This window comes from Panicum hallii, chromosome 2 (assembly GCF_002211085.1).
Source record: "Panicum hallii strain FIL2 chromosome 2, PHallii_v3.1, whole genome shotgun sequence".
In the NCBI taxonomy this organism is placed as follows: Eukaryota; Viridiplantae; Streptophyta; class Magnoliopsida; order Poales; family Poaceae; genus Panicum; species Panicum hallii.
In genome coordinates this window covers 50341184-50463591 of record NC_038043.1, presented here as the reverse complement: position 1 = coordinate 50463591, position 122408 = coordinate 50341184, and the positions used below count along the sequence as shown (strand labels likewise).

Genomic DNA, 122408 nt, shown 5'->3' with positions numbered 1-122408 from the left:
TCGGTTCACCTGATTTTCAAAATGCATTCCAACCTAGCCCCCCCCCCCCCCCACACACACACACAAGGGTAGCGAGGCACACTGTTTTCTTAGCTAGGCACAGTGAGAAATGCATTCCCGTTGAAGCAACAACAGATTATGAAAATGGAAAGACTTTCATAAATGGTTGACATAAGGAGCCACCAGAAAAGGAAGGTTCCTCATGTGAATTGCATACGAAAATGGTGAAAATATTTTCATCCTATTTAGCCTTTTAGTTAGGTTGAGTTCGACAATGAAATTTGCGAGCGAGATACCATGTCTGTCATCATATCTAGTAAAATAATATTATATAAATGTTTGGGAAAACTTAGTCCAGAAAAAGTAACATTGAGACTACTTTGTAAACTAATTTCTATCTAATATCACCGTGAATTGAAAAAATTAAAGGAATCAGAGAACGATATATGCACATCTTGACTGCCCATTTCCATAGATCATGACATTTGCAAACGTAAGAAAACCAACATTGATTTGCCTTCTTTCCTCCAATACATAAAGATTTTGCTTTTGAAAGTAAAAGGGTAAAGAGTTTGACTTATTAGAACAAACCTAAAAGTACTTATTTCTAGCCGGAGAGTAAGACAATACTTTGGCAAGATCAAGGAAATGAGTCTTGAAACCATTCAAAACACAACTGAAGGGAGGACATTGGAATGGAACACTCCACGGAATCTAATTTTCCTACTACTTGTATCTAAATATTGCGAGCAGTTTGACTTGGTACAGTTTTAGAAAAAATATTGATCGCTAATACTTCTTTGCAGAATATCAATGATTGCGGCAAAATCATGATCGCTAGAAAGTACATCCAAACATGAATCTAATAATGGTAAATTTTTTACCATAAAAAACTACAAATCATTAGACTAATTATTGATAAAAGATAATGAGATTAGATCTTGCATGCCCTGTGTGTAGAAGGAACTGAGGGAGTATTAGAGCGTGAGGGAGTAGTAGAGTGTTGTGAGATACACTATTATATTGCTTGGTTACTATTGCCACTGCCAATCTTTGGACGATTTGTTTTTCTACATGACGTAGGGGAGATTACTTGTAAATTTTTTCAGCTCAGACAAAGTTGATCGCATTTAGAATAATATATATTTTAAATTCATCAGAAATCAATTATCACAATATAAAACTCTTTCTGTCAAAATAAATATTTTTAAAGATATTATTGGTCAAATACACGTGTCAATGTCCTATCATGCTTCTACTAATTGAATACCATATGTCAATAGTATCAATGTAGCCTGCTAATGTCCTACTGATTAAATATTGTGGTAGCTAAACCCTAGCGATTAGTATTATCTTTGGTATCATCGAATAGCCAGTCGTTGTTGCGATTATACCCGTGACCCCCTGTTTACGTGACATGTCAAAGTCCTTGGATGCATGGTTCACCGGCTCAAGTCATTCCCCAACAGCATCGTCGGCAGGTGGCATCCGTGGTTTGAGATCAGTATTAGCGCGCCCAGCCGAACGCACGTCGCAGTCAACGGAACGCCACGATGATACCAACCAACCTACCATTGCTAGTATAAATAGAGACCACGCCTCCAGCTTCCCCAAGACACCAAAGACGCAAGTATCCGTAGCAGACAGGCACCCATCTTACTTTCCCTAAGCAAGCTAGAGCCCAGGAGGCAGCTAGCGAGCTACTAGCAGCTGGTTAACTGCTCGATCGGTGTCGCCGACGACCATGGGCAGCGCTCCGGCCACCGTCGGCGAGATCAGGCGTGCGCAGCGCGCGGATGGACCGGCCGCCGTGCTCGGCATCGGCACGGCGAACCCGCCGACGTGCGTGGCTCAGGACGACTACCCCGACTACTACTTCCGCGTCACCAGCAGCGAGCACCTCACCGACCTCAAGGCCAAGCTCACCAGGATCTGTAAGCAACCAACCATGAAGCTCGTTTCCTTCCATTTTGCTTCATGTTCTTTCAGATTATTGGAACAAAAGAGCTCACAATGAGCTTCATATTATTTCAGGCAAGAAGTCGGGCATCAAGCAGCGCTTCATGCACCTCAACGAGGAGCTCCTCGCTGCCAACCCGGACTTCACCGACCGCGCGCTGCCATCCCTCGACGCCCGCGTGGACATCGCCTCCGCCGCCGTCCCGGAGCTCGCCGCGTCCGCGGCGGCCAAGGCAATCGCCGAGTGGGGGCGCCCGGCCACCGAGATCACCCACCTCATCTTCAGCACCTACTCCGGCGCTCGCGCCCCGAGCGCCGACCGCCGCCTCGCGTCGCTCCTGGGCCTCAGCCCTACGGTCTCCCGCACTATGCTCAACCTCCACGGCTGCTACGGCGGCGGCAGGTCGCTCCAGCTCGCTAAGGAGCTCGCCGAGAACAACCGCGGCGCGCGCGTCCTCGTGGCGTGCTCCGAGATCACGCTCATCGCCTTCTACGGGCCGGAAGGCGGCTGCCCGGACAACATCCTCGGCCAGGCTCTGTTCGGCGATGGCGCCGGCGCCGTCATCATCGGCGCCGACCCCGTCAGCCCCGTGGAGCGCCCCCTGTTCGAGATGGCCTTCGCCTCGCAGACCACGATACCGGAGACCGAGGATGCCATCTCCATGGAGATCACCAAAGGCGGCATGGAATACCACATCTCCAACCAGGTGCCACGGTTGCTGGGGAGCAACGTTGAACGCTGCCTGATCGACGCGTTCGACGCACTTGGCGTGAGTGCCAAATGGAACGACCTCTTCTGGGCCATCCACCCCGGCGGCCGTGCCATCCTGGACCACATCGAAGGAGTGCTCGGCCTCGACGACGGGAAGCTGGCGGCGAGCCGGCACGTGCTCAGCCAGTTCGGCAACATGAGCGGCACGACGGTGATCTTCGTGCTCGATGAGCTGCGCCGCCGTCGGGCTGCCAAGCAGGAAGGGGAAGCACCCGAGGAGTGGGGAGTGGTGATGGCGTTCGGACCGGGAATCACAATCGAGACCATGGTGCTGCACGCCCCTAGCAATCTTGAGGGGAAACTAGAAATTTAAAAGTCAGGTCCAACAATAAATCCTAAGTAAACTATGGACCCTAAGGTTGTGTGATATAGTATAATGCTTATGTTGATTGAATTTTTTTAACAATAATAGGTCCATGTGATGGATCTAGTGTTATGCAAAATAATTTATACGGTCATCACATTGTTTCTTAATTCGCTTATCGGATCATTTGTTGTAATGTCTAGTTTAACTAATAATAACTTTTATGTTATGAGTGATATGAAAACATAATGAAATTCCTTATTAACTTAGTCAAGTTAGAGTAGTCAAATAAAACTAATGTAGCAAACCGCCATTCTGCATAATTTTTTAGTAGTTGTATTGAGCATATGCGTTTGTCTGCCTTTAATTCATGTGGTTAGCACGAAACAACTTCTTTAGCTTCTTTTCTCTCACGAGTGTTCGTGTCGGTTCACCTGATTTTCAAAATGCATTCCAACCTAGCCCCCCCCCCACACACACAAGGGTAGCGAGGCACACTGTTTTCTTAGCTAGGCACAGTGAGAAATGCATTCCTGTTGAAGCAACAACCGATTTTGAAAATGGAAAGACTTTCATAAATGGTTGACATAAGGAGCCATCAGAAAAGGAAGGTTCCTCATGTGAATTGCATACGAAAATGGTGAAAATATTTTCATCCTGTTTAGCCTTTTAGTTAGGTTGAGTTCGACAATGAAATTTGCGGAGCGAGATACCATGTCTGTCATCATATCTAGTAAAATAATATTATATAAATGTTTGGAAAAACTTAGTCCAGAAAAAGTAACATTGAGACTACTTTGTAAACTAATTTCTATCTAATATCACCGTGAATTGAAAAAATTCAAGGAATCAGATAACGATATATACACATCATGACTGCCCATTTCCATAAATCTTGACATTTGCAAACGTAAGAAAACCAACATTGATTTGCCTTCTTTGCTCCAATACAAAAGATTTTGATTGAATGCATGTACCGATTTGAAAATCTTAATCTCCTACATAAAGATTTTGCTTTTGAAAGTAAAAGGGTAAAGAGTTTGACTTATTAGAACAAACCTAAAAGTACTTATTTCTGGCCGGAGAGTAAGACAATACTTTGGCAAGAACAAGGAAATGAGTCTTGAAACCATTCAACGCAACTGAAGGGAGGACATTGGAATGGAACACTCCACGGAACCTAATTTTCCTACTACTCGTATCTAAATATTGCGAGCAGTTTGACTTGGTACAGTTTTAGAACAAAACATTGATCGCTGATACTTCTTTGCAGAATATCAATGATTGCGGCAAAATCATGATCGCTAGAAAGTACATCCAAACATTAATGATGGAAACTTTTTTACCATAAAAATCTACAAATCATTGGACTAATTATTGATAAAAGATATTCAGATCAGATTTTGCATGCCCTATGTAGAAGGAACTGAGGGAGTAGTAGAGTGTTGTGAGATACTCTATTATTTTGCTTGGTCACTATTGGCATTGCCAATATTTGGACGATTTGTTTTTCTACATAAAGTATGGAGATTACTTGTAAACCTTTTCAGCTCAGTCAAGTTTGATCGCATTTAGAATTATATATTTTTTAAATTCATCATAAATCAATTATCACATTATATAACTCTTTCTATTAAAATAAATATTTTTAAAGATATTGTTGGCCAAATACACGTGTCAATGTCCTATCATGGTTCTACTAATTGAATATCACTAGCCTATCAACCCGTGTTTCCGCACGGACTAATTAGAATTAATATAAAATTAAGATTTATAGCTAATAATTATAATTATCTATCACATGCTCTCTTTCATCTATTAAATATTTTAATGTACAATACTCTAAAGATACATACTCATCATTATTTAGTTGTAATATATTTAGTTCGTAATAATATTTGTCACTTTGTATCACATCTTCATATTTATTTGATATGTATTTAATTGAACCATCCGTTTAAGCTATATGAACAACATAAAAATTAGTATTCTTTATATCTTTCCCCATACATGACACGGACCATGGGTAGTATTTTTATATAATAAATAACATAAATAATATATTTCCAATAATAAACATAGTAATTTAGAATTTTATATTGGTGCACTTTAAGATTTTATTATAATTATATAATCTAGATTCAAATTTAGGAGCTACTTTAACTTTTAATATTGATATAATTAGATAAATTATATACAAACTTAGGGGGTTATTTGATATTATTTTTATAATGGTATTTGTGGGTATTTTGAATGAAGATTAGAGTTTTATTTTAGATTATTTCATATAATGGGAGAGGTGGATAATTTATTAGAAAAAATAACAAATCCAATGGCTATGATTAGAGTTGTCGAATTGATTGCCGTATGTTTTTATTTTTATGAGAACTAGTAAGGTGGTCCATGCAAATAGCGTGAGTGGCTAGATTTTTATGTTATTATATAAATTTTTACTTTAAAATAAATTATTGTAAATAGTTTTATTAAGTCCTATCATTTATTTCTTTTGTTCTAATAGCACAGATCAAAATACCATCTATGGATTTTTCATCGTCATATTTTTCAGAACATAAATATATAAAAGAAAAGGAAAAGCTTTTGCATAATATATTTAAAGATTTTACTTATTTAATAGGATTATATTTGACTATTTTTTGACCAGCAATGTACATTTTTCATGGTGATAAAGTATCCTTAGAGTTTCTAAAGAATATCTAGGCGAGTGAGGTACCACCAGAAGTAGTATTCATAATTTAAATTTGCATTGAAATCTTAATGAGCAGTGAATATATCCAATTTAACTTTACCATATCCAAATATTTTTTTATTTTCTATATTCTCTAATCTAAACCTACCGTGCCCCTATTGCATATATGCTCCCATATTTTCTTACATTTCTACACCTTGTTTCTAGCACAACTCGTCTGTCCGGTGTAACAAATTTAATATTAGAATAGGCTCTATAGCCTTCTCCTTTATGCTCATCCTTTCTATGTGTGTGTGTATGTGTATTCTGCTACCCTGCAATCATCAAAAATGAATTCTTAATTGTGTTTTGGATTGCTATGGAGGGACGTGCAAAACAAATAGACGTGATCATTTTGTGGGCAGAGCCGGGCTTGGGTTGGATAAAAAACCGATTTTTTGGGCCCAAAATCAACTCTATCGGGCTTACAAATTCGAACCCAAAACTCGAGGAGAGCTTGGGTTCCGGACCAGACCACCCACTATTCTTCAATGAGAAAATAAATTAATAAATTATTTTAGACAGTGATACTATTGTACCTCTAATCTTCATATACTCGTTATTGTTGCACTTTCCCAGTGAAGCAACCGTGCAAATAGCATGGCTATATTTATTCAATTATATTTTCAAATTCTTTATTCAAGATAAATTTAGCTTTCTTACTAATAAAGGTTTAATATTTATTTATATATTGTTGATATAGACTATTGTTTAGTTACTTTATATTCCAAAGTCTATGAAAAACAAACCGCTAACTTTCCTTAATTCTATTGTTTTCCTGGACCCACTGTGGATATACAATTATGGTTAATTTTATATATTTTAATCCTTTTAATATTCATATACTTTTATAAAAATCTCTTAATTATAAATTATTTGGAAAATAATAGGGGATATAGCCTCAGGGCCTACTCCAATCTCTTTGTAGTTGGTCATCTTCTTCCTTCTAGGAAAATTGATTTATTTATCTATTTCTCTATCTTCTAATCTCTTTCAATCTTACTACCATCACAACTGCCTAGTGTGTCCACCCAAAGTTGTGCATCCTTTCTACCTTTCATCACGTGCTCTACATATACCTTCCTATTTCTCACACTTGCTCAATAGATCTTCCTTCGTACTGCCGTTAGGATGACAATCCATGGCATAGTTGAAATCATCGACTCCTTTCACTTTTTATACCCTATTGGATTCTATGGGGTGCTTATACATTGCACTCTTGAGGTAATAATAATTGTACGCGTGCTGTCTACATTACACTCTTGAGGCAATAATAGTTGTAGGTGCTTTGTCTTTGAACACTTTGTTTGCAACTCCGGCGATACAATGTTGCAATGCAACCACTAGTGAGTTTTATTTTTCACGCCGATCGCTTCTCCTAGGAGCATCGTTCAAACACGTGAAGTATTCTTGTTGACTTGGTTTTGTGTTCCAAAGATACCTGTGGCTTACGAAACGAAAGGTGATATCCTAGTCAATCGTCTGCACTTGACAAATGGATGCTTTCAGTTGCACTATCTTTCCAACGTTGGAGCACTACTAGCTTGACATGGTGCTAATATCATGCCCAACCTATTTATTTTATCCTTTTCTAGCATGTATGCCACGTGCGGCTATGCATCATGCCCACCATTGTGTAGATCTTGGGTCGTCGTTCTTATTGGTTGAGGTCTCACACTGCTCCTCATCTAGTCATTCCACGTCCTTGCCATGTCCATGCCATCTTCAGACATCGGTCTTTTGCTCTCCCGTTTCCTTGACATTGTAGATCTCTAACATTTTCCTTCCACTGAAGGTTATGTTTGTATTTGGTATGAGGCTAAGATTTATTTTAAATTAGAGTTATACTCTTGTACTTTACTCAGTTCAAATAATCTGAGCCGTTATGATATGATCCCACTGGGATCAATCGTGGAGATTTCTATATTTATTTTCACAAACTAACATGGTAATTTATATGCTCTATAAGCGAATATCATGACTTTGTATCACATTTAAGTATTAAATTGATTAATACATGAGGGATTTTTTTCAAGGAAATATTGGATGTTGATTTTCTAATAACTTAGCCTACACACAAATCTATGTAACAACATTGATCACTCAGTTTTCTTTCATTTTTTTAATTTAAAATTTGACTGCATAGCTTATGAAGTCTTTAGTGTTGTACTGTTGATGTGATTAATAGTTTAATACGGTATTCTAATCGTGGGCCTATAATAAATCAAAAACCATAGATCTTTCTTTTTTTCGACAAAACAACATGGAAATTTCTAATCCTCAAGAATGAACGCCCTCAACATGGTGGAGAGCATTCCTATAAGCACCTACAAAGCAAAAGGACTTCGGAAGAAGCAGTGTCTGTGAAAATTAATACTTACAAATTAAAAATATCACCATGTTCATTCTAATGTGCCAGAAATTCTCATGTTAATTGGTAAAAAAGAAAAATTTACACCATTTATTGTCATGGGATCAAATGATAACTCTATTTGATTGGGTTAGGTGAAAAGAATAAACATCTTGCAGCCGTGGATATACTGCAACTTATCTGCACGAAAGTAATGATGGTGCATAGCAAATTGTACATGGACATGTGTTACTATGGGAGACTGTGCCTGGTAAGCTTTTGAGTACACATGAACATGCTTGCCAAATTAATTCAACGTGATATATGGTAATTAATAGCTGAATATGGATGGCATGTACCAGTGATTGGCTCCAACCGTATTGAAATTACTTTTAGCTTTCTTTTTTTATATAGATATATTTAGTAGTCGTATTAGATATGGATTCTTTGGATTAGTCTAGAATATTAGATCTTCATAAAATCTAACGGTGGAAATACTTCTTTTTTTCGATTAATGTGAGAATTTTTAAACTCTTTCGGTGAACGTGGTGTCTTCTTTTAACACTTCCTTATTAATATAATAGATTTCTAGAATTTCTCTATTATTTCTAGGATTTCTATATAATTTTATATAGAATATCCACTTAAAATCCTAAATAGCTTCACGTGGATGCTTCAAAAGGAACCTAAGATATGTCAATAGTATCAATGTAGCCTGCTAATGTCCTTCTAATTAAATATTGTGGTAGCTAAACCCTAGCGATTAGTATTATCTTTGGTATCATCGAATAGCAAGTCGTTGTTGGGATTACACCCGTGCCCCCTGTTTACGTGACATGTCAAAGTCCTTGGATGCATATGGTTCCCAGGTCAAGTCATTCCCCAACAGCATCGTCGGCAGGTGGCATCCGTGGTTTGAGATCGATCAGTAGCCCAGCCAAACGCCCGTCGCCGTCAACTAAACCAACCAACCCACCATTGCTAGTATAAATAGAGCACGCCTCCAGCTTCCCCAAGACACCAAAGACGCCAAGCCTCCCTAGCACACACCCATCTTATTACTAGCCCTAAGCAAGCTAGAGCGCCCAGGAGGCAGGTAGCGAGCTACTAGCAGGTTAACTGCTCGATCGGTGCGGTGTCATCGACGACCATGGGGAGCGCTCCGGCCACCGTCGGCGAGATCAGGCGTGCGCAGCGCGCCGATGGACCGGCTGCCGTGCTCGGCATCGGCACGGCAAACCCGTCGACGTGCGTGGCCCAGGACGACTACCCTGACTACTACTTCCGCGTCACCAACAGCGAGCACCTCACCGACCTCAAGGCCAAGCTCACCAGGATCTGTAAGCAACCATGCAGCTTGTGAACCTGAAGTTTGCTTCGTTTACTTCCAGACTATTCGAATTTGGATCAGATGAATGAACTATACATATTATTTCAGGCAAGAAGTCGGGCATCAAGCAGCGCTTCATGCACCTCAACGAGGAGCTCCTCGCTGCCAACCCGGACTTCACCGACCGCGCGCTGCCATCCCTCGACGCCCGCGTGGACATCGCCTCCGCCGCCGTCCCGGAGCTCGCCGCGTCCGCGGCGGCCAAGGCAATCGCCGAGTGGGGGCGCCCGGCCACCGAGATCACCCACCTCATCTTCAGCACGTACTCCGGCGCTCGCGCCCCGAGCGCCGACCGCCGCCTCGCGTCGCTCCTGGGCCTCAGCCCTACGGTCTCCCGCACTATGCTCAACCTCCACGGCTGCTACGGCGGCGGCAGGTCGCTCCAGCTCGCTAAGGAGCTCGCCGAGAACAACCGCGGCGCGCGCGTCCTCGTGGCGTGCTCCGAGATCACGCTCATCGCCTTCTATGGGCCGGAAGGCGGCTGCCCGGACAACATCCTCGGCCAGGCTCTGTTCGGCGATGGCGCCGGCGCCGTCATCATCGGCGCCGACCCCGTCAGCCCCGTGGAGCGCCCCCTGTTCGAGATGGCCTTCGCCTCGCAGACCACGATACCGGAGACCGAGGATGCCATCTCCATGGAGATCACCAAAGGCGGCATGGAATACCACATCTCCAACCAGGTGCCACGGTTGCTGGGGAGCAACGTTGAACGCTGCCTGATCGACGCGTTCGACGCACTTGGCGTGAGTGCCAAATGGAACGACCTCTTCTGGGCCATCCACCCCGGCGGCCGTGCCATCCTGGACCACATCGAAGGAGTGCTCGGCCTCGACGACGGGAAGCTGGCGGCGAGCCGGCACGTGCTCAGCCAGTTCGGCAACATGAGCGGCACGACGGTGATCTTCGTGCTCGATGAGCTGCGCCGCCGTCGGGCTGCCAAGCAGGAAGGGGAAGCACCCGAGGAGTGGGGAGTGGTGATGGCGTTCGGACCGGGAATCACAATCGAGACCATGGTGCTGCACGCCCCCGGCAGCCTGGAGGGAAATTAGCAATTCAAACATTAATAGAAGTACGGCTTCTATGGAGTAAACAACACAATAAAAACATTTGCTAAATAAAATCTTAAACTGGTCCTGCTAGAAACCCCTCCCTAAGAGTGTTTTTTTTTTGAAAGCTAAGAGTGTATTTTTATATTTGTTGAATTTGTCGTCGATGATAAAGTCCTGATGTGGATCTAATGTTACATTAATTCCATTTGCTTATTTTATAATTTAATTTGTTAAGTGCTGTGTGTCATGACTATGTCGGTACCATTATACTTCATGGATATTATGCTTGTGGGTGCATGTATGTATATGATTGTACACCATCCTTTTAGTCGTAGCAACGAATCTAAAATGATAAATCATAAGATTAATTTGTACAAGGATAGCTTCAGTTTTATGGAATTTGATAATTTCTATGTAGAAGTCAATTAAAAAACTGTGCCAAGCAGGGTCTCTGTTAAGATTCAGTTGGTGTCAAACAGAATTCTGAACGGAGCTATGTCTTACAACCCTGAAGTGTCCAGTCCACAACAGAGTTCATACATACTACACTCATAATATGTACAGCATGTACATAAGTTATACAGCTATACAGTTCGAACTTTGAACACGACTTCCATCAATGAGATGCATGTAATCGGAGCGGTCGGGTGCATCTGCTCTGCAGCTTTAAGTCAGAGAGATTTGTACTTTTCGATGAGATGAGATGCATGTAAGCGAGAGGTCGGAGTGATGGTGCACCCAAGGTTCCGGAGGTAGGATATCTGCAGTTGGACACACGGGGATTGAGTTTAGTTTGGTCTGAAAATAGAGTGCGACACATCTTGAGAAATAACAGGCAGAATCATGAAGAGGGCTGATGGACAGAAACATGGTCCCAACAAACTAACAAGTTGATGCATCTAATAACCCAAAATGAGAGCATTTACAACGAGATGAACAGAATAACCGACCTGCTTGGCTGTGGGTTCTGACGAACCCATGGAATTCTCTATCCTCTGCTTTAGGAAATGTTCCTGAAACAAAACCAAAAAAGTCAAAAAAAAAGGTCTCCCGAAGGACATATAAACGACTCCGCTTTCGTAGCAAAGATGCCTCTTCAATATTAAGAATGCAAGACATTTGTGATGGCCCAGACCAGAATCTTACCTGTCTTTCTCTCGTTAAATGGCTCCGCTTCTCAATAGGAATTTGTTCCCACTTGATAACCTGAATCTCACATCATTGCATTATTTATTTTATTTATTACAAGGAAAACAAACAAGATTGCCGAGGTGTAATACCAAGAAAAAAATAACTAAACTCACATATTGTGCATAACCAAATGCTTCTTCGCCACTTAGGAATGACTTCAGCTTTCGCAAGACATCCTGGATAAGAACTTGCCATCAGTTTTGTTTCCCAGGTTAAGCTCTTGAATGCAAGAGAGTACACATTGATTAGCTATTTACTATTACAGAAGATGACAAACAACAGTGCAAGCAAGAACACAACAAACAATGACAAAGAACAGATTAACTGATAGGAGAATCAATAAGTCAGGTGATGTTTTGGGATGGGCAAGAGAACAAGTCACCTTGCGCTTGTATCCTTTACCTCGTAGGCGTTCATCAATAACAAAACTGATCTGAAAAGTCAAGCATGCATCCATCATGAAATAGCCATATAGGGGCACTGGCAATCGCAAAGCTTCAGAGTTTCAATGTCACAAACTTGCGATCAGTCGACCAGAAAAAAACTTGCAAACACAAAACTGCAATAATGGAAGGCATCACAGAATCCTAGCCTGCTGATAACTACAAGCATGCAGTTCTCCTCCACATGTTCGTGTACAATGAAGAATACAGTACCTTATCAAGCAATCTCTTTGGATTTTGAAATGCCTGCTTCTTGCCCCAATGATGAAATATGTGTGAGATTACTGATCTATCGTCAATGTCAAACCTATAAACAGATTGATGAATCAAGTGAAGTGAGGGAACACAAATGTACCAACTAATGTAGCAAAGCTAAGTTTTGCGTGAATATGATGAAATCTGTTATTCAGGAACTGAAATGATTACGCGCAGGACAAATAACTTTTTTTAACCGCTAAGAAACTCCAACTACCCACAAGAAAAGTTAAAAATGAAATGTCAGATCACGTAAAGATGATTTACCTTCTCAAGAAATCATTAGCAAGGCATGCCTGAGCCAGTTCTGGGCAAGGTGAAGTTTCGTTCTGTTCCATAATAGGCTTTCCAATTGATGTATCCCCTTCAGGGCCATCGAAAGAAACATCCATCGAAGGCTGTTCTGGAATTTTTCTGAGAGTCTCCTCACCCTGCAAGGTAATAAAGACAAAACTGTGAAGAATTATGTACATATAAGATATTACATGAGTATGACTGACGTTTCTGAACAATAAGGAACAGAGGATAATTTGAACTCAGGAAAGTCCTTAGGCTAGGGATGCAAGTGGGTCAAATCAACACATTGACTCATCCTAGTTATTTTGGTTACCTATTATATGTCCAAATAATTAGGTGGAAATTGAATGGAGTGGTTTCAGGTCGACCCACTTGCATTCTTACCTTGGCCATCAATAAAATAAGGAAATATGTTGCTCAAAAGGAAAGGATTATATGTAGTAGAACTAGATCCCAAAGTATTGCTCACCTGCACCTCTAGAAGGTGAACAGGAATTTCCCTGAGGAAACGTGAAGGTTGCAGAAGCTGTAAACCAATAGTGCAAGTCAAAAAAAAAAATGATATTTCTTAAACATAAGCATGAATACACAAAGTAACCTGCCTGACGATTAGAGTCAACTGTAACATGCAAGATGTATAACTTTTTCCGAGCTCGTGTCATCGCAACATAGAATAACCTCCTCTCCTCCTGAAATTTTGAACAAGTTGCCAAGTATATACATTAAGGACATGTATGGTGAAAAATATATTTTTTAAACAAACCTCTAGTGTGCTTCCAGCTTCTTTCACGGTGCCATTGTACTCATGCAACAAAGGAATTTCCGAATCGTTTGCCTGTGCAAAGAAGGGTTTGAAATAAATAAATAAAAACGTCTTGATAAATTAGCATAGTTGCTAATACATTATATCAGTATACATGAAACAAACATTTATTATGATAAAGCTATAAATTAGTGTGTTATTATTTGGACTCATCATTGAGCTTCAATACTTTTCCATGTGTTGCCAAATTATCGGGAAAAATGTTAACTTTCTATCAGTTCTGTTGGTAGTGACATTTGCCCTGTACATGTGATTACGTTAGCACACATACTGTTTGAAAAAAAAAAGAATACTCTACCGAGCCCATCTAGACTCTAGCTTAGCACGTAACCCGCTGCTAGACTGTCTAGTTGGCCTCCTCACATGCCCGTCTAATACTATATATGTGAAAAGTATTTGTATTTGTATGTAAGCTCCTTCTGTAGAGTTAAGAAAATACCTGCACAATGAACACAACATCCCACTCCAAACCTTTTGACTGCAAATTGATAGGAAAGATTATCATGTATCATTGTGTCACCGGATTACCTAATGGCACAGAAAAACAATACTAATTGATGTCAAGAAATATAGAACCTGATGAATAGTTGTTAATGTGATGGAATTCTTATTTTCCTCCTTTCGGGATCGAAAATTTTCAGTTTCCCTCAAAGATATGTAATCAATGAAAGCTTGAAGTGTAGAAGTGCAGCCTCTCTCCTCGTTCTTGCTTCCCTCCATTGAGCTAGAAAAATGTATTGACAAGAAGTCAGACACATCATCCATTAGAAACTGAAGAACCTGCACTGATCCAGCAAAAAGTGATGTCACCTCTTCTATACGCCACATCCGGGATGATTTGAAATAACTTTTCCAACCTAAATTTTTCTGAAGCATAAATGTATGAAATAAGTGCATCGATGGGGTTGAACTTACTGATCTAATATCACTATCTTCATTTAACAATTTGCCATTGTCAAAATCAACAACTGCACGCTTTTCAAGGAGATATTTCTGCCAAAGAAATGCAATAAAAACCTTAACAGAGATCAAATAAAAAAATGGTGCAAATATTTAACAAAGATTAGCAGTGGACCAGTGGTAAGTTAAAACTGCCTCAAGGTCTGGTGTGACAAGAAGACAAGCAACACTGAGCATCTCCTGATACTTAGGCTGCAAAATATTTCGGAACAACATTTGCGAAATGTAGAAACAATGTTTGCAATGAAATTTTCAAATCTTCAACACTTAACCATTTTCACTGGAGATGCACCCCACACAGAAGGAACTGAACATCTTTGTTGCTCAGGAGAGTGAATTTAAGTCCATGGCCTCAATTACCAAGACCATTCTATTCCATCACTAGGCTACACAGGTGTCCCATTGTCTACCCAAAAATAATATGTAGGTCTATTGCATAACTTTGTATTATGTACAGCATAAATAATTTACACTAGGCACCAAGCATGATTCATTGTAGATCTAGTTTCAAACTATGCATGGTAAACAATAATGTTACGATGACTGAATGCAACATTATGGTGATATGGTTTACAATGACAAGCTAGTGAAGGTGCATGCCGCTTTGCTAGATGATTGATTCCTCCTATGGTTTGGCGTTTTATGATAGGTTCCATCATCCCTAGGGATGGCCTTGAACTCTTGATAGGTTCCAATCTAGGTTTTTGGTCCACAGGCATACTACTAGGACCAAAGTTGTGCCAATATGCAATTGTAGTCCAAAAAACTTGTTCTCTTGTTTGTTACTTCACCACTGCATGCATTTTTTTTAATTTTATTTGGTCTCATGGGCAAAAAGGCATTACCGACTGGTGACAGGAATGGATGGAAGGCATGCCACTCAATGGTGCCCAATTGCCATCACAAGTCATGCTTCATTGAACTTCTATTGTTGTCTACGACAGAATCATAATGATTTCATTACATGAACTAAATTACGACACCAGAAATTGTGAACCAACTGCACATGCAAATTAACAGGGATAAACTATGACTGTTAAAGTAAGGAACTGTCACTTTTAAGGTGTTTATTTCTATCCAAAGAATTCACAGATCATAAACGAAAGTGAGAAATCACTACAGTAAAGGTGCAGCTCGTTGAATACAATTGCAACAACTTAACTGTACGTCTGTACCTGAGGTAGCATGTCTCCTGCAGAGGAAATGATGACTGAAACTGATTGTTCCTGAAAACCCCAAACGGAAAAATTTATAACTCCTGAGGAACTGACCAAATGATAATATAAACTTTTAAAACAATACAACCATGTTTTAGGGAAATAAAGTAATACCATAACCATCGCTAATTGCTCACATTTTGTACTCCCTCTGATCCCAAAAATAAGTCCATTTGAACTTGGGGTCTTGTGCACAAGAATTAAGTAAGAGGTACAGTAACCCTATTGCTCGTCAATTATTGCTAGGGTTAAGATAGCTGGCAAGTTTACTGCATTGATTAGGGTGCACTAAAGGATGGGCAAACACGGAAGAATGAAGCAAAAGGTTGTATTGGAGTCATCATATACTAATACTTGGTGCATTTGGAAGAAGGCTAGATGAACTCAAATTTTGTGAGTTAAATATCCGTGTATACTTTCCATATATACTTATTGTCTTTATGAATCATTTTTGCTTTTACTTAATATGAACGGGTGAGGTAGCACTGCAGGTACACAATGTAATGGGAGATGAATGTCCATTGCAGAGTACACAGTACAAAATTGCCAGTTGAACAAATGACCCATACCCTCTCAACAAGTTTTGATAGGCTATCCAAGGTTGATAAAACCTTACGTCCTTGAGTAATCTGGGCCCTACAGTCAACAAAATGAGAAAATCATAATAAAGTCGTACTGCACTCAACCCTTGAGTGTGGAAATAACATCAATAACAATAACTCATAAAGAAGAAAGGTGTCAAGACTAAGATTAAAATGGGAATTGCTCAATGGTTGTACTCAAATGGGAGGCAGTTCAGCAGTTGGGCAGCTCAAGGCACACACAACATGCATATCAGCATACACAATATCCATCTCGGTGTAAAAATGTGAGCATGAAGAGATGGTTCTTTTTTCATTAACAGGTTTCATTTCAAAGAACAATTAACTTTAATTAAAAGAAAAATGAATGTGATGGCTTCTTCCCCCAAACTATATGCAAGATGTGCAAGTTCGATCCTTGTAATGCATGAATCTCATTTTCTGTCAAGCCGCTAGCAACCATTTGTCACTCCTTGAGCAGAAAGAGAGAAGAATAAAAAATTGTCTATAAGGATCATCAGATAGAAAAATAACACGATTAGCAGTGAAATTATGATGTTTCAGAACAGTAAGCAAAAAAGGAAAAGGGAACAACCTTTTAAAGGTACCAGAGACCTTTGCGTTGAAGATGTCAGTAGCAGCAGATACAAAACTACACTTTCTAGCCAGTGAAATCTTTTCAACATAATCTATCATCTGATGGTTAAGCGCAGAAATTATCAGATTTATGCAGATTTAACATATAAAAGGGTACAAAATAGAAGAACTAAATCGGGTAAAAATTGAACCTTCTTCTTTTCTTCTTTGTCACTAGGTAAAAGGGCCTTGAAGGCTTGACGCCATGGGCCATCATCACAGCCAGGTAATGTGGTCCGAAGTATTGCCATGATAGCTTTGATCACCTAGAATAATTGCATGGTAAAGCACTAACATTGTGACACAATTGATAGTATGCAGAGAGTTATTGCGTTCTTTGCATTCACAGGTTTGTTATGTAATTATTAAATAATGAGTGCAATAACTACTGTGGCTTCCCTACATATATCACATTAAAATGAGAAAGATGAGACCAACTTAGGATTTGCTAATGGAAAAAAATGCCAAGCTCAGGCCAGCCATCTTTCAAAGACAAATGGTAAGGCAAACAAAACAATAATATGCAATGAATTCGGTAACAATAGCTATGTGACTATGCCTTACATCAGCCCAGTCAATACAATTATATAGATATAAAGAATTGGTATTTTGCGTCAAGAACTAACAAGAACATATGAGCATGTAAAATATTTGAGTAAGTTATTTGCATCCCTTACAAAATAAAGAACAGTTAATAATTTGGAAAGCTTATGAAATTCCCTAGCTTGAAAGTTTTAGTGGCACCAAGGACTATAAAATTGAAAGCTACGAAGGAAACCCAAAACCATAAAAAATTTGTACTCTGCACTAAATCTCCAAAGTAAACTAAATTCAGATACCTTTTTTCTGTAGAAAGCCACACCATGGACGTTAAAGGGAATTTTTCGGTTGCGGAAGGCCACTTGGAACACTTTTCCAGTTATCTATTTAGGAGAAAGTTAGCTCGCAAGCATAACCAAAATATAGTCTAAAATCAAAACAGACTACAAAAAAAAAAAGTCAACCTGTCTTCGGTACAGGACAGCAATGTTGCCAAAGTCGCAGCTTTCAGCTGAACTAGACGTAATTTCAATGATTTTGTCAATAACAAATGCACATTGAGAATCTTCACTATGGCACTCCTTGACAGTTATCTATGCAAAGTTAAGAATTATATAAGTAAAAAAAAAAGATGCAAGAGCAAATGGCGACAATTAAGGATACCTTACAACCAGAAGGGTTATCAGTCTCAACAAGCTTATGATGATGACGTTTAGTGTTGTTGTGAATTAGAGCAGTTGCTGCTTCAACAATTGCCCGTGTGGAGCGGTAGTTCTTGCTCAACCTGATCTGCAGTCATTGGCATATCAAGCTACTTAACAGATCAAAACAGGACTAACACAACTTGAAAGTTCCCATGCAGACAACAGCACAACGCTGTTACCTCTTTGTGATATGGGAAATCTCTGCGAAATGAATCGAAGCCAGATACATCAGCACCATTGAAACTGAAAATGGACTAACATAAGAGAAGACAACGCTATTAAGTAAAATTAATTCAGAAACCAAAAGTTTCAGGATGTTAGACGTATATCGAATTTGTGTACCTGGTCTTCATCACCAACAATAGTTATATAATTGTGGGAAGCTAGAATCTTCAGAAGACAGTATTGCATAGCACTGGTATCCTGAAACTCATCAACTACGATTGCCTGCCACATATCCTGGCACTCTTTGTATACTGCACAGGCAAGGAACACCGCTTTAATCAACAAGTCATCAAAGTATGATGATCTGAGATTAGAACTGAATCTACCTTCAGGAAACTTCGTGAGAAGAGTTATGGATGAGTTTATAAAATCATGGTAATCTAGAGCATTACAGGATCTTAATATTTCATTGTAATGCCTAAGAACAGAAGCCTACACACAAAAAATGCAGGCAAAGGTCAATTTGGTCATTAAAATGAAGCATGGAAAAATGAATTACACAAAGTAGGAGAGCTTACTCCTGCCAAGTCACCCTTCTTTTCATACTCCTCTGGAGTTCTTCCTGAAGCTTTGGCCTTTAAAGAAACGTGGAAAGGTACGGTAAAAACAAAATGCAATTACCATAACGGCTAACATAGCAACAAATCAGCCCACGTTGTGGATACCAAATTATTTTCCTGAAAAACTCTAGAGACCACTGCTTTCAGACAACCGACATTGATAGGTTTGATCCACAAGGCTCCAGTGTGATAGACATTCTAATAGCAAGCCCAACAGCATAGACCAATATGTTACACAATGAATAGTGCACAATATAAAGCTCCTCACCAAGACTATAATTCAAGCACTTGAAGTGAACGTTTTATGTTAAGGATATAGCTAAATATGGTCGACAACTTAGGACGTCATCCAAAGTACAATTTCTTTTACTGTTTCTGATAAACTTTGAGTAATCCAAAACTGCTTTTGGCTTTCTATGCCTCCAGAACAATATCTTGGAAGCACCCTAAAGTTCTTTTAATATTTTTGTGCTGTGCATTTGTGGCAGCAAGGTGGGAATTAGCAGACACAACCTTGATGTGCATCTTTAAAAAAGATATAACAGTAAGAAAATGTGAGTGTTAATACCACAGTAGGGAATTCCCCTACTATATTTCCCTCAGAAAAAAAAAATGAGTGTGACTGCTTAGTCCCCTTGTTAAACTCCTATGTATCAGTGTAAAGAGAGCATGGGAAACAAATATTTCTGATGAATTCATCAAAAGTAGAAGGCACCTGTGCAATGAACTTCTGCCACTTCTTAGCTTTGTCTTTGAAAGAAATTTTTATGTCCCCATCATATTGTTTTGTTGTATCATCAGCACCACTTCTTTTGTCATTTTCCAATAAACGCTCTGCTTCAATAACTGCCCTTCGTTGTTGTCCATGTCCATATATTATGAATTCAGATGTGCGGCCCAGCCTTCAAAAGATCATAAAGAAAAAAATTAAAAAATTTAAGTAATGTGTACATAATCCAAGCGTTCAAGTATCTCCAAAGTGAGTAAGCTTCATAAACAGTAAAAAACGCAAGGTATTAAAAAGAAAGCATAAAGAAGGAACAAAATCATGGCATTAGATAGTGTAATATACTGAGACATTAGAGTGCAGGTATATAGTATCTGTAGTTTGATAAAGCTTAAAAGTGATCATGATCATCTATGCTTCTCGAAATTTTAATTGTTTGTCATCACAATTGAAAACCAATCTAACTTAATCTTGATAACGCTAATTCACATTGAGCACAGTTTTTTTTTTGCGCAAGGTCCATTTCATCCAGTACCTTTCATATTTATCCAAAGCAAGTGTTGTGGTTGTACATCAGTGATTATATTAATACGCAGCAATTCAGTTGGTTGAGCAGAAGCGTACACAAATCCGTTGTACTATAAAGTATACTACCAACAGAAAAGACATACTTTTCAGCATGTGTCCTGCAAAGATGCAAGCAGAATGAGTGAAATGTGCTTATTGCGATCTCCCTGGCAACTGCCTTCCCCACCACTGTCCCTATCCGATCCCTCATTTCTGAGGCAGCAGCTGTGGTGAATGTCATAGCAAGAATGTTTGATGGTGGAATTCCCTAGTCATGAAAAGGAGATGTACGACTATGTGAGTTTAAAATGTCAGTACATACTACTTATATAGTGATTATATCAGACACAAAACCGTACCTCTTTGAGGAGTGTGAGCACCCTGCCAACCATTGTGGAAGTCTTTGGATCATGCCAGTTACAGGGGGATTAGTATATACCAAAGCATGGAATACTCACAAGATTATAGTTTCAACAGGTTCGACAAAGTTCAGTTCAACTTAAATGGCACACTTTGTAAAATCCAAAACATAACAATGTATCTGATCACCCACAGCATACAAAAAATGCAACCATTTTGGAGACAGCAAAAGAAAGTTTAGCACTTGCATGTTATCATGACTATATAAAAAATTACAAACAAGACGTACAGACAAAAAAAAACCTAGTTGTCAGTTCATCTGCAATCATTTTATCGTTTGGAAGAATAAAGCCCAGGAGATTTAATTTAGCACTTATTTGGTATAATTTGTCGCAGTGAATCACACCATTTGTGTTTTGGTAGCATTTCGAATCAGTGTTTAATTTGCCACAGCTGCATGAATAAAAGGTATGGATTTTTTTAGACATTTTTTTGTGTATTACTCTTGATCTGTTAAATGGCTCGTAAACATGTCAAACCATGCATAAAATTGGCATCAAAAGAGCGAAGCATCTGAAACAACTGTCCACAGTTGATCCTTATATAAAAGAATATATATGTTTACATTAGGGTAATCAATTGATGGTAAGAGTTAACTATATTTCATGTATCTATAATATTGGACGCTAAGAAACTATAATCAATCTACTCTAAATACACAAAAGATAAAAGGACATATATGTGTACCTTTCCACTTCCTGGACCAGCAACAATCATTAGTGGAACAGCCACATCACTACATGCAGCCTCCCTCTGCTTATCATTCAGGGAGTGCAAATATTCATAGTACTTCTTTGGAGCACACCCTTCATCTTCCTCCATTTCTAGTTCCATATATTTCATCTCCTCCTCGCCCTTGGCAGCAGAAATATCAGCATGCCCCTGATGAATGGTGGCATCAACCTCCCCATAGAATGCATCAACAAGCTAAACATATCACAAGAAAAAAGGAACCAAACTCAGTTAGAAACTTGATTCCAAAACAAACCTACTCAATCCTTTTCTAGTTATGCTGATCCTCTTCCTCAGTCATAGACACAAGAAACAGAAACTACCTAACATCCTACAACTATTCATCATTTCATTCTCTGAAGTTAAGAAAAAATGAATACCTCTTCAGCCCCCTTTGCAATGGAAATTACTGGGGAAACTGAAGCATCACCGCACAATGCTATCAAGCCATCTTTTTTGTCCAACTCCGCCATACCCTCCTGACACTTGGCATGAGATTTGGTATAGTGCTCTTTGCTAATGGCATTGATCTTCCAAAACGAATCTTCAAACTGAAATCATCTCAAAAGAAATTGAACACATAAATTTTTCTTACAAATCAGGCACCTCAACCAAATTGCAGTGACATTTCAAGAAACAATGAAACTAATTCTCCATGTTCATTTCCCTATCTTCCCCGCCACAAGGCAATAAACATGAATTTTGTCATGCTTCACAGGTTTTTCCTAACTTCCATTTTCAGTTTAAGAAACAAGACTTTAAGGAAGTTACTCAAGTGCACTCTCTTATTTAAAGGATTCTCCCCAAATCTAAAACAGTTCAATGCACCAGAAACCTCATGAATGCAAAATACTCTCATACCTCCCCACCCTCCGCTGTGATGGAAATAGCAGGAGGAAGTGAAGCATCGCCACAGGACAGCACCAAGCTCTCCTCCTCCTCCTCCTCCTCCTTCTCCTCCTCCTCCTTTACCTCCTCATGGCTCTTTGCATCAGACTGGGCATCACATTCCTCGCAAATGGCACCGACCTCCTCCCAGAATGCATCCTCCAGCTAAATTCCACCCAAATGAGAGAGCAAAAATGTGAGTTCCTTCAAAAAAAATGGCAGTAACAGACATTCCCATTCCGAAACGAACCCCATTTCAACAAACAAGTTCCTCGATTTCTCAGCTCTCCGCATTTCCATTAAAATCTCAATAACTCTGCATTCGCGAATGAAATAGACCCCCACGATTCCTAACCCCATTTCCAGGCGCATCATGAAACCAAAGACGTACCGTTGCTATCTCTGGTCCGGCGTCGTCAATCATCGCCGCCACCGCCGCAGGCGGCCCTTCTTTCGTCCCGTTATTCTCCTCGGCCAGTTTCTTCTCCTTCTCCTTCCTGGTCGTGGACCGCGCGTGCTCCTCACAGATGGCGTCCACCTCCCGCAAGAATGCCTCGTCCATGTCGTCGTCGTCGCCCAGAAGGAACTCGCACGGCCTGGGCGCCTTCGTTAGGGGAGTGGAGTAACCGTACCCGCCCGGCTCCCCGCCGCCCCGCTGCTCCAGCGCGTTGCCGGTGACATCGGCGAGCGGCCGGCGCGGCGGCGGGCATGGGAATGGCGATTGCAGCGGACGCTTGCAGGGGAGGAGTGGGGAGGGGTTGGGAGCGCCGCGCGGGCAGGAGGGGAGAGGGGAGGTATCCTCCTTCCAGCGAGACATGGTCGCCGGCCGCCGCCGGCGAGGGTTTGGGGTGGAGAACCGGATGGGCGGGCACGCGGCGTTTTGGACCTTTTTGAAAGAGGAAGGAGGGGGTTTCAAATGGAGACTGGGTCCGTTTAGATTGCAAAACTTTATAATATTTGGAACTGTAGCGTTTTCGTTTGTATTTAACAAATTTTATCTAATTATGGACTAACTAGGTTTAAAAGATTCGTCTCGTAATGTACAATTAAACTGTGCAATTAGTTATTTTTTTTACGTACATTTACTGCTCCATGCATATGTCCCAAAATTGATGTGATGGAGAGAAAGTGTAAAAATTATAATATTTTGAGTGCATCTAAACAAGGCCTGGGTTCACATCAAATTTTTCCATCTTTCTCCAGTATTTTTCAAATATTATTATTTTTTTTACTGAAAGTCTAATGGCTGCCGTGAAAGAAAAAAAAAATAGTTGTTGCACCTTACTCTTTGCTGCTCTCATGGGAAGGACTGCTACAATGGATCATGGATGACAAGTGTAATAGCCTGTATCTTTAGTATCATGTTTGATAGTTTAAATTGAGCTAAATAGCATATAGCGCTTGTTTGTCCAAATATAGCTATACTTAAGATATTATGGCTTGATTTTTTACTCTATGCAGGATCCATCTTATTCTTTACAAATTATGGCTTCTGTGAAATAACTATTACCACCTAGCTCACCGGCTAGTCCTACCTTAGTATCGAGTTTGGCTAGACAAATTGCCCGTACCCTTAACCGGCCGGGTTTGGGGAGCATGTTATTTAAAATTTATAGGGACCAGTTTAACCACCTTTGGGGATCATGTTGTGTAAGATTTTGTCAAAGATGCTCTTTCGGATAAAAAAATGTAGATAGGATATCAAGATGACATTTTGACTAGTACTTCTTAAAAAAAATGAAAATTAAGGTGAAAAGGTTATGCATTACAAAGATAATTTTCATGGTAGACTTAATGACATCTATCTTATGTTACCTGACTACATCTATGAACTTCTTTGAATATTAATGGCCAAGGCTGGAAAAAAAAATCCACCAAGAATCCTAAAGAAGCAATTCCTTGCCATCGAACGGTGCAGGATAGCCGAAACATACATGTAGAGTTTTTCTTTTCTTTTTTTGGATAGGGCTCCCCCTATTCACTTGAAGCTCCGCTACTGATTATATCGTTGTCAAGAATTCGGAAGGTCAAAAAGTTCGACCGCTAAAGAATCTGGCAAATTATATTTTTATAGACAGAAGGGTATAAGATCGAAATGGGTTTTAGGGACAAGAACGATATGAGTGGAGGCCATTCCACACAAGTAATAGAAACAAATGTACAATATTTTCCCAAAACACAGGACCAGATGTAAGCATATTAACAAATTCTCTGTTGCAAGACCAAACAGGGCAACTCCTTGCCAAAAGTAACCTTTGCCACTCCATGTTACAATCTAAGAACGAGCAATTGCTTTATATCACACCACTCCCGCACAAAATAGCTCTGCTTATTCATTTATTTTGCAACTGATCTCAAAACATCATAACACGTATCGTGAAATTTAAACCCATCTGTACCTCATGACGGCACATGCGACCACTGTTGATTTGGTTAGATTTGCTGATTCTCTGAAGCTATAGGAACCTATAACCAGTACCACAGACGAGCTTTCTAAAGTCCAGGGATTGATTCAAGGTTGTACTTCTCTGATGTCGGCGGCCCGTTATCCACCCCTGGCTGGGTTCTTGATTGCTCCAGAGCATTCAGCGTCTGAAGGTACGAGTACGAGGTGTTGCGATTGGGAGGAGGGCTCGGGTTGCTGATCTTGCTTGCCAGGAACCGCCGGATGAGGCCTCTGAGAAATGGAGCCATTGTGTCTGGCTCATACTCCAGAAAGTACATTATTCCTCCCATGCATATGCAGAAGAGAGCCACCTGCAAAGGTTGCCACGTTACTGTTTTTGAAGTATAAAAGGTTGGAACATGCTGGGTTGGTTGATCATGCCATGGAACTACACAGGAAAATGAAAGGTTTGCAAAGATAACACATCTAGCTACAGGATATACTTCAAGGTACCAGCATCAAAAGTTCCAACCCTAACTTCTGTCAACAGCATGGACAGAAAAGACTACCATGCTCCCTCTGCCATTTTTGAAAAAACAATCAGTTCAGAGTTTTCACTCAGAGTCTGGATTATGCCAAAATAATTCAGACACGAAGATCCAGCTGGTTTCCAAAAATCAAGTCACCAGCAACTGCAGAATTTCTACTCCACTTTATACATGATTTGTATCATTGTATAAGATTTTATCACATTTTAAATGCGCCATTTCCTTACACTCTATTGTTGTAAGGAAAATAAAAGTTAACACCAGTCTGAGAAAATTTAAGAAACCCACCAATGTGGTCAATAAGTAACCGTAAAGCAACTACCCCGCCAGTGTGCCACTACATCTAACATTTAACTGGATTGCCTTACTGGATACCACAGAGGAACCATTACAGGACAACTAGTGGAATCAATACTTTTGTACCTATCTAAAGCTACTAGCCTAAAAAGTGAGTCTTTGCTCCCACCCTTTCTGAATCATAAGGATTTTAAAACATAAACGAAGGGTGGATTACAAGTTACAACTAGCTGCGCCTTGTGATGCTTTAGAGTTTGTGCATGCTCTCTAGAAGAGGTGGAGCAATGAAAACTTGGCACATAGCCAAGGAGCACAGTGCCCATAACACCTTCAAACAAGATTATGTATTATAAGATCCTTTCCGGTCGTGACGGTTAAGAACATAATTTGTTATATCACAAAAATTTCGAATTATTTTCAAAAATGGGAAATGTTGTTCACTTTACCTCTTAGATTACTTTGAAGAGAACTAAATAACTAGAAAACAGAGTGCAACGAAGTGGAAGGAACAATATGTAAAATTACCTCAGCATTTTTTATATTTGGGAGCAGGTGGCGGTTGATCAATATATACCATAGAGAATCTCCAGCACGGGGAAGCACATAGAGGGCAAGCTCAGCCCTTCTAGCTTTCTTTTCCAAAAGAATTGAGAGACCCGACATCAAACCAGCAAACCAGTACACAAGTTTGTGGTCTTTGTTTGCAACTTTTCGGTGCAAACATATAGAAGCCTACCAACATGCAAGAATGCTATCAGAATCATGAAATAGTTATGCGTGAAGTAATGTACTGCTGCTATGGAAAAGTACCTGAAATAAAGTGACAAAAGCAGACAAAAAGGTGGTGGAGCGAACTGCACCCACAAGAGCACGCCAACAAGTTGCAGCCGGCGATTCCAGGAACTAATGTTTTTATTTAATAAAATCATGAATTAGCTCACTTACATAAGGTGGATACACATCAACAGTAAGCAAGACTATATACAAAAAACGGTTACTTGTTTTGTTGGGTTGTTAGCAGTTGGGAAAATATTTTTCATTGGCAGAATAAAATGGTGCAAGATTTTGCATTTAACGAAACTCAAGAATGTTATGCAGGCACAGTAAAAAGAGAATGGCACAACATAACTTGGTTTTATCTTGTTGAGGTAGGTTTGAGGCATAAGTTATATTGGAAAGAAAAATATTGTACACAGATTATAGCAAGAATATATCAGGTTTCAGTGAAATAGCTGAATCTTAAAAGAATAACAAATAAACTGGCTAGTGAATTACCTTTTGAAGACGTAGAACAACAAAGGGTACAAATGTCAATGAGAAATATAGAGGGAATGTTTTCTTGAATGTTGATGAAACAACATTAACATTTTGAGCCAAGCATGATGCTCTGTCAGGATGAATCACGGAACAAGGAATAATGGATGGATTGGTTGTTAAATTTATCAAATCCGAATTCCTCTTGTTTGATAAATAGGTTGAGAGAGCGGTAAGATCCACAGGACCACCTCTACAACATTCTCTGACAACCTTGTAAACAGGTTCTGCTACTGGTCCTGTCTTAAGGATGAATTCTTGGTAGGACTTAGGTAAGCTTTCAGGCCTCATAACAAAAGCATACATAACCTGGAAACACAAGACTGGTGATTACATAAGTCTTTTCCCACCATAACAGAATTATATTCATATAAAAGCAAACTATAGTGTTAGGTAGCCACATTTTGTTACCTGGGCAGATGCCAATGAAAAAAGCAATGCATCACCATGTCTCCAATGGCTTCCCCAAAAGTGGAATTTGTTCTTAGATTTTGAAGAATTATATGCACACTGTAATTATTAGGCAGTAATGAATCAATATTTCCTGTATCATTGGTCTTCTATCAAATTTTGCCACATGGACAAGGAAACCGATTATTTGTTCCCAACCTGAGCGAGCCTTGCTAGAAGATATAGAGATAGAGTGCGCCTCCTACTTGAATCATCTAGTGCTAGTATGGCCAATCCTGCCACCGAACCTGCTAATATTCTGCTCCATCACGCCCTTCAGTTGAGTCATGAATATGATTTGAGGAAAAAAATACAAAGGAAAATAGCCTAATATGGACCTAGTAGTGACTACCCAAGGTTAAGCACTGGTTAGATGTATACTTATTAGTGAGAGATTGTTGAAATGTAGGCAAGGAGTCATAGCAAATAGGTACTTACGCGTTGTACGGTGTCTCCTTTTTCCTAAATCTCCTAAGGAAACATCGAAGTGCATGATACGATCCAGTGAATCCTCCGAAAAGTAACCCTACCCGGCAAGCTTCCTCTCTTACTATAAGATCTTTCTCCGAAACCAGTTGCTGTAAATTAGAATATTTATTAGATGGGCATATTTTATTGAAATAATGAAACAGTGAGAAAGGCAGATAGTACTGGTGGGACAGTATTTGTAAACAATGAAATGGTGAGAAAGGCAGACAGTAGTGGTGGAACAGTATTTGCTCAGATAGGAGGCGTGGGCAGCCTCAAGGCAAGAAACAGAAAATCAATGAATAGCAGGAAACATTCGGTTGGTAGATCAGTCAAAGCAACTAATTCAGCTCTGGCATAGACTTGCTACTAGAATATGCACTACACATGCCACAACAGCTGGCTCAAATATTTTAACTTTTGCCAGTGCATTATAACCGGTAATTCAATCTAATATACATTGAGAAAGCGACAGCTGTAGCAGCAGCATGTAAACATGAATCTGACCTTTGCTCAATCCCTCCCATAACATTTCCATCAGCTAAGCAAAATCACCAATTCTACTCCAGTGAACCAACCAAACAAAGGGAAGTAACTTTGCATACTCCAATCCTAAGCTCCCAACTGATTCCCGCAACCGAATTCACCTTTCATCCCACTCAATGTAATTGTACGGCGATGCGAGGAAATGGTGCGGTTTGGAGCAACGATGGGTACCTTGAGGTCAAGGAGCGAGCCGTAGGACCTGCGGCGCGCGAGCTTGAAGGCGCGGAGGAGGATTCCGATGCCGACGCGGACGCCGTAGGAGAGCAGGAAGCTCTGGCAGAGGTTCCCCGCGGCGTGCGCCGCGCACGACTCGCCCTCGTGGCCGCACCCCCACTCCCCTTCCCGCTGCTCCTCCCCCTCCCCCTTGCCCGCGCTGCCTTGGTGCCGGTGGAGCTCCTCGATCGCCTCGCGCAGCCGCTCCTCCGCCTCCCGCAGCCGCCGCGCCGCCGCCTCCGACACCGGCGGCTGATGATGGTGATGGTGATGCGCGCCCGCGGCCGCCGGCGTGGGTGGAGGCGGGGGGGCCACCGGGGGCCGCGGGCCCAGGGTGGGCTCCGCGCCGGCGGAGAGGTCGAACGACGGCGTCGAGAGGAACGGCATCGCCGGCGACCTGCCGCTTGGGGCGGGACCGGGGTCGGACCGGGCTTGGACTCAGGGCGCTCCGGCGGGCGGGTCCCCTTCGCTCCGGAGGCCGGTCGCCTCTGTTTGCCTCCTTGCGTCGCGCTGGGGCCTGGGGACTTTGTGGGTTGGTGTCTCGGTGATGGCTAACGCTTGACGGCTAATAAAAGGGTGGCGGGGTCGTGCGCGTTACGGACTGCGCGCCGGCACGGCACGGGAACGGAAGTGGTTACGCCGTGGGGCGCACCGTGCACGTACCGGGGCAAAGTCATTAGGCGACAATTTAAAGGTGGCCGAGGGGATGTCCTATCCTTTCATTCAGTTCTAACTAGTTCATCAGGATCAGAGCACTTTAGGTGCTGATTCCGTTGCAGCCAAAATATTTGACGGCAACAAGTAGCTTATCCTCACTAAAAAAATGTGTCGAATAAATTACCAGATGGTTATAGATGTGAAAGCAGTTATAAGTTTATTTATTTAGTCCCTTTGTTCCAAAATGTAGATCGTTTTAGCAGATACATAGCAAAAATTATACATCTAGATTTATTAAAACGATCTGCATTTTAAACAAAAGGAGTAGTTGAAAAAAATACTTATCCTTTAGCTTTGATTTGTGTGAGCTCACTATCCCTGGATACTTTTTATCTCATTTCGCACAACCACTTAATCATATTATTCTAATATAGAACATTACGGTCCCATATGTTTTTTTAAAGTATGGTCATACGTACATATTTTTCACTTTTTTCATGTTTACTTCCTTAACACTTTATGTCAACCTGATGGACAATATATACATGTTGGCAAATTGACTTGAGGTAGGAAGGTGACTAAGTGCCAATCACAAAACATTTATAACTTTTAATATATTTGTGTGTACTGGTGATGTGCCTCCCTAGACACCACTAAGCTATGCTCAGCTTGCTTGACTTATTCCTACAAAATTACCATAATCATATGCTATCTCATTACGAGAGTTTTAGACTCCCTTCCTTTGACAAGACACGTATGCAACCCATCAATTTTGACCAAAACTTAGCATGCAAATTTCATATAATTGGACTCATTTGAAAAACTCTTTAATATGATGTGGTTATATAAACATTATAGTATATGCTCCATCTGTTTCAAAATATTTGACACCATTGATTTTTTTAGTTTATTTGACTATTCATCTTTTCTGTAAATATTCGTGCAAGTGGATACGAATACAAGCCACACTTAAAATACCTTTGATGAGAAATCTCATGGTATTCATTTGACTTTACTTAACTAATTAATTCAATAAATATTGTTAGTCAAAGTTTAAGAAAAAAGTTAATTACGACAAATATTTCGTGATGGTGAGAGTACAAGATATCAAGAGTTTGTTTGGCATAGTTCCAACTCTACCTGGAACAGCTCTACTCCAAAACTTCGGATGGATGGAATTAGCTCTGAGTGAAGTTGGAAGTGTCTCGATGGGTTGTTTGGCAGGAAGGGTGCCCCATTATTTGGCACGAAGAGTGCCCCCAACTCCAGAAAAGAGGATTTTGAGGGTGTATTGCCATCATTGCCCTTGGCTCGCGGGACCCGCATGTCATACTTTTTTAGCTCTAAGTTTATTTGCAGAAAGCCCCTTGGAACTTCTAACTTCTTTTAAACTCTACCCCTCCCCTCTCTCTTCTTTCTCTTACAGGTGGGCCAGGCCTCCTCTGTTTCTCCTCCACCCCTTCGAGTTCACGGCCACGGCCGAGGGCCGCAGCAGGCACGGCAGCCAGCCCGCCGCCGGCTTGGCGCGGCCGGCCTCCTCCTCGCCGGTGTCCCTGGGCGGCAGCTAGGCACGGCACAAGCCGCGGCGTCCGCGTCACGTGGACCTCCACCGCGCGCGCCGTCCCCGTACGGCGCGTTCGGCCGCGGCCACGGCGGTGGCGGCGACCAGCGCACCCTCGAGCGAACAGCTCATCCACGACCGCGAGGAGATCCGCGCCGAGGGAGGCCGCGTGCGGATGCGGATGCGGCGGCGAGGGGCACTCCGCCACGGCGGAGGGCGGGACGCGGCCGGTGAGCGGGAGGAGCGCGGAGGGGCGGAGCGAGATCGGCGCGAAGGCGGAGGCCGGGGCGAGGGAGGCGAGGAGGGCGTCGTCGAGCGCGAAGCGGCGGGCCTCGGCAAGGAGCACGACGGAGGGAGGGGAGCCGCGGCGGCGCAGGGGAGAGGCGCGTCGACTTCGTGGTGCTGGGGGCGGAGGGAGCCGTGGCAGCGGAGGAGAGGCGGGGCGGCGGAGGGAGCCGCGGCGGTGGAGGAGAGCCGCGGCGGCGCAGGGGAGAGGCGCGGCGGCGGAGGAGAGCCGCGGCGGCGAAGGGAGCGCTCGGGAGGAAGGGGCGCTCGCGACGGGAGGCAGGCGGATGGGTCTCGGGAGTAAAGAAACAATCGTTTTTTCTGACCGGTGGCAAGGGTGAGTAAATTATCCTATAACTCCACGTCTAGGTTCATATTCAAGTTTTCTGGTGTTGTAAAAAAGATGCTTCAAAACTTCAATTTTTTTAAACTGCAGCTCCAAAATTTTGGAGCTCCATAGAATTTTGGAGTTGGAATGTTTGGTTAAAACTATGGAGTTGGAATGTTTGGTTAAAAAATTAACTGGAGCTGGAGCTGGTAGAGTTCAGTTTAGAACCATGCCAAACAAACCCTAAGTATCGAAGTGTGTTACCATTAGACGGAACCGGATCAAATTGTCCAAAGCGCCCCTAGGGCCAAATGTCTGCGCCAGGGGCTCATGAATTTTATTTATCTTCCAGCTCTAGCAACCCTACGAATGGTACAGACAATTGAATTTCGATGCCTTGTATTATCTGTACCATGAACAAGCCTGAGACAAGTTTTGAAAGAAGGGTGCTCTCAGATCCAGTTCAACTTTGAACTAGGACTTGAATTCGAATACCAACAGTCCAAACAATGCTCAAAACGTAATTGTACTAAGTCCATGTACAAAGTCTTCCTGTAAACGTGCACTTTAACACTCAATAGAAGTTATGGCACCGTTTAAGGTTGTGTACAAAGTAGTACTGTGAACAAATAGGAGCGGTATCAACAAAGTTCAGGCCTGGTTGAGTTACAACAGGTTCATGGTACAACATCACAGATCGATGTAACTTCTACAGTGAAAACAAATGCAACAATGAATTAACCCTTTTTTTCCGACTTGCTCTTCCCAGCTGCTTCGAACTGACATTCTATGCTGGCCCACAGGAGGCACCAAACTGTACAATGAGAACCAAACACCATAAAAGCGACTATTCACTTTCATAATCATCTTCATCTCCGAAAGAAAACACCGAGGCATCTGCTGCAATGGCCTTGAATTCACTCATGCTGGAAGAATCAACAGCTGCAGGTGGTTCCGTGGTGGAGCTGCTCTTGCTGCTGACTTCAGTTTTGAGGGATGTAGAATCAGGTGCCTTTGCAGCTCCTTGTTCCGTTACAGCTACTTTCTCCAGTCTAGTAGCAGCAGCTGATGCCTCCTGCACGGTGCTTGTTTCAGATGGTTTAGCAGCATTTGTGTTGCTTTGACTACCACTGGCAGTCTTCTCCTTTCTTCCCTTGGATGATCCATCTTCCCCTTCACTGTCGGAGAAAACTTCATCTTTATCATTGCTTCCAGTTCCCTTATTGGATTCTGCAGGTGCAGCATTATTTTCTTTTGCAACCGTGCTACCCGAGGAATTAGTATCAGATTTACTATCAGCAGGTCCAGCAGTTGATTTTGGTTTTGGCGGTTGTGAGCCATCGTAATCTACCAGAACAACCTCTACCTGGAAGCCCGGTGATGGCAATTTCCTCTGAAAAAAATATAGTATTTTAGTCTCAAGTCTCAACAAACAAAAACTGGTAAACAAGATAGACATCATTGTATCAACACAGTATCTAATAATAGAAAATGCTGCATTTAGCAGTCCTTGAAGAAGTAACTAATCATTGATAAAATGTCTGTTTTCTTTGCCTATTGATAAAAAGATGTTTACATACAGAAAATAAATATATGTACTCAGTTGCAAATTCAACTTCCTAGATTTCGCAGCTCAATGACCAAGAAGCAGCAAAGCGAACAAGAAGAGGTTACACAGTAGTATTCACTATTCAGTATGGGAATGCATGAAGCAAAAAGTTGACTTGAAATTACGAAGTAAATTTGGACAAATAAAATCTCAGGCATCAACTAGAAGATACGGAGAACATTTTCGAAACTATCTGCCTAATATGTGTGAGCAAACAAGTATCCAATAACCAATTCCAACATCATAAGAACAACATGTGAACACATTAGAATTCAGGACTTAGTAGCAAATCTTGTTAAATAATTTGATATTCGCTCTTCATAGACACAGACAGATATGAATACTATCATCAATGAAGCTGCCTTCACCTTGTCAAAATCATCAAGATCAGTTGGATTCAAAGTTACCCTGTTCTCCATCATTGTTGTATTCAGCCAGCTGAAAAAGACGGGGAATGAAAATGAAAATCAAGACAATAGTTATTTCCAACCTTCCCATGTCAAAAGTCGGTGTTAATGTTGTGAAATAATGTTTACATGTACATGCAACTCATAAAACATGGGAATAAAAAGAAAATGAACCCAAGAAGTAATAGTCTAATAGAAGCACAGATCTATATAGGAAATAATGTAATTTGATTACTATGTGGAGCTCACCAGTAAAAATCACCCTGTCGATCATGAAACTGGATCTTGAAATCACCAGCTACCTCAGCTAAGCCAGGTTCTCCCGGCAATGCAAAAACCATAATCCCCTTCTTTGGTGCACTAAACCAGAAATCTTCTGGCTGAAATTATGATAACAAATTTAGTTTCCAATGAAGATTACAGAGGAATAAAGTCTGCACATTCAGAATAAAAGTATGAATAAATAAAAAAAATGCATTTCTAGAATGGTACAAATTAGTTTTCACAGGATATACTGTAGGTCATAGACAAATAAGATAGCTTTTTTTATAATTTTTTTGGGTGTCTAGGAGAAGCTTAATCCAGGGAATGTCTTCTTTGTTATTCATGTCTACAGGAACAATGGGAATACAATATTGTGAATTTTATCCTCAAAGCGTAGTTTTGCATAGCCAACAAAATGCTATGCTAATAGACATATCTGTGAATATCAATACATTGATCATTGGTACTAGTTATTTCAAGTTGTACAATATCCTTCCAATACAGAGAGAAATTCCCTTATTTAGCATTGGTACATCAAAACATACCCACCAATATGCGGGTGCCCTTACCCACTATGCAAACAGACAAACCGTGAAGAATCCATAATATAAGGTTTGGTAGAGTTCCATTTGATTCTGATTCTCTATGGGAGCTGATTCTCTAAGAGAAGTGATTTTGTGGCTGAAAGTGATTCTCTTTGATTCTCTAGCATAAATTCTTAAAATCAGGATGGAGAATCACTTCACAGAATCAGGAGAAGCTACTTTTTTCAGCTCCCAGCCGCTTAGTTCATTTCACAGAATCAGCAGAGAATCACTTCTCTCTGAAAAACTATTTGGCAGAGCTCCTGCTGGATTCAGCAAAGAATCAGCTCTAGGAGCTCTGCCAAACGCACCCTTAAATACTCCATAGCAAACTACGGGGAAGAATCCATCAACCTACAAGTTACTGAACGCAAAATAAGAATGATTCCTCAAACGAAGATGCTTACCATTAGTTCTTTTGTTCTTGGATGCTTCTTTGTAGAAAAAAGAATGCCTGCATAACAGACTTATTACTTGATGCAATAGAAGATATCAAAACACAACAAGGATTATGTTGTTAAATTATTAGATCAAGGCACTTGGCAATTTCAGTTTCAATTAAATAAACATACCGTTGTGATTAGAGACTGTAATTGATGGCCTAATCCAATAGGGGCATCTATGAAGACGAAACCCTCTAAGCATACACCTGGAAAGTGTAATCACTTGATTAATTACTAAGCACAATACACATGCATATCATATTGACACCATGGTTCAAAAGGTATAAAGACCTGCGTGGCGGCTGATTTTCACCATTGAAGTAAGTTAAGATGCGCTCGAAATACTTCACATATCTCTGCAATGTTCCAACATATTCAGAACAGTATAAATATAAAATTGTACGAATAAACTTGTGTATAACAATGAGGGTCACTCACAATCTGACTTGGGAGAATAAGCCCTTTTCCGTCTACACATCTTTTCTGGTTATAGTATTCAATGGACTCCTCCGCAGTAGGAAAGAACTGTCCGTTACAAAAGGAAAAGAAAAGAAACTCCAAATGTAAGAAAATTGGTAAAGATGTTGTAGGAGGTGTTATTCTGATAGGTATACAAGTGCATGATAACCTTACCTTTAGAAACAGTAGAAGACTCGAGATCATCAACCCTGTCCTTGCCTTCCCAGCTTTGCAATGGACAACCACCACATTCTCTATATCCTCCTTCAACCATGAGTACGCACTATGGCAAAATGATATGACAAGTTGTATTGGAGGACAGTTATGATCATCAAATGGGAAGCAGGCCACCTGAAATATGCACAAAGATTTAGAATATTTCCATATACACCAACAAATTCATTGTGCTGCAAGGCTTGAGATTCGACATGACAAGGTACAACGTAAGTGCTGAATGACAAACTGACTTTAAACCACTGAAAGATCTTTAAAAAACATCAACTTATTGGTGAATTACCAAACTGAGACAAAGATGGGAACATTTTCTGCGTCAGCAGATATAGGTACCACTGAGTTTTTATTATCTTTCTTTGTTGGTGGCAGGGAGCATCATGCCTTATGTATACGATAAATGTGGAAATATTAGGAAGAGGGGGCATATAAAACAGTAAGCAACACACACCTTTCCTTCAAAGAGAGATGCATCATATAGCCTTTCAGAACAAAGGTTGTACACCTTATACTTCCCCTGTAACATAATGATTAAATTAGAAGGCTAAAATGAATGATTAGTAGAACATTCCTAACATTTCTAAGTATTCTAAAAAAGGCAAGTCCTGAAACACAAGTTCTCTTTTTATATTTCAAGTCTGGAGTCTACACTTATCTAGCTCACTTGAATACTAGAAACTAACTAGATAACCAGTGCTCTTGAATCTTGAGTACTTGAAATTTCTATTCAAGAAGGAAAACACTTTACCCTGGTGATGGTTATGTAGTGCTTATCTCATGAAAAACACGCATATCCGCATATCACATATTGTAAGAAATTGCTAATATCTATAATGACAATGGCAAAGGTTACCCTGTAAAAAAGTTCTTAGTTTTTCCTCTCTTTTTCACAGATATCGGAGGAAAATCCCTCATAAAGTGAGCACCAGGGTTTGAGCCTAGGTGCCACGTTCCTCTCCAAGGTCCGCAGTTAGTTCTTTAACGCAGCTAAGATGTTAATAATAAAGATCCAACCACATTCATATTTGTACTTCAAAATAAATAACAATATTTTACAACTAAGAAACTACTAATGCAGGGCAAAGATTCAAATAATATTAGTCCCAGTAGAATTTGATAGTCAAATAGATAGGATTGTTCATCTATATGTTACATCCTACTGCTCTGACACACATAAACCTTCAAAAGTTATTACTGTCACGTTCTCTGAGGGTGAGGCTCCGAAGTGGCATGCTCTATGAACCCATGAATGCCAAGAAAAGAAGCTGGGCAAGAAAACCCAGCAATAGACATAGACTATTAGCAACAATCTGAAATGTGTCACCTGAGAAGCATTTATGTTAATTGTTAAGAAACTTGATAAAGAGCAAAGTTACCTTATGGTGCATTTCAAAGAACCTGATGACTTCCTCCATATGGTTGCGGTAGAAACCCTGCAATGGAGTATTAATTTCCCTTTTTTCATGAGGCAAATAAAAAGGAAAAAACTTTAAGCAAACTTGAAGCCTTGTTAGTACACTGACCTCAAAATATCCGAAAAGCCCTGAACTCAAATCACCAGCAGGAAAACCCATAGCGATTACGTTCTCAGTAATATATGTCATATCTAAATCAAATCCTCCTTCCTGCATAGGTAGAAGAATCAAATCAACAGAGCTTTCCCTTTATATTAAATCTACAAAACTTAATCAATTAAAGGATCATCACTAATATGATCTGACATAGAATTCCTTAATCAGGTGTTCATAACAACAATCAATCCCACATGATTTGTAGAAAGGTCAATAGACAGCATCAAGTTGATGATTCTTGTTCCTGGAAGCAAATTGCCCTTTCTCCCAATACAGAATCTCCCATTGTACTTGCTTTTTTATATTGAAGTACATAAAACTGATGATCTATTATCATCATCAGGCACAACGCAAGATCTCCACTGACAGAGAAACTACCGTTCAAAGTGGTGGCCAGCTAGCCTGCCTAGGCACTAAGCATCACCCTACAGCCTGCCAAGCACCTATGGATGTTAAGAGCGTGTTATTGAAGAGAGCTAAGCTGACAGTCACCATGATGCACAAAGGCACATTATGCAGCAAGTTTACCATGACAAAATTCTGACCAGATTTTAACAAATGATGAACAAAACTGTAGATCTATTGATCCTACTATCACAGAAGGTGATCAATGAACGCTTGTATCCTGATCAGTTACACTATGAGAACTGAACAACAACAATACTTGAAGATGTCAATTTTTCATCAAATCTTAGATGCCCATGTAGAATTAAAGTTACCTGGTATCTTCTTTTATTCTGTGAGACCATGTGGCGAGCCTTGACTTGCACTGCCTTTACAGCATTCTTAGAGGAATCTACAATGCCTTTTGTCAAAGAACCAAAAACACCAGACTGTCCTGTTGTTGGGGAGCTGCTTCCTTCGGTAATCTCATCTTGCTGTGCAGCTTTTGGAGACAAACGTAATCCAAGGCCACTTGTAAAACGGGCAAATGTGTTCTTTCCTGTTGGTGATTCTTGACCTGAGGAAGGCTGAGGAATTTTTAGGTTCTTAGCCCAGGTGGACAAACCAGATGTAGAAAACATGGATGGCGGTGCCTCACGCCCTGCATCATCTTTTGCAGGAGCAGCAGTTGCTGCAGAAACAGCAGCAGGATCTGCACTAGCAACCTGACTGGAAGAATCAGTTGAAGCAGCCAGACGAACAGGGTCAACAGTGTTAATAGGAGGGGTTGCAGCCGAATCCCGGTTGTCTGAAGTAGTGGGTGGCAGATCAGATGGCTTGACTTGCTGTTCTTCCATGATCAACTAATAGACGTTAATTACTCTGAAGGACTGAAGAAAATTGTAACATCTGCAAGATAATTACACATGGACATAAGTCAGGAAGTTCCGTTTACAAAGTAGGACGTTATGAAGCAAATCGGTGTGGAGATACACAAATAAAAGATGGAGATGAATTATTAAGATGATTTGCCCTCTACTATTCACACTTCAAATGTTTGCCCACCAAGGGCGCTCTAATTTCGTTCAATTAACCGGATAGCACGGGCACTTCTGTAAACAGTGTCACACAAACAATTTCTGACACTTTGCCAACGAATAAAGGAAATGTCCAATGTTGTGTTATCATGTCCTAAAATTTATGTTCCGACATAACAGTAAGATTTCTGTCCAGTGTCACCTGCTAGACTGGGGTAATCTAGCTTAATCTAATAATTTGTTCGGAACAAGCATAACCTAAAATGGATATTGAATTATTCATCCGTTCATAGATGGTACAGCAGAGAAACCAAATCCCCTCAACAATGCTTAAATAATCTCGTGCCCGTTTTTTTTTTGTGCCCAAACATCAATCACAAACTCAGACTGGCAGAATAAGTACAGAGCAGCCAGCATTTAGTGCTGATCTTGTGCCCGGTTCGATCCCCAAATCATACAATTTGTCAAGACTGAAGATGTACCAAGTGATTATAGCATCAAATTGGAGACCATAAAGATAGAACATTCAGATCGGAGCTCAAATTTTTTATCTGAGACCACTGGCTCCAAATTGAGGAAACAAAACGCAAATCCATTCGCTCTTCTCCACTGATCCCGCAACCGCAGAACCGAAACCCCAGATAGTGAGAGTGGATGAAGAAAGGCAATCGAGAGACTGACACCATGAACGACCCCTTACTATGTCCTTCATGGGTGTTGACCTAAGAAGGCGGCGATGACCTACCCGGAGGCGGGGGAGCGACGGGGTAGAGCTCCGGAGGCGAACTGCGTCACAGAGGATCACCGGCACAGGAGGTGGCGGCGGCGGCAGATGGCAGCGTGGGAGAGGAGGCGGCGCAGGACGGCGCCGGCGAGATCTCGCGACGAACAACCGAAGAAGGCGACGCTAGGACTGAGAACGCTGGGTCTTCCTTCCTATCCTCCACCTTCCGCGCGTCGGACGGCCCATATGAGGCCCAGCACGCAATGTCGGCCCGTGCTTGACATCCAGCACACTGCACACAGCAGAGGCATCCGGTGCACTTCTCCATGGACGCCGCCGGCACGCGCGGCCGAGACCCCACCGCCGACCCCTCCTCCCGGTACTTCGTCGACGCCGCCCACCCGTACGCCTCCGCTGCCGCCACCGCGCTCACCTCCCACCGCGCCAAGTCCAAGTGGTCCCACCTCTTCTCGATCCCCGTCCCCTCCCCGCTCCCTGCCTCCGCCGCCGCCGCCGTGCTCCTCCTCCTCCGCCGCCGCCCGCACACCGCGCTCCGCTTCCACGCCTTCGCACTCCCCCGCCTCCTCCCCTCCCACTCCCCTCCCCCTCTCGTCCTCTCCGCCTCCGCCGCCCACGTCGCGGCCGCCTCCCGCCTCCGGGGCGCTGCCCTCGCCGTCCTCGCCTCCGCCTCCCGCCACTACTCGCCGGCCCAAATCTTCAATGCCCTGGCCGCCACCTACCGCCGCTTTGCCTCCGCTCCATTTGTCTTCGACCTCCTCCTCCTAGCCTACCTCCGCTCCCGCCGCGACGCCCTCGCCGCGGCCTCCGTCGCCCGCCGCATCCTCGCCGCCGGCGGCCGGCCGCTCCCCACCACCGCCGCTGCTCTTCTTCGCTCCCTTCCCTCCTCCGCCGCGGCGCTCGACATGTACCATCAAATTTACACGCATTCAACTCCACAGAGCAACCATCTGCTCCTGCCGACAGTTCACACCTTCAATTCCCTTCTCCTCGCCTTCTACCGTGAGGGCAAGTGCAATGAATTCAAGATTGTGCTCCAGGAAATGGGCAAATATTCCTGCAAGCACAATGTCTGCACCTACAGCATTAGGATGGCTGAGTACTGCGATTGCAGAGATGTGGAGAAGGCACGAGGACTGTGGGATGAGATGATTCAGGAAGGGATCCAGCCTGATGTAACTGCATACAACACGATCATTGGTGGCAATTGCCGTGCTGGGGAGGTAGGAATGGCAGAGGAGATGTTTAAAAATATGGAGATGGGTGGAATCGATCCAAGTGCCACGACATTCGAATGGTTGGTTAGGGGGCATTGTATGGCAGGGGATGTTGAGGCGGCGATGCTTGTCCATGTAGACATGAGGAGGAGGGGGTTTGGGTTGGCATCAGAGGTTGTTGAGGAATTGCTGGATGCATTATGTCAAAATGGTAGGGTTCAGGATGGCTTGGGTGTTTTGCGGGAGGAAATGAGGAGGGAAGAGTTTGTGCCGACTTGGAGGAGTTATGAGGTGTTGATAAAGGGGTTCTGTGATGAAGGGGAGGTAGAGGTGGCGATGAGACTCCAGGCAGAGATGGCTGGAAAAGGATTCAATGCTGGTAGTGAGGTGTACCATGCATTTATTCGTGCCTATGAGAAGTCTCAAGACTATGAGATGGTGGAGAAGTTGAGGAAAGAAATGTTGGTGATGTGCACTTAGGATTGTGATAGTTCGCTTGGATATTACAAAGTGATGTATGGATTTCAACATCAACTTATTGCAGTAGAGAACTCAGGTAAATCACCTAGCTATCTTTACATTGTTCCTCTTCTTTGGTTAAGTTCGGACCCAGCTTCAAAGTGCTGGGCCTTCTTAGAACAAAGCCTGGGCAAGTGTACCACCGTGGTGGAGCCCCCCCCCCCCCCCCCCCCCCCCCCCCCAACACACACACACACCCCAATTATGAGGTTTTGTTCATCTTTCTGCATGGCATACTATAATACATTTATCCCTAGGTGCAAGGTGTGTGAAGCTTGTTTGCTTTAAATTGATGCTAACTACTGATGTGAAAACATGATGCATCGTGAGATATCTTATTCTTTAACTATAGAAATTTCTGGGTCCATTTTAAACTTAAAATAAGTCTAGAGTTGTGAAATATTTATTTGCTCTTCAGAGGGTTCGCACTTTAACAAATAGCTAGAGTTTAGAGGGTTCAAGCGATGGTGTTTTACATGTAAATTGTGTGATTCATAGATGACAAGTACTCAGAGAATACAAGTCTAATGTCAAATGGTATTTCAGACAGTACCTATATGTTACAGCACTTAGTTCTGATCCAAGTAGGTTATCTTAGAAAAGCTAGTAACTTATGTAAAGCAAAATGTCGTTCTCAATAATCATTTATGAAATGTTTAATCTGGTTCACTTCTCTATTTTTTCCAACTGCCCCAATTGCAAATTCATTAGCCAAAGGGCCCGTGGAAATACGTTGTCCTAAGCAGCTGTAACAGAGTTATAACTGTTGCCAGTAACCTATCTCCACTTCTCGCATAGCATGGATCACAACAGCCTAGATACAGGAGCCATGGACCAGCTCTCTTCTGCCAATGTTGACGTGCAAATCCGTTAATGCTACCAACTCAATCCAGAATGTTGATCTTTGAATGATCCTTGGTGCTTTTCAATTTGCTTGAAATGTAGTAGTAATTTATGTTAAACTTGCTGCTTGACATGCATTAGTTAAACAATTAGGCATGGAGATTGTTAGACTCACTGTTAAATCGTGGTTGCCTTGTTTGTTGGTTTATTCATCTATTAATAAAATCCTGAGAATCTGTTATGTATGCATGTTATTGAACCTAGGACCAGATTTGGAATTAGTAGATAGATCAGTATGTATTTGCGAAACTTTTGTAGTAGGGATTCATTTGCAGTCTCTAGCAAAGTAGCAATACATGAGAGAGATAAACTTGAGCTAATGTGTGGTTTAAAATGGAGGCACCATTGCAGCCAAACTTATGAGCTAACCTCTGGCATAGTGGTGGAAAAGTCCAATCAAGTATCCATCACATTATGCCAAAGATAAACTTCTCTGGTGATACTGTGCGAAAGTGTGGATTTATGTGGCGTTGCCTATGCCACCCTGATGTTCAACAGAAACCATGTAGTGCTAGCTAATATTGTTGTAGAGTGACTCATCTGAACAGACACCACCCTGATATTCAACAGAAATCATGTGGTGCTAGCTAATGTTGTTGTAGAGTGGCTCATTTGAACATACATGTTAGAAATTCTATCACCATATATTTTACATTTTTACAAGATATTCTGTTGATTTGGTAGGCTTATATGTTCTTCCTGCAGACAGCACAATGGAAGGTTGGGACAAGCAGCATTTATTTTCTGGGTAAATCCTTCTGCGAAAACTTGGTCAGAGGGCTTGTCGTGGCATTGAAGACGAGGCAGGTGAGAGCATTCGACATGCTCCACTTTCAAGTAAACCTGTGGTCTTCATGGAAGTAAGATTCCCCCAACTTTTTTACTTTATATAATTTTTTCCTTATATAATCCCACAAACTTCTCTTTCCATGTTCTTAGTTCTTGCACGTCTAAATAAAATGTTCAACCCAGATACCAATTCAACTCCTTGTAGGCGGTCATGATGTAATCACTCAATCTGTCCCACGTCCTGCAGCAGTCGGGGAGGTGAAGATGCTTACACTGATAGCACCGTGGCTGTGTCCTGCCTAGAGTTGTTGTTTGGAGTCCTGCTGCTGCGCTTGGTGAAGGTGCTCTATCAGACTGACACCTACAAGGCGATCCCTTACCATGGAGCAACGTCCCAATCTTGTCATAAGCACCTGCACCGCCTTCTACCTAGGTCCGCTACTCTCTGCACCCCTTCAGGGCCATGCCGCTGCTTGGACCATGTGGGCATCTCTGGTAGTGTCATCAAATGGATTCGCAGCACTGCAGTCTTTGAGCCTTTTGATGATCGTGTGTTGTGTGCACTTCAATCATGTCTTTGTTGACGGAGTAAATCACACTGTTAGCATGCTCTATATCCACCTTAGCTGTTGGCACAAACGAGGATCTTGTATGCCATCCTCGATCCTATCTTGATCCAAGTTGACCAATGCAGTAGACCAGTAGTTGTCAGCAAGCCTGCCTGCTTCGACTTCTATGCCCACTTTGCAGTTGGATGGTCGCTAAAACATATACAACATTGAAATCAGGCTGTATACCTTCCATGCACGCTGAGAGCTGCAGCGGAATATAGCCCTTGAAGGCGCTGAACAGGATTCTTGAGGAAGCTTGTGGCCCACTCAATTATGCTGTATTGCTACACCTTACTGATTGACCTTACTGTGAGTTTCGACTGCTGGGCCGTGTTCCTATTAGAGATGAGGAGGAGAGGCAAGAGAAATGTAGCTGCGGTGGGGCCCACATCCTTCAAAAGGGGTACGATGGTGTTTTCGCATCCTTCAAAAGGGGTACGATGGTGTTTTCGCATGCCATTTAACGGCGGATGGATGGAAAAATAAACGGAGTGTTAAATTAAAGATGAAAGTTGAAATTGTGGCTATATAGGGAACTGGGAACGGTGACTTTAGTGGTGTCAAATAGAGGATTTTCTCTTTAAGAAAAACTGTTGAGCCGTGGTTCTTGATGCGCGTTGAGGATCTGTATGGAAAGAATTCAGGCCAGAGGGCCTTTGTTTCTAACATTTGCAGGACGAGTAGTCCTATTGGTCTGTGATGTGGATTCACGATCCATGAATCAACACTTCAGCAGTGGCTTATAAGGTGAAATATTATTTTCAGGAAAAGCACGGCAATCAATCAAGAAAGAAACATAATGACTAGTATGTCATGCATCACTACCGCAACCTTTAACATCAATGACTAGATAGAATACGACAACATTTCTCAACAAAAAGAAAAATCATGATATATATTTTAGAAAATGTCCACCGCATATAAGATACGACAACATTTTTTAGGGTGCGTTCGTTTTCTACCCTCTAAATTTTAGACCCATCACATTAAAAAGAATCTTGTCATTTAGAAGTATTAAATAAAGTCTAATTATAAAACTTTTTGCACAGATGGATGTTAATTCGTGAGACAAATTTAATGAGCCTAATTAATCCATAATTTGCCACAGTGATGCTACAGTAATCATCCGCTAATCATGGACTAATATACCTTATTAGATTCGTCTCGCGAATTAGCCCTGGGGTTCTGCAATTAGTTTTGTAATTAGACTTTATTTAATACTTCTAAATGATAAGATTCTCTTTGATGTGACCCCTCTAAATTTTAGACCCAGGAAACGAACACACCCTTAGCAAAAAAAGAAGTCACGACCCATTTTCTTGTGGTGAAAGAAGAAATAAAAAAGGACGATAGATGTCATGTCATCCTTGTTGTACCTCCAATTATTTTCCTTAATATGAATAAGATATAAGACGTCTTTCCTTAAAAAAAACTATCCCAGTCACCGGGTGGGGCCCGCCACCGAACAACATCCACGGTGCGCGACACGGCGACAGCGGCATCCGCACGCTCCCCGAGTCCCCCCCTCCTCATTCCTTCTATCTCTCTCCCGTTCTCCGCCTCCGCAGGGCTCCAAAAATTTGCGATCACTCCGCGCAAAATGGCGAGCACCCAAATCCGCCACCTCCGTCCACTCTTCCTCCTCGTCCTCGTGGCTTCGCTGCGATGCGGTAATGGCGCCGAAACCCTAACCCGCGCCTCCCCTCTCTCCGCCGCCACTGTGGCATCATCCGCAGTGGCCGCAGGGTCAGTGCTCGCTCCCGCCTCACTCGTGTCGCGGTCTGTCGCATGATCCGGTTGCAGGAGCGGTGGCTGGGGACGGAGACGGTGGCGAGGGCTTCTGCTCGGCAGAGCCGTCGAGCGAGTGCTCAGGGGGCCAGCCGCTCTACTGGAAGGTCACCCACCCCACCCTCGCGCCCGCGCACCTCCAAGGTGCGTATCGAAGTTCAGCGGGATATGTTTTTGCTTTGCGTGCTGCCTGGAGTCGCTGTCACTGAACTTTGAGTGGGCTTCACAATCATAAATCAAATTTCCAGGTTCAGTGGTCAACTGGTCATAGTCGCAGCCTTGCCATAAACCCTGGGTTTTATGGACTGTATCAAAACCCAATTTATATGGTAATTTGGGTGTCACTGGCATCCAATTGGTGGCCTTATGATCCCATGCATTTAGAGGAGATTTTTATGGAGTTGAAATATGCTACTATCTACATGAAAAATATTAACTCTCAAATCCGGAAAGCCTTGAAGAGCTGGGCTGGTGTCCAAGAAATATTGTTATACTGTTATGGGGCTTTAATGCATCATAGCGTACTGTAGCCTTATGAAGCTCCTTGGATTGGATTGAACCTATCCATTATGAATTAATTAGTGATGTGGGAAGATTTAAATCTTGCACCTGCTAATCATTCTGAATAAGTGAATATTGTTTCTGATTTATGCTACGACCTCTAAGCCTAGAGCAAGTTGTTTATTTGTTAAGATAATTCTTAGTGTTTCCATAAATACAGATGCACCTATTACTTCTTCCATCTAATGATGATCCTTTTTTGGAATTCTAGATTTGCCTGGCTTCACACGTAGCATTTTCAAAAGGGATCATGCTTTAATAACACCAGAAAGTCATGTATTCAGTCCTTTGCCAGATTGGTACGGCTTCATTCGGCTTATACTTTCTATTCACCGTCTGAAGCTATGCTAATGTCATGCATTTATCATTTACCCTTTTTTTTAGGATCAATACATTAGGTGCATATTTGATCAGTCCAGCCATTGGTGCGCACTTCACCATGTACATGGCAAACATGCAAGGTAAGCTATTTCAACCATTTGCAAGAACCCTAGATAGAAACCTGAACATTTTGCAGTCGCACATATTTTCTGATATATGTCTTTTAAGACTCATATGACAAGCATTTTGCGTCCATCTTGGTCATGTAGCACAAAGTTCGATATGGTTTGATTTCATAATCATTCAACAAGTTCCCATTGAGCCAAGATATGATTTTCTACTTCTATGAAGGTAGATATTTGTTTCCTACAAGATCATTGAAGCAGCTAGCACTTAGTTAAAATTTCCTTTCGGGTGTGGACAGCCTTGGTGAAATTAAATATAGCTCTCTCTCATTCTATAGTCATTCATGCATAACTAAGTAACTAAGAGTTGAAAGTTATAGTATGAGATGGCTCCATTTTTTTATTACATCAGTACATGTTATGTTGAATTGTTGCCAAAATGAGCGGTTTTATAATGACATGTTCTGAAGTAGTGTTTGTGGGGTGCAGATGGCTCAACATCAGCCCTACCACTGAAAGATGTTGAAAGGTTGGTCCCTTACCTATCACTAGTTAGAATAGCAATAAAGTGTAATTGGAACTACTACCATTTTTAATAGTCCAAGATACAAATCATTTGGAGCAATAAGTGTCGTAATGTAATGTGCACCAAGTTAAATATCTCATTTTGTCAGCATCCAGCTCTTTGTTTGACTTGGAATTGTCACCATTCCCTTCGTTAATGAGCTTTCCACTGCCCTTATTGTAAACAACTTTGCAGGCTCATTTTTGTACTACAAGGGAGCATCTCATTGTCTGTGGAGACTGGAACTACCCATTCTCTGTTGGTAAGGCTTTATCAGATTTAGTATGTGCTTTTTTTCTTCTTTCTAAATATAATAGTTCTGTATATCTATACACTCTGCTTTTGTACATAACTCTCTAAGCATTGGGCGCTGAAAGAATACAAATTCCATTACATGATGGATTCATATGGACATAGGTTTTGGTTTGTTTACGAATATCTTCATGCAACACTATGTTGTAAGGGAAGCCCCATTCAGCTTTAGTCGGCACTGCATCTTGAAAATGTTAGTCAAGTTTTTGTTACCATTCAATTTGTTAATGTCTGGCGGTAAGAAAAAGCATGCCATAACTTATAAATTGTGTACTGAATCCTACAAATGTTCGAATGCTTGAATCCAAGGCTTATGCAATCTATCAGTACTTTAAGAGATAGTTATAAGAGATTGTAAAATGTTCAAATTCAGCAGTTTTCATAAATTTGCATTCTTATGCTTTTTAATCATTTTTTCTTCATAATATCGATTATTTTAGGAACTTCTTCCTTGTATACCTACTTTGAGTAAGTTATGCTAATTCTGCCCTGATGTGGCTTTACTAAATCTGTTGATGATAAGTGCAGGTGGATTCCTATGCGTATCTTCCTGCAAACATAAAACATTCTATGATATCAGATGAATCAACCACTCTTGTAATATTTGAGAGGAGGTACAGTAATTTCATTGAGATGCTACAGTTTGTTGATGTTGTATTATAGTGATTTGATTGCTTGTTACCACCTCTATTGGCATAGCTATTGCAATCCTGTAGAAGTTCGTCTGTCAGTAAGGTGTACACTAATCTTAAAGATTGCATTAAACTTGCTGGTAGAAATGGTTGAACTTTTGGCAAACTAATAAAAATCTAAAGCATATGTTGCTGTTTCTTTTTGTTATGAATATGATTGGCTTAACTGAGACAACATTTTTTCAGTTAGTGCTTCAGTCTCTCTTTTCATTTTTTAATCAAAATAATAACAATTAACACCTTTCTCATTTTATTCCCTTAGGTACACCGCTACCGAGGATCCCCCCCCTGATCTAATTGTCGGTTCAACAGATAAGCAACCCCTTCTTGAAACTCCAGGAGAGGTACAATTGGCCTTATCTCTGTCGATCATCATCTATTACCTAAAAATAGGATTCCTACCATTTAGGAGGTCTGTTTTTCATACCATGCACATCAGGAGGCATGAACTATTGAGTAAAAAATGTTTCCTTACTTTAGAATCAGGATGTTCAAACTTGGCTGCTTTGACTGACAGTTTCTTGTCTTCCTTTGGATCCTATTTTCAGCCTTGACACTTCATGAATGATGTTAGTTTTTTTAGCTGTCATAATCTCAGTCCTCAGTGCTGACTTTTTAATGTGTTGTATCTCGTTTCTTAATTAGGTATTTCAACTGAGGAAGCTGCTACCAACTTCTCTGCCTTATGACTTTAATATTCATGTAAGTTTGGTCACTTTTGGGTTGATTATTTTTCTCAATGTATTGCACGCCATTCCACTTAAGACAGGCGCATAACATGCAGCAAACCAAACATCATTGAAACTTATAGCCACCTATAAATTTTTTACTTAATTTCATCTATAAACAAAACAAGAACATCTCTATATTTTATCAGAGGGTGTGGCGTTGAAGAAGTATGTGTTTTGTAATGCACCTGATAGCTGGTTAACACTGGTATTGAGTGCAAGAAATTATTTGCAAGGGTCTGAAAATTGTTTGTTCACTATTTTTTATCTCAGATGAAGAGCATTGTCTAATATCCTTTTCCTACATGCAGATAATGGACTTTCAACCAGGCGAATATCTCAATGTGAAGGTTTGTAAAGTTTATGTCTTACGTTAGGAGATGTTTAAACAATAATCGCCTACTGGCCTTGCTGCATGAATCATGTGGTGTTGTGGTACTATGCATACATCCCATCCTGCAACTTGTTTTTATATTTTTTTTGTTTATTTCTACCAGGAGGTTCATTACAATCAACATGGACTTCTGCTTCTAGAGGGGCAAGGAATATACAGATTGGGGGATAGCTGGTAAGGAAGTAATCTGAAAGTCATCCTTTTGTTTTAGGTTATTTTTCTCATGTTAAGCTTTCTAATCTTGTGCAACCTTGGAATACAGCCTGTATTTCTTGTAGAAACTTTTTTTTTTCTTTTCGTGAAAGACGATGTGATTTGTGCTGATGTAACTTCCATAAGACGTGTTACAGCAATTAACTACTCATTTACCTCATTAAACATACAATATGTTTATAAAATGTTCCATACAAAAAAAGTACCTGTATCTGGATATAGTTTTTGTTTTTGCGCGCCTCCATCCTCTGTTGCCCTTTACATTTTTGAGTGTATGCTTTGCTAAGAGTTACGAGATTATATGCACAAACTGCACATGTTCCTTTTTCTTTTGAAGTTCTAACATTTCTTTACATTTTATACTCGATCTGAATAAATTCTGAAGACTGTTTCTATCGATAACACAGGTACCCTGTGCAAGCAGGCGATACCATTTGGATGGCACCGTTTGTTCCTCAGTGGTAAGTGTACGCCTTTGTGTTTATCATCCATGGGCTTGGCTTTTTTCTAGTTAGCTCACCGCTGTTGCCATGATGTTCCAGGTATGCTGCCCTTGGTAAAACCAGGACCAGATACTTGCTGTACAAAGATGTTAATAGGAACCCATTGATATGATCAAAGAAACCATTCTCGTTGGATACCAAAATAAGGCAATAACTGAAAATGCGGAGCTGTACCAGCTATGAAGAAGTTATCTGGAGATGGTTACAGGAAGGAGAAAAAAAAAGGATCCAATTGTACACTGAGAAGTCTCAGAACCAATTGACGTGGGAATTCAGATGTGCACTTGTGATGTTTATGACTACTGATATTTGGTGACTGGTGATACATTTTTAAATGTGAAAACTTCCTGTCCCGTGTTATGGACAACACATGACAAGTTGGATATGCCGTGGCACCTCAGAAATCTCTTTATGGTCAATCCTATGATTTTAAGTTGTGGTTCTAGAAACATTTCTTAATAAAAAGATGGGTGCCTTTTCTTCACCATCTCATGAAGCATCAGGATATGTTTTCAAAGAATATTGTTTTTTTATAATTGCAGTGGAAAGAGAAAATAAAAGATAAATATAGCTTGAAGATAGTTTTATGTTGCATCTGAACTCTTCCTATTTTGAATTGATAAATTTGAATCCAAGTTCTGCCAGAATATCTATGAATAAACATCATAATTATGGTGAACTTGCCTTTACCTTCAACTTGGTGGTGAGCTTTTCAAAGGGGTTCGACGTTTTTCTTGCTCGTCCAGACACGCGAAATGTAAAAGGCGCAGATGATTGCTTTTTCTTTAATCAACGCACATGTATCTATCATTCTCCCGTCTCCGAAAATTTTGAGCCATACGATTAGTACAGACATCCCAAAGATTCCGAAGCTGGACTTTTCTCTGGGGCTCGATTAATACAGAAATTCAGTTGATGATTCACCCGCGCGTATTTTCTTTCTATTTTGAGAATCATGTGAAAACATTACCTTACAATAAAAAACTACTCCAAAGTATATCCAATCGTTCAAAGAAGAAGTTACTAGTCTCCAAAGTCATTAAAAACAACCAAACTATTTTCCTCCAATGATTTAGGTTGATGCTTCGCTAATCATCATTCCACCACTCAGGCGAACCTGATGACTAATTAAACAGAAGCAAACCTAATTAATTGCCTGATTAATCAATACACTTTCTTTTAAGCAGGGATCGGACTCTGATCTGCTTCCGGGCAATTAATACTCAAGGTTACAGCAAATCAATGCCGGATTGGATTGCAACGGCAAATCGCATCACCTGTCCAACAAAATATCTGGTGGAGCTGCACGACATTCCCATGATCAGCAGCGGCTGGGGGCAAATGGGCAATTGGTAGCTAGCAGATAGCTGCTCTGATTCCGACCCCAGCAATTTTGCATTCCCACCCGCCCCTCCCTTCAAAATTCGCGGCGTGTCCTCTCTCCCTTCGCTCGTGCTCCCCCACGGCCCCTTCTCCCTCCTAGCTTTCCTCCTCGTCCCCGCGCGCAAACCCTAACCCTACCCTCGCCTCGCCCCGTCCGTCCCGCGGCGTCGTGCCAATGGCGCGCCCCGTGTGAGAGAAGGGAGAGAGACAGAGAGGCCGCGTCGTGGGGAGGAGAGAGAGGGGGAGGAGGAAGGAGAGAGATGTATAAGCAGGGGGGAGCGGGGCTGGACCGGAAGCGGATCAGCGACGCGCTCGACAAGCACCTCGAGAAGGCGGTCGCGTCGCCGTCCACGTCGAGGGGGTCGGCGGGAGGCGGCGGCGGGCGGGACCACCACCGCCTCGTCGTGCCGTCCTCCGCGTCGTCCATCCCCAAGGGCCGCTGCTCCGAAGGTGATGTCTCCTGCCTTTTTCCCCTTCCAGTTTCAGGTGCCGCCGCGTCGTGGGTTCGTGCCGTGCCGCGAATCCGGCGGCTGTTTGGTGTGCTCATGAAGCCGTGGCAGCTGCGTTGCTTTTCGGTGAATCGAAGTAGGAGGGGGAGGAAGGAGATTGGTTTGGGGATTGGGGTTGCGAACTGTTGATGCGCCTGCGCATGGATGTTTATGTTCAAATTAGAGCGGGTGTGTCTGGGATTTTTTGTTCAGTTTTTGCTTAAACGTGTGGGATTGGCCTGGGAGCTCGGTCCTCGGTGACAGGGTATATTAAGCAAATGTTAGGTTTCGAATGTTTTCATGTCCTTTTCGAGTGAGCTCTTGATGTGCAGGTTTTCAGTACTTGCGGCTGTAATCAAGACGCAAAGCTTGGTTTGATTCAACTTAGACGCTTTTGTTTTAATGTATTGTTTGTTTAGAGCTTTAGTGCTATAAGTTGGGATAAAAGGAACTGTGTAGAGTATGTGTTTGAACTTTTGAGTTGTCATCTAGTGTTGTATGATACAAAACATTTCTAGTTAGCATTTATTCCAGTTGTTACAATGCAGATCATGCGAGTTATAGAAGTTCTGCTTGCTGTTGCTTTTTCTACCAGTTTAGCTTTGAGTTTATGATGGGTTGTATTTACTGTTGTATTTGCGTCATAATCCTTAAGCATGCATGCATTGACATTCATCCTTAACATTCCAGGGGAGTCTGATTCTGATAGCGAAGCGTCAGATGTTAGTGGCTCTGATGGGGAAGACACCTCATGGATTTCATGGTATTGCAACCTTAGAGGGAACGAGTTCTTCTGTGAGGTCGACGATGACTACATACAAGATGACTTCAACCTTTGTGGCCTCAGCAGCCAAGTTCCTTATTATGATTATGCTCTCGATCTCATTTTAGATATCGAGTCATCTCATGGTAAGTGTTCTACATAATTACTCATGCACATTAAACCTAATGGTGGGTGTTTATGATCCAGGCATTCTCTGTTGTTATATTTGGATATTATAAAGGCTTTGTTAGGATTCAGAGTCCCATACAGGGCTTCTGCATTTCCTGTTCCTAACAGATATGATGCTAGGTCTTGCAAACAAAAAAGGTGAAAGTGTAGCTACATAGTTTTGTACATTCCTACAATTTTTCTAGTCAATTAGATGTCTTAGTTAGAAATACAAGATGTTGCAGAATGCCATCTTTACAACCAACAATTAATTTATTTTTTTCAATCCATGTTTTGAGAGCACCAGCTTTGTTTGTCCTGCATGAAATGTGTTACACCCAACTCAATTCTGTCCATCATTGGGCTGGCAGTAGTGGGTTTATCCTACAATGGTTAGTTCTGGATTCATTATCTTCTTTTTAGTCAATTAGATGCCTTAATCTAGACATATAGGATGCTTCAGAATGCCATGTTTACAGCTAACAATTAATCTTTTCCAATACATATCTTGAGAGCACCAGCTTTTTTATCCTGCATGTGAAATGTGTTACATCCAGCTCAGTTCGGTCCATTGTTGAGCTGGCAGTAGTGGATTTATTCCACATGTTTAGATTGATAGTCTTGCTAGAGTTACATATACTTCTTAGGAAACCATCAATGCAACTGGTTCACCCATTTTTAGATTATCTGGTTGCAACGGAGAGCGGACAGTGGGTCAACTCTATTGTTATATTATGTTATAATGTTGTCAGCGAAACTCGGGCCCAATAGATGATCATATCTTTAGCATGCTGTGAACTACTGCATATTTCTGCCCTTTAGCATTTTGTGCTTGTGATATCTCTGTTGCTACTTTAAGGATATTAACATTGATTATTTACGACAAGTTTAACAACTATATTCAAAACACTCCTTATCTATTTCTTGCTCCTATCTTAAAGAATTCTTGGAGACCAAAGTTTGTGTTAGAGCGATTCTTTTCATTGAAAATTTGATACTGTGGCTGCTAGGTGTCATGTGATTGATAAGAATATGTGAGAAATGTATACCCTGTTGGATGAGAAATATATAAGTAGTTTCAGAAATCAATACTGTTTACAATGTGCAACTTTGACTACCATTCTCTGTAAAAATATATTGTTTCAAATGAAAAACGCTATATATTATGAATATGATATTCATGATGAATCCAGTAGCATCAACCTTATGTTGCAACACTATTTGGATTTCTAGCTATTTATGGTCAAAGTAAAAAAAAGGTTTTACTTATGGCAAACTTAAAAGTTAAAACTTCTTGTATTTGTGATCGGAGGGAGTATCTAGACTTGATCATCAGGTGATGTTTGATCTATTATTACTGCTACTATTTTAACTTTTATATATTACATCTTTTATTTGTGACTCTTGTTGGATTCCATCTCAAGCTCTACCCCAACTTGCTTGGGATGAAAGGCTTTTTTTTGTTGCCGTATCCCTTGGTTACCTATCATCTGGTTGATGTTTTTCAGTCATGTAATTGTGTAGGTGATATGTTCACTGAGGAACAGAATGAGCTGGTAGAATCAGCTGCAGAGATGTTGTATGGGCTGATTCATGCACGCTACATTCTGACCAGTAAAGGACTGGCTGCAATGGTACATATTCTGCTCTAACTTGTGTCTTTGCACTTTGATAGAGTTTTATTTATTAGGGTTGCTTTTTGGGGCAGCTGGAGAAATATAAGAACTACGACTTTGGGCGGTGCCCACGAGTTTACTGCTGCGGTCAACCATGCCTACCTGTTGGACAATCGGATATCCATCGGTCTAGTACTGTGAAGATATACTGCCCCAAGTGTGAAGATATCTACTACCCACGGTCCAAGTACCAAGGCAGTATCCTAACCATTCTCTTATTAGACTGTCTTAATGCATGTGTTTTTCAAACTCCGACCTCTTTGTGAGAACTCAAAACAAAGGGTATCTTTTGTTAAATCTGACACTGAGAAAGGGCTGCAAATGTTCTCATATGTGCTAACCACCCATTCACCACAGCTCTGCGTCCGTTGTCATGAAACACCATTAAACAGTATACCTGTCCATATAGCCATTAGCAATCGCCATGTGTTTTCAACTCTGATAGAACAGTATTGTTGAGTATGTGGGATCCGCTAACTCTGCTTCTGTGTTATTGTGGTTCCAAAGTTGCAGAATATTGCCATTTTGTTATATTCTGCTATTTTCTTAACCTTGTTCAGACATCGATGGTGCATACTTTGGGACGACATTCCCCCATCTGTTCCTGATGACATACGAGCACCTCAAGCCCCAGAAGCCCTCACAGCGCTACGTTCCTCGCGTCTTCGGCTTCAAGCTCCACAAGCCATGAAACCTCATGTATGAGGCTATGAAGCTCCACAAAGATGTGGCATGACGCTGGGGGAAGACGGGAGTTTTGCAAGGTCTAGAGACCCTTGAATTCGTATATAAGAGCACCATTGGCAAGATCAGCAGATCGGTAAAATTCTTTCATGCTGCCTCACTCTTGTACCTAGGCTGGGCATGCCTATCCAACATTTGAATGTAGCTCTAAGGACATCGATGTTGTTGTAACCTAACTGCAGTTGTTCTTTGATTATTAAACCAGGACCTCCTACGATGTAGAATATGGGCATTATTTGTGGCCTTGCGCTGAAAATCGTTTGCAGTTCTATCTACCTATTCCATGCTTGGTTCTCGTAAGAAAGCCTGAGTTGATATATTTTTACGAAACTCACCAAAGTTGTGAAGGGTGTGCCGTTTTCTTTTGCTGCGCTCTCTTATTCGATGGCTAGTTAAGGCCGGGGTCTCTTTGGTTTGTGGCCACGTGTTGTAGGGTTAGGCGGTTTGCCATGTTTGATTTGAGTTTGGCGTCTGTTTGGTTCACAGCCACATCTGTGGCAAGGTTTGTTTATTAGTACCACACAGGAGACTAGGTTGTTTGGCATCTCTGTCGTGGAATGTGGTCTGAGGAGCTAACTGGCATGACAGGGTTTGGCAATGAGAAGTTCACAAACTTTGTAGGACGGACCATTTCACTTCTCAGTTCGATCTGTCTCTTTGGTATCTACCCCAGACCATACATCGATTCTTAAATATTTGTCATTTTGGGATAGGCGTGTAGCCAGCACATTTTAGTCTGATATCAGTATCTTTTTGAATATTTGAAATTAACATACGTCGTCCACCACCCGCGGGGGGTGCAGATATTTTCACTGCTGGAGCATTTGAGTTTAGAACCGTTAAGAGTGTATTAATTCGGAAGCGTTGTATTGATTCGGAAGCGTGGCATATATTGCTCTTGAAAGTAAACGTAGTAATATTTGACATTTTACTGGAGCTACAAAATGGCGCATCTATTTCATCTGATTCAAGGCCCAACTCAATGAAAACTGAAAGCAGCACCAGGTCTTGGATCTCAGAGGAAAAATATTCACCAGTACAAAAAGAAATCCATGCAGGATTCATGTAAAAGAAGAAACAAAAGTCCTTGTTTTAGATGGAGTATAATTTATTTAGGATCATTCCCTCCATCCCATGTCCATGAGTATGCAAACTTCCAACTCACATTCTAAAAATGTAGATGCAAAAGACAGACGCAAACAACTTGAGGTGTCATCAATTAACTGGTCAATGCAGCATTGAGCGCACTGTGGACATCGACTCCAATCTGAGCCTCAGCCTTCTCCAAGTCAGTTGAGGCTGACCCAAGCTTGGCAGTGAAATCAGCGAGACCCTTTTGGACCAAGGCTGGGTCGATCTGATCCACAGGGACCGCCTCAACAGCAACAATGTCAGCTATGGAGTTTGCATGGACGAATGCAAACCCACTGCTCACAAAGTACTTGGTCACATCGTTCCCCTCATGTACTGAGAGAACACCAGGCTTGAGCTCAGCAATTGTTGCAACATGGCCTGGCAAAACACCCATCTGACCAGTAGTAGCTGGTACGATCACCATGTCAACCTGAAAACAAGTGGAAACAGAACCGCATCAATAAAAGGCAACTGAAGAGGAAAACTATTGTCAGATAAGCTATACAAGAAAGCAAACTGATGCGAACATGGCCCATTAAGATAAGCTACACAAGAAAAGCAACAACCATATCATAATGACACAAGAATGCAATGTAATCCAGATACCAAATCCTGTTATATAGCAATGGCAAAACAAGATGGTAGGGATCAAATCCTAAAATCTACACACCAAACATCATAATGTAAAGAGTTCCATTTTGACATATAGGTTTGCATGACACACAAATAAGCAATGTGCAAAATGATCCTGATGCAAAAAAAATCCGCATGGATTCAGCTTAAACAAACCCTTGAATTATACTAAGATCAACCCTCTGAACGGTAAGTTCAACAATACCAGTCCATAGGGAGCAGTTTCAGGCAACTATGCATCAATAAGCATGATAAATATCTAGTGATTGGTGCCATATCATGGTATGAGAATTGGTGAAAGGACACAGCCATTGATGTCAGCAAGCTACTTTTACAAATAAGGAACAAGAATCATGAACATGAGCAAAAACCAATGATGGCACCAAGCTACCTTTACCGATAAGAAACCAATTCACACAGATTAAGCCTCTACTTGGTCTATTCAGGACAAGAACAAACAACTATTTATACCACAAACTGAAAAGCAATTAAAAGACACCAGACTAAGATGGAGTTTTATGGCATCGAACTTCAAAACAATACTAAATGGTGTCGAAGTGATGACCTTATTCAAGCAAGACACGCACAGTTACATGATAAGAATTGGTATAAATCTAGGTCACTTATCCTTGATTCAACATTTCAGCTAAAGAACTACGAGAAAATAGGAAAAATTAAACAAACATGACAACAGAAGATGTAACACTGTAGACACTAGTATAAAAAAGGAGGAAAACACATAATACAGACATTAAGATGAGGTAATGAATTGGTGAAAGAAAACTCTGCAAGGAACCCGAAATGATGAGACATGAGACACAATCCTAACCCCAGAAAACAAAAGGATGAAAGTGAATAAAAGAAAGCTATGCAGGTAGGTAGGTATTTTGGCTGCTTAAAGATATTCAACCAAGATGCTCTAAATTGCAGCAACTCATATACATCCAATAACCAAAATAAAAGGAACCATTATCAGCACAATCACTTGCAATCGGAGAAGTCAAATGCTGTAACTCATCAGTTAAGTGACTGAAGCCAACCAACACCATTTATCTGGAGGGCTCCACCACATTGACCAATACAAGGACAACATCACAAACAATGTAATACCTGGTTAACAGCCACACTCAGTGTGAAAGCCTGTAGGATCATGTGAACATTGATCGGATCAAAGAAATTTGACCTCAACAAAAACGCCAGCTAACAGCACTCACCGTACCACCTTACATCGAACTCACAGCCGCTAACCAAAACACGACGACCCCAAACGGAGGTTCACATCGGGCCGTGCGAACCAGATCAAGGCGGGGGCATGTATCGTCAAAACATCGCCTCCATAGGCCAAACCAATCCCCAGATCGCGCAGACCACAAACCCTAGAAACGCCCGAACACACAGATCTGGGGCCAGAAATGGCGGAGGGGCCGGGGGCGGCGGACGGGTATACCTCCTTGTTGGCGATCTCGGACTTGTATGGGAGGACGAAGTTAACGGTGAGTTTGGTGGGGATGGCGGCCGGAGTGGGCGGGCGCGGCTGCATCAGGGAGATGGGCGTCTTGGGGGGCTCGAGGTTGGGGGCGACCTTCTTCCACGCCTCCACGAACGTGGAGTCCTCGGCGGCCTCCGCGGGCACCTCCGCCGTGGCGAGCGCCCGGCGGGCGGTGGGCGCCACTGCGGCGCGGGAGGCGAGACGGCGGGCGGCGTGGCGCAGCATTTTTTTTTTCTCTACCCCTCTCTCGTTTTCCACTCTCTCGTCGCCTCGCCTGGCTGCCCTTGCGGATTTCGACGGATGCCGCCGTGGGGGAGTGGGTGCTAGGGAAGCTGGGGATTCGGGCGATTTTGGAGAGAGCGAGGAGGGATGGGAGAGTTGTTGTTGGGCTGGGCTGGGCTGTGCTGCTCTGCTCGTGCTGGACCCGAAACGAATTTGTATTTGGGCTGAGCTGGACTAAACTGGGTGCTCGAAATTTATCAGCCTCTTCCTTCTATCTCATGTTTTATTTTCACCTTGAGGTTACGTAGCTCCTATCTGAGTATCTCTGACCCACAATGAATATTTTGCCATCCAGGTGACTACTTCACGTGGCATACACATTATCTTTCAATGTGTATAATATTTTTTTCGCAAAAAAAATGTATAACACTTTTGGAAAATAATGTACTCAAACAGCTCTATAGTAATGGCTTCATGCTGTGTGTGTGCGTTTTGTAAATGTAAAGTATACTCCGTAGAAAACATAGCCCAGACATGGACATGTAGAGCATCACAACCGTTATCCCATGACCCTTTAGGACGTTTCAGGTTTCAAATGCACATTTCTGGACCCCAAACTATCAAAAACAAATAAAGAATTCCACCTGCACTATTGCAAATATTGTTCACTGACCATCAGAACAGGACTCCGGCAGAGTTGCCATATCCAACGGAAACAGTGGACTAGTGTACATATTTTTCCGATTTCATTTGCATAGCACAACGCCAGCAAAAACACATTTATTCCAGAATTGACCTCTGAAAAAAGAACCACTTGCTTCAAGATAGAGGAACAAATATGGGTTTCAACAAGGCATGATCAAAGCATTTCTCATAATTAACCAAATTATAGAAGTAAAGCCCAAAACGATCAAGCCATCCCCCCACAAGATACGGCGACCAAGCAAAGTTACACAAAGTACTCCCAATTTCTAATCATCGCAAACTCTACTTTCGCCAACATCATCTACACCATTTCTGTTGCATAAATATAAAAACTATATCGAATGCATACATAATGTAAAGGTAAAATATCTCAGGCACGTGCGCTATCTGAAAGGGTTGGCCACCCCCACCAATAACACCTCTATACAAAGCCACTCTGCAGGCGCCTTCGTGGTACCATGGAGGCATGCAATCGCTGCACCTTTGACTTTTGATGGCAGCAAATCCTGGAATATTCACATCATACCACTATAGGCCCCGATTGCCTTTCTATACAGGTGAGGGATGAGGGTAGCGCCATCAACCTCTCTCAATGCACAATATGACACCTCTTGTTGTCAAAACCGCGTAGTGAACTACAACATCGACAACGAGATACGTTGCAATCCTTGTGCTCCTCAGCACTGGTCGTTGGTCAATAGCCATAGCCATCTTGTACAAGCCTGCCCTGACAAATATCCAATACATAGTGTGCCATGATATGCTTGTTCTCGTTGCTTGCATCTGATGTCTATGCACCATCAATCCGAAATAGTGCAGAAGGGCACAACCTGTGGGCCAAAGTTGCAACCCACCAAACTTCCAAAATGTGGCTTCAGCCAATCACAAGCTTTCATTATCACTGTGGAGGAGGTTGAAGAGACTGTGGTTGGGTGTTATAGTGGGCATAGGATTGAGAGTATAAGGGGTTCATCATGTTCTGCAAAAATGCAATGCTAGTTATGCCTGCTACAACTTTCAAGTCAATGAAGGAAACAATGGATGCAGATATAGGAAGACAACCGACCTGTGACTGGAGAGGGCCAGCAGATGCCATTCCATAATGCATCTGAGATGACTCATCTTGCGAGGGATCATTATATCCCGCTTGTGTAAACATTCCATGAGATCCATGGGCCATGTGATCCTGGATCATATCGACAGACTTAGGAGCATACATATACATGGGCATGCTCAAGAATAGGTTACTTAACATAATAGTAATGAACTGATATCAACAAACAGACCTGAGATACGATGTCATTGGTTGTACCAATGTGGGAGTATCCTGGATGTGCATTTTGGTTCATATAATTCCCAGAGTATCCAGATTGGGGTGCTTGAGTAAACTCAACACCATAACCACCTTGAGAAGCCTGTAAATGGAAACTTTTATGAGCCAAAAAAAGAATACATAATTGGTTGATTAAATTTCACAAAGCCATTCAGCAAATGTATAGATATAGTAAAAATTGCACGTGATTAGATGTAGTACACAAACCTGGGTAGAGAAATCTGCAATGTTGTAAGGCACATGAGATCCTTGGCTCTTGAAATCATCTCCGAAGAAGTCCTAGCAAACCAACAAATAAGTATTGCATCAACGGAGAGTACAAATAAGATAATAATGTCAGGCATCATTTATTGTTAGTACCTGAGACATCCCACCAATGGAAAAACCATCACGGAATGTTTGACTGAGTCCTTGGACAGGCATCTAAGTTGCAAAGGGAAATGTTACTATGTGACTACTGTTATTTCCAGTATTATGAGAGAGAAACAAGCAAACCTGTGTCATCAATCCAGTTTGGGACATCTGGGCTCCACCAGAAGGCTGACTACTAGGATTCTCCAAGCCAGTGTAGTTAAAGTTTGACCCTATGCCACCCATAGCCTGCTGAGAGTTCTGTTGATGAGCAAGGTGGCCACCAATAGGACCACCCGTATTGGAACGAGGTGCCCCAAAATTTCTACTTCCAGGTTGAGGCACCGGTGGAACAGCTCCAATGGGCCCATGCATTCCACGAGTTGGAATTGCATATGGTTGAGAATGTGGAGCCCCAGGAAATGGAGGAAAAGGCATACGAGGAACAGCATAGCCCGCTGGGTGCACACCAGGTTTATGAACCCCATTTGGGGGGCCATAAGGAACAAATGATTGTCCTGTATTTGAGGGGGGAGAGGTGTCACAGGTTGAAAGGAAAATTTTCATGTTAAAAAAAATCACAACATGAATGTGTAACTGTATATACCTTTCCCCCTACCACTTCTTTTATCTGCTGCTGGGTTGGCCCCAGCCCCAAAGTTGGTTCCATGCATAACACCTTGACCACCACCCAGGAACAATCTCCGGTCATTATAGATCTATACTTACCAAAATAGCATTGATGAGAGAGGAAAACAAACATGTCAGGATGCATCACAGCAGTGATCTGGGGAAGATGGTTCACCTTTTTTGGCTTCTGAAATTGCACCATACTCTGCTTTAAGTTATTTAAAGGTCCTTCTACCAGACACTCATGCTCCTAAATACACAAAAATTGAATATGAATCTCAAAATAACACAAATTAACATAATTGATAGCCGTTCACAAACCCCAAATGTTTATAAATTGCCACACTTCACCCCCAAAAGAAACAAAAACCAGCAATCTAAATCAACATCCAAATGTATGAAAGGAAAACTTACCTTGTAATGTGTCAACAAGCTATTCCAAAGGGGCTGCTTGCTCAATACTTTTGGGTTCCCAAGAATAACTATGCCATACCGTGCACGAGTTAGAGCAACATTTAACCTGCGTGGATCATTGAGAAACCCAATTCCCTGAGAGAGCATAAAGAAGGCGTCAGTTTACATGGACGTGCTACAAAACAGTTTGCTCATTAAGCACAAACAGGTAAGGTGTAACAAGCAAGAAGGTAATTAAATGTTGCAAATGAAATGGATTGCACAAAGAAATAAATGAATAGATGAGCATCCAGGAATACTCCATATCAACAGGTACAAAATGGTTTCAAGTATCAACTCACATAAACAAATCCCAAATAAACAAAACAAAGATAGTTGCATAATGAACATTCAATGGCTAGTAAAATAGCGCAAACCACCACTGTAACAGCACAGAAGCATACCTGGTGCTCATTGCTTCTAACACACGACAGAATAATGTAGTCTTTCTCTCTTCCCTGAAACGAGTCTACACTTGCTACCTGAAAGAGGTGCAAAACTTAAGCAAAGCAACCTTCTATAAAGGGATTAACACTACGTTTTTACATGTTTTGTCGCCAACCTCGATTTCCTTGTAAAGTTGTTGGCGAAGAGAGCCATTCCTTGACATGTAATTTACAATGTATGCCCTTTGTCCTTCATAAGGTGTGATAACTCCAATCTGTAAGTTCAACAATACATGAGTACCACTGTGCCAGGGATTATGTGGTGTTCTCCATAAGATAAGCAATATTCTGGTCATAAGATGAACAGAGTAAAAATACCTGGCTTGGTACAACACCACTTCTTAAAAATGTTGTTACAATTTTTTCAACATTTGCAGCTTCAGTTCTATTCAGATATGATGTCCCACTAGCACTGATCTCTTCTTGTCCCATCTGCAGAAAATTGTTATAAATATGCGTGCAAATTGGAAGAGCTTTTGTGTTTCAAACATGATAGTTCAAAGATTGTCGAACAAGCTACCTGCACATAGAAGAACATAGGCCGATTTGGAACAGGCCAAGGAAAATCAATTCCAGATGATTGCCTCTCATTAACAGTTACTCCATTTTGCAGTGTGCCTTCATAGAAGCAGTTGGACGGAAATTCTGAGAGGCAAGGGTGCATTCTATACTGGACCTGTAAATCAGAGATGATTAATTTAGAATGATCGCAGATGGGCGGATGGTAGAGAGTAGATGTCTTCTAAGTTAATTACTGCAGCCATTGCTTAAAGCTTTAACATAATTAATATGAACAGAAAAAAATCAAACATGGACATCACCTTTAGACATTCATTTCCACTATATATGGTTATGTTAAGTATCAAAGATCAGGCCCAATGATGGTTGAAACGCCTTTACACAATATTACAGGTTCTTTCAGAAAATGTCTTTTCTCTAGCGTCAAATATTTATTCTTTATCCTCAAAATATATTGCATCTGTTTTTTGAACTACATGAGCTTGTCCTAAACATCATAGACTTAAAGATGGAAGGAGTACAAGGTAAGTGCTTGCATGCGTAACACATCATTGCAACAACGTGGATATGCTCCATAATAAAAATCTAATAAAAAACCAATAGTTCCAATGGCCAAGTTTCAGGAATAACCATCTCTACGGAAAACTGGACATGAGAAGAGAACTAATAAATTGTTAAGGCACAAAAATAGAATCATAGCCTTCATATATTACTAACGTTGCGGGATGAAGCTGGGAGAGAATAATTGACACCAAGGTAGCAATTCCTACATAACACAACACACGCAAGTATTACCTGTAGCCTGAATGGCTTCACTCCCAGGATAACAAGGCGTTCAAACAGAGATTGTGCTAACCCTGCACGAGCTGCTTTTTTGCACATGATGACTGGACCCAATTGGCAATGATCTCCAACGAGAACAACCTAAATGAATTGTAAGAGTATAAATACAAGATATAATATAATAACATAAACCTTAATCAGCGAAACTATTGTTGTTACCTGCTTGACACCGAGCACCAAAGGAATAAGACATTCAGGCTCCGTTGCCTGTGTGGACTCATCAATAAGAACCTGATAATAAAGTTCACGGTTGCTTCAGGATATATTACAGAGAAGACATCTATGTTAACACTAAGGCAGCAGCAGGTGTATAGTCGTTACTTGTCGGAAACGGAAGTTTGAAAGACGGGGATCTCCAGCACCAACACAGGTGCAACAAATGACATCAGCACTTTGCAGTATCTCTCTTTCAGTGGCACGTTTTAGTGACTTGTACTTCTTCTCATCACTACTGGACAATTCACCTACCAAAACAAAATACGCATGTAAGAATACTCACTCAATAAACTCTGCTACTAAGGGCACATTGAAACCCTCGACAAATGGTCGATTGTGGCTTACTGGCACCACAACATGAATAAATTACCTTGCTCATCTTTCAGTTGCTGTAGCTTGTGCAATTCACTCTTTTCAGATGTATCCAGGTGCCTAACCTGCATTGTTTAAGAGAAGCATTAGTAACATTCAGACAAATTTCCAACAAAGCAACCAGATAAAAATTTTGGATGTACCTGATAATGAAGTGTAAGATGCTCAACAGGAGATGAAACAGCTTCTCGAGATTTTGCACACAGCCTAACAACCTGTAGCCCAAAATTATAATTAATAACAGATCACGAAATACAGCATCAATATCGGGACAACAGCACCAAAGAACTAAACATTTATTGCTCGTGACAGATTCAGAGCTGTTAGTACTCATCCAAATGTACTAATCATGCTCAGTTAATCATCCAAACAGCTATGGTGTATTTAGACTAAACAGCAATAACATACTCAACAGGAAGTAGAGAAGAAAAATGAGGCCAGTTGAGAAACTGTTTAAAGCAGAAATTTCAAGCAGAGTGCAGCCTTAGGGTCATCCTGCACGGATAAATTCCAAGCAGGCTTCAATGTACCTTGAGACCAGTTGAGCTTATCTTCTCCGCCAGTTGATCAACAGCAACGTTACTTGGTGCGCATACAAGAACCTAAGATTTGGAGGATAAACAAGGTCAAAGAGGTCAAACAATTCTCCCAAAATATATCAGCATAGCAAATAACAGACTCTTACAGCCTTATACCTGTCCTTGACCTTGTTTTGCCATGTGATAAACAATTGCAGCAGATGTGACAGTTTTTCCAGTGCCAGGTGGACCTTGAATCAAACTAACTGGCTTCTGGAGGACACTTTTAACTGCTAAAACCTGAACATACACACCAAGAAATTCAGAAGACAGCAGCAGATCAACCAACAGTAACAAATGGATTATATCTTAAGAACGCTACTAGACACATATCTTGTGCACATTTAAGAAGAAATGGTAGTAGACACATATAATGTACCTGGGAAGCATTTAGTTCTGGAAGTCCTGGTGCACCAAAGCGTCTTGGTAGGGTATTACGTATTATTTGATGCTCAACTTCATGTCCCAAAAGGTGATGGTATATGTATCTGTGTGATAGAACAGACACATGTAAAACTTTGTTAATAGTGATACAGCTGTGACAAACACTTTAGAAGGATGGAACTATACAAGAAAGAACTCAAATACAGAACTACTACTAACTGATAAGAGTGAAATGCACGAGTGATTCTGAAACTTGTCATGTCATGGAGTGCCATCCAGGCACATGAACTTGGAAACTTCTTATAAGGGTCCATAAACTTGTTAAAATGCATTATATGGATCCAGAGTACCCAAAATACCCCTATGATTTTGACTTGTCAATATGAGATCTCCACATGGCATGCCACATCAGCAACCGGTGGGGTATTTTGGTCAATTTGGACATAGATGACAGATTTAACAAGTTTGAGGACCCAAATCTGCATTTTCGAAGTCCATGAACCTGACTCCATTACAAGTTCAAGGACCACTCACGCATTTCACTCTACTAAGAATATTCCGCAATATGAATAGTTGACAAGTGTATGTAGATCAGAAACAATTCAATAGTTCACCAACTAGCTAAAAATTTTCACTTGAAGCGCTTTTTGGAATTAGTAAGGCCATTTTTAAACAAAGAGCCTCGTTGTTCGATCACTTTAACATGCCAACTGCACAACTTAATCTTGCCCACAAGGCCACGCAATGAACTCACCCACTGACACTTGTCTCATCCACGGCGAAAGTTTTCATTGCTCCTTGCATTCTATCAAAGCTAGTACTTTTCCAAACAAAATCCACACTGAATCCAACGCTTAGTTCAGTGGGTACCCCCTGAAAATCAGAGATACAATTACAATAGGCTGAGCGGATGCTAAAAAGAAACAATAAAAAAAAGTACTTAATACCTGACTAGCACGAAGCTCAAGTGCCACCTCCTCTTGGGCAGTGAGCTTAATCTGGAGGAACAATGTTCTTAGCACAGGCATAAAGGTCAAATTAACCCAATTAAGATTATCAAGCAATTATCAATAGGTTTCTAATACACATACCACATGCCCCACAGACTGCCATGTGGGATGTGAGCTATCACCAGGATATCTCAAGCGCAGCTCATCTCCGGGCACAAGCCTCAACTCGTTATCTTCCTATAAAATACATAATTGATTTCCCATGTTAGGCAAAGAATGCACGATGCAGAACCAACATAGTTTATGACAAATGATGGTGTAAATTCACTAATCCCATTTATTTCAGTTCTTATTAAACAAACCTTTGGAAAGACGAAGTAAGCTACGCGCTTCTTGTTCAGCCCAATATCCCACCGAACAGTTACATTATCCTTGCTCTGCGACTCTTTCATCATCTGCAGCAAAGCACAAAACAATAATGCAATTCGGTTCTGTGATAGAAAAAATAAAAGAAACATGAGATCATACCCAGAACACAGTACCTTGTCATAATCAGCCTCAAGCTTTATCAGCGGAGCAAAAACATTTTGATACTGGCAAAAAAAAGAGTAAGGATATGCTAGTTACAATGATAGACAAACAACTGAGATTTGAAAGATTGCCAGTAGTAAAAAGTAATCTGAAGAAACAGAAATACAGAGATGTTTAGCTTTGTAAAGTTCTAACCTGGTAGGCGTCTTCATATTTCAAAACCACTGCCTGAGGTTCATCATCTACACCAGGCTTTTCCAGGTCTTCAAGGGAGGCATCAGGATTTGTCTTCCAGAGCTCTTCTACTTTGTTAATTTGCTGAGCACTAATTTGACGAGCTCTTAGCTGCTCCTGTTCTGAGGGTACCTGGAAAGAAGTAAATTGGTCAACCATCAGAATGTTAATAGCTTACATCAAGTGCACATACACGTGGTAGACCAACCACATAAAGCATCATGAAAAACACTTGCCTTTACAAGCCATGACAAGAAACACCTGTCATCAATAAGAGGACACCATTGACTAAGATCCCAGTTCATATCCTTCAATGCATTTACACTCAAACATGGCTCTCTGCACAAAAGAACAACAACGTTCTCCGACTTTGCTGAGATAAACCCAAGAAGAAATACATTCCGACAACCACAGTTATAGCATTCAAGAATTGTTTCTCCCAAAGGGCTATCCTTGTGAAGGCACACTTCCTTATGCTTGGCCCTGACCTGCAAACAACAAATGCATGATTATTGCCATCTACATAGCAACAGTTTCGTATAAATAGGTGAAAGCAGGTGGATTCTGGCACAAAAAAATAATGCACTTAAGCATGAGTGATCTAACCTACACTCAAGATATTTATTTTGTACACAAAGCTGAAGGTTTTGTTATGACAGCAAGTACAGTAGAACTGATGAAGCGAAAGATTCAGCCTACAAGTTACAGGCGGTTGATTTACATATACATATTCCTTACAGCATAATCTTTCTAGAATAAGTTGAACTGAATAAAATATCATCACTTTTCTCCCGTCCCATTCTCTCTCCTTCATTTCACTTGTAAACGACCCTATGGCTCAGCTTTTGGAGTAACCATTTATGTGTTCACTTGCACCAGTTCTTGGTTTGATTAGACAAGCTCATAGCACACAGCAGCAGGCATCGATGCCTCAACACGAAAAGTGTGCCAAGGCTACAGTGTGGGTGGCCTTAATAATAGCTAGCAAAGCTAATTTCTGGATAACTACAGAGCCTTTCAATAAGCAAATACAGTTCCAACATAACAAGTTCAAAACAAATGTCACAATACGGGCAATCATAGGACAATTTTTTCGAACAGAAGATACAATGTATCCCTGTTGACATCCAATGCCATATTCCTATACCTTGACATGGTCTTCACTGAAAATACAATTAAATCACTTTCCTAGCAAACTGTTCGAATGACGGTATCAGAAACCCACTTGAAAGCGACTGAACGAGTGAACTACTGGCTAATAGGAAGCATATTTGCCACAACATGCAGCAACTATTACGTTCACAAAACAATGCAAATATTAATAGAGAACAACAAAAGCGTCAACCAAATAAGCAATTCTAGCAATATTTTCATTCCCACAGCAACATTTCCCATATATACAACCACTAATATAATATTGCACATTGGCTTATTTCGACATCAAAATTCAAAAGAGAATTAACATGACTCAAAGTTATTTTACCTACGACTATTTCACCAGAAAATCTTACTAATCTACTAAAATATCAATCCAGGAAGAACACTAGGATTAGCAAATTGCAGAGACTAGAGACACAGCTATCAGCTCATACGACACAAATTGCAGGATCTAACCACTGTGACTCATTGCATTAATTTTAAGATGGTTGTGATCACCTCAGCTACACAAACACACACATACTACCAAACATGCAACTGCGCCATCTGAACTAATGTTTACTAATATAACTTAAAATTGATGCAAAGTATAAACGGAAATATGGAATTAACAGCTTGCCAATCTTAAACATTAACTAATTAACTAACCCATCCTCGTTTACATAAGCAAACTAAGCTACATCATGACGAAAGGTAAGGAGACAAACCAGGTGGTTGACAATGTGGGAGCCAGAGGTGTTCCCCCGCGAGTTGCAGAACCACTTGCGGCAGGAGGGCACGTTGCACCTGGCCACGCAAGCGGGGTTGTGGATCCCACAGTACCGGCAGGCATGTTCCACGAAGTCGCCTTTGCCATAGTCGTACCCATCCTCCCCGGCGCCAGCGCCTACAGGCTCCTCGAAGCTGAGCGCGGCGACCCCGGAGGCGAGCCCATCCGCCGCGGCAGACGTTCGCGCCTTGGAGGCGGAGCGCGGCGACGGCGAGGAGGAGGAGGCCGGCGGGGTGGGGACGTCCTGCGGCGCGAGATCGGGCTCTGGGGAGGCCGCGTCGGGCGGCGGCGGCGGCGGGGCCGGCCAGGACGAGGACGATGATGCGGTGGCGGCGACGGGCGGCAGCGGCGCGGATCGTGGTGGCGGCTGCGAGAGCTCCGGGAAATCGGGGTAGTCGAAGTCGTCGCCCTGCGTGTTGAACTCGAGGAAGGTGTAGGCGTCGCCGGCGGCGGAGGCGGAGGGGTCCGGCTGCGAGGCCGTCTCGTAGAGGTCGGCGGCCGCGGCGGAGGAGGGCGGCTGCGTCGCCATCCCCGCCGGCTAGGGTTAGGGTTTTGCCGCTGGCGGAGGCAGGGAAGGGCCTGTGGGGGAGACGGGGCGAATCGGGAGGTGGAAGGGGAGAGGACGACTACGGGGCGGAGAGGATGGTGAAAGGGGGTGGGGGGTTTGATTTGGTTTGGATTTGCTTTGCTTTAACTGCGCGGAGTAGTTTCGTCTCGTCTCGTGATTTGGGGATTGCAGGGGGCGCACCGTGCACGAGAGGAGAAGGGGGGGGGGCGTGGGGGACACCGGTATGCCCACGACACGAGTTCTACCATGCGACGACTACGCGTTGGTGCGGTGAGGTGCGCGCTTCGACCGGGCCAGGCAATTGTGGTCATTAGGCCCACCTGTCTTGTGTGGCCCAGCTATATGCGCTGATAAGCCCAGGAAAGGAAAATGATTGGGGATCGATTTTGGCGCGATGAATAAAATGCTAACTAGTTTCAGCTTCATCTCGAAAAAATAAAGAACAGGTTTCTGTTTTCAAAAGATAACTAGACAATTGCAGTTTTCAACGTAACAACTCCAAGCCCTGAAAACGTCGGCCTTGCGTGTCATCCTCGCGCACAACTAGATCTACGCACAACTACAGAGCCTAGGCTCAACTCAATAAGAATGCTTGGCAACATCGGCATCCCTATTTCGAGGAGCGAGCGCCTGTGATCTTGACACTTGACTAGTCTTCTTTCATCACAATGTGTTGCTGGTTTGATGGTATGGGAAGCCTCGATCAATATGATTCGAACAATTCATGTGGATGTGGAGTATAGATAGGGATTCGAACCATCATGTAGCATATGGACATACAAGCAAAACGAGGATAGCTTGGTTCTTTAAAGCTTTGTGGCGAGATTTTCCTAATTAAGTGCTAAACTCGATAAGGGTGCTCACTTCGATAGTTCCATCAAATTCAGAGGGAAAACAATACATAAGCATAGGCCGGTCCGTGCTAAAATGCTTAAGCTCATGTCACTAAGCCGCCAATTTTCTTTAGATGCGTATTAGGATATCCCCATGTGGCCACGTGGGTATGAGCAAGGTTTTAGGATACTATGATAGCACCGAGTCTAAACAATCGTGATCCTAACTTGTGTCCTATTTTCATATTACCTTGATCTTGTTTGAGAGTTGCATACAGCTCCATGAGGACCTCACTAGCTTACATAGGATCATAATCCTGACAATAAAAAGCCTCGCATAAAATCAAGTAATTTATATGAGAAATTGAGTTTTATTCGTTTATCTTGATATGTTTTTACTCTTTTAACTATCATATGTAAGGTAACATTTGGTTTATGTGACCTTTAAAAAATTGAGATGTGATAAATATTAAGGTAGATTGAAAATAAACAATGTGAATAAGCTACTTATTTTTTCAAAACCCAATTAATAATTTATTAAAAAAATATTCTAGGATTGCATTTTTACAATATATTACAAATCTCTACTTATTATTAACATAAGCAACGGTTCCTTGATCCGTCAATCGGAGTCCTAATCGAAATCTAGATGACCATATGTTGAGTTAAGAATTTGAAAGTGCTTGGCGAATAATAAAAAATTGAAATCATCGACCAGCACATACTATGTTATTATAAAATACATATAATATATATATATATTTCTATATGGCTTCCCATAGCAATGCACGAGTATATTTGCTAGTATATATATTTCTAAAATACGTAAGATTTCCACCTAAATTTTAGTTGGTCTGCCTTATGTTCGTGACAGGTGGACCTTAGTCTATCCGGTATGCGAGTCGGGTCAGCTCGCCCCTCCGTCCACGACTCGATCATGTAGATCCCTACAAATTAACACATGAGCAACTGTACGATACTTACACCAATTTTGATTGTAGCAACGCACAGGTATATTTGGCTAGTATTACAAATATATGTTTGCAAAACATGACAGGATCATCGTGCAATGTGACCCTGGTAGAACAAAAAAAAAAATTGTACCCTCCTATTATAAGTATTTATCTGGTAAAGTCAGTACCCAAGGGTACTTTATTTTTTATTGGACCCAAGGGTACTTCTACTTCCATGTGTAGCCTAAAGCTGACTTTTGGGTTCGATGTCCTTTGTCAATTGTCATAGAGTTCTACGCCTGTACTACATAAAGCATTTGAGTATTTGACAAAACACTCTACAAGAGCTGTAGTGACCGCACAGAAAACTAGCGCTTTGGCTCTTGCAGATTCCACCGTCCCAACTCCAACAGACTGTTTTAAGAAGCAAAACATTTCAACGGTGAAATATCTGGGATATCACTTGGCTATCGCCTTGCAGGGCTTATTATAGCTTACAAAAATTCCAATACATGTTTGGTACACATAGGAAACATGACTCAAGCTAACTGCAACAAGACAGATGGAAAATATATATAAGTTCAACATGAACCAATCACTAGCTCTAATACCCAACTCGAATGGTAGGAGTTCGCAGTGCCAACCCAACTATACACTGTTGCTAGCTTAGGCCACTGAGAAAATAACACTAGAAACTCAAAACGTATCATTCCAACGCAAATGGTCCATTCACCGGGTAAAGACTATGGTGAGATTCACTGGTGAGAGACAATCAACTCTCCTTCCTGAGAGAAACAGCAGAGATAACGCGTTCCAACACTCAGGGTCTCGAGATCATAAGCAGCAGGTGTCAGGGACCGCAACTAACAACTGCATCCCCCAGCCTGAGCCTGAGACTGGGACGAGTTTGCATTGCCGGACCTCAAGTTCACATCAACCATGTCTTCCTGCTTCGCTGATGAGAGAGTCTCCATCCCAGGAAGCGCAGCCGCAATCTTACGGAACAGAGCCTGCTCACAAGTTTGAGGTGGTCAATGCAAAACAAGAAGTACTTCCTAAAGAAAAGCACACTATTTTGAACTTCAGAGGAAAAAAAATTCAAGCTCTAGAAGCATGTTATAGATATGAACCCAACTTGGAATACTAAATGAGGCATATTTATGAAGCATACCTTAATGTTAAACCCAGCTTTAGCACTGGTTTCGATAAACATCACACCAAGGTCCTTTGCCTTGCCTTCCCCTTCCTCTATTGAGACTTGCCTGTTCCAATAGATACAACAGAGTTTCAGCAAGAATATAATAGGACCATAGTTCTTCAAGCTATATTAAGACATCAGTGAAGATTCACTGTACAAGACCATTGGTAGGATATCAATATATGCCATTTCCAGTTCAAGTGAAAAAAGAAACATGCGCATAAATATTGAGCAATAAAATATAGTGTATGCAACGTATATGCATAAATCTAGGATCAAAGAAAAAGCAAAGCTTCAAACATAATGTCCATACTAACCTATCATGGAAAAAGGAAAGAGTACAGAAAACTGATCCGATGAAATGCAAGGTTCTAATAGTATGCACCCCATTCCAAAAACTTGCATCAGAAATTATAACTAGGGCCTGGTTGGAAAGAAGGTTTTGGGATCCAAATCTCTAGGTTTTAGACATTTAGTACAAATGTGAAGTAAAACCTATTTTTTTCTAGAAGGGATCTGCAACCCAGACACAAGAATTAGTGTTCATGTGATCGATTCTGTGTTGCAACAGCCAACATTGTGGCATCACATACCATGAGCTGCCTGATAGCTCTCTTTTCAGCTTCATAGCATAGAAGCAACAGGACGTGAGGAGGTAAAGATTGCCTGTAGTTATTACAATTTTTCTCTTATTTGCTTGCCTAACGTAACACTAGATATTGATCTGGAACTACTCGTTCAAGGTATCTTTTGCACTTTACGACTTCTATATCATCCTTCCAAATCTAGTTTTAAGTGTCTACTGCTTTCAATCCCAAATATTAAGTCCATTTGGCCTTAAGTCAACTTTTTTGCCATTGATTATCAATAATTTAAACATTAAATTGATTGATAATGTGAGATTGATGTTACTAGATTCATCATAAATTATACTTTCGTAATATATAACTCTTTATATTTAAAGTATTATATCCTTATAGATATTGTTGGTCAAAGTGCAACATTGAGGACTCTGTCAATGTCCTAACGGATTTATAATTTGGGGATCAGAGGGAGTAATTAGTAAATTCCAACAATATCAGATAAAACAGTAATCTGTAGAAGAGCAACAGGAGACAAATAGAAAATAAGAAATTTGGAAAGATTGATTCCAGCTTTTTCCCAGGTGTTACCCCAAGATCTGAGATTCCAGCTGAGATTGGGCTGAGGGCCCAGGTCCAACTGACATACTCAGGGATCAGAGCAGATAATATTCTCCTAAATCAGACTCTAGGATACCATCCAACTAAAAATTTCGAAGTAGTACAAAATGGTATTATTTGATTTCACTTGATTCACTGGGTTCACAGTATCCAACAATGGTGCTAATAAATGCGATAACCAAAGTGCCAATTTCAATTCCATAGTAGATAACACGAAAGACATCTAGAGAACTATGTCTGATATCACATAAAATCTAAGCGTTTACCACTCACCTCTTGTCAACAAGGTCAGTTTTGTTCCCAACAAGCACAATGATAACATCACTGCCCCTCTCAGTGCGAACTTCCTCTATCCATTTTGATGTATTTAAGAAAGACTGCCTGCCTACAACATTGAACGGATAAAGCTAAGAACAATACAGTAAACTTTGTGTACCGATCTAATTGACAAAAATAGCCAAGATAAAGTTCCTAGTCAATCTGATAACCAAATTTTCTAAAGAAAATAACTATGTGCAGCATCTTTGTGGATTCATGATCAGAAAGAGAGGGAGGGAGAGAAAGAGAGGGAGGGAGAGAGAGGTTACTTGCAACATCGAATACAATGACAGCAACTGAAGAGTCTCTGATATAGCTTGGAATTAAACTCCTGAATCTTTCCTGTCCAGCAGTATCCCTGCAAGAAAAGAATAAATGCATAAGGTCAGGAGCCAGTAGATCTCAAGGGGGATACATACAGACTAACAGATGCAGCAACAGTCACCATACCAGAGTTGGAGTCTCACAGTTCTATCTTCAAGGTACATTGTCTTGGACAGGAAATCAATACCAATTGTAGCCTGCGTCCAAGAGAGAAATTTGAGCAACACTCGATAAGCAAACCAAAAATTACTCTGACAAGCCAATCATCAGAGGAGTAAATGCAATAAAACAATACTAGTATGCAGAATGCTAAAACAACGTAACAGATCCAGCAACCATACAATCCATACAAAGAAGCAATCGACATTAATTGAGACTCAATACTATTTTAAAGCCTTTAAAGTCATAATGACTGAAAACAATTATAATGCATGTCAGAGCTTCCTGTAAAGTGCCAAGCCTATGGAGATGACAGAAGTCCCTTGTCAAACAAGCATCCTAGGATAGAAAAAAACACTTTGCCTTCCATAAATGTAGGACAGGTATTCAATGGCATTCTAGACACACCAAAATCTCTGTCCCAACTGCCAATACACTTATCGAGGCATCCTCGGGCATCCCAGAAAATCTCTATCACGGAACAATTTCGAGCGCCAGTGATCCAATCATAGCATCAACTTACGACGATGGATCAGTTTCTAGCATATTAAAGGTGAGCACAAATTCTCAGCATTCTAAACTAAGGCGCTAGGCATGTAGGAGCCAAAGCCTTTTAAAGCTCTGCATATTCCACCACACATGTAACTGCAACGTAGCAGAGGTACAGATATGCCAATTCATCCTCCTCGATCAGGGATCATGAACATTCCATGGTTCCGTAAAACAGCATCATCACAGACAAAAAAACAGGGTTTTCTACGATTAACTACAGAACCACCCGATCCAATCTGGCGCGGAATAGATCACCCTCCTCCGGATCACATCGACTTACCGACCCGCCCGCGCTGGATCTGGCCCGCCCGCTTGGATCCAACCAACTAACCAAGCTCCGACGCGGCGAGATCACACGACGAGCAGCACGTGAGGGATCGATCGGGGCGTAGGGAAGGAGGGCTCGAGCGGGGCGTCGTACCTGGTAGGTGTTGTCGAATTTGTCGTACATGAAGCGGGTGATGATGCTGGTCTTGCCGACGGACTGGTCCCCAAGGAACACGAGCTTGTACTTGGCGAGCGCCGACACGGGAGCCATCTCCGCCTCCTCCTCCTCTTCTCCCTCCCACGGCAGGCGGCGGCGGCGAGGTCAGGTCAGGTCAGATCGGATCCGGCGGGGGAGAGGGGGATCTCTCTCGCTCGCTCGCGCGGTCGGCGTGTGTGTGTCCGCCCCCTTGTCTCTCTCTCCCTCGCGAGTGTTGCGCTCCCCCTCCCTTCCCTTTGCGCGTCTGGTCGTTTGCCTCCGAGATTGGTGCCCGCCGTTTATTAGCCCTTCGCGGAGAAGGCGGCCGGACCGGAGGGCAAATGGCACGAAAGGCCTTTGTTTTGTTTTCTCAAATCGAACTGCTAGTGTCCGGACCTCCCATCCGGACGTCAGCGTCGAACGCCGGGTTATCTATTTGTTCAAATAAATTAGTGTTGACGGAAAAATTCCCACTGCAATATTTCGGTGATCTTGCGTGCAATATTCTCGTCTAGACACGCGAACGCGATTGTCTCCTCCCATTTTGGCACTTCCTTTTCCTATCCCCCACGAGCAATGCCGTAAGACCGCAAGGCATGCTAAGATCGTGTGCATTTAGTTCAGCTGTGAGCTGTGAAAAGTCTGTTGTGGAAAAGCTGCTGTGAGATGACTGCTGTGAAAAAGCTGAAAGTCGTTTGGTTGAAACTGATGTGAGTTGTCGACTGTGAAAAAGTTATATATTGTCTTTATACAAATTGACAGTATATAATATTTCTTTGTGATGACCAAATTCTTTTTCCTTTAAATCTTTATTTATATATATATATGAAAATATTTGGAGTTAACTTTTTTATTCTTTTTATTTTTATTTTTCTATATATAAAAATCTTTATTTTCTTATATATAAAAAAGAATTGAAAGAATATATATGTGACCAATAGTAGGTGTGTAGTTTTTACAAATTGGGAAAAGCTGTAAAAGTAGGATACAACCTGCTTTCAAATTTGTACTACAGAAAATCAGTTTTTTCAAAACAGCTGCAGAAAAGCTAAACCCCTTTGGTTCAGCTTCCGCTTTCTAAAAGTAGAAGCAGGTTCAGAAAGCTGAACCAAACGCAACCTAAGTTGCAACATGTCTTGTCCCTTTCAAAATAATCAAATTCAGACCAGTGGTCAACCATACACCCGTCACAACATTAAAAAAATATCATCTTTAAAAAATCATCTGCAACAGTAGGATCAAATATTTGAAACATAAAAAATATACACCAAAAATTATTCACACCAACACGTGACTCTACTAATAGTCTCCACTCCTTAGCCGATCAAACGTCGAAATTTGCGATTGCAACAACAGAAATCACTCACGGCAACATGTCAAAGCAATGGATGAAACATGAAACGAAAGCAATCCAGTAAAGCATCGTATTGCTATATCCCAATTTGTCTATTTTAACATCTCTAGTCATCTTTAGCAACATTTCAAACCTCCGATTGAAACATCCAAAACTAATATTGCAACATTGAGAGATATTATCGGTGTTTCGAACCACCGACCAATAAATTTTATGATTGCGCGTCTCGCTCGGATGGTGAGCAAAAAAGATACGAGGGTTTATACTGGTTCGGGCGGAACGTCCCTACGTCCAGTTCGAACCACTTATGCTCTTGCACTAGATTTGTAGTAAAGGTTACAAACGGGCGAGAGAGGGAAGAGGCTCCCAGGTTTCTGATGGAGTGTGTGTGAGAGAATTTGAATCTGAACGTCCGGTTCCAAGGGGTCTCCCTTCCCCTTTTATAAGTCAAAGGGAAGGGAGTGTATACAGAGAGATCTCCGGGATCGTGCCGCCTCTACTCTTCTTCGCGTGGGCCCTGCTGGCCTGTAGATGACGATAGAGGTGATCCCATGCCATGCCCTGGTGCGACATGCGGCGTGCGCCCTAACGGAATGGGCGGACGGGTCTGCCAAGCCGCAGGACGGGCGACATGTGCCCTGCCGAGGCGGGCGGTGGGAGCCCCTTGGCGTGTTTTACGGCTTGACCTTAGGCGCGGTGGACGGCCGAGGCTTTCCGTAGTAGCTTGTCCTTTCCGGAGGTTATGTCACTGCACATCCTTACCTACCCTTGCTCCAGAGGTTCATCCTCCGGCATGGCCCGTCACTTCGTGAGGTCCCTGGGGCCCCACGCCTTTGGGGCAAACGTGCCGGACCCCTCACCTTTGGGTCAGGCGGGCGGACGCGTCGGACTCCTCATCGTTGGGGTCGGGCGAGGCGGCTGTGTCCTTTCTCCAGTGCTTCGCGTTGGGCTGTCGGTGCCTCTTCTCCCGGTAGGCCGTTCTTCGGCCATTTGATGGTCTAGCTGGCCCAAGCCGTGTACTTTGCGTGATTAGCTTCCTAAGGAACGAGGAACGTTCTTTGGGGATTCGTAATATTTACCTCGACAGATATCAATCGCAATATCATAAATGAAATGTTGCAACATCGAAAATCCATCGCCCTGAAATCAGCTGCTCCCTCCGTTTTAAATTGTAGATTATTTTAGCAAATCTCGATATACATATTTTGTTGTGCATCTGAATATAGCATATGTTTATATATATATATAGTAAAATCTACCTATCTAAATTTATCAAAACGACCTGGAATGGAGAATGGAGGGAGTACTTACCTTCATCATCTAGCTCCTCGCCATCTAAATTAATCCCCGTTGCTCGTATCTCAACTCGCTGCTGGAATCATTCTTCTAGCAACTCGAATCGACACCTGTGTTAGGATGCTACAAATCGAGTGGGCACTTCGAGGCCTACGCACGTTCGGTACAGTTGTGGAAGGCCTTCACTGCATGCGCCTCCGCGGTGCTGGGTGAGTCGCCGGGCGGTGGCCTCCGCGCATGATGCCGAGGTATCGTGTCATGGAGATAAAGGATCAGGACGAGTGGATAAGGTTGAAAAGAGAATAAGAAGCTAAAGCTACGGTAAAAAGAATTAACGGGAGTGTGTGATGTCGGTGGGAAGCTGGATGGCAGTCACGTGTACGCCCGATATTTTCACCCCGCGTCGGACGTTGTAGGAGAAGCATTATCGTTTCTTAAATAAAAAACATGATAGTGTACAGCCACAGTGCTGAACAATACGGACCCCGTGTATCTCGGCACGCACGGCACCGCCAGCCAGTTCGATTTTGGGCTACTTTAAAAAAAATCAACTTTGGACAAAAACAATTAGATAATCTGTACCATAAGGTTTAAATAAAGTAGATTAAATAGTTAAAATAGCCGTAAACCATTAGCGACATGAACAAATGGACGCCACAGAATAATTATGAAGCATTGCGAAGATGCCATATAATTAATTTTATCTCTAGTTTTCCTATTATCGGATATAATAGAGTACTAACTACTATTTTTTCCACCCTATTATGATATTCGTGGACATCTTATTGTATCTCTAACATCTCCTGATAGCTAAATTAAATGCTCAAACGAATAGTGTAGTGATAAGATCTATAAAAAATCAGAATTAGGAGATGCTACTCACTCCATTTTCTAAGACGCACATACATTTCCAAATTAAAATCTCGTTTTGTGACTAACAATTAATCTCATATAATATAAATTTTATAATTAAAATGTGATATTATTTCTCCTCAGTGTGTTTTCTTATTACTATGATTTTGAATAAACATTATAGTACAATAGAAGTAAAGGAAAATTGTGTGTACCTTTTTACTTGGCTACAATTTATTTCAAGAAAAAAGTGACTTCTCCTATCTGACGGTCAACTTATATCATCTTTTTCTAACTATAGTTGGTGACTCGACGTTGAAAACAGCGAGTGATCTATCCTTGCAGTTCATTAACTATATCAGTATTTTTAGGAACTTTATTTTAGTTGTAGAACGTTCATCGCTAGTTTTTTTTTCTTTCTCCATGACTATAGCCATGTGCCTTTTGATTTTGACGCAAGGTTTCTCTCTATCATGCGCGCTTCTTTCATTTTTCTCTCTCCATTGCTCTCTGCGGGTGCTCGAGGGGTTGGTGTTGGTTGGTTGGTTTTGACTCAAGGCTTCATGACAAGTATTGGACTCTCCAAACTAAGATTAATAGCATCTCAACGGGTCTAATGAAACACGCAATATTAGTTCTACAAGCTATTTAGCTTTTAAAGTTTTAAGCGGTGAAATGAAATGATAGTAGTTTGATAGATCGATCAATGAGATGATTTATACTTTTCATTTAGATACCTAGAAAGTATTATTATGTGGCATTATTCGAACTGACAATCAAAGAAACCTATATGAACTCGCTACTAGACTATATAAGTTCCATATAAATTTTGTTAGAGCTTATAGAAAATATAAGGTCCGTTTAAATGCAAGTGCTAATAAGTAAAAGTGCTAGCTCGAAATTGAACCGTTAATGGATGAGCTACACTTTAGCTAAGATCTAAATTTTTAGCTCTCCAAACAGGCGTATAGTTATTTTCTCTCACCTAATTATAAGAAAATCCACGCATACCATCGACCTGATGTTTTTGTCCTTGACAAAAGCATAGCCAGCTCTGACCGGTTTGCGCTTCAGCATTGCCGTTCGTACGATTCACGAAGAACCGGGTTGTCGGCAGCGCGGCCCGCGTCAACGAACCAAACCGGGCAGCCGCGAACGGCAAAACCCCCGGCCCCGCGTCGCCCACGCACGCGCCGGGGAATAATTCGGGCAAAAGCATTGCCAAGTGCTACAGCTTCACTCCCCCTATCCGCGCCGCGTACCCAGGGACACTGACACCACCGGCCAGAGCCTCCCCGGGAAGAAGCCGCCGGCGCGGGAATGGCGTCCATCTCGCGGAATCTCCAGCGATCCCTCACCCGCGACCGCCTGCGCCTCCTCCGCCTCCTCTCCCAGCACCCGCGGGAGTACGTGACGGCGGAGTGCCACCGCCCCGTCGTCCTCCACAAGCGCGGGCCCGACATCCTCCACGACCCCTGGTTCAACCGGGTACGCCTCGTCTCCGCTCCGCTCCGTCCGGGTGCTCGCGGCGGTGCTCCCTGACTTGACTCGGTCGCGCTTTTCCGGGATTCTGGACTTCTGATGCTGCTGGCTCGCTGCTGCAGGGCACCGCGTTCTCGATGACGGAGAGGGACCGCCTCGGCATCCGCGGCCTGCTCCCGCCCAACGTCGTCTCCTCGCAGCAGCAGATTGATAGATTCAGTACGTGTCCCGGGTCCCCCGTCCCGATCAGCCGTTTGATTGCTTGCTCGGGCTTTTGAGTTCGCCGCTTGCTGCATGAACCGCCGCGGGATCTAATTGGATCCGCCGCTGTAGCGTGGAATGGTGTTTCGACGATTGTGGCGTCTGGAGGTGGCTTGGTTTTGGATCAGTCTCCTGGGGGGTAGGTCGAGGTTTGGAGATTGAGTAAGTTCAGCTGATGCTTCAATTGGTTAGGATGCGGGGGGTGCTTCAACTGTATATAGAAAGGCTGAGAGGCCTTTTATATGCTCAATTTTCTCCAGAAGCTATGGACAAACAGAAAAGCTTCCCTAAAAGTTGCAATGAAGTATACCCTATTTATGACATGAAAGGAGTGCACAAAGTTGCACGTTCTTAGTCACAGCTAGAGCTAGAGGAGATGCATCAGAGGCTGGTGGTACGTTAGCTGGTTTACAGTAACTCCGTAAGCCATTTTGGGAAAACACTATTAAGAAATAGACTGTAACTGTGTTCTGCAAATTTACGTTTTAATTCTAATTTATACTTTGGTTACAGTGCTTGATCTGAAACGGCTGCAGAAATATGCGAGAGATGGGCCATCTGATACATTAGCATTAGCAAAATGGCGCATCCTCAACAGATTGCATGACAGAAATGAAACAATGTACTACAAGGTGTGTACCTTCACAGTCGTGCTCGCACATTCACATAGGCACAACCTTATTTTTGTTGATCATGTACATTCTCTTAAGGTACAATATATTTGATTAACACCCACAATATGTGGTGGTTATGCACCTTCTGTTTAACTTTATTGCTACTGCAGTATCAAACGTAGCTGATTGGGATAGTTGACTTGAATCCTACGAGTTGAATTCTACCATTTCAAAATGGTTGCCTTATATTTTCTCATTTTTTGTTCGTTAGGTTCTAATAAATAACATTGAGGAGTATGCGCCTATTGTCTACACACCAACCGTTGGACTTGTTTGCCAAAATTACAGTGGTTTGTTTCGACGGCCTAGGGGAATGTATTTTAGTTCAGACGATCGTGGGGAGATGATGTCTATGGTGTACAATTGGCCAGCGGATCAGGTATGCATCAGTGCTTGTACAGTGTCCACTTTACTAATTGGTCTTCTGTAGCTGAACTATTCCATTGCTTTCTGTAGTACAATTGGGTTAAGTTATTCTACTTTCCAGTCCTTTGCCTTTTGGAGATCTAAAAGGACAAAAATTATATGAAGAAATTTTCTTACAATTCCAATTAAATAAAAATTGGTTAATCTGTCAATCTGTTGCAGGTTGACATGATAGTAGTGACTGATGGAAGCAGGATTTTGGGCCTCGGTGATCTGGGGGTTCAAGGTATTGGCATTGCTATTGGAAAATTGGATTTATATGTTGCTGCTGCTGGAATAAATCCTCAAAGGGTATGTTGGAAAGGTTCTTTAGGACTCTATAATTTCAGACTCTTCCCCCTTTTCCCATCTTCCATTTTCGATTCTACAGTAAATTGGCCAAATTTTTGGCAAGCAAATAATAAAATATTCACATGATATAATGCTTCAAGGATCGGGATTGTTCTTTTGTTGATTTGGTGTTGTTATTTGGACGGAGTTAATTTGATAATTTTAAAAAAAAATCTCAAAGAAACCCCATGAAAGATATTATGTTAAAGAACTATATTGGAACTGTGTTTCTTAATGAAACAGCAATAGCTCGTGGAGTTCACTAGCTTTGTCTAAAATGAAACTTTCAAGTGATCTACTGCTATTCCTTTACTTGCTTATTATTGGTTTTCATGTGGACAACTAGATAATTCTCTTCCGTATCTTCTATTGCTTTCTTACTTTTTTCTAGGTTCTTCCCGTTATGATCGATGTTGGAACGAACAATGAGAAGCTCCTCAAGGATCCTCTTTGTAAGATCTTGTCTGAATATTTTTGTTGTTAGATTTATGATATTTACAGTATTTATTTGTCTGTCAAATTCTTAGCCTTGTTTTCGCATATTCGTCATATGAAGCAATATGGTCACTCTCAAAATATAAAGGAAAAGATTATGTAGCAAATGCATTGCTTGCGTTGTTTTTTAATGCATATAATGACACTTATTCAGACTAGATACACTGTATTAAGAAAATCTGTCATGTTATTCTAACTTATTTCCTTGTCATTCAGATCTCGGGCTACAAGAGCACCGTCTTGAGGGAGACGAATATGTCTCAGTTATTGATGAATTCATGGAAGCTGTTTTTACTCGCTGGCCTAATGTTATTGTACAGGTACTATTTTGCCATTCTATGGTTCATTTGGTTAACCTTTTCATTACATGAGGCTCAATCTGGAACAATATCACAAATACTTCTGTTGTGTTTTTGTAGTTTGAGGACTTCCAAAGTAAATGGGCCTTTAGGCTGTTGCAGCGTTACAGAAAGACTTATCGCATGTTTAATGATGATGTTCAGGTCAGTCCTAGTTTGTGGAAATTTGTTCCTAAGATGTTCATTAGGTGTCTTCGTCTTTATGAGATACGTAATCTGTACTTTCTTTGTGATTCGCTGGCTAACAGACGGCATCTGTGGAACATGCATTTTATTTTGTCATTTCAGTTCATGAATACCTCTGAATATGTAACAGTATTTGATGTATACTTCATACCACATTAAAGTTAGCAAATTTGGTCAAGTGTGGCTAGTGTTTGCTTCATCTTTACTACTCTGGCTCACTACACTCATTATACACATATTTTCCAGCCAAATGTTTCCACAACTGTGGAACTCATTCGCCATAGAACATGTGGCGTACCAACTTTGCCATGATGTTTGTGGCAATATGTTGCTGGAAACCAAACAGGACCTAGCTTGAGGATGCTATTGCACAATCTATGTATTTATAAAAGGATTGAACAATACTGTATCTTCACAGGACACATGTGCTCTGCATTGTAGCAAATGCATGTTCTAGCTTTGGTTACAATATTCATCAGCATATCTTTAGTGTTCAAGCCTTTACAAGTCAAACGCAGCTTGAGTTTTGGACTTTTGCATTGTTATTGCTGGATTCACAAACTTCTCATTCCAGTTAGTATATTCCATCTTTATCAAGAAGATTCAATGAAGTGCTCTTGAAATGACTGTTCTTTGTGTACAAAGGGAACTGCTGGCGTTGCAATAGCTGGCCTTTTAGGAGCTGTACGGGCACAAGGAAGGCCAATGATAGATTTCCCAAAGCAAAGGATTGTTGTTGCTGGTGCTGGCAGGTCCGAGACACTCTCAATCCTTTTTCACTTAGTATAAAATTAGAGTATACATGCTAAGTGATTCATGGCAACATCTGTAGTTATTTTTCTTATAACTTATTAGTTAACATATTTAGTTCACAAAGAATCTTAAAATACGAGTAAAGTTAACACTTTGCTATTCTTGTGAAAGAAGTATTACCTCTACAATATTTCACTTTTTACAGTGCTGGTATTGGAGTGGTGAATGCTGCAAGCAGAACTATGGCAAGAATGTTGGGAAACAATGAGGTTGCTTTTGAGAGTGCGAGGAGCCAATTCTGGATAGTTGATGCCCATGTAAGATGGATAACCAAGAACCCTTTAATGATTAATACATTTGCAGGGTTGCCTATTATTTTATCCTATCCACTCCTAACCTTGTAATTGGAATGATAATCTAACTGGAAAGAATGGCATGGGTAATCATATGCTCTAAGAAAATTAACTAGATCAATACTGTTGTATCTATAATGTCAGTGATAATGCCTCTTTGCTCATGTAACAATTGATTAGCTATATCCAATCATTCAAAATGTGACCTGTTGTTTTTGCTAAGTTCTGCACAGACTAGTTGTCTGTACTTTATGAACTCATAACCTGATTTGCTTTTCCATTATGCAGGGTCTAATAACAGAAGACCGTGCAGACATTGACCCAGATGCACGACCTTTTGCTAGGAGAAAGGGTGAGCTTGGTCACCAGGGCCTAAGTGAGGGGGCAAGCTTAGTTGAAGTGGTACTGTCTAATCTTTTACATTGTGCAGATTATAAGCATGGCAGATTACTAATTGTCACATTTTGTGAAGGGATATGTATTCCCAAAAGAAGTTTCTAACATGGACCTGATTCATTACTACAACATTTATTTTACTTATTTGCAAAGCTTTTCTTTACCGAGTATCGCTCTTTCCAAGGAGTCCGAAATATGAATCTAGGTTTGAGAAGTTTGGAGAATAAACTTAATACCCCTCCACAACAAATTCTAAGGAGCATTTGTTGCTCACTATTGCGATGCAGAACCACATACAAAATGACATCGCCTCACGACTTTTAACACTGTTTTTCTGTGGTCTAGAGCTAATGCCATTTCATGTGGTGTTAGACGGCTCAGATAACAGCCCACTTGGGGTTTTCTGTTATTTCTGGATTTTCTTGCCTGATACATTTCTCAGTTTATGTATGTATATTTTATTTAAAAATTCAAATTTGACTTTAGCGAAGTGGACTTCAGTTCATAAAAGAATAACATTAGACTGATGTGGAATATTTTGTATGGGTACCTTGTCTGTTGTGCAGGTTAAAAAGGTGAAGCCTGATGTCATACTTGGATTATCTGCAGTTGGTGGTTTGTTCTCGAAGGAGGTAAGACCAGTTGCATGTTAATTTCTGTTTAGCCCAAAGCATTTACTCTGATTGTACAGTACTGATTCATGCTTACTGCCCGGTTACCCCTCTTTTTTTTTACCTTCTGCTGTTTTCCTTCCATGAATTTGCTACTTCTTTTTTGTAAGGGAATGACAGAGGGATCTCGAATTAAGAGCCACTGACTCAAAAATCAACTTAAAAAGTACAAGATAGCAAACATAACCCAAATCTGCAGAAACTCTCCTTTTCCATCTATTCTTATTGGTAAAGAAGAATACTTTCAAACAAACAAGTCTTCAAATTACTCTTATAAATAGTTGCAACTTAGAAAACAAGTAAGCAAATCCATGTATATTAAATATTTAGAGGGAATTGATTGAATCATTGTCTGTACAGACTGGGATTGCTACCTTTAAAATAGATTAAAGTGCAATGTAGGTTCCTAAAGTTGCACACGTGTGTCACTTAAGTCGTTAAACTACAGAGTTGCACTTTTAGGTCCCTTAACTCATATAAATGGTCAGATCAACAAAGATTGAACTCTAAAAAAATTTGTTAATGAATATCATCTAACATCTTTGGCTTGATCTAAATTATCACCACATGATACTCAAGTAAGATCAATGGAAAACTGACGTCTTTGGATTTTGAAGAGAAATTATATCTTTCAAAAAATCTACTACCCTCCCTTTACTATTACTTGCAAGCATGCATTCAAAGTTTAGCTTAAAGTTTGAATCTATCTGTCACCAACATTTGACAATTAAACAAGTTTTTAAACTGAATTGTGCAGTTCTAAAGTTAGAGATATAAGCTATTCATCCGTGTAATTCTAGGGTGCTAGGAGTCAAATAATACAAATGTATTATAGGCTAGTGGCAAATTGTATTTATTGCTAAAGGCCTCCTGCAAATCCTATGCTGGTCCCAAGCTGTAGACCTTGCATCATTACAAGTGAATTGCATGTGCTCTAGATGTCGTACCCACCATTTTTTGATTTCAAAAAGCCACAATATTGAAGCGAATGCTCATCATGGGGTACCTGTACCTTCAGGTTCTGGAAGCACTAAAAGATTCATCCTCTTCGAGACCAGCAATTTTTGCAATGTCAAACCCAACTAAAAACGGTTTGTGCTGTGTAATTTTACTCTGTTTATTATTTGTCGCTTGTTTTGTCTAATTCTGTACTCATTCCATTTTTAGCTGAGTGTACACCTGGAGAAGCCTTTTCAATTCTGGGTGAAAAGGCCATCTTTGCTAGTGGAAGCCCGTTCCATGATGTGGATCTTGGTAGCTCTTCCCATTCATAGTCGTTGTGACTCGTATTCATACACAATTTTCATTTTCAGTAGTAGGATCTCATTTTTTTTCTTATATTAGACTCAGCCATTAATGATTCTTACAGGTGATGGGAAGATTGGCCACTCCAATCAAGGGAATAACATGTACCTCTTTCCTGGGTTAGATCATTATCATTGTACGCCATGCAATTGAATTTATTCTTGTGAAAATTATGATTTCATTTTCCATTCACTGCTGCGCAGAATAGGGCTAGGAACCCTTCTGTCTGGTGCTCGGGTTATCTCTGATGGAATGCTGCAGGCTGCAGCAGAACGGTGACTCCCTTGATCTCTGAGCACCTTGTAACATAATCGGGTTACTTATTCGCATCTGTAACTGTTTCATTGCTGTGTAAATTTTACTGTAGTTTGGCTTCATACATGAAAGAAGAGGAGGTTCTCCAAGGGATAATTTATCCTCCCATCTCCAGGTTTTACAATTTTAATTCTGATTTTCCTGTTTGTGTTGTATGTTGTGCCTTCTAATATGTTCTACATGCAGAATACGTGACATCACTAAGGAGGTGGCGGCAGCAGTTGTGAGGGAAGCAGTAGCAGAGGATCTAGCTGAGGGATACCGTGAAATGGATGCACGTGAGCTTGCACGACTCAGCGAGGTAGTTAATCTCTCCACTTCCCAAGCGAAGTACATTTTGGTTATACTACATATTACTTTGCTGACCTCGAACTCATTGTGATACAGGAAGAAACTATGGAATATGTCAAGACGAACATGTGGAGCCCTGTCTATCCAACAATAATATACAGGAAAGACTAGAGGGGTCTGTTTGCTATTTCACATATGTTCAATGACATGTACAATTTACTTTAGGCTGCACTCTGTATGTTTACTTCAGAAGTGTAGGTATGCTATTTATAAGCAAGCAGCCTTGACTGTTTTCGTGCATATGCCATGCGGTAGGTCAAAGGCATTGACCTAATAAGTTTCAACTGAACTTAGTACCATCAGAGGTACCTTTAGGCCTATGTTATAGGCTCCATTTCCTGACGCGTTTCATTGAGCTGAACATTTTTCTATCTTAAATGTCAGCTGTTATAGGCTCCATTTTCTGGACTGTTGATATGCTGTGTATGTTTGAACACGGATCAAGTAACAATGCGACAGGTTTTCTTTATAGTTTCTTGCTATGCCAGCTGTATGGTTATTCTTGTCTCATCAGTACTTGCAATTTGCTGCTATGACTTGTCTGCTGTCCACAGTGGCGATCTGTGTGAACCTGATGGTGAATTGATACATCCTGCCAGTGCAGGCCTGTAGCCGTCCAGTTCATGGAACAGGTAATTCCTTGGAACACGCTACTTTCCCTCTCAAGATAGGAACCGTACCAGGTCTGCACTATAAAGGGTAAGGCAAACCGTGCTGTTACTGTTTCTTGTCTCTGTCACTCTGCACACATTGCCATTTGGCTCCGGTGTGGCTGAGTTCTAGTTAGTGCTATCCATGTCAGCTATGATGCGATGTTGGTGAAGATAGCTTGTGGTTCAATGGAGAATTCTTTTTGGTTGCGTGGTCTATCGTAGCAGTCAGCCTGGTTTCATCTCGCCTACCTTAGGTGATCATATCATCAATTCATCAGACCATTGACGTGCACATGTCAAAATTGGGATCTGGTCCATCCATGGTTTTCACCCGAACATGGGTTATCCTGTAGATTCGTAGGGTTGGGGCTTATGCTGTTGAAGTGCTAAGATTTTCAAGTCAGTTGGTTTAAGCTTTGATCTTAATTGTTTTCCTCATTCCGCTTTGTTTTCTTTGGGGAGAGGGCAATATCATTTAAAGTTGCATGATATTACTTGCCAATTGACTCTGCAGGGACGGTCTGCGCCTATTCCTTTCAACATCTTGTTGGCAGGAAAGCACTTAGCCTTCCCGAAAGGGATGGATATCCTGGAAGATTTGCTGTCTAGTTCCTTCAGTTCTCTGAACTGGGTCAACGTTCTTGCTCTGTGTAAAGCATTTTCTTATTGAAATATTCTGTGTAAAGCATCTCACGTCTCTTTATCCACGTCTCGTCCTCCGTCCCTTGTTTTTTTCCCCGCAGATGCAGATGCCAATGTTGAGCTGCAGCATGCCTGACTCTGACTGCAATTTTTGTGGCAGTCAACTTCTTACGTGGTTGGGTAATGCTCGTTAGTTTGGTTACTAGTTCATTTCATTTGCTTATTTATGCTGCTAAGAGATTTTTACTTGATGTGATGCTCAGAATCGCCACGACAATGGTGATATGCTCTTAATTTAGTTTATAACACCAACAACAATCTTTTTCTGATGACAATTCGAAAAAAATACTTGATTTTTTTATTCTGGACCCCTGTGGTATCCTAAAAATGGGCCGTAGGAAATATCCTGCTGTATGTAAAAGTTTTCTTTACCAGTTGTAGAAGTCAAATTCCAAAACCAAACTCTCCAAACACGGCAAGAAATTTTCTAAAACAGCCTCCAAAAAGCTCCTACTCTTACAGGAAGAAATGAAGAAAGGATTTACAAGAACTCAGGCATGTGTACACCCAGAAGCATATTCAACAACGGCATTGCCGTCCCCATCCATTCAAAACCAAACCAGCTCGTAACTCGTGAGCAAAGGGGGGCACCTCAAGTTGAACACTATAAATATATGGCTCCGTCTCTCATCTTGCATATGTACAATATAATCTTCGTAAGCCTTGTTGTTCGTTGCTGTACCATCGATGGCTTTTCCCCTCCGTTGCCTCCCAGCTTTGCTTTATCTATCTGTGCTCATCTCCAAGGCTACTGCAGATGCAAACTTCACGGTGTCGAAAGCAGTATACTACCCCAACTCTGATGCAAAAGGGACCGAAAGTAAGTAACATGTGCTAACAAAGAAAGAAGTATACTAATGATAAAAGTTTGCTATGTTACTAGGCTTGTGCGTAAATATCTAAGTAAACCATACATTATCAGAGGACAATTGTGTTTCTAACAAAGACTTTTTTAGCTGGAGCATGTGAATATGGCGCATTTGGGGCAACACTCAATAATGGCGATGTTTCAGCATCAGCAAGTCTCTACAGGAATGGGGTAGGCTGTGGTGCATGCTACCAGGTAAATTCATCTCTGCTGGTAGTAGTTGTGTAAACAATGAAACATAACTGCTCGCACTAAAATTGTTTGCGACTGCCAACAGGTTAGGTGCACAAATCCTTACTACTGCTCCCCAAGTGGTGTGACAATTGTGATCACAGACTCTGGGGCAAGTGACGGGACCGACTTCATCCTGAGCCAGCACGCATTGGCTGGTATGGGGCAGAACAAGGACGCTGGTGCAACACTGCTGAACCTTGGTTATGTTGGAATTGAGTACAGGAGGTGCATGCATAGTAAACATGGCTAAAGCTCTATACTTGAACAATATACCTAATTGCTTTCTTTGCACGGCAAAGAAGCTGAAAACTACAACACAACTGATCTTGCATAATGAGTTAATGACATGAAAGGTTGAAATTTGTATGGTTTCTCTCAACTTCAGGGTTCCTTGTATCTACCCAGGCAAGAATATTATATTCAAGATTACTGAGAGCAGCCATTTCCCCTACTATTTTGAATTTGAAATCTGGTATCAACAAGGCAACCAGGATATCATTGCAGTCCAGCTATGCGAGGTAAACACTAAAGCACATCATGTAGAAAAAAGACAGTAAATTTTATGAATATTCAGAAAGACTTTAAATATACAGGAATGTAAATTGAAATTCCTAGTCCTAAATACCTGTTCATGGCTGAATGCAGATTGTAAACCTGACATGCCAGCTTCTGAGCCGAACTCATGGTGCAGTATGGGCTGCTGTCTCCCCACCAAGTGGCCCTCTGTCCATAAGGATGCTATTTAGCAGCGGAGCTCCACATGGTGGCAGCCAGAAATGGCTAGTTCCCACAAGCATAATACCACAGAACTGGACAGCAGGGGCCACGTATGATTCTGGGGTCCAGGTGCAGCTGCAGTAGCTATGATCGAATATGCAACGGGATTATATAGCTAGTATGATGATTGATTGTTCCCTTGCCTTCTAATCATGTATACTCTTGCAGCATATTTATTGTAATTTCTGAAGATTTTGATGCCTATATATCAATAATTTTTCATGGAAGAATATGCAATGTACAAAGTTTTCCGAACAATTGACAAAGCTCTGTTAGCACTTCAAATAGATCTGGAGCCATCTTTTGTTTGCCCGCGGCAGACCAAGAATCATCACTGAAATGCATTGGGGGGATGGGTTATGCTACTTTATGCAGAGAAGGCACAGGTTCATCAAAATTGGAGATAATTAGCACCACAATTACATCAACTTGACCACAGATAAACACTGTACACCATCATGCTTATGTTCAATTCAATTTACAAAGGCTGGCTGACCCACTCAATTCATAGGAGTATACAAGTTCTTGGTAAGGAGGATTCCCGGCAATCATGTCAGCCCTGAACTATCAAAGAAACAAACCAATTGTCAGTAAAATTTCAGATAATTATAGTCAAAATTAATAAGCTTAGCAGCAAGATTTCCTATTACATTTATATTTGAAAAATTAAACATTTATTAGAGGAAACGCCTAAACATCCTAACGTTTCAATCTTGTGGACAAACACAACCTGAGTCTAAACTAGTTATAACAGAAAAATAAAGGGACAAGCAAATACTAAGAAGGGAACCGCCATGTGTTTAGGAAATCTGGTTAGATGTGAAGTAAAACAAGAGACAAATTCAGCATGTTCCCCATACATATCATGTCATATCAATGAAAGACCATTTAGTTGGCCAAGTATTGGCAACTAGCCAGGGTAAAATTTTAAAAGATGTTCCTCCACCTTTCGCTCAATTTGGGTCAGACCTTGATGCGGTAAAAATGGATGTTCCTCTAATGCCAAACAGCTGACAGTAGTGAACTGGGTACATATATTAAGCTCACACCCCATAATATTTTGTACTATTCTAACACCACTTTTGGTCTATTCTATATGAATCCTTAGAAAATCCAGAAATTTCCAAACCCACAAAACTATATACAAATAAATTTTCCTACTGCCATACCCTCAACTTTGAGGTTCGACTAACACAGTGAATTCTTCACAGTTCAAGTCACTGCAACACAGTGAATTCTTTGATGTTTTGTGATGGGAAATAAAATCACCTCTTTTGAGTAAATTAACACCAACTACTTACCAATATTGCTAGCATGAGCTGGACTATAGATTGCAAATGTTCCATCAAAGCTCCATTAGACCTGCCATCACCCACGCGATTTCCATTCATTAAACACAGTACAGAATGATGATATGTTGGAAGTGAACATTAGAGATTATACCATTTGTTGTCTGTGCAACCACTCCTGCTTGTGTTGTATGGTCAGGATGTTGGCTGCCTACAAAGGAAATCGCTTGACTACTTGAAGCAACAGCATGATTTCCCATATCAGGATAGCCTGTCTGTAGAATATCATCGAGATGCTTCAGAAGAACACTTGATTGGCTTTCAATATACGACATTGCCTCCTCAGATTTGGAAGCCCTTGAAGCAATCAAGCTAGCCAACCGGCACATATTATTGAACCGGGCTTCTGAGGCTGATTGCATGACACTGCCAGATCCATAGGTCGGTTCCTCCCCAATTTGAACAGAACGGGCATCTTTTCTCCATCTTTTCAAAATATATTGTTCTGGGAGCTCTTTGATATTCTTGAGATCAAGTACTTTCAGTACATGACAGCATTGAATTCCAACAGCCTCAAACTTCTTGCAGCTGCAACTGGCTGAGCCATCTAGTGCATCAAATTTGACAATGTTCTCTGATGGCTTCTCATCAAGCACAATTTTGTACTCCGAGATTGTGCCGACCACACCACAGGGGAAGGACATGCAATTCATATAAGCCTCAAACTCACCCTGGAACATCTTGAAAGCCTCAGGTGTATAAGCATTTGACGATTGTTTTAGCATTCGCAATGACGGGATAGGCAAAGTAACCTGGCTACCATCAACATCAGCGTGCAATTTCTTTGATCGATGCTCTTCCAGAATAGCCTCATAACGCCTGAAGAACTGCAGAATATCTTCTTGCTCACTGAGCTCCCGTCTCAGTGCATTAATCATGTTATCCTTCTGAAGAGTAGCGAGTATATCAGCAGCAAAGATGGTTCTCTGATAAGGTAAAGCCCATTTTTCTTTCTCCATGAAAAGACCACTGAGCCACTCACTCTCGCTGATGTCATGTTTCTCAATTAGCCTTTCCCATGCTGCCAAGAACTCCATCTCATCCTCATAGTCAAAGAGAAAATGGCTCAAAGCATTGCTGAAACTCTTTGAGCTTTCAAACACCTGCTTCAAGTGCCTCTTTGAATTGTGGTATATATGCCACACGCTTGTGCAATGGTTGCTTCCAGGCCAGACCTCTGCTGCTGCAGCAGCACACTCAGGACGCTCATCAATCAAAATAGTTTGTGGCTGCCTAGCACGCATAGCATCAGCAAACACCTCAAATACCCATTTGAATGACTGAATGCTTTCATCATAGAGGAGTGCTGCACCAAACACAAGTAACTGCTTGTGGTTGTCTACACCAACAAACAATGCAAATGGCCGTCCATAGATATTCAATCCATATGTTGTATCAAAGCAAACAACATCCCCAAAACTCCTGAAATCAATTATTGATTTCGCATCAGCCCAGAAGAAATTTACAGCAGATTTCCCATCAGGCCCAATCCCTACCGCATAATACACCGAAGGGTTCACTATCTGCAACTCCTCCAAGTACTGCAATGCTGCGCCAGCATCACCGAGCTGCACACCCTTCCCTTGCTTCCTTCGATGCAGGTCCCCTGCCCCAAGCTCATGTGCCCGAGCCCTCATCTTATGTGACCGCAGCTTATGCACGCTCTCCGGATTGGCGAGCGGATGGTTATGGTCTGGGAAGAACTTCGCCACACGGTATGTCCGGCAGGGGGTGATCTTGATCACCATTCTCGCTTGGCATCCTGTCCGTGTTGGTGCCGGGCCAGGCCTAGGTGTGACTGATGATCCTGCAACACCATTTGCAGTGACTATGGCTCCACCCTCTTGTTTGGCACGGTCGCTGACACCCTCGCGGGAACAAACAAAGATCCGTGACACTATCATCCCGCGCTTGCGCTTCTTGTAGGAGCGGCGGACACTGAAGCCTATGTGCTCAGCATACCTGTTGTAGAAGACATACGCGTCCTCCTCGGTCTCGAAGTGCATGTCCACGTGTGGCCCATCCCTTGGGTCTGGCAAGCTTGCCGCAGTGGCTATGCTGTGGTGCGATGAGCTTGGTGGCAGTAAAGCCAGAGAAACCGCAGGCGCCGCGGACGCGAGCTGGTGGTTGTGCTCGGCGACGAAGTCAGTGACACGGAAGGCGTTGGCAGAAGGGATGAGCTTGATCGTGAGCGACGCCAGGCAGCCTGTGCGCGAGTCAGGGCACCGAGGCGCCGGGGCCGTTGAGGACGAGGACGCGGCTCCGGCGCCGGCCGTCTCGTCCTGGGGCTTCTTGGGCTCCTGGCGGAACCCCTGCTTGGAACAGACGAAGAGGCGGCGGGTGACGGTGTGCCGCGAATTCTTGGACTTGTTGGACTTGCGGACGACGAAGCCGAGGCGGGCGGCATAGGCCTTGTAGAACTCGTAGGCGTCGTCCTCCGTCTCGAAGTACATTCCCAAATGCGGGGAGGTGGGGACGTCGGCGTCGGCGTCATTGCCGCCGGCGGAGGTCGATGCAGTCAGGGTGAGGTTGGTGGCGGAGCCGTCGGCGGCACCAGAGGAGGGCGAGGAGGAGCCGGAGGATGTGGGGGACGACGGCGAGGACTCGCCGGAGAGGCGGGAGGGCTCCCCGGCGGCGGACATTAGGGTTTGCGCCAGGGTTTGGAGGAAGGAGGGGGCACGAGGTGGGAGAAGGTCGGAAGGATCGCCTGCGAAGGCGGCGGCTGTGGGTCGATGTGTGCTGTGCGCTTGTGCTGTGCTGTGCTGCGTCGGTTGCGAGGGTCATGGCTGACTCCCTTCGATGCATTTCCATTTTGTTCTTCGTGTCGTGTGTATGCTAACCTTGTTACGGTGATTTTATTACGGAGCAAAGAGAACGCTCCGAGCCATTTTTTTGAGATGATGTTAAAGTTGAAAAAAAATCTCCAACATGTTAAAGATCAAAGAAATATAGTACTAAAAAAATAAAAGAACTATTATCAAGGTTCTGATATACTGACGTTCCATTTCTATGCAAACTGAAATATAAAATTCCAACATTCTTCCATCCTGACAATAAACGTCGTTAACCCTAAAAGACACAGATGGTTGTATTTCCCCAAATTGCATAATTTAATTTGCAAGGTTCGCAAACATCGCTTAAGAGTTAAGATACAGAGAATCACTGTACAAGTTCTCGATAAACTATCCTCAAACTTTGGATGATTTCCTCTACTAAGCTACTTAAAGCCCCAATTGTGATTTCCTCATTCGATGACCAGCCAATGAATTCAAATTCTGTCCAGAAATTGCATGAGGTCGAATCATACAAAAACTCAGCACAATATGACAATCCCAGGGATACAACAAAAATTGACAAATCCAGTGTAAAGCCACCATGCGTGTAAATAAATTTGGTCTTGGCACAACTGCTCGTGGGAATCCATGGGAAAATCTGCCACGACATCGGAGCTCCTCTGGGCATAAGAGATCACAGCTCAGTGCCCCTGCTTCTCACCTCAAGCCAGCCTAGCCAGAAATACTGCCCCTCCATGCTTCGGTCTATTTGGCAACTGCAGCAGATTTGAATGGTCCGACAGAACCAACTGGGATGCAGGGGTAATTTGAACTTTTTGTCAGAGCATAGTCAGCAAAGAGAGGTGATGAACAAGTAGTGACAGGGCATGTTTACCTGGCGCCACAAGTCATCAAATGGATGTCTTTGCCCAACTTGCAAATGCAAAGGATCAAAATAAATATTATGGGCCCAAAGCGAACCTTTGCTAAACTTGAGGGACCAAAATGGTCAGTAGCCCTATTTATCTAATACCTGCCCATGACCTGAAAGCTCGGACATCTTCAATCCTTTTGTTCTGAGCTTCAGTTTTGTCATGCAATGAGTTCAAATTTCTATACAGGTTCCTGTGTAGCTTCAGGAAGACATGCCTGTATTTCCACTTGTCACAGAAAACATTATGTTTTGACATGTAATCAATGACCTCCATCACCCTAGAAAAATACCCACCTTTGAGGAAATTCAGAATCAAGCAATCAAGCAAGTCCCTATCCACATCTAGCTCTCCATATTCAAGTCTGCGCTTTATTTCTCCCCAGAGCATGGTAATCTCCCTATGCATGTCCATTGAAGAATAACCGCACAATATGTGGCAAAAAGTATAAGAAGTGGGCCTGATATTTTGCTCTCTCATACGCTTATATGTGCAGAGCGCATCTTCCATCATCTTTGCCTTGCAGAAGAAAAGAATCGAATTATTGAACTCTAATGTCAAGTGTTCTCCAGGGTTGTAATGTTTCATTTCTTCAGCCAAAGCAGCAAACAGAGATGAATGAGTGAGAGGTATTTCATCCTTCACTATTTTGGCAATATTCTTGATGGTAAATGGTGAATTAGTACGAATATCATCCACGGTAGATGCAATCTTTTGTATCTGCTGGAGAAGCCCATTGAATTCTTCTGACTTATTCTCCTTCTCATATGCTCTCAAAAGAGAAATGTAACTAGCAATACCGACTTGGATTCCAGCTGACTCTAAACCATCTAGGATATCATGAGCAGCATGCAACCATCCCATTTGAATGCATGCATTAACCACATCTGGAAGAGAAATTACATCTATATCTTCTTTATGTAATATAATAAAAATGTTAGATAGTGTATGCATATTCCTTGAATTCACACAGCCTACAATAAGTTTAGCAAGAGCCTTTTCAGTATGAAGAAGATTTCCATCAGTAAGGACAACAAGCCCAAATTGGCTTTCTGTACCTAAAATGAAACCTCTGTCAACTTTTCCGGGATCAAACATTATTCTATATCCGGTTTTCAGATTTCCAGAACCAATTTGTATGACACCTTGTTTCTGTAAACCATTGCAAAAGAAAACACTAGGTTTTCGTTGCTGATGCAGATTGATTAAAAATTTTGCAGCAGCATCCATGTCATTATATTTGAAATGCAGGCTCAATAGGCTATCATAAAAATGCTGATAGTACTGAAGAAATGGCAAAGATCTCAAAGAGTCGATGCTTCTTTTCATTTGTATCAACTCATCTCGTTGCCCAACCATCTCAAAGACACGGCTAGCGATCACCACTGTATTTACATCGGCCACAACTCCGACCAATGACATCAGTTCCATTATTTTCTGAGCTTTGATAATGCATTTAAAATTCATACATGACTCCAAAACCATATTGAACAAGGTGGCACTGTTTTTTATTGGATCCAGTTTTTTCATTTCCCGTCTGTCTGCAACTTGGTCCAAGAAACTCTCACAAGTATCAATCAGAACATCAGTGACAAGATAGGATCCAACCTGAGACTTCAACATATGCAGAAACACCAAGATCAGCATATCAACATCAGGAAGCTTTCCACTCTCAAGTATGATCCTCAGGACTGTGCAGGCTGGAACAGGCATCTGATCTCTTGCAAGCGCCAATGCTAGCTTCATCAGGGAGTCACAGTTGAGAAGGTTGCTGTTAATTTGATGAACTGAGAGAACCATGTCAAATGCCCTCTGAAGCCACCTCCGACTAGACATGTAGGACAGCGACACGATCACGCTATTCAGCACCTGTGGTTCAGGAAGACCGTGCAGCTTCTTGTAATTTCCAAATGATTGCAGCGCCTCTTCAACATTGCCATCCTTCATAGCACTGTCAATCTTCCTCAACAGCGTTTCACGGGATGACGCCTCCCATGGTAGAACCTTACTGGTGCTTGTGGAAATATACCTCCTCCATGGCTCATAGCCATTGGCCTGAACAACACATGCATGCATCATATTAGTCACAACAGCAAGCGAAATATGAACAACAGCACAAGTATACATCAAATTGTTTCCAAGCAGTATGCTCTTACAGGTGAGGCAGCTTCGGCAGCGCGAGGGAAGGACGCGAGGCGTCGGTAGTGGTAGCACGCCTGAAACAAGCTCCTCATTGCCAATGCCAAGAGTGTAGTACTGTAGCTAAGTGTTAATGCCGGACATGAGGGTTCAGCTGAAAGCCTGAAAACACGCCCAATTCTTGGGACAAAGAAGAATAACAATGGGGATGGATGGGGTCAGGCCAGCAGGGCACCACGCAGCGATAAATTCGGCAAGTAATAATATACTAATGCAGAGGAAGAAAGATTACGACTGGAGAGCTCACTCCCACATCACTCCGTATTTTCTTGCGGGTTACAGCACTCCATATTACCAGGAAAAAGAAGAAAAAAGGATAAATGCGGCGAGTCCGGATGGAGCCGGTCAAGGAAAGGAAAGGGGAACTAGCTCGGGGTTGCGAGTGAAGGGCTCGAGGCGGCGTACTCCGGTGGGCGAAGGGGCGGACGCCTGTCCCGGAGGGCGGCGGCGCGGCGAAGTAGAGGCCGAGAGGTTTTCTTCGGTGTGAGCCGAGACGAACGGGGAAATATGCAACCGTCCGATCTCGCCTCAGCGACCCGCAGCCGTGCGATCAAGTGTGTGCCGCCAGAGGCATGCCGCTGACTGGGTGGGCCCCAATGTCCAGGTCCACCCCTTCTCTCTCCTCCGCTCTCTCCCTCTCGCAGTCTCTCCCCATTTGCTCTCGAGCCGCATCTGCTTCCGTGCTTCGCCTCGCCGGGGCGCCGCCGCTGCGCTCACCTAGCAACGCCCGGCGACATCGTGGCCTCCACGTACGCGCGCCTCCCTCGCCCGAGTTGGAAGGTAAAACCCCAACCCCCTTCACCCCTCTTCTCCAAGTAAAATTGCCATTTCATTCATTCAAAACTTACTTGAGTGCCAATTTAGGTCCGAGTTGCTTCGACTCCATTCCATACTCCATTCCATTTTTAGTTGAGAATTCGAGCAGAAAGTTTGGACTTTTAAGCTAAAAGGTTTAAATTTCTTGGTGTCCAAAGAGTGAAATCCCGTGTTTGGCAGCAGTTCGATTTCTATGCTGAGAAGGCAATTTTTTTTTTCGTGTTGAAATGGCGGGTGCCCATTGGTGCGCAAGAGACGTGGGTGGAGGATGGACAGCACGTGAGAGGCGGGCTGGTGGAGGTGGGGAGCCGGAGCTCCCATCGGCTTGGCCAGCGGCTATTGCAAGTATATTACCTAGGCCTTTACCTACTTTTAAGACGATTCAGGTGAATACGTCAATAGAATGCTTCAAGTTTTCGTGTACTTTAGGATGCAGCTTTCTGGTATTGTAACACTGAGTGATGGCCCCAGATCGCGCCATGGATCGAATTCAGTAGTATCACTCCATGGCATCATCTGTGTTCAGGACCAGCTGGACCAGCTGGTAGTATTGTTTAGATCGATATTAGTGTTATACCACTCAATCCCATGTCTAGGACAAGAAAAGAATATTTGTTCAATCAGATTTGATGGCTGCAAGTTAAGGTGGTTATCTGCCATATGGCAATCTCCATTCCGTGCCACACCAACTCACTGATTCCCTTCCCCAAAAATGGCGTTTGTGCATGACAGCACCATCTCTATTTCCCTGGCTCTTGGATTAGCCCCTAGCAGATTCACCTCCTTCTCTGGTGGCTGGCGCTAGGCCGCTAGCACGTGTTGCAGGAGATGCACCTTGTCGTGGTGCTACATGGCTTCACTGTCTGATGGAAGGAACTTACTTGAAGGCTTCATTGATGCAAGTGATTAGGTCACTTATGATTTTGGAACTTGATGTCGTCTCTCTAAGTGATTTGCTGCCCTGTTCATATATGAATTGGGATAAAGGTGCAATGTCAATGGAAGAAAACAGTAGCACTTACGCTGCTACACTTTGGTTCGATGTTTCTTTGTTGCAGTCTAACACTCTCATTTGACACGCTGCAATCTGGACAGTTTTGCCCCTACAAATATGATGGTGTTTTGCCCCTATAAATGTTTTATGGCAAAAGGAAGTTCTATTGTATCAAGTATCCACTACTCTGGTTGTTTTCATAATTCTAGTCTAGTCTTCTGGAAAACTTGCTGGCACCTTTCTCCTTTTCTTTTCTGTTTATGCCCTTGGTAAAACTTATGAAACAAAGGAGACACCTTTTCCAATGTGGGAATAATTAAGGGAAATGAGGTCATTCCATATACCTGCATATTTTCTACAAGTCTAAAAACAACATATGTTTCACCTCGAGTGTGTGTGAATTTCAGTGACACTGTCTTCTCCAATTTATTCACCAGTATATGTGACAATGCACACAGTGCCTTAGTTGTAGGTGTGCTCATCATGCTTCTGCTAAGAATATTTATACAAAGTTCATGACGTAGTTGCTCTATTTTCAGGCTAATTTGAAATTTTTGGACCAATGGAAGAGGAAGAGTATAGCACTGAATCATCTAATGAAGAAGATGTGCAAGAAGATGGTGAGAAAGAAGGAAATGCTGCTGAGAGTGAAGTCTTCAAACCAGTTGATATAGATCCGGCATGTTTGCCAAAAGTAGGGATGATATTTGACTCGGAGGAAGACGCCTTTCAGTTCTATGTGACATATGGCTGTCATGCAGGTTTTGGTATTACAAGAAGATCTAACAATACATTTGATGGTTTCCGCTATCGCTCTACATTCATATGTTCTAAAGGAGGGCAGTCTAGACTGAGATCTGGTGTGACAAGACCTGCAAGAAAGCGGGGCATGAAGACTGGCTGCAAGGCTAAGATGATAGTGAAGGATGCACATTTTCAGAACCGCTGGGAAGTAATTGTTCTTGAGTTGGAGCACAACCACCCGCTGGATCCGAGCTTGCTTAAATTCAAGAGGCATTTGAAGAACTCTCCTTTCTCTCTAAATCCACCCCGTATGTCTGAGTCTGAGGGACCACAGAGCAGCTCAGCTGTTGCACTTTCAAGCAGAGGTGGTGATACTGGTGTAACTTCATCTGCACTGATTGAATTCAAAACCAAGATAGACAGAAATAGGAAATTGAAGCTTCCAGAAGGAGACTTAGAGGCTCTGTTGGGTTTTCTCGACAAAATGCAAGACCAAAATCCTTGTTTCTTTTACAGTTTGGATATGAATGAGCAAGGGCAGCTAAGAAATGTCTTTTGGGCTGATGCCAAATCGCGCAGTTCATACAATTACTTTGGTGATGTTGTTGCTATTAATGTCACAAACTTCAGTGATCAGTATGATATGCAGTTTGTGTCTTTTGTGGGGACTAACCACCATGCACAGCCATTGTTACTAGGATGTGGTCTGCTTGCGGGTAGATCTCTTGGAGCATATGTGTGGCTTTTCGGTACGTGGTTAAGATGTATGAATGCCAAGCCACCACATTCAATAATTACCAACTACTGTCATGATGTAGCGATAGCTATTAAAAAGGTTTTTCCTAACGCAAGGCATCGTTTTTGCCTTTCTCACATCTTAAATGAGCTTCCTGAAAAGTTGGAAGAAATGGAAAGTAAGAATGAAGTTATTTCCGCATTCACCACACTGGCCTATGATTATGTTACTATGCCTGACTTTGACAAAGAGTGGCAAGATACCATCCAACATTTTCGCTTAGAGGGAAATGAATGGTTGTCTAAACTATATGAGGTCAGGATGCAATGGGCTCCTGTTTACGTGAAGGATTCGTTTTGGGCAGGAATGTCTGTCACGGACAGAAGTGATAGTGTTACTGACTATTTTGATGGCTGGTTGACGTCAGGAACCTCTTTGAAAATGTTTGTAGAGCAGTATGAGGAAGCTGTTAAAGATAAGTTAGAAAAGGAATCTTATGAAGATTTAAGATCATCGCAGATGAGGCCACCAATGATGACAGGGTTACCTGTGGAAGATCAAGCCGCAAAGGTGTACACTGCAGAAATCTTTCAGAAGTTCTTGAATGAAATAGGACATTCGTTTCATTGCAATTATAGTATACTTGACCGGAATGATTCAGTGGTTACATACATAGTTTCGGAACATATCAATCAAACAACCAAGGTAGACTACAAAGTTGTTTATGATAATGTTGAAGATGACATATGGTGCCTCTGCCGGTTGTTCCAATCCAAAGGAATATTGTGCAGGCATTCGCTCACTGTACTGAGACAGGAGCTTGTGCTGATGATTCCACCAAAATACATCATTCATCGCTGGTGTAAGGATTGTAAACAAACATGTGCTTCCATATCCCAACCTGTCTCAGCGGGTAATCAGGAACTGGGAAGCTATGATGATCTCTACAAACTTGGCCACCAATACTTCGCAGAAGTTGTGGAATTTGGTTCCATGAACTCAGAATCAAAAGAATATGCTTTGTCAATCATGAGGGAGATCAGGGATAAAGTGATCTCATATGAGAAGTCACTAAGAGATCAAAGGATTGACAGTCATGTTTCAACAACCAACTTTGCATACAATCCTGTGAACGAGGATTTTACTGATGATGCGTTACCCATCTCTCTTAGTACAAAGGGCTGGGATCTTACCCAAGGCCAGTCCAAACGTTCCCGCAAGAAGAAGCTGGCAACCCCAACTGTTCTTGATACCTTGAAAAAGAAAACTAAAAGGGCATATAACAAGAGGAGAAATGCCACCGCAAACACCGTAAACAGAGCAGTCACTGCAACTGACAGCGTAACTGATGCAACAAATGTATGTGACGCTATTAGATATGTACATTTGGCCAGCAGTTATCTTTTTTGGTAATATGAGGTTTTCATTTATTTTTTCATTAGGTCCAGGCGAATCCTGTAAATGAGGGATGGCCGTTAACGTCGGCTGGTGCTCCGGAAACTTTCCCTTATGGAGTAAGCTCAGAAATAAGCTTTCTGTTTTTGTCTTCTCTTTGCTCTTTCAGGGGTTGGTAGAGTTCGTGCATACTAATGCTCATTTTTGTAGGTGGAGACCATTTCATTTGATTTGTCACAATACAACAATGCTCCAAGCTTCCATTGGCCTGAAAGCAGCAGCAGGTCTCAGCTCCAATGAGAGGAAGCAGCAGTGCAATTGTGGATCTCTTCCGTGCCTCGAAGGGTGACCACCTGAACGGGGAACTTCCAATATGGGGTGTGCTCCGCTCTAATTGCGAGCTGTACATAGCCATTTCCCTTTTCTTTTTTGCTTCCTTGGACATTTGCAGCTCCCATTAGGTTTATCTGGACTATGTTAGGCCAGATGCACTTGAGTCGATATCTGATAATTTGACCTGATGTTTCCCTGTGTATCCCTGTGAATCATGTGTCCTCCTGTGAATCCATTTGCAATCAGATGTTTGCGGCTTCTCTATTGTTCAATACTCTACCCTGGCAAGCTGGGATCTAGCAAACTGATCCCAGGAAATCTCTATCCGAGCCTGGTGAAGAACATATCTAGGAAACTGACCGGGATATAACCTATCGTTTTTTTCTGTCCAGGTCCAGGAACATAACAGCTGGCTCTGCTGCTTCCCAAGGTTGACCTCAGCCGCTCGTGGTGCTCCCCCACCTCCGGTCGTCGCCGTGGTGCCCGTGCCACCGTCGTCGATCCTCCTGACCTCGCCGCCGGATCCGCCTGGGACCGCCGGACCCTGCTCCGGTCCGCGGGATCCAGGCGTAAAGCAATACCCATCACATGACATCTCATAAAATCTTAGTTCTTCGCACCCACATTCACCTGCTATATGCTAGTGCTCGTGATGATCTTGGTGATCCCGTCTATAGCAGCAGGTCAGAGCTGAATCCTATGGTGCCACGCCACGGCATTGTCAATTTGCCACCACCATCCTTCTCGCATCAGGAGCCGTGATGGCTTGCTCTATCGTGTTGCAAGAATAAGAAACCTGCAACCTTTTTTTCTCTCTAATATTTCTCGAGAATGCAAACTTGCAATCACTTTGGCCTCACTCTTTCACCTGTGGAAGCAATGCGCTGTGATGTGCACGGGTGCAGATGCAGTGGGGTAGCGGCGGTAGCTCTAGAATAATAGTACACACTACTGGGGAAACTGAAGATGACTTCTGGCAGTAGAGGTGTATGGAATGATGCAAAAGGTTTTTCTACTGCAGGTCTCACGTGCTTCCCCTTGGGATGCCACAAAGAAAATCGCTTGTGCTTCCAACAAGATTTTTACGCCCTTCCTGGCTGGCTCCCTCATAACCACGTCAAGTTATCACCTGCTATGACTTGGGTTTCAGTCTTCAGAGAGTCCTTGGAGAGCTTTTGTGGGCTTGGCTAGAAACGACAGCCTTGAATATCTTCTTGCCGCCGCGGGTAAGGCGGGTCCACACGTCAGCCGCACTGGTCCTGGAACGAATACAAGTGCAGCCTTGAGCTGCGTGCAGCCGTTGACATCGAGTCCGTGGCGAGCATCAAGAAGGTCGGTCTCCAGGTCCCGGCCACGGCTAAAAGAAATCGAGCAGCAGGTCCTACCTGAACTAGGCGCTTCAGATTGGTATGCCATTTGGCTTTAACCCCTTACAGATTAGAACAAGATTAGATAACCTATCTGGTCCACACCCCACATGGAGTGTATGTGCTGTGTAATCTCTATCTTACAAATCAGGCTGCAAATTTTATAGCATTCTCAATATCTCAGTAGAACAGGATGATGATTTGATTTATTTGCTCCAACGATCAATTTTTGTACTACCATTCGGTTTTAGATGCGTGCTGTCTTAGAAAGTGTTTAATCGTTCTATTATAATGTAACTATAAAAAAGTAGTGGTTAAAGTTGCAAGTCCCCTATGTTTCACTTTGTTCTTTGTTAGAACAGAGGATTCGACCTATGCGTTCATTCAAAAAATAAGGGCTTTATAATTCCGTACCAATTTTGTACTCATTTTGGTTGTACATATACGTCATTCTAGAAAGTGTGCAGCCAAGCATTTCAAAACTCAAACACTAAATTAATAAAACTACTCCAAATTGTCCCATAAAAATATTATCAACCTATCATGAAAATGCTTTGCGCAATATAGCAGGTTTTAATTAATCTATTAGCATTCTACAGAAAGTAGTTGTCAAAGATTTATATTGGAGGCAGTACGATCTCTAAAATGCCATACATTTTACAATGAACAAGCCCCTGCTCTCCTTTCCTGATTCTAAATTCTTACTGCCTAATTTTCCGCTTTGTTCTTCACTGAAGAAGAGTGGATTCAACCTACAAGTTCAGGGTAAAATGCGAAAAAGTTCTTTTTTATTGAAATTTACTAGTCTCATAAATATCAGTACAAAGTTCCATTGTCTTACCTGTTTACAACTGCATCCCACTTCTTTTTTCCTTACAAAAAGCGTGAGGATTCAAACTCAAAAATCACCAAAACCCAGCTCACTCACCCACTCACCCAAGCCTCCACTCCACACATCCCACCAAAATGGGGAGGCTGCTCCCCCGCCACCCCTCCCTCCTCCTCGCCGCCGCCATCGCGGCGATCTGTATCTCCAGCAGCAACCTCGCCGCGGTCCGGTGCGCGCCGGTGTACCGCCCCGACTACCTGGTGGACGGGAACCAGCTGGTGGACATGCAGTACCACATGGGCCCCGTCGTGTCCTCGTCGCCGACCAACCTCTACCTCATCTGGTACGGGCGGTGGGAGCCCGCGGCGCAGGCCGTGCTCCGGGACTTCCTCGCCTCGCTCTCGGCCCCGGCCCCGTTCCCGGCCGTCTCCGACTGGTGGGCCCGCACGCCGCGGATGTACGCCGACCAGACGGGCGCCAACGTGACGGGCGCGTTCACCGTCGCCGGGGAGCACTCCGACGCCGGCTACTCCCACGGCGCCTCGCTCCGGCGCATCGACATGCAGTCGGTGATCCGGTCGGCCGTGTACGCGTACCCGGACCCGCTGCCGCTGGACCCCTACAGCGGCGCGTACCTGGTGCTGACGTCCCCCGACGTGCAGGTCGACGAGTTCTGCCGCGCCGTCTGCGGCTTCCACTACTTCACCTTCGCGTCCGTGGTCGGGGTCACCGTGCCGTACGCGTGGGTCGGCAACAGCGGCACGCAGTGCCCCGGCAAGTGTGCGTACCCGTTCGCCGCCGCCGAGTACGGCGCCGGCGCCGGCGCTGGGGGAGGAGGGGGAGGGCAGGCGGTGCTGCGGCCGCCGAACGGCGACGCGGGCGTGGACGGGATGGTGATCGTGCTGGGGCACGAGCTGGCGGAGATGTCGACCAACCCGCTGGTGAACGCGTGGTACGCCGGGGACACGCCGACGGCGCCCACGGAGATCGCGGACCTATGCCTTGGCGTGTACGGCGACGGCGGCGGCGCGGGGGGGCTGGTCGGGAACGTGTCCCGCGCGCCCGACGGCAGCGCCTACAACGTGAACGGCGTGAACGGGCGGCGGTTCCTCGTGCAGTGGCTCTGGAACCCCGTCCGCGGCGCCTGCTACGGCCCCAACTCCAGCTACTGACCGGCGCCCTGCTTCCTTCCTCTTCGTTGCAAGGAATGGTCAGCTCAGTTCTTCAAGCCATTACGCTCAATGGCATTGCAGAAGAAATCAATGGTGGATTCATGAATGGAAGGAGAAGATAAGAGCGTTCGATCTCCGGGGCAAGGATTAGATGAGCCAAGAAATTCTGAAGCAACACTTCATGGGATCCTGCCTGAATGGTTACATGAACTGTGTGGGTTCTGAATTTCTGATCGATCTGCACCTCACTAGGAAACAGTGAGAAAATTCCAATTTGTTCTTTCGATTTGTTTGAATTTTGCAGCATAAAGTGTGATCGATTTGCCTTGCTTTCTAGCACTTGAATTTGGTTTCGACTTGCTGAAACAAAGTGGTCGCCTGCTTGATTGTTCCCTTCTAGCTTTACCCCTTTTGACTCTGCAAGCTTTAGTCTGGTCATCATGGTAACTCTGCAGCTTGGTCTCCTGTCCTGATGACCCTCTCTTTCTTCTGAGAACCTGTTCCCCCCTTTTACTGTTGTAATTACGGAGGACAAGCATCGAATTAGGAAGTGGAGTAGTACAGTTTTAGTCTCCTCCTACATTGGGTCAGAGAGTGTTTACCGTTGTAATTACAGCGCGACATTGGATTAGGGAGCGGAGAGATGTCTTTACTGTTGCAATTACAGTGCACGATTGGATCATGCAGTGAAGGATTCATCTTCTCAGAAGGTCAGGGCCCTCGCCGGCCTTCGCATTGACATGAGCCACTTCAACCAGCTCTTGCCGGTACCTGACTGCTGACCAGAACACCGCAAGGCCATGGCAATGGTAGCATAGTTGCATGAAGTGAAGCATAAATTTCGCCTAAAAAAAGTTGAAATACTGCATCTCAATCTCATCTGGGGATGCAAATATTTCTATTTGCAATCTCATCTGGGTGGGACTGGGAGCAAGTTACTAACTTACGAGTTTACGACTGCTGATGCTCAAGGATTCGGTGCAACAAAAAATAAAACAAAAGAACTCTGAAGGGTCACATGTTCGTATGCATTCTTGCAGAGGTGGCTAAGAGAACCAGCCTACAATACCCAAACTCCTTCAAAGGTTCATTCATGTGCCACCAAGGTCTACGGTTGTGCTGGTTCTCAGTCTTTCCAGAATCACTGGCTGCGACCTGCTACCTTGATACCTTCCTACACAACACCTCAACAACGAGGACTCAAATACCATGAGCGATGTTGCTGATACTAATTGTGCTCGTCACCAATCGCTAGGCGGTAGCAATGCTTCAGCTACAGCTAGTGAACTCATTGCTAACGAGTGAATGCTCCATATAAGGCATCTGGAGTCCACAAAGGATGCAACAGAAACCACTATCCTACCAATTATTGCCATCCTCCCTCTACTTCCAAACTGAAGTCCAGTACTCAGAAAGACAGAAGTTTTTGCATCCAGCCAAAAGAACTTTGGCCGGCCGCAATAGTTAAATCAGTGTACCCCTAAAAAAGAACACCCCTCAAAAAACAAGACCAGTGCAGTTTGCTAGTGTACTACATAACCTATGGATGAAACAGAGCCAGTCCAGTCACCAGTTACTGTTGCTGCTGTTGAGTTTGTCACCAATAGGTAGCAAGTGCAACAACTGCTAGTGAGTTAATCACTAACAGGCGACTATTATGTATCATGCATCTGCAATTCACATAAGAGACAACAGAAACAATATAGATGCCTTTGCACAACTAGTTGTTCTCATCTTCCTTCCAAACTGAAAAACTCAAGCATTCAGAATACAGTGACAAAAGTTTCAGCATTCAGCCAAAAGGATTTCGCTAGCATTTCTTAGGCATGCCACTTCACGCGTTGAAACAACATCGAGTATTTGAGAGAGTAATTAAGGTTCAGCATGCAGATGGAAACTTAAAATAGGACAAAGCTAACAGCTCTGATAGAAATGCTAAAATGCTAAGATAAGTTGGTTCAACTGATGGGTGACGCTTTCAGATGGCACTCCAGAATGTCACTTCCCTCGATTTCCAAATCGTTCACAAGTTATTAAACTTGGAGATGAACTTCTTCTTTGACCTCAGCTGAAAAAGAACGTTGGGTGAAAACAATCAAATACAGTGCATACTGGTATTACAAACTTTTCTGAAACAGGAAATGGTTCAGCATAGTAGACATAGACAAATCACGAAACTAGTGCAATCATTATTTGAATTAATGAACTTGGGTAGTAAACTCCAATAACATCTAAACTGATTCAGCACTATCTATATAACTGGAGTAAAGTGATGCCATTTTATATCAACTCTTAAAACAGCATTATATGATGACTGAGGTGATTAGCATGGGCAATGCTACAAACAAAACCAAGAACATAAACGGTATAATGCTAAGATGAGTAAAACCAAGAACATTACTAATGTTATCATACATATAGAACATTTGGATTCGATGGCAGGGGGAAAATAAGGATTAATTACCTCGTTGGTGTGGCCACACTTCTTCTTGCGGCAGTTTGTGGACCTGAAGGGAAGGCGCGCATAGCAACTGCAAAGACATTACAAGTACACAATCTTAAGCTAAAGAAAAAGGCTGAAGAGGCACACAATCTTAAGTTCTAATGCACACACAACCATAATAATGCAAAGGGGGGTAAACAGCACAAAACTTAGTAAAATGAACAAACATATATAAATGGGAATAGCAAGCTCATAAGTCAGCTTGCATATCTTATGGTTCATACTCGTTTGACAATGAAACAGGATCGAACCATACATGAAAACAAACATACATATCGATTTGTTGGGCTTAGTTACCTCGATCTTAAAGACTTGAGCAAGACATACAGTACCATACACGAAAACACTAGACAATGAACAAATAAATGTGCTGTGCTTACCTAGCTCATACGGCAACTGTGCATATCTTATGATTTATCCTTAGATGAAGGATAACTATATAAATAAGGCCAAAATCTAAGAGCGCATGCATCAAGCTCCATTTTGCACTTCATATCATTGCAGTGAAAAAGGTAGCAAATTAGCAGTTTAGGAAAATCATTAGATCAATCTCATTACGTATATATCATTTGCAAGCAGTGAAACAGGACAAGATCCTACATGAAACAGAAATTATGGATCAACCTTTTGAGTTCAGTTACCTCGACCTTAATACTACAAATTTGAAGGCTGAACATGCAAGAATGAAGAACAGATAAATTTGCAGGATTCATTGTAGACCAAAACATTTAACTAAAATTACCAACAACCACAAGGACTTATACTTTTAGTATATAATGCAATAAAATTATGATATTGAAATACCTATCAAGACAAATGTACATGCATAACTTTTATATTCAATCTACATTTTTTAAGTATATGATTCGTACCTGAAAAGGTTTGACTGCTAACTTGCAAATCATAAACTATCGTGTGGCAATTCAGATCATGTATTTGTGATTAGGTGGAGTAACTACACAATCCAGTTCAGATCATTGCGCAGCCAAGCTAATTAGCAGTTGTATCATGGCACCAGTCTCCATTACATATTTACATGGCATTGGACTGAAATGAGCTAGATCGACGACACACACAACAGGCACACATACAGATCTCTCGAGCAACCTCAAACTAGACTAAACTATGATCACTCATATGCCACATGCAGATATTTAGAGAACAGATTATTGGATAGCAGAATCAAGCAGGGCTACAACGTACCTGCGGCAGATCATCTTCTTCTCATTGTGCTTGCGGGCAAGGTTGATGAGGTCCCACGGGACTGTCATGGTAGGGTAGCCGCCCCTGCCGCCACCGCGGAGGCGAAGCACCAGGTGCAGCGTGGACTCCTTCTGGATGCTGTAGTCGGCCAGCGTGCGGTCGTCCTCCAGCTGCTTCCCCACGAAGATGAGCCGCTGCTGGTCCGGTGGGATGCCTGCAAAATAAATTGATTAAGCAACGATCTTCATGGCTGCTTTGGTTGACTACTACTCATTTGGGAGATTGAAATCCGAGTTCCAAAACAGAGATCTGATCAGTTCGAATGACCTGAGGAATCGTCAAGAATCTCGGAAGCACAATTAGCAAAGCAAGGCAATCAAGCCCTTTATTTGACCGTATCAAAAAGAAAGTTCTGATCTTTCAGGTTAATACATCCGGATCGAAACATCAAATTGCTCTGCTGCCTGTTCTAACCCTGAATGATCAAAATCGGACATCGCGACACGGAAATGCCATCAACCACATTAATGATCAGTTAACCACCCAACACACCACACTCAAATATGTAGAGGGAAAACTAGAAAATCGGAATATCCCGACGCATGCTAGGGCCGGTAGCAAACACATCAAAACCCACAAAAGGAGCAAGCTTTCAAGAACTAAACGCGCAGGGTGGAGCAGGGAGCGGGCGGCGGTGACCCGAAACACCGCAGAGAGGAGGAACCGAGGGCGCGATCAACCCAACCGCAACGATGACCGCGTAACAACAAGGCATGCGGGCGAGGGATGGGTAATCAACAAACACGTCGAGACCAAAGGAAGAGGCAAGCTTTCGACCGACTTCGGAGCGACGAAAAGATGAAGAAACTGGCGGCGGAGGAGCAACGCAGGCAGGGCGGCGCGCGGCGGGGCGGGGGTTTGGGGTTTTACCTTCCTCGCCCTGGATCTTGGCCTTGACGTTGGCGACGGTGTCGCTGCTCTCGACCTCCAGCGTGACGGTCTTCCCCGTCAGCGTCTTCACGAAGATCTGCATCTCCGCCGGCCGGTCGCCCGCTTCCTCCCTCTCGGTCGCTCTCGTCCCCTCCGGCCGGGGCGGGGGTTTTGGGGGTGGTGGCGGCGGTAGTGGAGAGGAGCGGCGCGGCGGACTGGTGGTGGTGGGCAGGCTCGGACACGTGGTCTCCCTTTTGTAGAGGAGCGGAGGGAGGTAACGCGGCCGCTACGAAACACCAGGCTCCCCTCCCGGGCTGGGGAGTGGGTGACAGCGTGACACTGACGCGGGCGCTACGAAACCGCCCCGGAACGGAACGGCGAGACCAACCCACGCATGGTCGCCGTACGTAGGCGGCAACGGAACGGAGAAGACGAGGGTGGCTGTTCGGTGGGCAGGCATGCATGGGCCGGGCTTCTGTCGGGCAGGCCTGGAGCGCGGCCCAGAAGGAATGTGCTGGAACTGGGAGATACTACAAATCCCATCCTCTAAATCCTTCATTTACAGAATTCTCTACAAAATTCTCTCTTCTATATCTCATTTCTCTCCAACAACGTTCTCTAAATCTCGTTCTCTATACATTAAACCCTATATTAGAAACGTATTTTGTTTCAATTTTTTGTACGTACGTATTTATCATACCTCAAACGCTATGGACATATTTTATTTTTATTTAATTCAATGTTTGAAACGTAAAGAAAAATAGAGAAGAGGAGAGAGAATCTCTATACATAGAGAAAACCTGTAACGTTCTCTATTTTAGAGGATCATTTAGAGAACGCTGCTGGAACAATAGAGAATGGAATCTTTCTCTATATATAGAGTACAGAACGTTTTACAGTTTCCCGCTGGAGACAGTCTAAGACCCAGTTACTCGCAAAGCAGTACTTGACCGATCGCCTGCCTACGTTACGAGCCAGTTGATAGCCCTTGCGCCAACTTTTTTTTTTGTTGAGAAAAAATGATCTACCCTCATAAGGCATCCGTTTGCTTTGCAAGTCCGGTGAGTATGAATGCAAATAGTGACAGCAATGGGATCTAGCTAGTTCATTTCGACCGTGTCACTTGCTTCGAAATCTTGAGTAGTTCGCGTAAATGAGTTTCAGGTCAACCCAATTATACGGCTTAGACGTGTTATACATTATTGTTGAGGTAAATATGCAAACAGATACTTAATTAAATAGCTATATACTTCCCCCAGTTACATAATATTTTTTGAAGGAAACTCTGAGACATGTACTATACCTCTAGAGGTAGAAATGTAACTTTAAGTTTGGCAAACTTTTTTTTTCTCTTTCTTTAGTTTTGTTTCACTCTTGTAAGAAACTCTTTTAAGAAAGTAAGAAAGAGTCGTTCTATTCTACTATGTTCTATTCCAGTATAATAGAATAGAAAGGGCAATTATAGTAATTCAAAATTTCTATTCTACTAGAATATTCTATCCTCAAATCAACTCAGTAAACATTTATCATCAATCAATATTGAATAGTCGTCATATCAACCCTCCCCATATATGGCCCTCCCTCGTTTCAAATCAACTACAGTTCCATCGCTCAAACGAAGACGCCTGTGTTTAATTAATTGTTACGTTTAAGGTATTTTTTAAACACAGTTGACTGTTTAGCATTTATAGACGCCCATCTAGACGTGCTTAGTCGAACACTCTATGCAGTTCATTAATCGACAATTCACAAAAAAATTACCCAAGAAACCAAAAGCAACATCCAACGAAAGACACATCCAGTACCGTTTCGTAACAATGCCACTGCCACGCCACGAAATGACATTGAGTTCTTGAACGAGTAAACAAGGTTCAACATTAATAAGTAGATAGAAAATTAAAGTAGGACAAAACTAACAACCCCTGATCGATAACAGATGTAAAACGCTCGAGACAAATTATTCAGCTGGTGCATGGAGCTATCAGATGACACACAGATTGTCGTCGCTTGTGAGCTGAGCTTCAATTCCCAAATGGCTCACATGAGCTTCTTCTTGGCCCTCAGCTGAAAAGGAATGTTGAAAAGATATCAGGTCAACGGACAGACATTGTTCATTATTCCAACATACATTATGTTGTTTGCTGCTAGATATATATTGAAATCTACTAGTACAGACCGTTTGCAAAATGGACTCTTCTGGTTTAGAATAGCAGATGTGGAGCAATTATAGAATGAAAAAAGCAAGCATAACATAAATTAAAACTTAGGCTAGAAAATTCCATTGACGTTGGAAGAGATATTGTACTATATCTGGAAGGGCCAAAAAATGCTACAAACTCTTGAAAATTCAGGGGGTGTTAGTCCGGGTCACATCGAACAGTTGGATGTCAATTAGGGGGACTAAATATGAGCTAACTGTAAAATTAATTGCATAAATGGAGACTAATTCATGAGATGAATCTATTAAGCCTAATTAATCCATCATTAGCATATGCTTACTGTAGCACAACATATTCAAATCAGGGACTAATTAGGCTTGATGGATTCGTACAACGAATTAGCCTCCATTTATGCAATGGGTTTTATAATTAGTCTATATTTAATACTTCTAATTGGTATCCAAACAATCGATATGATGGGACTAAAGTTTAGTTCCTAGAAACCAAACATGCCCTCGGGCAAGTATTATGGAAGTATTTTTATTTTGGTTGAGAAGAACATATATAGACAATCAAAGAATATGAACGCTCCTGAGAATACTAGTAGGGTCGTGATCCAAATATGACTAATGTGCAGTGAAATTAAAGAATAAAGATCTCACCGCGTTGCTGTGGCCGCACTTCTTCTTGCGGCAGTTTGTGGCCTTGGGGTAAAGGCGTGAGTAGCACCTGAAGATCAAAGACAAACAAGAAAAATTTATGGGCGTCGATTAAACTTCTTAACCAAAAACTGAGAGGCTTAACATGCAAGAATGGCCTCCCGGCTGGTTGAAAGGAAGTGAACCTTCTCATATCTAAGATTATAACATCATATTTGCAGATAGGAGAACAAATAAACTTGGAGGATTTAGCAGCTCGTAAAGAAGACAAATCCACGTACTAAATGGTTCTTTGTAGACCAAAGCATTTTAACTAAAAATACCAACAATCACAGGGACTTATAATTTGTAGATCGAAATATAGCTTTGAACACAGCTTTCTATAACAATATATATATAATTCAACAAAATTATGATATTATGAAAATAAATATCAAGACCAATCATTGCGCAGCCAAACTAGCAGTTCCATCATTGCATAAGTCTCCATTACATGGCATTGGACTGAAATGAAATCGACGACACACACAGCAGGCGCACGTACAGATCTCTTGAGCTACCTCGACCTAAACGAAACTATAAGCATTCATGCCACATGCAGTTATTTAGATAACAGATTATCAGATAGCAGCATCAACACAGGGTTAATTACAACATACTTGCGGCAGATCATCTTCTTCTCATTGTGCTTGCGGGCAAGGTTGATGAGATCCCACGGGACGCGCATGGTGGGGTAGCCGCCCCTGCCGCCGCCGCGGAGGCGGAGCACCAGGTGCAGCGTGGACTCCTTCTGGATGTTGTAGTCGGCCAGGGTGCGGCCGTCATCCAGCTGCTTCCCGGCGAAAATGAGCCGCTGCTGATCCGGCGGGATGCCTGCAAATTTCCATGGGCGATTAGTTTACCACAACTGCAACAGCAAGACCATCATGCGGAATTTCTTCAACTCCTGCACCGCGTTGCATGCAGGAGTGCATGTTGGATTGATTCCAACGAGAAGGTAAAGTAAACGATCAAAAGTACTAGGAAACGATGGAGGCTGAGGCGGCGGTTGATACATCATACATCACCTTCCTTGTCCTGGACCTTGGCCTTGACGTTCTCGACGGTGTCGCTGCTCTCGACCTCGAGCGTGATCGTCTTGCCTGTCAGCGTCTTCACGAAGATCTGCATCTTCGCCGGGGGGTTGCGATCTCGGGTTGTGGCGACGGTGGTGGGAGATCAGAGACGAACTGGTGGAGAGGTGTGATGGCGGCGGACGTGGTCTCCTTTATGTAGAGAGAGGGAGGTGAACGTGCCCGTTACGGAACCCTTGGAAGCGGCGAAATTCACGGCGCCAGCGACGCGCGAATCCGCCTTGCGGGTGCGCGCGCCTGCTGCATTGTCGGGCCGGCCTGGAGCACCGCCCAGAGGCCGGGCCGTGGGGCACGCAGGCCGACATTCTCACGGCCCAAATAGCTTGGCCACGGCCTATTACAACACACCATTTATACGGCCCAAGCGCGTTGCTGCCTCTTTTTTTTTCTCCCGTTTCTAATCAGCTTCCTCTGCTCCTTTTCGCAAAAAAAAAAGCTTCCTCTGCTCCTCTCTCTCTCTCTCTCTCCGTACTTTCCTGGCGGCGACGACGGGGCGAGCGGGCACGCCCTTCGACACGTCTTCGCCGGGCCCTTCGCCGGCGAGCACCCACCAGGTACGCCCGCCCGCTCTGTTCCCTTCCTGCTGTGCGAAACGGAGCGCCGCAAACCCTAAAGTAAGCTATTTGTATTCGGATCTGATCCCCAATTACAGGTATATATGCATGTATTATACCTACTAACTTCGATTTTACTGTTTGCAAAAAAAATTATCGGGTGTACATGTGTACGCCCATTTCCTATACTGGGTCCGCCGCTGGGTTCAATTGAACCCACCAAGGCCCATGCCCCCGCTCCGTGTTGAGCTCAACATTCAAATTCGATAGTCATTTCCTATGGAGGACGCGGCAGGAAGCATTCTTGCGTCCCTCGGCCGCGTGCGCCTCGTTGATCTTACGGCCTGCGAGGGTCTCCCTACAGACAACTATAAGATATGTGTGTCGACCTTGATGCAGTCCTTGGCTCAGTATTCAGCAGCCATCATTCAGCTGCCTCCTACTGAAGGTGCCTTGTTAAGGTCCGGCTTGGACTCTGCTCGCCTCTTCTTCCATCAGCGAGGGTACAATTCCAGCGAGGCTGTCCACTTGGATGATGCCCGCGAATGGTGCAAGACCTCTGGTTACTATGTGGATCCTCAGATGTGGCTGGAAATGTTTGACTACAGGCCTGGAGTTACCGTGATAGAGCCCAATTGCGCCATGGAATTGCCTCCATCGGGGCTACCTGACATATTTGCAGTGCTCGGGAAAGTTTCAAGAGATATTTTGGATGCAATCAGTTTCTCGTTGAATTTAAGAAGCTGTGCATTTACTGACATACTCGACAACATACCCTTGAGAAGCCAGGAGGTGTCATCTTCTGTGCTTTCAGCATGTTGCCATTCAAGGCCGTCATTCGAAGGAGCACAGCAGCATAGCATTGCTTCTCAAGATGATGGGCAGTTGCTCATATTTACTGACCAGGATCAACAGATGGATAAGACTTTGCTTACCCTAGTCAGGTCAGATAGATCAGGTCTATATGTCAAGGACATGCATGGACACTGGATTCTTGTTGATGGGGATCTTGGTCCAAATGATGTTGTTGTTTATCCTGGCCTTGCGCTTTATCAGGAAACTGCTGGCTATGTAAATCCAGCTGTATACAAGACAGAGGTTGGAAACTTGCAGGGATGTATGTTTGGGCGATGTTCTTTGGTGTTCAAGCTCATGCCTAGATCAGTTGCAAGGCTGAGTGGCTCAGAGATGAGAGCTGCTGGCCACGGTGTTGATGCTCAGTTTCAGGTCCCCATACCAGTAAATGATTTCATGCAGACGGGTCATTCTGTTGATCAACTTTTTCCCAAGGATACTGAACCATCATCACATGCAGAACAGGATTCAGGTAACTTAGTGCCTCTACATGAAGCTCCTGATGAGCCTCATGTCAGGATGCTCTCTCCTCCAAGCCATTCTCATCATATTAGAGCGCATGATAATATGAGTTTACCATCTGTTGGTTACATGGCTCAGAAAAAAAGCTTCTTACTGTCACCAACTACTCCTGCCTTATGTGGAACTACTTATATAGCCAACACCTTTTGTATTTAGGTGCGTTTTTGTGTGAATATGTTCTCAATAGACCTAGTCATCTAGACCATGACTAGGTTTAGAGTGATCTAGTTTGTGTGAAGTTTCTTTGCATAGTGATATAGTGCAACATCTCACTAATTTTTATTGGTAAATGAACCCGTTATCACCCCCACTGCACCCCCCACCTAAAAAAGAACATTTCACTACATGATTATGTGACACTAGTATATTAAATATCACAAAATTTGGAACTGAGCGAACTCTATGCATTGTTAGCCTACTCATTTTGTATTACTAGATATGATTTCTGTTATTCTATCTTCACTGCTACCTATTCATGTTAAAGGACTTGAATCCAAGGGCATGTCAACTGTGTAAAACTTTTTCAGAAGGACATCTTGATGATACTATTGGACCATACTGATTGGGATATATATAATATCTAAATGTGGTTGATCCAATTTTTATTGTTTATGTACATGAATCTTGGGGTCTGGATCTCGTGAAACTTTCTTTTATTGGAGTACTATGTATTTATAGCTTATTGAATTGTTTGATTCAGCATCATTTAATTGTGTGATGAAGAAAAAGAATGGAAGTACAAGAACAAAGCCACTCCCTCCTTCTAAAAGACTTCGCCTAGAGGCGCAGAGGGTGCTCAAGGAGCGTGTTCAGGACATTGCAGACAAGAAAGGCATCAAACTGAGATTTTGCAATATCAAAGAATGTGAAAGCCACATCCGGTCATTGGATAGTCCCTGTGAGAATATCAGAACTGAAATTGGGTGGCCACAAGGGGTTCCTTTTGTCCATCCACACGATCTCCCAAACAAGGCAAAGCTTGGGTTTCTAGAAGCTTATGAACCTGGATGGACTGCCTCCCAGCAAGAAATAGAGTTAAGTTTTACTGAACCACAATAAGTGCATTCTCGTCAACTTTTGTCATGGTATTGGTAGCATTAGTGAAGTTACTGTAGTTCTTATTACAGCCGTTTTCATTTTGGAGGTACAGCATACAAGCAGGTCTGCTTGGTTTATAGGGGAATATATATTTTGCATATACTCATATTAGGGAAATATTTTGTAGCACAGCATGGGGCTGTGAGCCTCTGAATTTGCCATGTTTCCGAGCTATCCAATTAGGTGCATACATCTTGCAGAAGCAACCTGAGACCAGGTTTTTCTTTATTTTGTCAGTCCCCTTGCATTGTCGTACACATTCTGTAAAGTGTAAACTCCTGCTAGTTTCTGATCCCAACCGTTCTGCTCTTTACATTCACCCCAGTAAAGTCAATAGCTTGACCCATCTATCGTCAGCCATGGCCACTGCACTTAGAGTTTGACACAATCTCTCAAGCTATAAAGCCATCATCAAGATGTCCGGTCCCACTGTTGTGCACTGTTGGCATGCATTTTAACAATTTTGCATTTTTCCGGTGCTTTTTTACGTGTTCCTGTGTACTAACATAGCTTAAATGAACTCTCTTCTGCAGGAGCCAGCCTCAGTAAATTTTGATGTATTACCAACCTTGGACATGTTTTAAATTGCCAAGGCTGGTCGGCAATTTCCTTCCCTTTCATGTTGAGGAAGCAGCAACGTACACTCAGTCACACCGATTACTGTAGCAATGGAAATGCAACTGTCTACTGCCTAGATTGTTAATGGTGGTTACCCGTTACCATGTTTCAAGTTGTAATAATTTATTCTTTACTGTTCAATGGATTTTCCTGGATGAAAACAATGAAAAAAAATGAAAATAGTTTACTTCTGACGAGTTATCTACGATGCGGAGTTACTGAAAGCTGTAAATTGTTTTGCAGCCCACCTTTAGCTTGTGTCATTCGGCTTGAAAATATAGGCCTACTAGATGAACTTTTTCCCCCGCGCCCCATTTGCTTTGATGAGTGACTTTATTTCTCCAAGTAAATGCTATTTGTGGTGGCACCAAGAATTCTGCTTGGTGTAAGCATGCTGATGACAAGCATCCCCTGTTTTCCTCTAGGCACAGATTAAAAAGAAAAAGAAGAGAGAGAAAACGGTAGCGTGACATAGAGCTCACTCATGCCTGAGATAAGAGCAGCACCAGGCGCTACCAGGGTACGATCTACGATGGCACCAGGCGAACCATGAAAGCATCGGATATCGAATGCAGTTTCAGAGTAACTGCGGAGGAACGTGAGTTCCATTGCGAATCAGTTATCCTGTACTGCAAATACGAATGACAAAGTTAAATTGGATTTAATCTTTGTCATATTGACTACCATGCAAAATTTATTCGCATGAAGATTGATGGGTAAGCAACGAGATCGGACAGCGAAAAGAGATGGGCAGAAGATGAACAAAAAGAAACGAGATTAGTTTGTTTCGTGAAAAAAACAAGATTAGTGTCCATCGGCCATCGCGTCTGCCCCTGCTCAACACCACAGCTTGGTATGTCCTCAAAAACAAGATTAGTTTGCCTCGCTTGTTTAGCTGCCGTCCCAGGATGAACGCGCCGACGCTGCACACACACTCCCCGTCAGCTGGAGTTGTCGCCTGGCATCGGCCGGCGCCGTCAACCGGCATCTCGCGCCGCACGCGCACCGCGTCCACGACGTGTCGACATCACCCCGCGCTTGGCCGCCGGCCGCGGCTGCCACGGGTACGCGCGCCACCACCGCTGCGGCGGCCACGGGAACGAGAGGAGAGCTTGGGTGGAAGGACGCACAGCACGGCGTTGGGAGGCGCAGCACGAAGGGGGCGAGGGCAATGGAGATCAGGAGAGGAATGGGGGAGCCGGGGAATGGAGGTGGAGTAGCAGGAATCCATTCTCCGCGGCATGGTTGCCGCTGCTGCGGCCGCCGTCGGCGCCGGATGGGAAGGGGAGGATACCCGGAGGATTTTTCAGGGGATTCTGTGTAAATTTGTAGGGTCCATTTTGTAAATAATCGGATCGCGATCAGCAGTCGCGATCCGAATTAGGGGGCTATATGTAAATATTTGGATCGCGATTATTAATCGCGATCCAAATGAGGGGGCAATTTGTAAAATGTGCTAACATCCTCCGCCGGCCATGGCGGCTCGGCTCCGCCCGTGAGCGCCGATTCCGGCCGCGGGGCGGCGGCGGCATTCCGCACCAACTTCTCCTACCTGTACGGCACGCTCGACGCGTCGACAGCGGGCGCTGCGCAGGAGGGGAGCGGGATCCCCGTCGACGTCGTCCACCTCACGCACCTCACCACGGCGGGGTCCATCTTCCACCAGCTGCTCGGGATCGCCTCGCTCGCGTCGGCGCCGCTCGCCGCCACCAAGGCCACGCCGCCTCAACACGGCGGCGCTCGCGTACCCGCTTGTCGCGCTCACGTCGTTCCTTGGGACGTTCGGGTCGGAGGCCTACTGGGTGGGGAAGCTCAACATCGAGACATGGTTTGTTCCAAGATTCACATCGTCCCAGGTAAATTACCTACTGATCGTGACATAATAGACGTAGTGATTTTTCAGAGCTAGAGCTCTCCGACTGCGTATGCAAGGATTTTTCCAGTGCGCTGTTCTTGTGGTGTTGTGCACAGTATAAACCCAAGGAAGGTGTGTATGCAATCAGCCGTTTGATTGAGACGGCTGTGGCAGATGCAGAAGCAACTGGTGCGAGAGTACTAACACTAGTCGCTAGGTCTCCTGAACGGCTGTGGCAGATGAGAAAAACAGGTAGCAAGATCTAGATACCATGCACGTTGCTTGCCCGTTGGCCAAATGGAATGGCCAGTGCTAGACTACTGTAGTAAAGTTACCTGGAACTATGCAATGGTGGATGCATATGCTAGTCACTCCGTAAATAAATTCGATTCATTCTTTCCAAACCATGAACTCTGCTACTATTCTTCAGATTAAGCAGCATGTGTGTGCAGGGATTTGAGCTGAATAGGAACGGGGAGCTGTACATCATCAGAAAGCCAAACCTGCAGCCAGAGAGAGTTGAGGGGACGAGCCTGGCCGCCGCCGTCGTTTCCCATATGATCCCTGAAGGCGCAAAGGCCGTGCTGTCTCTGGTCCTCTGCGAACGCCAAATTCGGGTACGAGGCATACCCTCGGATCACAAATGACGCGTGCCTGGTAATAAGTTACCAGGGATTCTTTGGTCGAAGCAGGTCGAGGTGGTGGACCAGGATCTGCTTAATCGACTGTCTTAGGCAATAGCTGCCTTCAGATGTGCGTTTCTGAAGGCCACACCTGCTTAACTGAATGTCCATCGCGTCTGCTTAACACCAGAGCTATGCTCTGGGCAACGCACATTCTGATTTGCGAAAAAGAGATAGGACAAAAATTGGACAGATTGTAGTGTAGTACTGTATCTTTGGGCAGCTTTAAGAAGATGCAACACTCCAGCCAAATTTGTGGACCTAACTCCTACTTGCTTGACTGCTGATGCAAATCCTGAAATAAGTGTGTCTGGCTATTTAGGATTGGGAGCTAACGCCCAACAAGATGTAGTGGAATGCGGTAGCACAGCAGCAACAGCAGCTGCCAAGTTTTTTCAACAGCTCAGACGTACTTGTCCAGTCATTCAGAGAGACACTGCGATCATGAAGTAAAAATGCAGTCGGCAGTCAGCTAGATACTGCAGGATGTGAAATCGATTATCATGCCAGCTACTGGTGTAGCTTGGAGATTCAGAACTAGATTGAGTTTGTGTTTCGATTTGGATAGGCATTTCGGAGCTTCAGAACCGATGACACGCCTGCACGGCAGCACGGGTGGTGCCTCCATGGTGCCAAACATGATACGCTTGCCAGCTCCTGCCACCTGCTGCACGAGCCATAGGAAGCTTGGTGGTCGGCTGGTGCCTGTTCGCAGTCGATATGTCGATGGCAACATGGGGCAACCGCGTGGCACAAAGGAGGGAAAGCGAAGGAGGCGGACGCCGGGTGCGGCCGGAACGCGACGGCGCTGCGGCGAGTCGCGGCGTGGCGCAGAGGATGCCGCCGTTTCCGGCGACACCAGGGGCGGTCGGTGTTTGGCCACCTTTGCTGCATGGAAGACGGGGGCAATCGCAAAGCTGCCGGAGTAACGGGGAGGGTCGCAAGGGACGGCCGGAGCGCGGCGGTGCTCGGCGAGCGGCGGCGTTCCATGCGACAGCGGGGGTGTACGGTATTTTAGATACCGACCGGGGGTGGACGGTATTTCAAATACCGTCCACCCGGGGGTCATATGAGCCGTTCAATCGGGCATCTGCGGCCCAGATCAGGCGCATCACAAAGAGGTCGTCGTCAAGTTTTGACGCCAGAGGCTGTGCGGGGCCGGGCCATCGGCGCGGAGGAAGGAGAGGGCCGCTCGCCCGCTTCCTTGGTGGGGGAAGATTGACGGCAGCGGCGGCGGCGTCCGGAGACTTGTTTTCAGAAACGCCGCGGACTCTCAGCCTCGGGTGAGCCTGCTTACGTTGCCAACGCCGAGAGCTCCGGTTGCCATGGACCATGGCAGGTGTCCATCCAGACTCCGGATCGGCCGCCAGGTCGCCACCGTCGTGGTCGTGGGAGTAGATGCTGACGCGGTGCACACGGTCAGGAGGAACAGAGCCACCTGCCTGCTTCTCGAGAGGCAATCAGGGAAAACGAGATGATCGGCCGCCTCATCGTGCGGCTCCACGCCTCCACCTCCACGACCACGATGCGCAGCGCGGCTGCTGTGGCGGCTGGAGACGAGGAGTCCCTGAAGAACTGGAGGAGATGCTACGGCGAACGTACGTGCTCGTCAGGTCTTGCCAGCGCTGCAGCTACAAGTGCGGATGTGCCGGTGCTTCAGAGTTCATGGGGGTGCGCCACGCCGACGAGCTCCGCGAGGTGCAGGGTGAGATCGCCTTCTACCTCCAGCTTCGGTGAATGAAGCTCATGCTTTTTTTCTTTGATAAGAAATGAAGCTCATGCTTGTGTGGTTAATTCAGT

General features: G+C 42.9%; 20 protein-coding genes and 2 long non-coding RNA genes across 40 annotated transcripts; 11 read left to right on the top strand and 11 right to left on the bottom strand.

Moving 5' to 3' along the window:
- The first annotated feature begins 1735 nt into the window (after positions 1 to 1735).
- Positions 1736 to 3044, top strand: LOC112881218 (bisdemethoxycurcumin synthase-like). The gene is made up of 2 exons (XM_025945899.1): positions 1736 to 1934; positions 2035 to 3044. Exons 1-2 carry the CDS (start codon positions 1745 to 1747, stop codon positions 3042 to 3044), a joined length of 1200 nt encoding a protein of 399 aa, XP_025801684.1. The 5' UTR covers positions 1736 to 1744.
- Positions 3045 to 9176: 6132 nt separating this feature from the next.
- On the top strand, positions 9177 to 10687 carry LOC112882770 (bisdemethoxycurcumin synthase-like). The gene is made up of 2 exons (XM_025947918.1): positions 9177 to 9471; positions 9570 to 10687. Exons 1-2 carry the CDS (start codon positions 9282 to 9284, stop codon positions 10568 to 10570), a joined length of 1191 nt encoding a protein of 396 aa, XP_025803703.1. The 5' UTR covers positions 9177 to 9281; the 3' UTR covers positions 10571 to 10687.
- A 267-nt stretch (positions 10688 to 10954) lies between these two features.
- LOC112882052 (ATP-dependent DNA helicase SRS2-like protein At4g25120) lies at positions 10955 to 23171 on the bottom strand. 2 transcript variants are annotated; one of them, XR_003226587.1, is made up of 31 exons: positions 22728 to 23171; positions 22310 to 22501; positions 21829 to 21999; positions 21404 to 21643; positions 20656 to 20697; positions 20401 to 20564; positions 19718 to 19904; positions 18961 to 19017; positions 18769 to 18874; positions 18560 to 18693; positions 18397 to 18471; positions 18177 to 18302; positions 17978 to 18106; positions 17813 to 17896; positions 17126 to 17239; positions 16933 to 17033; positions 16326 to 16392; positions 15715 to 15765; positions 14495 to 14572; positions 14156 to 14359; positions 14019 to 14057; positions 13520 to 13591; positions 13359 to 13445; positions 13226 to 13282; positions 12727 to 12890; positions 12418 to 12511; positions 12164 to 12194; positions 11875 to 11937; positions 11717 to 11776; positions 11521 to 11583; positions 10955 to 11331 (listed from the first exon to the last, which is right to left on the bottom strand). XR_003226587.1 is itself a non-coding variant. In XM_025947026.1 (31 exons), exons 1-31 carry the CDS (start codon positions 23151 to 23153, stop codon positions 11242 to 11244), a joined length of 3588 nt encoding a protein of 1195 aa, XP_025802811.1. In that variant the 5' UTR covers positions 23154 to 23171; the 3' UTR covers positions 10955 to 11241. The 2 variants fall into 2 exon arrangements, 1 of the variants encoding a protein (XP_025802811.1); XM_025947026.1 differs by having other exon boundaries at positions 12144 to 12194.
- A 1309-nt stretch (positions 23172 to 24480) lies between these two features.
- On the bottom strand, positions 24481 to 29110 carry LOC112882611. The gene is made up of 8 exons (XM_025947701.1): positions 28517 to 29110; positions 27770 to 27909; positions 27491 to 27590; positions 27293 to 27391; positions 26843 to 27190; positions 26378 to 26470; positions 26093 to 26299; positions 24481 to 25093 (listed from the first exon to the last, which is right to left on the bottom strand). The coding sequence occupies exons 1-8, from the start codon at positions 28943 to 28945 to the stop codon at positions 24830 to 24832; spliced, it is 1680 nt and encodes a 559-aa protein (XP_025803486.1). The 5' UTR covers positions 28946 to 29110; the 3' UTR covers positions 24481 to 24829.
- A 1823-nt stretch (positions 29111 to 30933) lies between these two features.
- LOC112879776 lies at positions 30934 to 37646 on the top strand. Of its 2 annotated transcripts, XR_003226160.1 has the most exons (4): positions 30934 to 31398; positions 35759 to 35822; positions 36280 to 36348; positions 37301 to 37646. It is a non-coding gene; the product is annotated as an uncharacterized LOC112879776 (long non-coding RNA). The 2 variants fall into 2 exon arrangements; XR_003226159.1 differs by lacking the exon at positions 35759 to 35822.
- Positions 31917 to 39309, bottom strand: LOC112879773 (phosphatidylinositol 3,4,5-trisphosphate 3-phosphatase and protein-tyrosine-phosphatase PTEN2A-like). 2 transcript variants are annotated; one of them, XM_025944164.1, is made up of 13 exons: positions 39124 to 39309; positions 37677 to 38250; positions 36910 to 37011; positions 36763 to 36819; positions 35838 to 35903; positions 35330 to 35506; positions 35135 to 35221; positions 34988 to 35052; positions 34826 to 34902; positions 34661 to 34707; positions 33655 to 33785; positions 33367 to 33436; positions 32237 to 32782 (listed from the first exon to the last, which is right to left on the bottom strand). In XM_025944164.1, the coding sequence occupies exons 2-13, from the start codon at positions 38196 to 38198 to the stop codon at positions 32237 to 32239; spliced, it is 1947 nt and encodes a 648-aa protein (XP_025799949.1). In that variant the 5' UTR covers positions 38199 to 38250; positions 39124 to 39309. The 2 variants fall into 2 exon arrangements, with proteins under 2 accessions (XP_025799950.1, XP_025799949.1); XM_025944165.1 differs by lacking the exon at positions 39124 to 39309 and having other exon boundaries at positions 31917 to 32782; positions 37677 to 38198.
- LOC112879774 (pentatricopeptide repeat-containing protein At2g15980) lies at positions 39300 to 43822 on the top strand. 5 transcript variants are annotated; one of them, XM_025944170.1, is made up of 3 exons: positions 39300 to 40893; positions 42465 to 42619; positions 42799 to 43822. In XM_025944170.1, the coding sequence occupies exon 1, from the start codon at positions 39429 to 39431 to the stop codon at positions 40815 to 40817; it is 1389 nt and encodes a 462-aa protein (XP_025799955.1). In that variant the 5' UTR covers positions 39300 to 39428; the 3' UTR covers positions 40818 to 40893; positions 42465 to 42619; positions 42799 to 43822. The 5 variants fall into 5 exon arrangements, with proteins under 5 accessions (XP_025799955.1, XP_025799954.1, XP_025799951.1 ...); XM_025944169.1 differs by having other exon boundaries at positions 42796 to 43822; XM_025944166.1 differs by having other exon boundaries at positions 42754 to 43822.
- Positions 43823 to 44668: 846 nt separating this feature from the next.
- LOC112882695 (probable (S)-ureidoglycine aminohydrolase) lies at positions 44669 to 49857 on the top strand. Its single transcript, XM_025947812.1, has 13 exons — positions 44669 to 44829; positions 44963 to 45091; positions 45720 to 45807; positions 45893 to 45969; positions 46444 to 46483; positions 46715 to 46781; positions 47360 to 47445; positions 47786 to 47867; positions 48169 to 48225; positions 48563 to 48601; positions 48749 to 48819; positions 49266 to 49319; positions 49401 to 49857. The coding sequence occupies exons 1-13, from the start codon at positions 44760 to 44762 to the stop codon at positions 49471 to 49473; spliced, it is 933 nt and encodes a 310-aa protein (XP_025803597.1). The 5' UTR covers positions 44669 to 44759; the 3' UTR covers positions 49474 to 49857.
- A 903-nt stretch (positions 49858 to 50760) lies between these two features.
- Positions 50761 to 54858, top strand: LOC112880556 (putative casein kinase II subunit beta-4). 2 transcript variants are annotated; one of them, XM_025945237.1, is made up of 5 exons: positions 50761 to 51194; positions 51923 to 52141; positions 53688 to 53797; positions 53872 to 54034; positions 54400 to 54858. In XM_025945237.1, exons 1-5 carry the CDS (start codon positions 51005 to 51007, stop codon positions 54528 to 54530), a joined length of 813 nt encoding a protein of 270 aa, XP_025801022.1. In that variant the 5' UTR covers positions 50761 to 51004; the 3' UTR covers positions 54531 to 54858. The 2 variants fall into 2 exon arrangements, with proteins under 2 accessions (XP_025801022.1, XP_025801021.1); XM_025945236.1 differs by having other exon boundaries at positions 50768 to 51194; positions 53872 to 54037.
- A 708-nt stretch (positions 54859 to 55566) lies between these two features.
- Positions 55567 to 58162, bottom strand: LOC112882704 (ATP synthase subunit delta', mitochondrial). Its single transcript, XM_025947819.1, has 2 exons — positions 57798 to 58162; positions 55567 to 56147 (listed from the first exon to the last, which is right to left on the bottom strand). The coding sequence occupies exons 1-2, from the start codon at positions 58062 to 58064 to the stop codon at positions 55803 to 55805; spliced, it is 612 nt and encodes a 203-aa protein (XP_025803604.1). The 5' UTR covers positions 58065 to 58162; the 3' UTR covers positions 55567 to 55802.
- Positions 58163 to 58860: 698 nt separating this feature from the next.
- On the bottom strand, positions 58861 to 69290 carry LOC112880160 (regulator of nonsense transcripts 1 homolog). Of its 2 annotated transcripts, XM_025944656.1 has the most exons (29): positions 68472 to 69289; positions 66843 to 67094; positions 66568 to 66738; positions 66384 to 66434; positions 66204 to 66296; positions 65983 to 66078; positions 65839 to 65889; positions 65646 to 65764; positions 64887 to 64995; positions 64625 to 64747; positions 64460 to 64531; positions 64073 to 64144; positions 63928 to 63994; positions 63663 to 63805; positions 63501 to 63572; positions 63294 to 63422; positions 62500 to 62655; positions 62298 to 62411; positions 62096 to 62194; positions 61938 to 62015; positions 61495 to 61629; positions 61256 to 61330; positions 61058 to 61169; positions 60595 to 60968; positions 60460 to 60522; positions 60307 to 60378; positions 60053 to 60181; positions 59833 to 59952; positions 58861 to 59745 (listed from the first exon to the last, which is right to left on the bottom strand). In XM_025944656.1, exons 1-29 carry the CDS (start codon positions 69060 to 69062, stop codon positions 59665 to 59667), a joined length of 3819 nt encoding a protein of 1272 aa, XP_025800441.1. In that variant the 5' UTR covers positions 69063 to 69289; the 3' UTR covers positions 58861 to 59664. The 2 variants fall into 2 exon arrangements, with proteins under 2 accessions (XP_025800441.1, XP_025800442.1); XM_025944657.1 differs by lacking the exon at positions 60460 to 60522 and having other exon boundaries at positions 68472 to 69290.
- Positions 69291 to 71321: 2031 nt separating this feature from the next.
- Positions 71322 to 75393, bottom strand: LOC112882421 (ras-related protein RABH1b). Its single transcript, XM_025947477.1, has 6 exons — positions 75062 to 75393; positions 74056 to 74126; positions 73875 to 73963; positions 73561 to 73672; positions 72059 to 72149; positions 71322 to 71897 (listed from the first exon to the last, which is right to left on the bottom strand). Exons 1-6 carry the CDS (start codon positions 75176 to 75178, stop codon positions 71751 to 71753), a joined length of 627 nt encoding a protein of 208 aa, XP_025803262.1. The 5' UTR covers positions 75179 to 75393; the 3' UTR covers positions 71322 to 71750.
- Positions 75394 to 79804: 4411 nt separating this feature from the next.
- Positions 79805 to 87375, top strand: LOC112883548 (NAD-dependent malic enzyme 62 kDa isoform, mitochondrial). Of its 2 annotated transcripts, XM_025948856.1 has the most exons (19): positions 79805 to 80093; positions 80210 to 80306; positions 80862 to 80980; positions 81234 to 81401; positions 81611 to 81739; positions 82170 to 82230; positions 82490 to 82593; positions 82693 to 82776; positions 83464 to 83570; positions 83777 to 83888; positions 84213 to 84326; positions 84887 to 84952; positions 86010 to 86082; positions 86159 to 86245; positions 86361 to 86415; positions 86500 to 86571; positions 86664 to 86726; positions 86798 to 86912; positions 86999 to 87375. In XM_025948856.1, exons 1-19 carry the CDS (start codon positions 79926 to 79928, stop codon positions 87071 to 87073), a joined length of 1869 nt encoding a protein of 622 aa, XP_025804641.1. In that variant the 5' UTR covers positions 79805 to 79925; the 3' UTR covers positions 87074 to 87375. The 2 variants fall into 2 exon arrangements, with proteins under 2 accessions (XP_025804641.1, XP_025804642.1); XM_025948857.1 differs by lacking the exons at positions 79805 to 80093; positions 80210 to 80306 and adding an exon at positions 80339 to 80742 and having other exon boundaries at positions 86999 to 87361.
- An 81-nt stretch (positions 87376 to 87456) lies between these two features.
- Positions 87457 to 90426, top strand: LOC112883549 (expansin-like B1). 4 transcript variants are annotated; one of them, XM_025948858.1, is made up of 8 exons: positions 87457 to 87594; positions 88130 to 88246; positions 88359 to 88437; positions 89075 to 89137; positions 89274 to 89380; positions 89463 to 89644; positions 89805 to 89937; positions 90065 to 90426. In XM_025948858.1, exons 1-8 carry the CDS (start codon positions 87586 to 87588, stop codon positions 90278 to 90280), a joined length of 906 nt encoding a protein of 301 aa, XP_025804643.1. In that variant the 5' UTR covers positions 87457 to 87585; the 3' UTR covers positions 90281 to 90426. The 4 variants fall into 4 exon arrangements, with proteins under 4 accessions (XP_025804643.1, XP_025804644.1, XP_025804645.1 ...); XM_025948859.1 differs by having other exon boundaries at positions 87547 to 87661; XM_025948860.1 differs by having other exon boundaries at positions 87573 to 88265.
- On the bottom strand, positions 88660 to 90181 carry LOC112883551. The gene is made up of 2 exons (XR_003226864.1): positions 90045 to 90181; positions 88660 to 89116 (listed from the first exon to the last, which is right to left on the bottom strand). It is a non-coding gene; the product is annotated as an uncharacterized LOC112883551 (long non-coding RNA).
- Positions 90427 to 90454: 28 nt separating the features above from the next.
- Positions 90455 to 94279, bottom strand: LOC112883547 (protein FAR1-RELATED SEQUENCE 5-like). Of its 2 annotated transcripts, none has more exons than XM_025948855.1 (3): positions 91640 to 94279; positions 91498 to 91558; positions 90455 to 90760 (listed from the first exon to the last, which is right to left on the bottom strand). In XM_025948855.1, exons 1-2 carry the CDS (start codon positions 94185 to 94187, stop codon positions 91542 to 91544), a joined length of 2565 nt encoding a protein of 854 aa, XP_025804640.1. In that variant the 5' UTR covers positions 94188 to 94279; the 3' UTR covers positions 90455 to 90760; positions 91498 to 91541. The 2 variants fall into 2 exon arrangements, with proteins under 2 accessions (XP_025804640.1, XP_025804639.1); XM_025948854.1 differs by having other exon boundaries at positions 90455 to 90755.
- Positions 94280 to 94631: 352 nt separating this feature from the next.
- Positions 94632 to 97959, bottom strand: LOC112881682 (pentatricopeptide repeat-containing protein At4g17616). 2 transcript variants are annotated; one of them, XM_025946494.1, is made up of 4 exons: positions 97408 to 97959; positions 97121 to 97306; positions 95215 to 96991; positions 94632 to 95128 (listed from the first exon to the last, which is right to left on the bottom strand). In XM_025946494.1, exons 1-3 carry the CDS (start codon positions 97483 to 97485, stop codon positions 95342 to 95344), a joined length of 1914 nt encoding a protein of 637 aa, XP_025802279.1. In that variant the 5' UTR covers positions 97486 to 97959; the 3' UTR covers positions 94632 to 95128; positions 95215 to 95341. The 2 variants fall into 2 exon arrangements, with proteins under 2 accessions (XP_025802279.1, XP_025802278.1); XM_025946493.1 differs by having other exon boundaries at positions 95215 to 97306; positions 97408 to 97570; positions 97683 to 97959.
- A 131-nt stretch (positions 97960 to 98090) lies between these two features.
- On the top strand, positions 98091 to 102726 carry LOC112881681 (protein FAR1-RELATED SEQUENCE 6-like). Of its 3 annotated transcripts, none has more exons than XM_025946492.1 (4): positions 98091 to 98230; positions 99800 to 102099; positions 102189 to 102254; positions 102346 to 102726. In XM_025946492.1, the coding sequence occupies exons 2-4, from the start codon at positions 99823 to 99825 to the stop codon at positions 102433 to 102435; spliced, it is 2433 nt and encodes an 810-aa protein (XP_025802277.1). In that variant the 5' UTR covers positions 98091 to 98230; positions 99800 to 99822; the 3' UTR covers positions 102436 to 102726. The 3 variants fall into 3 exon arrangements, with proteins under 3 accessions (XP_025802277.1, XP_025802275.1, XP_025802276.1); XM_025946490.1 differs by having other exon boundaries at positions 98095 to 98230; positions 102183 to 102254; XM_025946491.1 differs by lacking the exon at positions 98091 to 98230 and adding an exon at positions 98315 to 98611 and having other exon boundaries at positions 102183 to 102254.
- A 2061-nt stretch (positions 102727 to 104787) lies between these two features.
- LOC112881684 (protein EXORDIUM-like 7) lies at positions 104788 to 106181 on the top strand. Its single transcript, XM_025946495.1, has one exon. The coding sequence runs from the start codon at positions 104802 to 104804 to the stop codon at positions 105834 to 105836; it is 1035 nt and encodes a 344-aa protein (XP_025802280.1). The 5' UTR covers positions 104788 to 104801; the 3' UTR covers positions 105837 to 106181.
- A 1362-nt stretch (positions 106182 to 107543) lies between these two features.
- Positions 107544 to 110676, bottom strand: LOC112881685 (ubiquitin-like). The gene is made up of 4 exons (XM_025946496.1): positions 110473 to 110676; positions 109543 to 109756; positions 108301 to 108367; positions 107544 to 107904 (listed from the first exon to the last, which is right to left on the bottom strand). The coding sequence occupies exons 1-4, from the start codon at positions 110573 to 110575 to the stop codon at positions 107860 to 107862; spliced, it is 429 nt and encodes a 142-aa protein (XP_025802281.1). The 5' UTR covers positions 110576 to 110676; the 3' UTR covers positions 107544 to 107859.
- A 1706-nt stretch (positions 110677 to 112382) lies between these two features.
- LOC112881686 (ubiquitin-like) lies at positions 112383 to 114506 on the bottom strand. The gene is made up of 4 exons (XM_025946497.1): positions 114358 to 114506; positions 113950 to 114163; positions 113294 to 113360; positions 112383 to 112536 (listed from the first exon to the last, which is right to left on the bottom strand). The coding sequence occupies exons 1-4, from the start codon at positions 114458 to 114460 to the stop codon at positions 112510 to 112512; spliced, it is 411 nt and encodes a 136-aa protein (XP_025802282.1). The 5' UTR covers positions 114461 to 114506; the 3' UTR covers positions 112383 to 112509.
- Positions 114507 to 114834: 328 nt separating this feature from the next.
- Positions 114835 to 118275, top strand: LOC112881511. Of its 2 annotated transcripts, XM_025946241.1 has the most exons (4): positions 114835 to 115037; positions 115138 to 116304; positions 117055 to 117389; positions 117986 to 118275. In XM_025946241.1, exons 2-4 carry the CDS (start codon positions 115257 to 115259, stop codon positions 118034 to 118036), a joined length of 1434 nt encoding a protein of 477 aa, XP_025802026.1. In that variant the 5' UTR covers positions 114835 to 115037; positions 115138 to 115256; the 3' UTR covers positions 118037 to 118275. The 2 variants fall into 2 exon arrangements, with proteins under 2 accessions (XP_025802026.1, XP_025802027.1); XM_025946242.1 differs by having other exon boundaries at positions 114835 to 116304; positions 117055 to 117388.
- Positions 118276 to 122408: the final 4133 nt, after the last annotated feature.

What these genes read in the sequence shown, in the direction of transcription:
- LOC112880556 (XM_025945236.1), top strand. Translation starts at nt 51,005, where the DNA reads ATGTATAAGCAGGGGGGAGCGGGGCTGGACCGGAAGCGGATCAGCGAC. An exon ending in CAAGGGCCGCTGCTCCGAAG is followed by an intron (nt 51,195 to 51,922) that starts GTGATGTCTCCT and finishes TTAACATTCCAG; the next exon opens with GGGAGTCTGATTCTGATAGC. An exon ending in AGATATCGAGTCATCTCATG is followed by an intron (nt 52,142 to 53,687) that starts GTAAGTGTTCTA and finishes GTAATTGTGTAG; the next exon opens with GTGATATGTTCACTGAGGAA.
- LOC112879773 (XM_025944164.1), bottom strand. Translation starts at nt 38,198, where the DNA reads ATGGAAGAACAGCAAGTCAAGCCATCTGATCTGCCACCCACTACTTCA. An exon ending in AGAATAAAAGAAGATACCAG is followed by an intron (nt 37,012 to 37,676) that starts GTAACTTTAATT and finishes CTACCTATGCAG; the next exon opens with GAAGGAGGATTTGATTTAGA. An exon ending in GAAAATCAGCCGCCACGCAG is followed by an intron (nt 34,903 to 34,987) that starts GTCTTTATACCT and finishes TACACTTTCCAG; the next exon opens with GTGTATGCTTAGAGGGTTTC.
- LOC112881684 (XM_025946495.1), top strand. Translation starts at nt 104,802, where the DNA reads ATGGGGAGGCTGCTCCCCCGCCACCCCTCCCTCCTCCTCGCCGCCGCC.
- LOC112881218 (XM_025945899.1), top strand. Translation starts at nt 1,745, where the DNA reads ATGGGCAGCGCTCCGGCCACCGTCGGCGAGATCAGGCGTGCGCAGCGC. An exon ending in GGCCAAGCTCACCAGGATCT is followed by an intron (nt 1,935 to 2,034) that starts GTAAGCAACCAA and finishes ATATTATTTCAG; the next exon opens with GCAAGAAGTCGGGCATCAAG.
- LOC112882611 (XM_025947701.1), bottom strand. Translation starts at nt 28,945, where the DNA reads ATGCCGTTCCTCTCGACGCCGTCGTTCGACCTCTCCGCCGGCGCGGAG. An exon ending in TTCTAGCAAGGCTCGCTCAG is followed by an intron (nt 27,392 to 27,490) that starts GTTGGGAACAAA and finishes TAATAATTACAG; the next exon opens with TGTGCATATAATTCTTCAAA. An exon ending in TTTCATTGGCATCTGCCCAG is followed by an intron (nt 27,191 to 27,292) that starts GTAACAAAATGT and finishes TTGTGTTTCCAG; the next exon opens with GTTATGTATGCTTTTGTTAT.
- LOC112881511 (XM_025946241.1), top strand. Translation starts at nt 115,257, where the DNA reads ATGGAGGACGCGGCAGGAAGCATTCTTGCGTCCCTCGGCCGCGTGCGC. An exon ending in ACATGCAGAACAGGATTCAG is followed by an intron (nt 116,305 to 117,054) that starts GTAACTTAGTGC and finishes TGTTTGATTCAG; the next exon opens with CATCATTTAATTGTGTGATG. An exon ending in CCTCCCAGCAAGAAATAGAG is followed by an intron (nt 117,390 to 117,985) that starts TTAAGTTTTACT and finishes TCTCTTCTGCAG; the next exon opens with GAGCCAGCCTCAGTAAATTT.
- LOC112881686 (XM_025946497.1), bottom strand. Translation starts at nt 114,460, where the DNA reads ATGCAGATCTTCGTGAAGACGCTGACAGGCAAGACGATCACGCTCGAG. An exon ending in AAGAAGATGATCTGCCGCAA is followed by an intron (nt 113,361 to 113,949) that starts GTATGTTGTAAT and finishes TTTGATCTTCAG; the next exon opens with GTGCTACTCACGCCTTTACC. An exon ending in AGTGCGGCCACAGCAACGCG is followed by an intron (nt 112,537 to 113,293) that starts GTGAGATCTTTA and finishes ATTCCTTTTCAG; the next exon opens with CTGAGGGCCAAGAAGAAGCT.
- LOC112882421 (XM_025947477.1), bottom strand. Translation starts at nt 75,178, where the DNA reads ATGGCTCCCGTGTCGGCGCTCGCCAAGTACAAGCTCGTGTTCCTTGGG. An exon ending in AATTCGACAACACCTACCAG is followed by an intron (nt 74,127 to 75,061) that starts GTACGACGCCCC and finishes TCTTGGACGCAG; the next exon opens with GCTACAATTGGTATTGATTT. An exon ending in ACTGACCTTGTTGACAAGAG is followed by an intron (nt 72,150 to 73,560) that starts GTGAGTGGTAAA and finishes CTATTGGAACAG; the next exon opens with GCAAGTCTCAATAGAGGAAG.
- LOC112881681 (XM_025946490.1), top strand. Translation starts at nt 99,823, where the DNA reads ATGGAAGAGGAAGAGTATAGCACTGAATCATCTAATGAAGAAGATGTG. An exon ending in GCGTAACTGATGCAACAAAT is followed by an intron (nt 102,100 to 102,182) that starts GTATGTGACGCT and finishes TTTTTTCATTAG; the next exon opens with GTCCAGGCGAATCCTGTAAA. An exon ending in CGGAAACTTTCCCTTATGGA is followed by an intron (nt 102,255 to 102,345) that starts GTAAGCTCAGAA and finishes TCATTTTTGTAG; the next exon opens with GTGGAGACCATTTCATTTGA.
- LOC112883549 (XM_025948858.1), top strand. An exon ending in GCTGTGGTGCATGCTACCAG is followed by an intron (nt 89,381 to 89,462) that starts GTAAATTCATCT and finishes GACTGCCAACAG; the next exon opens with GTTAGGTGCACAAATCCTTA. An exon ending in TTGCAGTCCAGCTATGCGAG is followed by an intron (nt 89,938 to 90,064) that starts GTAAACACTAAA and finishes GGCTGAATGCAG; the next exon opens with ATTGTAAACCTGACATGCCA.
- LOC112882052 (XM_025947026.1), bottom strand. Translation starts at nt 23,153, where the DNA reads ATGTCTCGCTGGAAGGAGGATACCTCCCCTCTCCCCTCCTGCCCGCGC. An exon ending in TTGCAAAGGGGGCTGAAGAG is followed by an intron (nt 21,644 to 21,828) that starts GTATTCATTTTT and finishes TGATATGTTTAG; the next exon opens with CTTGTTGATGCATTCTATGG. An exon ending in CTGGTCCAGGAAGTGGAAAG is followed by an intron (nt 20,698 to 21,403) that starts GTACACATATAT and finishes CATGATCCAAAG; the next exon opens with ACTTCCACAATGGTTGGCAG.
- LOC112881685 (XM_025946496.1), bottom strand. Translation starts at nt 110,575, where the DNA reads ATGCAGATCTTCGTGAAGACGCTGACGGGGAAGACCGTCACGCTGGAG. An exon ending in CAAGATCCAGGGCGAGGAAG is followed by an intron (nt 109,757 to 110,472) that starts GTAAAACCCCAA and finishes TTTATTTTGCAG; the next exon opens with GCATCCCACCGGACCAGCAG. An exon ending in AGTGTGGCCACACCAACGAG is followed by an intron (nt 107,905 to 108,300) that starts GTAATTAATCCT and finishes GTTCTTTTTCAG; the next exon opens with CTGAGGTCAAAGAAGAAGTT.
- LOC112883548 (XM_025948856.1), top strand. Translation starts at nt 79,926, where the DNA reads ATGGCGTCCATCTCGCGGAATCTCCAGCGATCCCTCACCCGCGACCGC. An exon ending in GCTCCTCAAGGATCCTCTTT is followed by an intron (nt 82,231 to 82,489) that starts GTAAGATCTTGT and finishes CTTGTCATTCAG; the next exon opens with ATCTCGGGCTACAAGAGCAC. An exon ending in TCTGGATAGTTGATGCCCAT is followed by an intron (nt 83,889 to 84,212) that starts GTAAGATGGATA and finishes TCCATTATGCAG; the next exon opens with GGTCTAATAACAGAAGACCG.
- LOC112882704 (XM_025947819.1), bottom strand. Translation starts at nt 58,064, where the DNA reads ATGCTGCGCCACGCCGCCCGCCGTCTCGCCTCCCGCGCCGCAGTGGCG. An exon ending in CCGAGATCGCCAACAAGGAG is followed by an intron (nt 56,148 to 57,797) that starts GTATACCCGTCC and finishes ACTTGTTTTCAG; the next exon opens with GTTGACATGGTGATCGTACC.
- LOC112882770 (XM_025947918.1), top strand. Translation starts at nt 9,282, where the DNA reads ATGGGGAGCGCTCCGGCCACCGTCGGCGAGATCAGGCGTGCGCAGCGC. An exon ending in GGCCAAGCTCACCAGGATCT is followed by an intron (nt 9,472 to 9,569) that starts GTAAGCAACCAT and finishes ATATTATTTCAG; the next exon opens with GCAAGAAGTCGGGCATCAAG.
- LOC112880160 (XM_025944656.1), bottom strand. Translation starts at nt 69,062, where the DNA reads ATGGCGACGCAGCCGCCCTCCTCCGCCGCGGCCGCCGACCTCTACGAG. An exon ending in GATGAGACAAGTGTCAGTGG is followed by an intron (nt 64,996 to 65,645) that starts GTGAGTTCATTG and finishes TCTATCACACAG; the next exon opens with ATACATATACCATCACCTTT. An exon ending in AACTTTACAAGGAAATCGAG is followed by an intron (nt 62,016 to 62,095) that starts GTTGGCGACAAA and finishes CACCTCTTTCAG; the next exon opens with GTAGCAAGTGTAGACTCGTT.
- LOC112881682 (XM_025946493.1), bottom strand. Translation starts at nt 97,485, where the DNA reads ATGAGGAGCTTGTTTCAGGCGTGCTACCACTACCGACGCCTCGCGTCC. An exon ending in CTGCCGAAGCTGCCTCACCT is followed by an intron (nt 97,307 to 97,407) that starts GTAAGAGCATAC and finishes TGTGTTGTTCAG; the next exon opens with GCCAATGGCTATGAGCCATG.
- LOC112879774 (XM_025944170.1), top strand. Translation starts at nt 39,429, where the DNA reads ATGGACGCCGCCGGCACGCGCGGCCGAGACCCCACCGCCGACCCCTCC.
- LOC112882695 (XM_025947812.1), top strand. Translation starts at nt 44,760, where the DNA reads ATGGCGAGCACCCAAATCCGCCACCTCCGTCCACTCTTCCTCCTCGTC. An exon ending in GTACATGGCAAACATGCAAG is followed by an intron (nt 45,970 to 46,443) that starts GTAAGCTATTTC and finishes TGTGGGGTGCAG; the next exon opens with ATGGCTCAACATCAGCCCTA. An exon ending in GCGAATATCTCAATGTGAAG is followed by an intron (nt 48,602 to 48,748) that starts GTTTGTAAAGTT and finishes TATTTCTACCAG; the next exon opens with GAGGTTCATTACAATCAACA.
- LOC112883547 (XM_025948855.1), bottom strand. Translation starts at nt 94,187, where the DNA reads ATGTCCGCCGCCGGGGAGCCCTCCCGCCTCTCCGGCGAGTCCTCGCCG.